Source organism: Garra rufa, chromosome 10, assembly GCF_049309525.1.
Source record: "Garra rufa chromosome 10, GarRuf1.0, whole genome shotgun sequence".
Lineage (NCBI taxonomy): Eukaryota > Metazoa > Chordata > Actinopteri > Cypriniformes > Cyprinidae > Garra > Garra rufa.
In genome coordinates this window covers 50,072,800-50,179,178 of record NC_133370.1, presented here as the reverse complement: position 1 = coordinate 50,179,178, position 106,379 = coordinate 50,072,800, and the positions used below count along the sequence as shown (strand labels likewise).

The 106,379-nt window shown below is 37.0% G+C and overlaps 3 protein-coding genes across 4 annotated transcripts; 1 reads left to right on the top strand and 2 right to left on the bottom strand.

Moving 5' to 3' along the window:
* Window positions 1-9,684: 9,684 nt before the first annotated feature.
* Window positions 9,685-14,764, bottom strand: LOC141344411 (tripartite motif-containing protein 16-like). Its single transcript, XM_073849299.1, has 6 exons — window positions 14,145-14,764; window positions 13,189-13,284; window positions 12,856-13,089; window positions 12,330-12,489; window positions 11,298-11,345; window positions 9,685-11,069 (listed from the first exon to the last, which is right to left on the bottom strand). The coding sequence occupies exons 1-6, from the start codon at window positions 14,730-14,732 to the stop codon at window positions 10,555-10,557; spliced, it is 1,641 nt and encodes a 546-aa protein (XP_073705400.1). The 5' UTR covers window positions 14,733-14,764; the 3' UTR covers window positions 9,685-10,554.
* A 1,015-nt stretch (window positions 14,765-15,779) lies between these two features.
* LOC141344362 (NAD-dependent protein deacylase sirtuin-5, mitochondrial) lies at window positions 15,780-29,497 on the bottom strand. The gene is made up of 9 exons (XM_073849237.1): window positions 29,406-29,497; window positions 28,963-29,064; window positions 28,386-28,519; window positions 25,034-25,259; window positions 21,195-21,282; window positions 20,927-20,980; window positions 20,099-20,222; window positions 19,641-19,756; window positions 15,780-16,317 (listed from the first exon to the last, which is right to left on the bottom strand). Exons 2-9 carry the CDS (start codon window positions 29,048-29,050, stop codon window positions 16,245-16,247), a joined length of 903 nt encoding a protein of 300 aa, XP_073705338.1. The 5' UTR covers window positions 29,051-29,064; window positions 29,406-29,497; the 3' UTR covers window positions 15,780-16,244.
* A 20,263-nt stretch (window positions 29,498-49,760) lies between these two features.
* On the top strand, window positions 49,761-93,287 carry LOC141344912 (phosphatase and actin regulator 1-like). 2 transcript variants are annotated; one of them, XM_073849804.1, is made up of 13 exons: window positions 49,761-50,119; window positions 52,311-52,472; window positions 55,816-55,896; window positions 57,536-57,628; window positions 60,096-60,296; window positions 63,581-63,818; window positions 71,466-71,653; window positions 71,779-71,935; window positions 73,335-73,390; window positions 74,380-74,441; window positions 74,583-74,723; window positions 87,590-87,666; window positions 91,206-93,287. In XM_073849804.1, exons 1-13 carry the CDS (start codon window positions 49,858-49,860, stop codon window positions 91,219-91,221), a joined length of 1,734 nt encoding a protein of 577 aa, XP_073705905.1. In that variant the 5' UTR covers window positions 49,761-49,857; the 3' UTR covers window positions 91,222-93,287. The 2 variants fall into 2 exon arrangements, with proteins under 2 accessions (XP_073705905.1, XP_073705904.1); XM_073849803.1 differs by having other exon boundaries at window positions 49,762-50,119; window positions 52,308-52,472.
* Window positions 93,288-106,379: the final 13,092 nt, after the last annotated feature.

The following is a 106,379-nucleotide window of genomic DNA, read 5'->3' as shown; positions in this document are numbered from 1 at the left end:
CTTGTGATTATGCATCATTTATCATTATTACTTTATAGTAAGTACGTGTAACATGTGTAAACTTTGCTTTAAAATAAAGTGTTACCTGATTTTTTTTATCAATCTTGTAATAATCTGCTTTGTTATTAAACTATGAGCACCAGTAGGTGTCAAAAAACGTTTTGTAAAATGATCTATTAAGTTATATTATATCTATTATATATTTAAATACTTATGTTTAGCCTTTTACCATATCTCATACACTTTTGGGACTGAATTTTGTTAATAAACATGAATATGTGGCCTATTGATGAGCTGCTGCAGCATGAAAAACTGATCACTTTTTGTCTGAAAGTAAAATTTTATGCAAAAAAAATGATTTTTTTTTTCTTTCTTTTTTTTTGACTTTGCAGAGTAATATTTTTGTTGGTTTGATGTTGGTCGATACTAAAAAGTTTTATATAAAAACCATTACATCTATGCAATGTCCTCATAAAACATGGAAAGCAGTGTGTGCCTGTGTGTGTGGTTGATGTGTAATCTGAAATGTCAGAGAATTTCTCCATTTTTTAATTAATAATAAAAAAATGCTGTAATAACTTTTCAAATTTATTCACTAATGAGAAGTTGCTGATCAAACATGCTTTTAGTTTACAGTTTTTTTTTGATTGCTTAAGCACGATTATCAAAACAGGGCCCGTGTTTTCAAAACAGTACACACAATTAGCACAACCACACACCCAATTAGCAAAACACTACAGATCCTTTGCATAATTAAACACTCTTGTAAAAACTATACACTTATGTTTAAAAACCACACTTTTTTACCGTAAGAAACACACATTTAACATTTACTATACTCTGTTTGCACGACTTACACTCTGCTGTGATAAACCTAAAACACTTTAAGCACTTCTACTTCCCTATAATTAGAGTAGGCTACCATCAACAAAGTACAAATATAAAGTAAAACCACCAAACACTACACAAGACCAATGTTGCACACTGAAGAAACTCATTTATTTCTCAACATGCCCAAAATGTTGACATGGAGATTCATAGTACTGTAACAACATGTCACTTTACGTATTGTACTGTAAGTTTACTGTTACAAAAAAAAAAAAAAAAGACATTGTCTCTTCGCCTAGCTGGATCTGCCCAGAGAATTTCATCAACATCGCAGGCAATGTTGCCATTAGCAAGACACCTTGGAAAGAAACCTCTTGAATGACGAATCCATCCTTGTATTGCTGCTACCTCCATCTGGTCACAGGCCTCCTCCATGGCTTGGATGAGGGGTACCTCAGCCTGGAGACGGAGATCATATACCTTCCACCGCCATGCCGAGAAAAACTCTTCTATAGGGTTGAGGAATGGAGAGTATGGTGTAAGATATAGGACGGTGAAATGTGGATGGTGCTGAAACCAGTTCTGAACCAGATCAGAGCGGTGGAAAGACACATTGTCCCAGACAACAATGTATTGCATATGATCGATTTGATTTGCTGCTGTCATGTTGTGCAATTGGTCCAAGAATGTAAGTATGAGTGCTGTGTTGTAAGGGCCCATATGGGCATGGCGGTGGAGGAACCCATTCTGTGTAATGGTTGCACAGAGTGTTATATTTCCCCCACGTTGCCCTGGGACATTGACTTTAGCCCTCTGGCCAATGACGTTTCTTCCCCTCCTTCGTGTTCTCGTCAGGTTGAACCCAGCCTCATCTACGTAAATGAACTAATGCTGGATCTCCTCTCCATCCATTCGTAAAACTACCTGAAGAACTGTGTCAGGCAAAATTGTGTAGTTCAGTGTAGATGTAGTATACATATTACAGTACAGTAAAAGATTATGAGACAGTATGCAAGATCACACTGCTAAAGTGAATACATACCTCTGCATAATCATGCCGCAGTCGTTTCACCCTTTCGGAATTACGCTCGAAAGGCACTCGATAAATTTGCTTCATTTGAATGTTTTTTTTAAGGATGCGTACCAGTGTTGATATTGAGACCTGATGGATATCGTTGAAACTGGCATTGTTATTGACAATGTTAGCTTGGAGCTGTTTGAGTGTTATAGCATTGTTGGCCAAAACCATGTTTACTATCTCCCTCTTTTGCTGTTCTGTAAACATAGGAGGCCTTCCCCCTTGTTGTTCCTGACCCTCAATCCTATGTAGAAAAAAAAAACAGTAAACAATAGTACAGTAATTTAAAGGACAATTGGTGTATCTACAATTAAGCAAACAAGTGTTTGCACACCTGATGACTGTGTTGAACCAATTGGTTGGGCGGTGCGGTAATTTGACAGTCAGTGCTTTGGTATTGCAAGGAAAAGACTTCATGATAGATTTTTGTGTGTAATGTATGTTAAGTGTGTTTAGTGTTTTGCAAATCACTGTGTGTAGAGTTTTGCAACAAGTGTGAGGTTGACAATGTGCTTATAGTTGTGCAAATATGGGCTGATGTTTTGCTTCTTGAGTGTAAGGTTTTGCTAATAGTGCACTACTTTTAATTTTAGTGTGTAAGCAATCCAAAAAAACTGTAAAAATATTATGCTATGACTGTTTTCTAGTAATTCTTTATGTCTAAACGGACCGGTGTGATAAAATAGCACACTATGTTAAATGCATTCTGAAGGTAAAGTCTTTATATGTGAGCTGTCTGATCGCTGTCCAGTGCTGAACTCACTTTGTTATTACACTATGAAACTACGCCTATTGAATGTTGGCAGTGATTGTGCATTACGACTCTTTTCCACATGGTGGACATCATAATAATGCAGTCATGCAAAAATCACACCAGAGGAATCTGAGCAGCATTACTTTGTGAACAATGAGTTCATCAGAACTAGAACAAAATGTCAGCTTTGTACTAAAATCTATACTATTTGTCTACAAACCCAGTGTTTGAGCAGAAGCGTTCATCTGGTTATTCTGCACTTATGATCCAGAGGCTTCATCTCTCATCTGTGATATGATGTGATATTGATGATATGTGTTCAGGTGTATGAGAACACTGTATCAGTCTGTGATTGTCACCTGTTCTTACACCTGCCTCATATCGCCTGAAAAACCACCTCAACAGGTTCAAGTGATTCACGTTTAAGAAAAGCTATAAATAGAGCTGTCACTGCAGTGGTGTGAAATACGTGACATGAATGCAGTCGAGTCTGTTTTTATTCCCTCTGTTGCATATGGATGATTTCTGTTGCTGAACAGAAGCTGCAGAACGATCTATGCACCAGTCAAGTGTTTATAGACTGAAATGTTTTGTGTGTGTGTGTGTGTGTGTGTGTGTCTATTTCATTTATATTTTGCAATATATTTAAGGTAAAATAGATTTTTTTTTCCATGTCAGTTAGTGACTTTCATTGGATAGACACACAGAGCAATAACATGCTGATCTGAGTATCTGAGCACATCTGAACATCCAGCTGATGTAGAAAAGATGACATGAAATCAAAGCCTGAGTGAGTCTGGGTTCATTCTGCTGATCTCCATTAGTGCTGCAGTTCACTCACAGTGCAACTCACAACAATCACAAGATAGAAACAACAAATATATTGTGGCCCAAAATGTAACAAAAAGAAAAAGAAGAAGAAGATTCACCCCAGTGTGTAGTACATCTGATGTTTAGTGGCATTCATTAGTTTTGATGTGCCGCATGAATCCATGATTTAGCCTACTATTAAGTGCACTTGTAGTTAAATGGCACAGTAGTTTGACTTTTTCCAGGTGTGTTTAGTTTAGTCATTTTCACGTCAATAGGCCTCGCTTTTATAGTTCATGAATTACTGAATCAGTGTCCAGAGAGAGCGTTTGCTCCTCATATCCTGTTTTTCTAGTTTGTTGGTGTTTTGTCAGAGAAACAAGAGCTGCTATTTCTCTATCAAAACACCCTTGATAGGAACACAAATGCATCTCTACTCTGAATTCTCTGTGTGTTTTTTACACGGTTTATACATTTCATGACATCATTATCCACTTAGAAAAACATGAAATAACATCCAGCTAGAGTGTGTAAAGATCAGCTAGTGAGTTCACATCTCGTCAATATGAGTCTGAGATAAAGGCATAAATCGCCCCAGATGTAAAGGGTTAATCCAGTCATCATTTACTGACCCTCATATCACTCCAAACCTGAACCTCATCTGCAGAACACAAGAGGTGTTTTAAAGAACATCTCAGTGCTTGTTTCCAATGAGGTTCAATACTGTAAACATTTTAAAACATTAAACATAGAAAGATTCAACACACCTGTAGCTCAGAGCAGATGTTCAGAGGCCAAAGTTTTTTCTCATCAGGACAGACAGTCTGACAGACATTGTTATTTTAGTATCACTGAGATATGATATCTCTTATGGTATTTTTATATTTTCTTTTTTTAAATTTTTATTTGAATTAAAGTTTTTGTACTTTTGTTGTGTGTTGTTGTCATTTTTATTAGTTTTCGTGTCATGCTGCCTGTTTTCTGTCTTGTGTTTTGTAAGGAGTTTTATCTTTAAATGTATTTTTATTTTCCTTTGGTTGATGCTTCCTTCCTGTGTTTGGTTTCTGTCTCACCTGGTTAAAGCTGGATGGTATACAGATGTGGCTACTGGGCATGAGCACATCAATGCAGCTGTCACACATGTGTGGGGATGAGGAGCCAGAGGAAAACACAGGAACCGGAGTACAAAACAAAACACATATTTATTAACATAACAAACAGAAACCCAGAAGAAACAACAACACAACATAACTTAAAAACAAAAAACAAATCAAAGTAGCAGCAAACATGACATAATATTAAGATCAGACAAGGGGAGTGTGGAACAAAGGACTATTTTATACACTTTATAGGACTATATTATACACTGACAAAGGGGAGTGGCAACTTAACAAGATAACGAGGGGAAGTACAAATATGGGCAAAGGGGGAAACCAATACAGACTAACCACTAGGAGGAGACAAGGAAGAAACCAAAACATAGGAACCACAGGAGGGGAAAACACTAGGAAAATTCACTAAAACAGACTACAATCCTGACAGTAGCTTAATATTGGTCACACTGTACAACAATAATACTCTTTTTGTATTATAGTAGGGGCTAGAATTAGGGTTGGGGTTGGTGTAATCAAACACAATCTAATAGGTAGAAAATGTTATTTCATTATTATTTTCTGGTTGGAGCTGTATCCTTTCTAGTCACAGCAGTCTCGCCTTCTTGTCTGGTTAGTTCCCAATCCATGATTAGACACATCTGTCATTAATGATTTTGTGTTCTCTGTTTATATAAGCCCTTGTGTTTCACTCATGTTTTAGGAGTCGTTGTTTGCTATTGTTCTTGTTTTTGTCCTTTGTGTTCTTGTGGATTTTTTGCCCATTTTTCAGCCTGGACTATCCGTGTTTAGATGTCTTATTAAAATGTGAGTGCAATTGGATTCTCTCTCTCTGCCTCTTTTCTCCTCATCATAGCATATTGTTTTTAATATATTTTATTTTCAGTTTTAGTTATTTTAGTACATTACACTTAAATGAAAATTAGAAAGGTTGCATTGGTAGCTACCAGAAATAAAATGTTTAAATATTTCATTTTATTTTATTTCAGTTAACATTTATTTTATTTTAAGTTTTTTTGTCCCTTTACTTGTTGTTGTTTAAATGTTAATTTTAGTTAACTATAATAACCATGGTTGTTGACTAACAAAAATGTACATTTTCAGTGAACAAAATAAATGGTTATTAAAGCTGGTATTTGTCTTTATTAAGCCAGTACGTTATGCAATTTATTGTTATTATTATTATTATGTAATTAAATGCAGGTATTTTGTAAATATAAGTAAAACAAAAAACATAAGATATTTGATCTGAAGAAGGTCCATTAAAGTGTTGATCACATGCATTTATTGTGTGAATTATTTGTTTGGTTATTCTAAAATAGTCAACAAATAAGAAAAATCTTTGAACAAGCACTAAGTCTTAGTCTTAGAATGTAAAAGCTGAAGAGTAGAAATGATGAGAACTGCTTGTTCAGATGTGATGCTCAGTGTGGTTTGCTGGTGTTGTTGAGTTCACACGAGTTCATGTGTTTCTGCTGCTTTATTTGACAGTAATGTTTGCCATCCGCTGCAAACACTGACACACTGAAAAGCTTATACCTGCTAAAAATAGCCTGAGCTTTACTCTCTAAATCATGTGTGCTGTTTCCTCTGAACAGCTGAGGATTAGTGATTCCCTCGACAGCTTCAACACAAACACACCGATCACACGGAGACACCCGACTGACCGACTGTACGCCACAAACCACAGCAGTCCTGATGGACGACTCAGTCTGAACACATTATAAACAATACTTCATGTCAAGATGAAAGTCCTGTCATCATTTACTCATTACAAACTGTGACCCTTTTAATGCTGACCTCCAGAAACAGCAGAGATCATGAGAGAATCATAGCTCTAGTCCATACGACATGTGTGCTGTCTTTCACATCTTCTGAATATGCGAGAATAGACCTGGGATGCAGAACTTACTTCAAGATACTTTTGTATCCTTTATTTTGTATTTTTCACTACATTGTAAAAAAACGAATTCTTGAGAAAAGAACAATTCAATGCAACTTCATGCATTCTGGTTTTTGTTATCTTAACTACTGTCTTAATGTTTTTACAAAGTAACACTAACTTGTTTTGGCCGTTGAAATTAGTTTGTTCACTTAATGCAAAATGTTTCATTCAGCCAATAAATTCAGCAATGCATTGTTTTTATAGCTGCACGTATAGTCTTGTAGCACACTTAAAGGAGTAGTTCACTTCCAGAGCAAAAATGTACAGATAATGTCCTCACCCCCTTGTCATCCAAGATGTTCATTTCTTTCTTTCTTCAGTCATAAAGAAATTATGCTTTTGGAGGAAAACATTTCAGGATTTCTAGGACTAGAGTTAAATAAAACTGGGTTTTGCAGTTTAAATGCAGCTTCGACTCTAAATGATCCCAGCAGAGGAAGAAGTGTCTTATCCAGCAAAACAATCTGTTATATATATAATATAATATATATATATATATATGAAAATACAATTTATATACTTTTTAACCTCAAATGAAAATTTAGAAAATTTAGAAAATAAGACCCTTCTTCCTCGGCTGGGATTGTGTAGAGTTCTTTGAAGATGCATTTTGGAAGTTCAAACTCAGGGCACCATAGAAGTCCACTATATGGAGAGAAATCCTGAAATGTTTTCCTCAAAAAACTATTTCTTTGCAACTCCAGAAAGAAAGACATGTACATCTTGGATGACAAGGGGGTGAGTACATTATCTGTACATTTTTGTTCTGGAAGTGAACTAATCCTTTAATATGTTCTCTCTTTGTTTGTAAAGCAACAATCATCCTACAAAGGAAATATAGGCTTTTTACATCACAACAAAAGAAATAACTAATAATCACGACAAAACAACATCCAATGTCACATCTTTATAGCAAGGTTTCCCATGTTCTCTAGTAAAATATATTCTTAGCAAGTTAAGTTAAAGTCGAAAGCCTGAAGTAAACAGTGAGTGATGAGACAAACATCTTTAGAGTAGAGTAGAGTAGAGTAGAGTAGATTTTTATTGTCATTGTGCAGTAGTACCATACAACGAAATTTGCTTGTGCATCCTCTTAAAAAACAATGCTCACATACATATACACATTCACACAATAAATATAGTTAAAAATACAGGGCATCCAACATTACACTTAAGTTCCATTGCATAAAGTCCATTTCTATAAAGTGCAACTGTGGTAACTGGGAAGTAGGGGTGCATAATTGTTCAGTTCTGCGATGGCCCTCGAGATAAAACTGTTCTGCAGCCTAGAAGTGCGTGCTCTAAGAGCCCGGTACCGTCTGCCAGATGGAAGCAGGGAGAAAAGATGGTTTGAGGGGTGTGTCTCGTCCTGTATAATGTTACGTGCTCGGCGGAGGCAGCGGGCCTTAAAAATATCATCCAGTCGGTGCAGGGGAAGTCCAATGATTTTTTCAGCAGATCTTATAACTCGATCAAGAGATTTCCTGTCCTTCCCTGTGCTATTGGCATACCATGCTGTTATCCCGTATGTTATGACACTCTCGATGGCACATTGGTAAAAGATCTTAAGAAGCTCAGCAGGCAAATGGCTCCTTTTAAGTGTTCTTAAAAAGTAAAGTCGCTGTTGCGCCTTTTTAACCATAGCTATAGTATTTATCTCCCAACTGAGGTCCTCTGAGATCATAATCCCCAAGAATTTAAAACATGATACCTTTTCCACTTCCTCGCCATTAATTATGAGGGGTTGAGGGTCCTCCTTACACCTTCTGAAGTCCACTATTATCTCCTTTGTTTTCTTAACATTCATGGTCAAATTGTTGTTTTTGCACCATCGTGTCAGTCTATCAACTTCATCTCTGTATGCATTCTCGTTGTCATTTGAGATTTCTCCCACCACAGTTGTATCATCCGCAAATTTTATCATTGTATTCGAGGGGTGGGTGGAGATGCAGTCATGCGTGTAGATGGAATATAGCAACGGGCTCAACACGCAGCCTTGCGGTGCTCCAGTGCTGACGGACAGGCTTGAAGATTGATATGGGCCCAGTCTTACTGTCTGTGGACGGTCTGTCAGGAAATCCTTTATCCACATGCACAGGCTGTTGCTAAGGCCCAAGTCAAAAAGTTTAGTGACCAGCTGGTTAGGAATAATAGTATTAAACGCTGAGCTATAATCGATAAAAAGCAGTCTCACGTACGTCTTCCCCTTGTCAAGGTGTGTCAGCGCTTTATGGAGGGCTGTAACGATTGCATCTTCTGTGGACCTATTTTCCCTATAGGCATACTGATGCTGGTCCAGGTTGATGGGAAGGACAGATTTAACATGTTTCATCACCAGCCTCTCAAAGCACTTTGCAACAATGGGGGTGAGCGCTACAGGTCTGTAATCATTCAGGGTGCTGATGTGGCTTTGCTTAGGCACTGGAATGATAGTTGCTGTTTTAAAGCAGGTCGGTACAGTTGATGTGGCCAGGGACATATTAAATATGTCCGCAAAAACATCTGCGAGCTGGTAGGCGCATTCTCTGAGCACTCTTCCTGGGATCGCGTCCGGTCCCTCTGCCTTCCTAGTGTTTACAGACCTAAAGCTGCGTCTCACTTCCTCTACTGTTACTGTAGGTATAGAGTCTGTATCAGCAGGGGGGGGAGCAGCTCCATTATCTGGCCCTGATGTTTCAAAACGGGTATAGAAGTGATTGAGCTCCTCTACCAAAGAGGCATTGATGTTTGTAGATGGTTCACGGCTGGCCCTGTAATTGGTTATTTGTTGTATTCCTTGCCACACACATGAATACAGATCCAGAGACACGCATCTGAAACGTTCTGATACGGATGAAGAAAACATCACTTAAAAAGAGCAAGAATAGATGAAAGTGTGACATACATCCTCATTAATGAGTGCAGATTAATCAGATCCTGAGCATCTCTTCATGATCACACACAGACAGAATGAGAAACATCCTGAAGAATGAGATCCTGCATCATCACATCAGATTTGATTTTCATCAGGTAATTATTGTCCTTTTGAAAACAGAAATGTTTGACAGAGCTAAAATAATGAATCACAACACAACAGGATTTGAACTCATTTATTCTGATTGTCTTCATGTTTAATTCATATCATATTAATACATGCATATTGAAGACACTAAACCAGAACTTTTTCCTTACTCATGCTTCTTCTGGACTAACAGCAAAAACCAGATTTGTTTTGTAAATTACTTGAACCCATTTTTATTTTATTTTATTTTTTAATTTATTTAATTTATTTTGTAGTCTGAATAGTTGACGACAAAACCACAAAAATCTCATAGACTTACATTAATGGAATGTTCATTTGAGCTAAGACTATTCAAACTCCAACTGTCAAATTCTATCTATCTATCTATCTATCTATCTATCTATCATTGTGATGATACCAGCAACTTTATAGCAACACTCTAGCAATCATTCAAACCAACCTTGCAACCACCCTGAGTACCCTAGCAACCGCATAGCAACCACTCTGAGTACCCTAGCAACCACATAGCAACACCCTACCAACCGCCCCAATTACCTTAGCAATCCCATAGAAATTCCCTAGGAAGCACTCCTGGTTACCTAGCAACCACCCCAGCAACCGCAAAGCAACCTCCCCAAGTACCTTAGCAACCACCTGAGTACCCTAGCAACCACATAGCATCATCTTAGCAACAACCCCAAGTACCTTAGCAACCACGTAGAAATTTCCTAGCAACCACCACAGGTAACCCAGGGGTCAAGCAACTGCATAGTAACAGTCTAGCAACCACCCAGAATACCTTAGCAACCATACAGACATCCTATTGTAGCAAACATCCTGGGTATGTTAGCAACAGCAACACACTAAAATCAAACTATCCATCTAGTTGATGTTATTTCAGTAACAGAAGTTCAGCTGCAGTATTAATGTCATGAAGAGAAAACAAGAGACTCTATAACATCTCACTGATTCATCATCAGCTCAAAGCATTATGGGTAGAATCTCTCATCAGTCTATTCTGATTCATCAACACAGTTTCACTGATCCAGAATAAACCCCAAACCCAGGATAGAGCGGCTGAGTGAATGTGGTGTGGACTGTGTGGATGAGGCTCATTGTGTCAGAGACACTGTAGAAGGACAGAGTTCCTGCACTGTGATCCACAAACACTCCTATTCTACTGCTGACGGACTTTACAGGGAGATCAATCTCTATCTTATTGTGAGTGAATGAGTAACTGGAGGAAGAGCAGAACAAACTCCAGGACTGATCATTAGATCCAAACAAACATTCATCACCCAGTCCCTTCCTGCTGATGCTCTTATATGACACTGATATAGACACATCTCCACTCCACTCCAGCTCCCAGTAACAGCGTCCACACACACTCTCTCTACACAACACCTGAGAATAACCATCAAATCTGTCTGGATGATCAGGATACGGCTGGACTGATTTAGTGTCAGTAATCACTCTGTTGTTCTCAGACAGACGGAGGTATTTAAATGCTGTGTTCGGATCCAGAGTGAGCTGATGGGAATCTGATGGAGATAAAACACATCAGAATCAGGAATTATGAATCTGTTTGATCTTTTCATGTAGCTGAACTCTTCATGTTCAGTGTATCATCAGTGTCTCAGTACAGATGAGCAGATATCCTGTGCAAATCATCATTTACATCAGCAATTAGAAAACTCTTCTTTCACCTTCTACAGGAAGAACATGAACACACTCAGTGAGTTTTTCTGCTTGTTTTCTTACTGACTTACATTGTAGGAAGTCCTTCCTGGTCCAGAGATCAATGTTGGTGAATGTGACTGTGGAAATCAACAGACATGAACAGTGTGATTCTTATGATCCTGCATCCATTCCTAAGACATTTCTAATATGATGTTCTCCATGATATGAGATGATGATGGACTCGTTTCTGAGAGCAGATCAATCTCTAGAGGCCTGTTAAACAAAGCCAGTTTCTGTTTTTACCCAGCTAAGTTTGCATTTAGTTTGGGCAAACTCTTAAGTTTCCAGTCTCTAGAAGATGGGTTGGTTTTGTCACCATGGTAACTTACACTACATGGCTACTCTTCCTCTGTGTTAGAGATCACAAACCCAAACTTGACCAATCAGCTGTGAGCACAGTCACATATATCTGATGCAATTAAGCCAATCCTACTGTATCTCTCACTTCAAACTAAAGCAGTTTACAGTGAAAGAACATTAGAAACACAATTGTCCGTATTTTGCTGCAAATGATTTATTATATTCATATTATATATATATTCAAATAATGATCACATGAACCGGTAACTAATATTAAACTTTGCATTTAAATTTAAATATATACATAAAAATAAGTTTTAATATATAAAGCTTTTAAAACGACTGAACTTATGTGTTTGTGAAACGATATCAATTATTAAATTCAGTTGATTATTTTTCATAGTCAGATGCTTTCTGCTGCCTTCTCAAACTCTCGCTGCAGCAACGGTGTTTATTCTTGACCTTCCATGTAAATGCATGTTAATATTTTAAATATTGACATCTCTTAATCTTTAGCAGAGAAGTGATTCAAACTGTGATTGTCTGTTTGCTGCATGTGACACACTTTCAGGTGCATGCGCTCTAGAGTTAATCACAAACTCTGGATCAAGATCTAAATCTGAGAGTCAACAGAACATGTTTATATCAAGGTTTGTGAGCCTGCTGAACCTGAACTAAACCTACCTGGAATTGTTGTTTGATCAACTCTTAACCTACTCTAAAACTCAGCTAGCTTCATGCAACAAGCCACCAGACTTTACCTGTGTCTGAGATCTTTTTCAGCTCCTCTTTGCAGAAATCCTGTAGTTTGTCTTTTAGCTGACGAACAGATTCTCTCAGACCATCAAAAGAGATGGAAGAAACAAAGGGTTTCTCATTCACATCTGTAGATTCAGGAGGTGCTGAGAGAGACTGGAAACTCTACAGAAAACAGAAATCAAAACTCATCAGCTCCACACTTCACCCAATAACCTGCAGCAACATCAGATTTGACTGATCTTTAGTAACTCAATCCAGCACTTTCACAGCATCAGCTTCATTCTTCTCATATTCATTATATCACATTAGAGCTACAGATTCTAGTATTTGACACTTACACTCTATGTGAACTTTCTAGGAAATAGTTTGGATGATAAAACATCTGCTGAGAACATAAATGTCCATCTAACAGCTCAAGCACATCAATGGAGTCTCATTATACAGTTGAAATGTTTCTCTGTGAGTCTGGTGTCACAGCAGGATGTGTCTCAAGTCCACTATGATGGTGTTGTTCTAGATGTCTGTTACCTGCAGGAACTGGATGTGATCCTGTGTGTGTGAAAGCTGCTCCAGCTCAGCGTCTCTCCTCCTCAGATCATTGATCTCCTGCTCCAGTCGCTCCAGTCGTTCTTCAGCTCGACTCACTGCTCGCTTTTCCTGATCTCTGATCAGCCGTATCAGCTCAGAGCGGCTTCTCTCAATGGAGCGGATGAGCTCAGTAAAGATCCTCTCACTGTCCTCCACTGCTGTCTGTGCAGAGCGCTGTTAGGACACACAGTGATTCAGGCTTCAGTGGGACTGAAAGAGACAAGAGAGTCTGAACTGAGACTGAGACAAACTTCTCTTCTTCTCCAGACTCACCTTATGAGACTCCACAGCCTCTCTCAGCTGCTGAACATCTTTCTCTCTCTGCTGGATTCTCTGCTGGAACGTCTTCTGCGTCTCCTTCAGCTGCTTCTGCAGGACAAACGGATGATAGTGAATGACACAGAAAACTACTGACACTAAATCATCATGTGAACAGATGAATGCAGTAAATGTGGAGCTGATAACTAACAGCTGTAGACTAAAACTCAAGAAGGGATGATTGATCATTTACCACCATCATATGTGCATTAACATGAAGATTAAGACCTGTTTCACACTGTAAGTGTAACTGTTATAAAAGTGTGACTTGACCAAGATGTAGAAGTTCACACTGACAGTGTTTTTGTCTCTTGTCACTGCATTTAACCTGCATTTTGACTGATACTGTCATGATCTGGGCTGTGGGGCTTCCCTCAGCCACATGAGGTCGCTGTTCCCTGCACTGCTAATTGTTATCACCTGTCTAGATGTCATTATCACTTACACCTGCTCACTATTAAGGATAAGGACTATAAGAACTCTCATTTCCCACTCTTCATCGTGTCTGCATTGTCTTCCATGTCTGTCTCTGGTATTGTGTTCCTGTTTGATTGTTCCTGCTCAGTTCCTGTTGTGTGTGCCGTGTTGGCCTTTTGGATTTGATTTGTTTGTTTATTGTTTTATTATTAAATATCCCTCTTCCTGCATTTGGACCCAGATCTCCTCTATCTCACCGTGACAGATACTGTAGAAGTATATATTTAGTTAGAATAATGCCTGTTTCACACTGCAAGCATAAGTATTATGACAGTGAAACTGACTAAGATGTAGAGACAGTGTTTCTGGTGCGTAATTGAGCTGCAGCTCTAGACAGAAAAATGACTGAAGTAAACCTATAAATCACTAAAATCATCTGGATACAGCAGATTTACTGAACAGAAAGTCATCTATCAGTGTCTAGTGTTAAATACCTGTTTCTCTGTCCTCTGTGCTGCAGCTGATACAGTGTCATGGTTTTTATGTTCATCCATCGTACACAGCACACATATACATTTCTGATCAGTGCGGCAGAAAACCTCAAGGATCTTCTCATGTTTCTGGCAGATCATCTCCTGCAGTCGTCCAGTGGCTTCAGTCACTTTGTGTGGTTTACGTGAATGAAACTCCTCATGACGCTCAAAGTGAGTTTGACAGTAAGACTCCAGACACACCAGACAGGACTTGACGGCTTTGTATTTTCTTCCAGTACAGACGTCACACTCCACATCTCCAGCTCCAGCGTAACAGTCAGCAGTAAGTTTGGTCTTCTTCAGTTTCTCCACCATTTCAGCCAAGATGGTGTTTCTAGCTAAAGCAGGTCTTGGACTGAAGGTCTGTCTGCACTGAGGGCAGCTGTAGACTCTCATCTGATCCTCCTGATCCCAGCAGTCTGTAATACAGCTCTTACAGTAACTGTGTCCACAGGGAATGGCCACTGGATCCTTCAGGAGATCCAGACACACCGGACACATGAACTCCCTATGATCCACTGAAATTCTGGCTTCTGCCATTTTACTCATGAACACAGAGACACAAACACACAACAGCTCAACTACACTTCAGTTTCTGTTTCCCTGAACTCATGTGTTTCCTGTTTCCTGGTTCTGTGTTTGACTGACGTGTGTTAAATAGGTGTGTCTGTGAGTCTGTAAAGCAGGTTCCTCATTCATTCATTGTTTAGTTTGAACACACCTGACTGTTATTAAAGTAAATGCAAAAACCTTGATTAATTGATATAGGAGCGTTTAAAACACACACTTGTTATTACAATCCTGGCTCTATAACTTTACCATAAATATAATTTAGTACAGTTTAAATTAAAAAAACAAAGTGGGAGAAAAGGATTTGAGACATTTGATTTGAATTATGTTTACAAGAGTGACTAAAGATAAAAAAATAGATTATTCAGATGAACACATTAATTACACAGGATATATTTCACGTTTATAAATTCATGCATCAAAACTGGAGAATTATTTAAAGTTTGGAGTTGTTAAGATTTATCATTGTTTAAAAAACATTTGATCAAAAATACAGTAAATACATTTATATTGTGAAATATTACAATTTAAAGTAGCTGTTTTCTATGTGAATATCTGTAAAAATGTAATTGATTGCTGTGATCAAAGCTGAATTTTCAGCATCATTACTCCAGTCTTTAGTGTCACACGATCCTTCAGAAATCATTCTAATATCCTGATTTGCTGCTCGAGAAACATTTCTGATTATTATCAATGTTGAAAACAGTTGTGCTGCCCAATATTTCTGTGGAAACCATCATGCATTTTATTTTACAGGATTCACAGATGAATAAAAAAGTTGAAGAGAACAGCATTTATTTGAAATAGAAATCTTTTGGAACATTACAAATGTCTTTACTGCACTTTTGATTTATTTAATACAACCCAAACTTTTGAGTAGTAGTGGTGTATAAATCTTACATATTGATGCATCGATTATAGTAATGTAATAGTCTAATAGTTCAATGTAAATATGTTATTGAGGAAGAAAGCTGTTGTATATAGTTTATAAATGTGTGCAGGAGGAGCCACAGATTTAACACTGACTGAACATCATGAATCCAGACACAGTCTGTGAAAAACTTTATTCATTGGTATTTAATGCTGAAAATGCTGGAATGATATGAAGGCAAACGCTGCTGGACATCACTGCTGTCCCTCTAGTGGCGCTTCAGAATAAAGCACTACATCCACAAACACCATACACACATGAACACACTGCAGAATCTTCTCTATGTAAACTAATCAATCAAGAAGACTAACTGAAGAACATCCAGTACAGCTGGTCTACATGAGGAACACTGGCAGTGGTTTAACTCTTTGAGAAAGTTAAGGCACATGGAAAACTAAGCAGCACTAACATTCACTCCAGAAACATCAGCGTCTGTGCCATTATACTTTGGCCCGTTTCCAGTTTATATATACAGTAGTTCATATTTCAAAAGCAGAGGAATGAATCTGTGCTGTTTTCACTCAGGTTGAGCTCCAGTTGATCCGGTGCGGCTCTGAGCGTCAGATGACTTCAGACTCGTGCCGCTCCAGAGCCCCAGGAAGAGTCACTGCACAGCGGCCTGGGAAATGAAACCTGGAGCAGACAGACCAGACAGATGAAACAAAGATGTTTTGTCTATCCTTGAGTGTTAAATGTTATAAACATAAGGACTTGTGAATGTATGTTAGCCATGACTTCCCAAAGTATTTGGATTACATTTTCTTTGCTTGTCTTTTGGATTCAAATAAATGAATACAGTGTGGAACATGACTGTGATTGATCACTGTCTCAGTCCATATCTGACCATGCTTTCTTTCTTTAGTGATAAAGATTTAGTTTTTTGAGGAAAATATTTTAGGAATGTTCTCCATATAGTGGACTTCAATGGTGAGTTAGAACTTCCAAAATGCAGTTTAAATGTGGCTCTAAACGATCCCAGCTGAGGAAGAAGAGTCTTATCTTGTGAAAAGAGCAGTTATTTTCTAAAAATTTTAAGAAAAAATACTTTTTAACCTCAAATGCTTGTCTAGTCTAGCTCTGTGTGAACTCTGTGTATTTCGGTTCAAGACAGTTAGGGTATGTCAAAAAACATACTCGTTTACTCATGTAATCTCAGTTCGCTGAGATACAGGAACGAGTACTGCATCTTATCTTAAGACACTATAGGCATGAGGCATTGTAGGCCCAAGGACGAGTTTGGCAGTGTAATAGCCTCAACTATCCATTTGGATAGCCTCTGCTTCATGACCGGAAGCCCCTTGGTACGGCCACTGAAGCATACGAACAGTTGCTCCGATTGTCTGAATGAAGTGGAGCATCAATATAACTTCTCATTATTACACGGCTCTTTGGAATGCTTGATTCTGATTGGTCAGTTGAGACATTTGCAGGTTCGTTCTTTTCAAATAATCACCGCTCCAAAGTAATAACGCATAGCCGGTACTGCTTGTATGTTTAAAATCCCTCCGTGCCAACAAAGATTACCGTTTGGCGCCATCTTGTGACAAACACTGGACAACCACAATTAACAATGGAAAATTTCGACATTAATCTATTTAAATTGTCTTACTAACGTACATAGTTTGAATGTTAGTCACGTGGTACTATATCGTTTCGCGGAAGGATAAAAATGTTAATTTAAAACAAATATGCCAATAAAAGGTTTCAAATTCATATTCATGTCCAGTTTTTTTTTTCCTTATGTGGCAAGTAGCCGTGTAATAAGCGGGATAATGTACAGGCAGCCTGTAGTTATCGCGAAATAAGCCCCTTCAGTGTGATACAAGACCCTCCGCTTCACGTCCTGATCACACTGTCGGGGCTTATTTCTGCGATAACTACCGGCTGCCTGTACATTATCCCTTACATGACCTCACGGGGCAGAGAAGGTTAGACTCTTGGTCCTGCTCTGAATAGAGTCGTTTCAGGATGACCTTGGAGTCATTAGGCCCAAATTTGAGGCAGGCAGGGCTCACAGTGTGGCTGTAAATCACCCATCCATTTTACCGACGCTAGTGCTAGAAGCAGAGCGGTCTTTAACGTCAGAGGGCGGAGGTCAATGGACTGCAGCAGCTCAAAGGGTGGGCCCTTTAGGGCCCTCAACACTGGGCAGATCCCATGAAGGGACAGTGATGGGGGGAGGCGGGTTGAGCCTCCTGGACCCATTAGAAATCGAACAACTAGGTTGTTCTTGCCCACTCATTGACCAGCTATAGGAGCAAGATAAGCTGCTATGGCTCTCACATAGAACTTGAGCATGGAGGGGGAGCGACCCTTGTCCAGTAGCTCTTATAGGAAGGACAAAATAAGAATTATGTCACAGGAAAAGTCTGCGCCGCGGGTTGTACACCAGGCGGAGAAAACATACCATGTAAGGCTGTAGAGCTGTCTTTTAGATGGTGCCCTAGTCTGAGAGATCGTATTTAGGAAGTTCTCTGGGAGGTTAGAAGGCTCCTATCAAGAGGCCATAGATGCAGAGCCCACAACTTGGGTTGGGGTGCCATATCGTTCTGTTCGCCTGAGAAAGGAGGTCCCATCTCAGGGGAATGGGCCATGGAGCTGCTGATAGCAGCCGAGACAGATCTGCGAACCAGTGCTGGTTCCTCCAGAACGGGGCCACTAACAGACCCTTGTGTCTCTGATCCTTGATTCACCTGATGACCTGTGGGATCAGGGCGATGGGGGAAAAACGTAAAAGAGGATGTCGGGCCAATCGTGGGTCAACAAATCCTGGTCCTTCGAAAAGTAAATTGTGCAGTGAGAGTTGTCTTCTAAGGCGAAGAGGTCGACCCCTGACTTGTCGAAGATCTCCCAGATTTTCTGAACCATCTGAGGGTGGAGCATCCACTCGTCTGAGGGGACGTTGCTCCAAGACAGCATGTCTGCTCCTTGGTTCAGTCTTCCCGGCACATGCGCTGCTCTCAGAGAAAGCAAATTGAGCTGAGCCCATTCCAAGAGGCGCTCGTCATGAGAGCTTGTCTGTCTCAGCAAGCGCAGCCATAGTGTGGGCATGGCCCAGACGTGTCCAATCTGAAGCTGTCGGTGATAATAATCATAGTCACAGCATTCCTCCTTTAATCGACCTAAAAGATCAAACGGCTCAAAAAGAGGAGTAATGATGATCTTTATGTGTAAACACTCTGGCAGATCAAAGTGCTGCACGCATCCTCGCTCGTAGTGGACGAGGGGAGTGGCTGGGCCGTCTTCATTAAGGAAATGAGCTGCGCGCAAAACAGAGTGAGACATAAACACTCGTAGTGAGAGCGCAGCCTCAGAAAGGGCAAGAGGCACATTGAAATATTAAGCTGTCAGCGATACAGAATCATAGGACAGCGCTCTGCTCCGATCTGCCCAGTAGGATTAAAGCCACTAGTTGTAACAAGTGCAGCTGATCCTAGCGAGTAACACACTCTGGCAAATCAATGAAGCACGCAGAATGCTCAAGCTTAATCGCTCAAGTCACGAGCATGCTGTTGCTTCCTCCAGGGAGGCAGGGCCGCCTTCCCCAAGCGGACAGGACAGCTTTCAGAAAATCTGAGATCCTGAGTACGAGTGAAGTATCGATAGGGAACTCCCATCTCATTTTCTCCTCAAACTTAAAAATAAGCCACTTAAGTGGCCATTGATGTCATATAATATTAATTATCTACACGTACAGCTTTTTAAAAACAAGATAAGATTTGAAGAACACTACAAGTGCACATTCTGTACAATCAAGCACATCTCTGATTCACAATGGTCTGCCAGTTTTATGTCTTGTGTATCACAGCACAAGAAAATCAATGTCATGTTGATGTTTTATTGGTGTAATCAACAACTGAGGTTTGTGTCGGCTCCTGAACGCTGGACATTATCCTCTGTGCAATTATTTTTAAGAAATGTTCTGTGTTTAAGTGTGAACAGCAGGACGAACTCACTTGAAGCGTGGTGTGTTTGCTGTCATTTTAGTGTTGAATTCAGCCACTGGAACGCCGCGGGACGCCACCTGTGGGCCGAACATGGCTGCTGGGTAAACGACGGAGGACGTGCCGACCTGAACACATGAACACAGTACAGACAGGACTTCAAACATGCATGATTTAAAAAATTACTTTGGAAAGTGGCTCATGACAAATAAGTTGTGAACCCATTTTACTTGCATTTTTTTTCTTTTCATAATCCATTTTGGGTATTTTGTTTTCTGTGTGATGTATGTAATTTGCAGATGTAAATTAGCGATGTTGCTATAATCCGGCTTGTTTACATTCTGTATTTTATATAAATGTTCATTGACATGGATTGTCCCTATTAAACAAAGAAACCCGGTAAATTAAAACCCAAAGCAGGCATGTATAACTGGAAAGCAGAAGCTTTCAGAAGTAAAAGTTTCACTGACCACCAGACAGAGGTCACACGTCTCCAGCTCCTTCTCCACTTTAGTGAGGATTTGAGAGTCCAGAGTCTCTCCAAACCAGATGACATGTGGCCGCAGCAGTCCGTCACAGCCCTTCTCATCACACCTGAACACACAACACCAGACATCAGACATCATTCACTACTAAAGGAGGAGTTCAGACAAAACTGAACATCTACTGGAAATGTCACCAGCACTCACCAATTGATCCTCTGCAGTGAATGGGTGCCGTCAGAATGAGAGTCCAAACAGCTGATGAAAACATCACAATAATCCACATCACTCCAGTCCATCAGTTAACATCTTGAGAAGACAAAAGCTGAAACAAATCCATCATGAAGAAGTTTGTAACTTAAATATGAATCTGTAATCCATAATAATGTTTCCTCCAGTGAAAAAGTCTCATAAAAATCCAGCCACATATAGCTGTTTTGTCTTGTAAAAGGTGCTTGATATGTGCAGATTTCTCTCCTGATCCACTTTTTCACTGGAGGAAGCGTTATTATGGATTACAGACTCGTATTTTAGTTAAAAGCGTCTTAATGATGGATTTGTTTCAGCTTTGGTTTTTTCAAAATGTTAACTGATGGACTGGAGTTGTGTGGATTACTTGTGTTTTATTGTTTTTATCAGCTGTTTGGACTCTCATTCTGACGGCACCCATTCACTGCAGATGAACCAATGGTGAGACAGTGATGGAATCACACATTTCCACAAATCTGATGAAGAAACAAACTCATCTACATTTGGATTGTGTCAGTGTGCACACATTTTCATTTCAGTTCAGTGTGTGCTGTGTCAGTGAGATACCTGGGCAGGTCTTTGACAGGTATGAGCGCATCAGGAGCGTCAGGATCAGGTGATCTGGCAGAGAATGAAGGGTGACACACATGATACATCAACACAGTCATCACGCTGACCAATGCTTCATCATCTGAGTCTGGATCAGCATTATTAATGGAGCTGATGTGATGGATCATCCAGCTTCTCAATGTGTTATTTCTCTGAATACAGAGAGCCACTGGGATCTGGAGGCTAAATGGACTTTGATTTCTGGGTATAGATGAGCGTCACCTACCCTTTGCCCTCCAGTGATGGACAGATGGGGCTCTTGTAATTGATCTCCACATCTTTACAGCTCAAACATCGGGTCTGAAACAGGTTTCCTACAGACAGAACAAGATTGAGTCGCAACAACTGCAGGAACAAACTATGGCCATCTATTCAAAGCACACTGAACTACAAGGATGTGACATATGAGGATATTTGATTAGTATTGTCTGTAACCCTTTATATTGATATTCCACTTTAGATATCTACTAACAGCAAGTCACTTTGCAACTACATGTCAACTAGCAGTCATTAGAGTATTAGTGGACTGTCTGCTTAATATCTTCTAACATGTTATTCTGATGGGTCCACAACATACTGACTATTAAAAAAAATATTGCAACTATATGTCGACTTATTCTACTAACCCTAAACCTAATCTAACAGTCTACTCTGAGAATTAGTTGACATGTAGTTGCAAATGAATTTAGTTAGTAGAATATCTAAAGTGGACCTTAAAAATCAAGTGTAACCGTATTGTCTAGTAGAGATCACTTCAAAAGTAATTAAAATTGATTACTGCTTTTCACAAAACACGTTGTTTCAAAGTTGCTTTACAGAAAATCAAAATGCTACTTTTTATATATGAACGCCTTATAGTTTCATTTAGCAGATTACAGCTGGACATTTATATATTGCCCTTCAAAATGGTCCTTTATTCTTAGCAAAATGTAATTTCAGTGTTTTTTATGGGTTCATCCACTTTTTTGAAAGTGAAATTTAATCTCTTTTACAGTATTCCCAAAATACTTTAAACAGCTGTATTTTGAAACTATGAATATTACTCAAATATAAAATGTTGTTAATGCAAGACTATAGTTTGCATGTGCTTCACACAGTAGCCTTGTTTGTAAAGCTGAAAGTTATAGGTTTTAACAGAAGGATCCTGAAACTGATTTTTGCCACAGGGAATCAAAGGATAAAAGTAAGCTTTGATAATACTTTACTTAAACACTTTATGTATAATGCATTATAAAGGGTTATTAAATTATATTATGCATTATAATTATTCATAATGTGCACTGTAGTAGATTATACCTTGATGTAATTATAACTGAATTTAAAATGCATAGTGTGACAATGGATTGATAAACGTTACAATGTATTAAATGTGGTTACAGTTATTCATAAAATTGTACAGCAGGAGTGTGCAATATTCACAAATAATATCTCGATACTTTCTGGGATTTTATCGATAACGATAATTAGACAATATTTTGCTGTGTTTGCTATTGTGCTTAAGGACTACCGTGCCGTCTCCTAAAGTTTTCGATATTCTTCATATTGTGTGTGGTCAGTTCACAGCAGTGATAGAAATTATTCTTTTCCAATCAGTTTAAATTGATTTGTACCTTTTATGGGCATTTTTACCTTTATAAAGCCATTTTTTGCTAAAAGTGTGCATCGTCCTTTGAGTCAAATTCTTACATTTTATAAGTCAGTTATAATAATAATACATTTAGGCTGTTACCAAACAAATTAAATTAATATCAACAGAATTCATCTTAGTAGAAGTTGCATATGAAATGGCATTTAGATGTATTTCCACATGTTAATGCAGCTATATTTGAGATTATTCAAAGTGAAAAGATAATTTGAATGTGAAATTAAAAGCTCCAGTAGGTGGCAGCAAGTTACTGTTAAGAAGTGAGTCATTGTGATTGAACCGAATCATTTAAACAGTTGATTCATTCAGGAACCAAACACTGTTGTGTTGCTCAGAGCTGCAAAACAATACTGTGGCTGTGTTTAGAAATGCTTTTTGCTGGTGAAATTGAGCTAAAACAGAAATATGCTGTCTAAAACGTAAGTCTTTTAATATTAATTTCTTGTTTATTAAACTGTTTTACAGTATATCAAAATTTGTACTCATGCTGATTTTTAAGAAAAAGACTGCACTCTTCATGTGATATTGATTAACAATATGAAATGATATGAATATATACATTTTCTGCCCCCATTATCTTGAATTATGTGATCATTCTAAATGCATTTTAATAGATTGAATCATGCAGTGAAAGATCACACTCTAAATGCGTACGTACTAGACTTAATGTAAGGTTATGCGTGCATTCTGTAGGTGTGTTTTCTTTGTTTTTTTCAATATCCTCCATAATGTCAAACGTCGTTAAAACAACAATTAATTTTGTCGATACTGATTTAATTTGTTGGGTAACAGCCTAAATGTGTTATTATTATAACTGAATTATAATAACTGATTAAATGTAGGATTTCGACTCAAAAGATGATGCACACTTTTAGTAAACGTAGCTTTATAAAGGTAAAAATGCCCATAAAAGGTACAAATCAATTTAAACTTATTGGAAAAGAATAATTTCTATCACTGGTGTGAACTGACCACACACAATATGAAGAATATCAAGTCTGTCCACGGTAGTCCTTAAGCACAACGCACACAGCAAAATATCGTCTTATTATCGTTATCGATAAAAACTGTACATTTCACCTTTTTATTTGTCAATTTATTTTTTACAAATTATTATTATTAGTTTTTATTTTTATATTTGTCTATTTATGTTTACATGTGGGGTTTTTTATTATCTTATTTTTATTGTCTGTGCGTTGTTGTCTCTGTGTACTGGAAGCTAATAACACTGAAACATATTCCTTGTATGCGCAAACATACTTGGCAATAAAGCTCTTTCTGATTCTGATTCTGACAATATATATTTCACACCCCTATTGTACAGTGCATATAAAGTGCATTAAAGGATAACTATTGCCAAAATGCAACCTGGGCTGTTTTTTTACTGTAAACGAGACAAACTTATATCTAAAACTTATATCTAAAAGCATAATTACATCAAACGAGCCGTTCTGAGATTGACCGTGATTTCATTTTGTGGTCAATGGCCGGTGAATGGGAGAACTAGGGGCATAACTTTGAGTGCATCAAAATCTATATTTTTACAACACTAAGAAGGCTCGACACACCATGAAACTTTGGGTCTCTACACATGAACTCCAGCATTGAGAACATTGTTTGTGTTCACAGAGTTTACTAAAAAGAAAGGTTTTGAACAACTCACTTTCACTGTTTGAGTTTCCGCTCTTGCCAGTCAAGAAGTGTCCATCTCCAAATGAGAATGAATGGACTCCATAGGACGAAATATTAGGCTTATATGAGGCTCTTTTTACAACTAGAAGGTTAATATTGTTTTTCACTTGCGACAAAACAACGAATTAGCCGTGCATTTATATGGAAATATGCTTTAGGAGCTATCCATCTTTACTCTCCTCGCATTCGGAGATGGACACCTCTTGACTGGCAAGAGCGGAAACTCAAACAGTGAAAGTGAGTTGTTCAAAACCTTTCTTTTTAGTAAACTCTGTGTACACAAACAATGTTCTCAATGCTGGAGTTCATGTGTAGAGACCCAAAGTTTCATGGTGTGTCGAGTCTTCTTAGTGTTGTAAAAATATTGATTTTGATGCGCTCAAAGTTATGCCCCTAGTTCTCCCATTCACCGGCCATTGACCACAAAACAAAATCACAGTCAATCTCAAAAACGGCTCGTTTGTCGTAATTATGCTTTTAGATATAAGTTTGTCTCGTTTACAGTAAAAAAAAACAGCCCAGGTTGCATTTTGGCAATAGTTATCCTTTAAATCTACTTTTATAATGTGTTATGCATAAAAGCTTTAAGTAAGCTTTTTCCAGGACTATCCTCAATATATCTGATGGTGAGAGCATGCCAGTGTAAATCACAGCTCAGTTTTATCCTCTGCTGATGTTGATCTGAGCGTTTGATCATGTACGGTGTGTTGCGGTGCGTGGGCTCTGACCGTGGACCTCCAGGACGTGTTTGGATCCGGCGCGTTGGTGCAGCTCGTCGATGTTCTGCGTGATCACCACCAGAGATCGGCCCTGTCTGCTGAGACGAGCCTCACACTCGGCGATGGCTCTGTGAGCGGCACTGGGCTGGGCGTTCAGCGACAGCTCTCTGCGGTATTGGTAGAACTCCCAAACACGACTGGGATGACGAGAGAAACACTCTGGGGTGGCCAGATCCTGACGAGACAGACATTAAAATAAGAAACGTTTACATTCACAACTTTGCCAAGAGCCATTCCAGAGATTTTATTACTGAGCAAATATGTTCAAAAACATCATTCAAATCATCATGTCTTACCCTGATTCACAATACACTGCTGCTCAAAAGTTTGGGATCAGTAAGACTAATGTTTTTAAAGAAGTCTCTTATGCTCATTAAAGGAGTAGTTCACTTTCATAACAACAATGTACAGATAATGTACTCACCCCCTTGTCATCCAAGATGTTCATGTCTTTCTTTCTTCAGTCGTAAAGAAATTATGTTTTTTGAGGAAAACATTTATAATGGATATGGATGGCGTCCCCAAGTTTGAACTTCCAAAATGCAGTTTAAATGCAGCTTCAAAAGGCTCTAAACGATCCCAGCCGAGGAAGAAGGGTCTTATTTTCTAAACAAATTGACAATTTATATATTTTTTTAACCTCAAATGCTCGTCTTGTCTGGCCTCTGTGCAGCGCATGTGTAGTCAGTACAATCCGGGTCAATGCAGTTAGGGTACATCTAAAAACTCCCGTCTTGTTTATGTCTTCAATGTCAAAATCGTCCTACAATGCTGTTTTTATCCTTTTTTTTTGTAAAGGGCATTTGAGTTTCTTTATATGTTCACTTTGTAAACACTGTGTCGGTACTTTTGCAGCGATCTAAGGCGATTTTGAAGTTAGGGAAGAAAACGAAATGGGAGTTTTTAGACGTACCCTAACTCTATTGACCCCAATCACTGCGCAGAGACCAGACAAGACGAGCATTTAAGGTTAAAAAGTATATAGATTGTCAATTTGTTTTGAAAATAACCGATCGTTTCTCCAGATAAGACACTTCCTCCTCAGCTGGGATTGTTTAGAGTCTTTTGAAGCTGCATTTAAACTGCATTTTGGAAGTTCAAACTCGGGGGCGCCACACATAAATATTATATGGAGAGAAATCCTGAAATGTTTTCCTCCAATAAACATACTTTCTTTACGACTGAGGAAAGAGAGACATGAACATCTTGGATGACAAGGGCCCGAGTACATTATCTGTAAATTGTTGTTATTAAAGTGAACTACTTCTTTAAGGCTGCATTTATTTGAGCAAAAATACAGAAAAAAACAGTAATATTGCAAAATGTTAGTACAACATAAAATAATTTTAGAAATCATTCTAATATGCTGGTTTATTATCAGTGTTGAAAACACTTGTGTTGCTTAATATTCTTCGGAACATGTGATACTTTTTTCAGGATTCTTTGATCAATAAAAGGTTAAAAAGAACAGCATTTATTCAACATAGAAAGGTTTTCTAACAATATACACAACTCAAAAGTTTGGGGTCAGTACATTTTTATTTTTTATTTTTTTTGAAAGAAATTAATACTTTTATTCACCAAGGATGAGTTCAATTAAATGATAGCATAGATTAACATTGTTAGAAAAGATTTAGATTTTGAATAAGTTCTGTTCTTTTTAACTTGTTATTCATCAAAGAATCCTGAAAAAAACACAAGTTCCAAAAAAGATTTGTCAGCACAACTGTTTTCAACATTGATAATTATAATAATAAATCAGCAGTTTGTGATCAGTGCATTAAAACATAAAAAAAAACATTAAAAAGCACATTAAAAACATTTTAATTTCTATGCATTTACATATCTCACAAATCCCTTCATAAACAAGTGTAGAGAGAGTGTAAATAAGAGATTCACTGTGGAGTATAAAGGGCTTTGTTGATTATAAAGGAACTTTGTGAGATCGCGATGAAATAAGTGACAGCTTTTAATGATTTTAAGGGAGTTTGTAAATGAGATATTGATTTAATACAACAGTTAAATAAACAAGGAGTTAATATTAAGTGACCTACATTGTCTGACTATAACACTATTGCCTGATTTTGCTCTATTACGTGTCAAAAATGGTCTGAAACAAGTCACAGCTGAGCCGCTGCACATCTCCACTCAAACACAGTGGTGTTTGGTTTATGAATGAACGAGCGTTTTTAATCAAATCTAGTGTGTAAACGATTCAATTCCTCATTCATGAAGACAGTCACTTGCTTTATTCCTGAATGAATTAGCCGTTCAAACGAATCAAATGAATGAATGATTCAGTGATTAAATCAGTGACTTGCCGCCACCTGCTGGCAGATTTAGATTCATTTTTAAAGCATATTTTCAGTTATTTAACTCATTTCATATTTCTGTATTCACAATTTTATATTTAAAACATTAATTTTAAAATGAATTTATGAGTTTTATTGCACACATGCCACCTCTGAGCCTCATTAAACATGAAAATACACCTACAAGACACTTTTGTGTTCTTCTGTGTCACCTACTTAGTACAAATTAATTTAGTTAATACTGATTTCCTTTGATTGGTAACTTGTTCTTACTGTACTTGTTCTTATTCTGTTGTTTTAATTAGAAATGTAAAAAAAAAAAAAAACCTTAACAAAAATTATATATATATTTTTTTTTTTTTTTTTTTGACATAAAATATGACATACTTTTATTAAAGTTGCCAAAAATGCTATTACAGAGGTAAAATCAAAATTCCCCTGTAAATCACTTTAAGGAGTCAAATATAACAATTTTTTTTATATCAGATTTTTTGATTATTCATTAGATTGTGCTCCTGAAATTTTGACTGCGCTTCTACATTTTTTAAGTTAGGAGTGCTCCTTAAAAGAAAAGTAAGTGTAGAGCCCTATGTGGTGCACATAACTAGTGACTGATGTCTAAAACAGTGGTTCTCTACCTGGGATCATAAGCTACTGTGTGTCAATCTAATATAACTACTGTAAAATATTGATAATTTATTATGCTTATATTGTCTGTTCAGTTCTCAAAGCACATGAATAATGAATCCAAATGAATTAATGAATTGTTTTATTATGATCTCACTCTTGAAGTGGACTTAAGCTCAAGGTCTGAAAAAAAGGAAAAGTGGTCAAGCAACTAACTTAACAGTTTCAGGAGCTTTTGAGATGAACGTGTCTGACGTATTAGTGTGTGTGTGTGTGTGTGTGTGTGTGTGTGTGTGTGTGTGTGTGTGTGTGTGTGTGTGTCTGTGTGTGTGTCTGTGTGTGTGTCTGTGTGTGTGTGTAACCTGTGTTTTCCACGTCCTCCAGCGTCCTTCAGCTCCTCTGATGGTGGGTACGCCGCTCTCAGCACTGACTCCGGCTCCTGTGATGATGGCAATGTGTCTGGCCTTTGAGAAGACCTCACGAAATTCTGCCATATCTGAACACACACACATTCACACACATAACAGACATACACTAAAAGTCAAACGTTTTTGAACAGTACGATTTTTGTATTGAATTCTATTATTTCTTTCCAAAGAAAAAACTGAATCCAAGATTATAAATGGTATAGTCTATAATGTTACAACAGCTTTTTATTTCAGACAAATGCTGACCATTGCATCTTTCTATTCATCAAAGAATCCTGAAAAAATTTACTCAACTGTTACAAATACAGATTGATTTCTGAAGGATCATGTGACACTGAAGTCTGGAGTAATGATGAGGAAAATTCAGCTTTAAATCACAGGAATAAATTACATTTTAAAATATATTCAGCTAATTTAAATAGTAAAAATATTTCAAAAGTGTACTGTTTTTTTTTTCGTGTGTGATTATGAAGTGAATGGATGTGAGTTTGTTTCCGGTTCCGTCACGCACCTGAGTTTGTCCGGATGATTTGATTGACAGCTGTCCATCTCCCGCAGTGTGCCGCTGCTGTCCTCAACATCAGCTGATTAATGAGCATTATCGATCTTTAGTCTGTCAAAGGCAGAGAAATGTTACTTTATTCGTGAAACACAGCTCTCAGATAAATGTCAATATATTTCATTACACTGAACTTCAGCTGATGCTGTTCCTGCAAAAGCACTTGTTGATCCACAAACAAAATCAACAAAGAATCAATGACATTAAACTATAAATCAGCACAGAATTACACTTCCACAAGAGCACTAGTTCAGCTGCTATAAAGATGAAAACAAAGATCAAATATAAAACGCGTCCGATCAGCGACAACCAGCTGGACTGATGAGCCTAAGCCTTTAGACATCTTCATTCGTATAAGAATTAGCCATAAACATGATAATCTTTAATAATCTTACACTGACGAATGTTACTTCGAAAATACTCTTCCCAGGCGTTGTATTTGCCGTAAACTACATAAACATGTCGTAAAGTAGGAAGGTGTCTGTTTCTATGGTGATGTTGTGTCTCTGTTCCCTCTAGTGGCAGATGGTGAGACAGCAGTTACAGCATACTAGCATATTACTCTGTCTGCCATAGGAAGATATGGTAATATAGAGTAGTTCACTGTGATAGACAAAGTTTTTAGTTCTGATTTTGCAACTTGTGCCAACTTCTACACTATTTGTACTCAAACGTTTAATGTCACTTGCTTAAGTTATAAAATATTTCACGTAAGACTTATCTAATTCTTGTTTTTGTGGATATCAGAAAGGCAGCTAAACTCTACAGAGCTGGTTTGAAGAGCCTGCTTTAGATCAAACCTAAAAACTCTTGAGAAATCATTTTACAGCAGGACAGACTTTCTCTTTTCTCGCATTTTATCAGTAACAGGTAAAGTTCTCTTAACATTCTCTAGTGTTTTCTGAACGTTATATAAATGTTAGGACAAAACGTTCTTATAACTGAGTTAAGTTGAGAGAAAACATTCTGAGATCAACATTCTTGCATCGTCCTTATGGTGACATTTGTACTTGATGAACATTCTAAAAAACGTTTTTTGTAACCTTTAAATAACATTACAAATAACAAATTGAACATTTTAATGTTTTTAAAATATAAAAAATAACAAAGTGTCTATTTACACTAAATGCAAATAGCCTTAACGGCAGATTATGTTTAGACAAATTAACTCCGCCCACCAGCGTGTGATTGGGCGACAACACTACAAGACGGTTGTAGCGCAATCTTTTTGATGAGATGACCCGAGTTCGAATCCGCCTTTAGCTGAACTCATTCTTCTCTCTTTTTCCATCTCATATCTCGTCAGAAAAGTAAAGAAGCCCACTTCTGCCACTAAATAAAAAATTAAGTTATCTGCGACGTATTATCTCACAATTCTGAGTATTTTCTCACAATTGCGAGTTTACGTCTTACAATTTTGACTAAAACTGTACGATATAAACACAATTGCAAGTTATAAAGTCAGAATTGTGGGATATAAACTTGCAATTTGGACTTTTTCCCCCCTAGAATTGTGAGATATAAACTTGCATTTGCAAGTTATATTGATATTGAAAACTCACAATTGCTACTTTTTATCTTATAATTCTAAGGAAAAAGTCAGAATTGCAAGTTTGTATCACACAATTCTTACTATATCACTCACAATTGCGACTTTTTGTCTAAAATATCTGACTTTTTTCACACAATTGCGAGTTTATATCTCACAATTCTGACTTAATTACTAGCAATTACGACTTTTTATCTCACAAATCAGACTTTTTTCTCGCAATTGCGAGTTTATATCTCACAATTCTGACTTAATTACTAGCAATTACGACTTTTTATCTCACAAATCAGACTTTTTTCTCGCAATTGCGAATTTATATCTCACAATTCTAAGGAAAAAAAGAATTGCGAGTTTGTCAATTCTGACGTTATAACTCACAATTGCAACTTCTTGTCTCAAAAATTCAGACAATTGTGAGGAAAAAAGTCTGAATTGCAAGATAAGTCGCAATAACTCTTTTTATTTATTTATTTTTCGGTGGCGGAGACGGACTTCCATAGAAAAGCATTTATTTTCAATAAAAATAAGTTGAAAATACAGTATTGAGTAGGATTAGGGTAGGTGTAGTGAGGAATTTATTGTCCCGATAAGGCAGCATCCATTTAATAATTTTAATAAAAATGATCATTTACACTTAATACGTATTGTATACTGTTTTATGTACTACAACCACAACAATGAGGTATATTTGTAGTAGTATAAATAGAGTATAAATAGTGCAAACACAATTTGCTAAAAAATAAACATTTAAATAATGTTAAATGTGGTAGGGTTTTGTAAGAAACCTTTTGCAACCTTTCAATAACGTTAACGTCAAATGGACAATTCAACGTTTTAGAAACATTTCAAATGTATCTGAAGCATCAGCGCTGTCACGTGACATCAGTTGCTTTTCTCAGCGCTGGTCGGAATGGACCAATCACGTGGTTGCAACTGCAGTGTTTTTTTTTAAATCAGCATGAAAATTGATGGACTGGATTTCTATTCGTACATCAGATACCAGTTCTTGTAATAACCCGATTATCAAATATTACAGCATGAGCCAAATATTTTCTCTGATGGTGTCTCTGAGGTCTTGAGCGCCCCCTGCAGGAACGCGCCGCTCGCGTCTCTCTACAAACCGTCCCTCGCTACAGTGGAGCTGTTTAATCGACACCAGCACTCTGCCGCGACACTGTGCCCGTCCCAGTGAAGCAGTGGCCGCTAATGGAGGTCGATGGCGGCCTCTCTGGGGGATGAAGCCGAGCGCAGAGCCGTCCGGAGAGCGCCGTACCTCCGCCACACCGGGAGATCCATCAGCCTCCAGACAGGTAGGTTATAGATTATACATTATACATAAACACACATACAACAGCGGCCAACTTCTCACTGCACCACGCTGAGCCATGAGGCAGGGCAGCGGGATGGACTCCTGCTCTGCAGATGTTCAGTAATGATGCTCGAGTGAAGCAGCATCTGCTGTTGCCATGGTGACCTGCCATCATTTTCAGCTGAGTCAGGACTAACTAGAGCACGAGGCGCGGGTTAACTGTACTGTACTACACTGAGAGAGATGATCAGGGTGAAGTTGTTGAGAGGAACTGGTGGCTTGTATCTGTGTATATGGTGCTCAGAGATCCTGCAGGATCAGATGTGGATATGAAATGCTTGTGAAGTGCTGCAGGTACAAGACCATTGATCTGTGTGTGTGTGTGTGTGTGTGTGTGTGTGTGTGTGTGTGTGTGTGTGTGTGTGTGTGCTGACTGTAGTTACACACCCTTGCGGTCTCACACGGACTCAGGCTAGCGCCATTACTGCATAATAATACTGTTCTGTCATCACAGATGTGTTAGCATTAATCATTAACACAATATAAGATCAACCTGAAGAACAGAAATCTGCTCCAACACACTGAGAAACTGCAAGAAAAAATGTTCCTGTTAAATTATAAAAATAAGTTATAAAATGATTTCTAAATGTTCTGTGAACATTCAAAACACCACGTTTTTAAAATATTCTTAAAACTTATTTTATTTTTTTCTCAAGCAAACATTCCATTTGATCATTTTACAAACATTGTAACAATGTTACTATTGAATGTTTCTTTTAAACGTTAATTTTGAATTTTCTCTAAACTATACTTTTAATGTTCTGTGAACGTTACTATTAAAGGGGTCATCGGATGCCCATTTTCCACAAGTTCAAATGATTCTTTAAGGTTTTAATGAAAAGTCTCTAATATACTTTGATTAAAAATTCTCATAGTGTAAAAAAAACACCCTTTTACTGTCAAAATCAGCTCTGCAAAATATCAGCTCATTTTATTGCATTGCCCCTTTAAATGCAAATGAGCTCTGCTCGCTCCGCCCCTCTCTGCTGTGGGATTACCAGCTGTAATGTTTACTTATCGGCAAAACTTGCCAACAAGCACATTATTAAGATAGATGCATAAAAACCCATTATATGAACTTCTGCTGTGGGTGAAGCTGCATCAGGAGCGATTCACACGAACACAGACGCATATGTAGATCGGGATCGTTGCTTTCCTTTCAAAAACGAAAGTAACGTTTTCCTCTGCGTCTTCAGCGGCTCAGATGTCGGGAGTAAATGACGACTGCTGTGTTCATGATTACATCCAACAACAGAACACCTCAATCGCTCAATTAGAGTCTTCCTCTGCACCTGAGTCACACAATGGAGATCAGAGTCGGACTGTTTCAGCTCGGTGAGGGCGGGGCTAAGGTAAGGCGCTCATGTCAATCAACTGTGAGTCGTCATAACGACAAGAAGCTGAGAATGATCTGATTTTATTAAGGGGATATTACTTTTAAAGATTAAACAAAAACCACTGGGTGGATTTTTATCATTGTAGGATGGTTGTGTTCACAAACAACTCATTAATGTTACATTAATTACACATTAATGTTCAAACAACATGGAAAAGTGAATTTTGCATCCGATGACCCCTTTAAACATTAGTTTTGAAAGTTCTATGAATGTTACTTTTAAAAATTAGTTTTTTTTATTTTCTCTAAACATTATTTTGAATTTTCTCTATACGTTACTTTTAAACGTTAGTTTTGAATTGTCTCTAAACGATACGTTTGAATGTTCTCTGAATGTTACTTTTGAAAATTAGTTTTGAATTTTCTCTAAACGTTACTTTTGAATGTTCTCTGAACACAGTAACACAAAAAAATGTTACCTGAACATCCTAAAACATTTCAGAAAAAAAAACATTTGAGTTTAAACAATATTTTTGTGCTGTTTTGCGAACAGTACTCAAGACTAGATAACCCTAAACAAAGGTTCTATTAATGTTAATGTAATGTTGGAGGAATGTTAGTTCGTATCCTAGTCAGAACATTAGCCAAAGATCTGAGAAGGTTCCTGTTAGCTGGGATCCCATCAAACCTTTCATAAGGTTTGGCTCAAGGGTTCAGCTCAATGTGATGATTGGACTGTATGCGGATGAATTATGCTCATTATAATGATCCAGTCATGTTTAATTGTGTGCATTTTGTGTTAATGACTTATTTATGAGCAGATTGAGGCCTGTGCTTTACAGTCCATGTTTTTCATTAAAACTATTGAATATTGACAGTGAACTGCTTCATGTTCATGTATACAGTGAAGGAACAGTAGGAGGCAGAAATGAGCCACACTTTCTGAGTAGGTACCGCTTTCTTCTTCTGCTTTGCTTTTTTAATCCTTTAAATATGTGTGTTCTACAGCAAAATCCAGACGTACAACATTTGTCACGTCACATTCACTCACTGCCTCATGAGAAAGTAAAGTGTCCATCAGGTGCGCACTTCAGACGCAGACAGTCATCTGCCTTCCTTCCGTCTGCTGTTTTATGCATACTTGAGTTCTTGCACATGCTATTGTTGCCTACTGTATAGTATGGAAGTATGCATATTCATATACTGGTTATGGTGTTTGTTAGCTTGATGATGTGCTGCTGTGTGGATGAGCAGCTCCTCACAGCACCCTAGCAACCACATCAACAGCGTAGCAACCGTCAGCACATGATGATCATCTTCAGATGTTGTCTTATTCATGGTTCATACTGGATGAGCAATCAGATGTTTTTCTTTATGTTGATCGTGAAGTGCATTGTGGGTGTTTGTGTAGTGATGATGGTGTGCTGATCCTGTGTTCATTTAGGTCCAGTGGCTCTGTTCAGTCAGTGCTTTCTTATTCGATAAGCATGGAAATATTGCTCACAATTTCTATTTTCTGCACTTTTCTAACATTCCTAATAACATTATTTTTAAACGTTTCCTTAACAGTAATAATTTCTAGGTTTTAAATGTTTTAAAAATGCTTTTTTTGTTAGTTTTTTGTTTGTGCAGATTTCAAGGGAACATTCTATTTGATCATTTTGCACATTATGGAAACTTTTAGAATGTCCTCTGATCAATGTTAGTAGTAACATTTGCGAAAGAAGTTCCATGAACCAAATAACTCTGAACAAACATTGTAGTAATGCTTCTGCAAAAATGTTTGTTCATTATGTTGAAAAAATCTTGCGAGAAAAAGTTGAGATCTTTGATGAAAACAAATGAACAAAAAGTGACACTTTCTTTCATTTGATTGTTTGTTCTTCTCTATTGGCTCCTAGTCTAAAAAAATATAAAAATATAAATCTTGTTTTGTAAAAAATAATTATATTTGACAACAAAGGCACACAAGTCGTGTATTGGTTTAACGCTTTCTACATGCAGTTTCAAACTCCATTTCCACCTGTCTCGAGAAAAAGCCATGCATATATTATAGTTTAATACATTACAGGTTAATAAATGTGCAACAAAATACTCAGATCATTATTTGAACAGCATGCTAACAGATTCATGACCAGGTACAGTTGGTGCACTTTTTGCTTTTTCCGTTATCACACCAAAACTAAGGACTGAAAAGACATTTCCTTTACTTGTCTACTAAAATATTAATACTTATTAACATCCATAAGTAGGTCATATCTGCCGCAATTAGCTCATAAGCACAAGAAGCATTTTTGTTCCAACTGAACCTGAATACCCAAGTAAAATACCTTTAAAATGAGAATTCCACAGTTTTTATTTCCGTTGAGTATTTTATTTGATTATGTGTTTAGTTAAAAGTAGTTCATTTTTAAAACATTGCACAATTTTCAAGCGATACAATATTTAATTTCAGTTCATCATTTTAATAGTAACAGCCAATAAGTTGAGAAACAGTAAAAAACATTTGCAAACAGCAATAATAAAACAGATCAAATACAAACAATAACCTAATAAACATAAATAAATGATATTCAACGCCGCTGACGACTCGAACATTTCTCTCGATTTTATAAAGACCTTGCATCACACAAAGTCATACAATATGTCAGTTTTTAGAGCACAGATTAAGGTTTACGGAAATGTAGGTTAACTCTAACACTCATGTAAGGATGAGAAGCTATTCAATGTGGAAGAGACGTGGTGAACAGAAAAACTTTCCTTAGAAACAATTGTGCGCATGTACTTCAAATTTCCTACAATCAAAGAGGGAGCTAATATGCATGTGCAATGCAAATATCACAGATCAGACTTGTAGCGCATTCAAGTTATTTAAGGTGTTTCAAATGTACCCCTAGTTCCTGGTGTGGTTTAACAGACTGTCCTGTATCAGACAGTCCACTAGATGTCATTAATGTGCTGCAGCGTGTACTTTATGTGTGTCACATGATGCTGGTAGTCACATGGTATAAATCAATCTCCTGTTAATGTGGGTCACTTCTTCATCCTTCATCCCTGATCGACTCAAACTCATGACAGCAGTTCAGATGCTCTGCATCTTCATCCTCACCTCCATAACAGCTAACAATAATATGTTCTAAGAACATTTTGCTGATGTTCCCTTTACTTTAAAAAAACAACAACCTGGATTTCTGAATGTTTTTTAAATATATAAAAATATGTTTGTTCGGTTTTTTTTTTATGGTTATTTGAATGTTAAAGCCAACTTTCAAGAAACACTTCACCCAAAAAATGTAAAGTCTGTCATCATTTATTTACTCTCAAATTGATCCAAATCTCATCTTTCTTTAATCAGTTGCTGGTCTCCATTGATCATAGTATGGGGGAAAATACTATGGATGTCAAAGGGGACTAGAAACCACTAGAAAGTTTACCAACCTTTTTCTAAATAGTTTCTTTTGTATAACAGAATAAAGAAACTAATACAGGTTTGAAACAACATGAGGGAGAGAAACTGATGACAGAATTTTCATTTTTGAGTAAATTACACTAAAAAGAAAGGTGCTTCTCGATGCCATAGAAGAACCTTTTTATCTAAATGGTTCCATAAAGAACCTTTACCATCTGAAGAATCTTTCTGTTTCACAAAAGGTTCTTTGTCCTGAAAAAATGTTCTTCAGATGATAAAAAGGTAAAAAAAAGAGATGGTTCTTTAAAGAACCTTTGACTAAATGGTTCTGTGTGGAGCCAAAAATGGTTCTTCCATGGCATCGCTGTGAAGAACCTTTTAAAGCAGCTTTATTTTTAGAAGTGTAAACCTTTAAGAGAAACATTACATTTTAATATTTCACAAACATTATGGAAACATTACTATTAAATCTTACTTGAAGTAGGCTATGTTAGACAAACAATGTTTGATAAACATTCTAAAAACAAAATAGTGTTTTAAAAATGTTATTAAAGACCAGGTCACTTTAAATGAACATTCTATTAACATGTTCTATAAACAGTATGTTTGCTCATAACTTTAAGAGAACATTGCCAGAACGTTAATCTTAGAATGTTCGCTGTTAGTTGGAAGAGTGTTTTTGACCTGACAATATTTGTCTCAAAAAGCATTTTCAGAGATTCTCACTAGCAACAGTTCATCTGAAAATTTAAAATTAAGTTTGCCATTTCAGATTGACTCATTGTGATTTGTTATTGTAGTACACAGTGGATTATTCCCTCAGTTTACTGTTCAACTGTGTGAGCAATAGTTGAAGTGTGTTTAATAGAGCAGTTTGAGGAGTGTGTGTGAGTTGTGCAGCTTCAAAACACTATTAATAATTTCATGGCTGTTCCATTTCCAGCTTGTTTTCTGGAAACAGAACATGATATGTGCCGTAGAGGAATACCAGGAAAGAATGTAGGCATGATCCGCAGAAGAGAGCGCTGTGACATGATGCCGGTCGCATGTAATGCGCATGACCCTGTTGCACTGCAGCGAGCCGATCTCATCTACAGCGGCGTACGGCACGAAAAGAGGTTCAGCACAGATTATAATGACATAACTCCCTCAGAGCCGCCGGCGCACGCCACAAATTAATGAGAGGATTTCTCTATCGTCCCACTTTAATATCCAATTAAAGCGTGAAGCGTTTGTGTGTCGCTGGACAGTGTGTTCCTAAAGTTGTCTTCTTGAGTGCTTGAGATGAGCGCTGGACTCTACCACATCCTCAGAAGTACTTTCTGGTGCTTTATCAGTTGATGTGTTGTGCCAAACAATCAGTTTTTACCTAGAAATATTAGTCTAAAAGTCATTTTCACCATGCACTTTCTGGTTCGGTGTACATTTTAGGACATCCTCAGACCTCAGTCATACAACGACAAGGCGTCATGTCTCAGACTAAAGACTAACCCTAGCCCTAACCCTGCAGTACAGATTGGAAACAGATGTAAACTAGTTGTGTACTCAAATTTAAAGTATACCTACAATTGTAGTTTTATAGGCCAATTTAGTCCTAACGAGTATTGAAACAGTACACTTAAAAGTATACTACTAGTACACTGATATTATTACTACATAAAGTATACTTTAAGTATACTTAATAAAATAAACTTGAAGTATACTTCTTTGTGGTAAGGGAAGCTCTAGATGTTTTAATTCGATATGCACTAAAAATCTAAATCTATACTGACAGATGGTGCGGTATGAAAACCAGCCATGTGTTTGTGAAATCTGATATTCAACATTTCTTGGCAAAACATGCATTTTGTTGAACTGAGCGACACACATATTTCACAAACACAAAATCAGTGAATTTTGGTGACAGTCGTGTTGTGCTGCTACAGATACGCCAGTTTAATGCCTGATGCATCAAGGACAAACATTATTCTTTCGCAAGACATTTAGTAATGATTCTGTTAAAGGATGTTGCATGTACTCCTTATCTTACCAAAAAGAAGTATACAAGTTCATTTTATTAAATATACTTAAGTAAAGGTCACTTATATTTTTAAGTATACTTTATGGAGTAAGTACAGTATACAAATATCAGTTTACCAGTAGTACACTATTAAGTGTACTATTTTAATACTCCTTGGGACTAAATTGGCCCACTTTAGTATATAAAAGTATACTTTATACTTAAAATACTTATATTTTAAGTATAACAGTAGTAAACTTTGAGAACACAACTAGTTTACATCTATGTTTTAAGTTTTTACTTCAAGCTTACTAACAGTGAACTTACATGTGTACTGAATAAATACTTTTATATGCATTTTTAGTTCACTCTGAAGTATAGTCACGGTAAACTACTAGTTTAGTAGTTTTATACTGCAAGTATACTCGTAAGTTTTCTTTAAGTGAACTTTACATCATACTTTAAGTATACTACTATGTCCCTATTTAGGTTTTAATTTGTATATGTTTAGTTACATGAATATCTGAACAAAACATCAAAAGAAAGAACAGGGGATCTGCTTGTAAACAAAAACATTTTATTCCAGCTTCATGCATTCTTTTTTATAAACACCTGAATGTGGATAAGTTTCATACATAATAAATAAACAAACAACATTTTGAAATAAAAGCTAAAAAAAAAAGACTACTGATGATAATCCAAACGGAGATGGAGTTGATCAACACCCAAAGCTTGACAGTCATTATTATCTCTTCATGGGTGGCCATTTTATTCCATAATATTACACAGTTTTCCATATCTATGGTTTTGATGCTGTTTTATGTCTGACGATTGTGTTAGATTACATGGGCAAGCATCTGTTGTTTCAGTTTCTTCTTCACTTGTGTTTTGGAAATTCTGTTCAGAAGATGTGTAATAGCGACACTAGCAGATAACAATGAAAACACAGATTCTCAGAGCAAAAGTAGAGCTCAAATATACTTTTTCTAAGTAAAAGTCAAGTACACTAAAATGTCCAGTGTCATGTCAAGTACATAAAAAGTAGACTGAAAGTACTTTACTATTTTTATGTTTATGTTTTTACTTCTTTTTCGTAAGGGACTCTATCCAGATGAACAATCCCAGATAAAGATGACACTATGTGCTGTTGTTTTATGCAGCTAACTGTTAATGCTCACATCAGTGCTCTTATTGATATTAAAGAACACATTTCCTCTCCTCTGTCCTTCAGTTCCTGCTGAACGTCCGGCACAATTACCTGCTTAATAAGGGCTGAACGTTTAGTCCGGTGGAGCTGGATATCCTTCTGAGCAATTTACCTTAACAGACCGCTGCGTTTTCACTCTAGTTATTCTGCTGTTAGACAAACCACGCATTCATCTGCTTGAAAATGGGGTTGAATTTCAAATGTGTTTCCTGTCTCGCTGTGATTCAGAAGATCACTGTCATGTGCTTAAATCTCTGCTACACAAAGCTTTGCTTTCATCTCACACACTCGTTTATTCTACTGTGTTTTACCATATTCTGGCCATTTACCAGGAGGCATAGTGACTTTCACAGACTGAAATCGTGTGCAGACAGCAAATGCAGAGCTTAAAGATATAGTTCACCCAAAAAAATTAATTCCTACCACACTCATTTTGTTCCAAATGGTGGAAAAACACACAAAAAAGATATTTTGAAGAATGTAGGCAACCAAACTGTTGATGATAGTCATTGCATTGAAGTCAATGGCTACTGTCAATGATTTCTTTTACATTCCACAGAAGACTGAAACTCATACAGGTTTGGAACAATTTGTTACTTAAATATAAAATGTTTACAATTACAAACAAATCAAGATATGCCTAATACGCTTCTAATGGATGGTAAATGCTTGTGCAGATGACATATGATTCTTTGTTTTTTAATTCACTAGCAACAGTCCTGCAGAGACGTCAGTCTGTTACCATGGAGACGGAAACTCTAGCAGTGCGTCTCCATCACAGCGATCTCCGCCTCATCATCAGCACAGCTTCATCATCACTACAGTAAAATATTACAGTTAAAACAGGCTTTGAGTCAAATGTCATTTATGCAACATGTCCAACTAGTGCTGCAGCTAACGATGGTCGATTATTTTTTCAATTAATTCATCTGATTTTTTTAAAAGCCCCATTTCTTTTATTTTTTTATTGACAAACAACACACTGTTCCACATTCTGCCCAATGTCCTACAAACAAATGTGCCAGCTGAATGCTATAAAAACATACAGTGATTAACAATTTAACAGACCACCTGTCATAAAGAGAAAACACAGATATTTTAGGAATCTGTCAAAAAAAAGAAGTTTAAATCTAAAAATGGCCTCCTTTGCTTTTCATAACGGCTTGCATTCTTGCTGACATTGTTTATCTACTTTTTGACTCTAATTGGGTATCTGAAGAAAAAAAAAACATTTATAAGCACTTGACTATTTTTTCTGCCTATTGCTGTTTCTAAAGAGCTTACTCATACTGCAGGACTAACTAATACAGAAAGCTAAACAGTGATTTTGGTAATCACCAATACTGTTAGTTTGGAGCAGCAGTGGCGCTGTCAAGGATGCGTCTATGAAACGAGATGAGAAATCAACAAAATTTATTTGAACAAAATCCAAAACAGGGTAATCCAAACAAGCAGACAGGTAAATACACATCCAAAGTAACCTTAAGATCACACAAACAAGACTAGACACAAACCAACTTGGTGGTACTTGATGGTACTTGATGGTACCTTGTAATTAGTGCACATGATGAGGACAGGGACAGGAAGGACCAAATATGGAGGGAAAACAGAGGGAAAACCAAACTAAACAGTGCAAAAGGGGTGAGACAAAGGGCAAAACCAGCACAGACAATCCTCTCAAGGCTGTGGTTCTCTCGGTTGGTTGTTCATCTTGTTCTTCCACACCTTTTCCTTCCACTCAACTTTCTGTTAAAGGGGTCATCGGATGCCCATTTTCCACAAGTTAATATGATGCTTTAGGGTCCTAATGAAAAGTTTGTAATATACTTTGATTAAAAATTCTCTATGGTAGTGTAAAAAAAAACACCAATTTTACCTGGTAAAAAATGCCTCTGTTCTCAGCAAGCGATATCAGTACCTGGCCCTTTAAATGATATGAACCTCTGCTCACCCCGCCCTTTGGTTCTGTGGGGCGTGTCATTACATAGCACACGGGGTGTTGCCTAGACAACAGTTGGGGGTATAGTTGTATGGTTTGGGGGAAAATGGCACTTGGGGGGCTTTGAAGACACTGTACAACCCCATCCATTTAAAATTTAATTTAAAAACTGGAGTTGGAACCGAAACAAGGTGACACCCGCAAAGAAGTTCGGCAATTACGGCTTATACTAGACGTGTCTGAATGGTTAGTAAACTTAATGTCACTTTGATTTATCTTTGTATAAGAGTATGTCAGGGTAGCGTACAGAGACAGATACGAACGCGATGTGTTTACTGAGGGATAGCTGATTGAATGAGAGCAAAAAGTGATCGGTTAACATAACTTACCCCGTCGTAACATTGAAATACATAAATGTGAGTGTTATGGTCTTTACTCATACACAGTTGCAGGCTGTAGACACTTTTGCAGGCATTGCGTTAAAGTTACCATTCTTAATGCAGTTATAACTGATCCAAAACTATTTAAAATAAGTGTAGATGACATCTTAATCATTAACAGACACCGTTTTAAACCATCTAGTGTTACAAAGCTAAGCTTAATGTAGTTTTACTACAACGTACACAGTTTGTAAAAAGACAGTCACCTTAATGCATTGTTCATTATAAACGTGCGATTGTGAATTATATTGAGACAGATGTACATAGAGAAGACGACATAACCATGTTCTCTGAGAGTGTAAGTTACACTTTAGCCGCATTCATTGTGAAACGCGCTAACTTTAGCACATTATTTAAAAGACGATTAGCAAAGATTCATATAAAAAGAAATTACACTCACTTCTTCTGGTGGAGATGAAGCAAGCACACGAATAGTTACAGACCCATTTTTCAGCAGCAGCTTCACAAAAACTGTTTTATACTGACCCATGTTTTTAAAGCAGTGTGGTGAGAAATGATTCGCGTAAACATGAACCCATTTAGGTAGATCAGCGGCCACATTCCCTCAGTGCTGTCAGTTTACTTCTGACTCTGGGCGGGTGTCTATGCTAAAACACTACTGTCTATGTTACGCCACAACGACAGGCATCTGAGAACGGCTCGATATGAGAAGAGGCAAATTATTTTACTTAATTAAAAGAAAACTACTGGGTGGATCTTTGTCATTCTAAGGTGGTTGTGCACACACACTCCCAACACACATTTCAGTTCAAACAGCTTGTAAAAGTGCATGTGGCACCCGATGACCCCTTTAACATGCTTGGATACAGCACTCTGTGAACAGCCAGCTTCTTTGGCAATGAATGTTTGTTTCTTACCCTCTTTGTTCAGGGTGTCAATGATTGTCTTCTGGACAACTGTCAGATCAGCAGTCTTCCCCATGATTGTGTAGCCTAGTGAACCGAACCGAGAAACCATTTTGCAGGTGTTTTGAGTTGATTATCTGATTGGCAAGTCACCATATTCTAATTTGTTGAGAAAGTGAATTGGTGGGTTTTTTGTTAGATGTGAGCCAAATCATCACAATTAAAAGAACCAAAGACTTAAACTACTTCAGTCTGTGTGCATTAAATTTATTTAACACACAAGTTTCACAATTTGAGTTGAATTACTGAAATAAATAAACTTTTCCACGACATTCTAATTTATGATTTATGAGATGCAAATAAATTTGTTAAGCATTGTATGAATATAGTTTAAATCTCTACATGAAAAATTAAAAGAATAATAAAGATGAATAAAAACACAAATCGCTGGAATGAGCTTCTAACTTCCACCTGATCTGCTCTGACCATCATAACTCTCGAGAAGCAGAAGTCACTTTTTCTCAATTACTGTACATCACCACTACATACCCTTAAACCAATGCACTCGCACAAAGAAATCTTTCCTTTCTCTGAATCTCTCCTCAGATCTCGCTTGTGTCCTAATCTAGCAATCTAATAAACATGGCATACATTATGAATATTTCTGGTGCTGTGCCAGATTGCTCATGCTCCTCTATTGTAAATCCCATCAGCAGTGATCACTGCCTGTCTCTCATGTTGTCTCCATTGTCACTGAACACAAATGATTTCTGGTGGCTTTGTTTCTGCTGAACACCCTGCAGAGAAAAGTCAGATCAGCCTTATGTCTTCCTGTCCTCCTAAGGCTGTGGACTCAATCTAATTCATCATAAAGGTCAGGACTGAATGCAAGAGTAAAGACTGGGGACAAGAGTTCATGAATGACTCTGGCTAATGCGTCTCAGAGACGCCGTTACACAAGACATTACGTCACGCTGGACTACAGATGATATGTTTAGAGAGTCATGATGTGTCTCTACACTCCCAAAACCCATAAACACAGATGTTCAAGCTGCTCTTTTACATACAGTTAAGATAGACAGCGATTGTCAAGATCCTAAAACACGATCTGTATGTGTGTACACCCAGTTTTCTGTCATATAAATGAGGCCCATTGTTCTTCATTATTAAAGTCATGCACATTAATATTTTGGCTGGGGTGTTAATACTGGGGAAGGACAGTGGATATTTAAGATACTTTGTGCTTTATTGTGTCTGGATGTGAGATAGCAGTTTGGTCTGTGACTATCGCTGCTCTTTGATGTTGGTGAACAGACTCCTGATAGAAAGTTGGTGAATGTTTGATGTTGGTGACCTTAAATGTCCTGATAGAAGCACATCCCTTACTAAAAATAATTCTATTCAAGTGTGCTATTAGTAGACTAAAAATAATTAATAAAGTATACTTTCAGTCTACTTTTATGTACTTCTCAGAAACATACTTAAAATGACATTTAAGTATACTTGACTTATACTTAGGAAAAAGTCTAAGTATATTTGAGCTCTACTTGTGCTCTGAGAATCTGTGTTTTAATTTGTATCTGCTAGTGTCGCTATTTCACATCTTCTGTACAGAATTTCCAAAACACAAGTGAAGAAGAAACCGAAACAACAGATGCTTCCACATGTAATCTAACACAATCATCAGACATAAAACAGCATCAAAACCATAGATATGGAAAACTGTGGAACGTTATGGAATAAAATGTCCACCCATGAAGAGATAATAATGACTGTCAAGCTCTGGGTGTTGATCAACTCCATCTACGTTTGGATTATCATCAATAGTCTTTTTTTAGCTTTTAGTTCAAAATGTTGTTTGTTTATTTATTATTTATGAAACTTATCCACTTTCAGGTGTTTATAAAAAAGAATGCATGAAGCTAAAATAAAATGTTTTTGTTTATAAGCAGATCCCCTGTTCTTTCTTTTGATGTTTTGTATGTTCAGATATTCATGTAACAAAATATATACAAATTAAAACCTAAATAGGGACTTAGTAGTATACTTAAAGTATGATGTAAAGTTCACTTAAAGAAAACTTACGAGTATACTTGCTTTACAAAACTACTGAACTAATAGTTTACTGAGACTATACTTATAAAAAGTATTTATTTAGTAAACTATCAGTATAGCTATAAGTCACTTATATAAGTACAAAATAAAAACATCGATGTAAACTAGTTGTGTACTCAAAGTTTACTACCGTTATGCTTACAGTATACTTTAAAGGATACTTTTATATATTCAAAAGTGGGCCAATTTAGTCATGAGTATTGAAATAGTACACTTAAAAGTATACTGCTAGTACACTGATATTTATATACTTACTACATAAAGTATACTTAAAATATACTTGAGGTTTACTTAAGTATACTTAATAAAATAAAGATAAAGTAAACTTCTTTTGGTAAGGGATTATATGTCCTGAGGCGTCCTCATATCTCAGCAGCTCTCAATAAATCGAAGTGCTTTAACTACAGTCTCAGAGTTACGCAATCGTCTGAACTCCAGTTCTCATCCACATGAAGATGAAATGAGATTACGACAGAAACGAGGGATCAGAGTCGATGTGTTTTAGTAGCCTACAGATAGAATGAACTAGCATCTAGTGATGAGTGTGTTGGTTATTCATGGTCTGTTGCTCGTGAGTCTGCATAGACACCATCTGACCTCAAATGCACTCTTACGAGTGAACACACTAAAACGCAACTCATGCAATGAGTGTTTCCTACACAGGAAACGGCATTATTTGATGAAAAATGTATATCGTCCCTTGTGTTTCAGAGTAAAGCATGGCACTGTGTTTATTGACACGTGATCAGCTCATGAACAGGTGTTTTCAGTTTTAGAGCAGCTCAGATCACAGTGAATGCTGTGACTCCATCTCTACATTCACTATGTGTTTGTAACATGCATTTGTAAAAGAACTGTGCATGTAATGTCACTGTTTGTCTATTCTCGTTATTGTGTTGTTGTTTCGCCTGTCTTTTCTCTTTTGCCTCCTGTTTGTTTTTCGGTTTTGTGTAATAAATACAGCTTGAAAGTAGATTCCCACTAGGGCTGTGCAATTCATTGAAATTCAGTTTCGATTTTGATTTAGATAAAAAGATGAAACGATAATTGCTCCCGATTCCGCCCTGTTTGTGTCCTTTCGCTCCACTATAAAAGTCCAGTTTCACATGCAAATCAGTAAAATCATGTAACATGACTTGCATAAAATGGGATGTGCTTGATTTATAAATGTTTATTTGATCGTATTTTTAAAAGCACGAAAGAGAATTTGCGCTGTTCTGTTCAGTGTTATGTGTTCAGAGACACAGACAAGTAAAGTGAACATTTAGCTGAAGATGCGTACCTAAACGCTCAAATACATGCAAATATATGTCAAAATGTGGTGTTTGGTAATTATTCGTGTAAACCTTCATCATGTCTCAAATGAACGTAAACAGTTGAGAATTAAAATATGTGTGTAACAGTATATTGGATCCGTGCAGCTCTTATAGTTATTGTCCTCACTTAAAAACTAAGTGAGGACAATAACATTAATAGCAGCTCAAGCTTCGTGATTAAATATATATTTTCCTCCATGTGTGAGCTACTGAAACGAGCCGCTCTGTGAAACAGCCAATCAGAGCAGAGCTCCTCATTATTATTCATGAACATTCCAAATAAGGCAATAACAGACCATTTCATTCTAGGGACAAATCCTAGGGTTGTAAATGGTCTTTGGAGAATGCTTGTCCTTTCCTATGCCATTTACCTTCTATGTAGATATCAGAGAACAATTTAAAATATTGTATCAATGCGTTCTATGGCACCTTTAATGGTGCTTTACATGGACTTTAATATTTTTTTAAATCAGTTTTCTGTAAAACAGTCAGTGTTTGTGGTGACATCAAGTATACTGTAGTGTACACTCTAGCATTTAACACATTAGTATAATGCACCAAATAACTGTGTGATTTTTACTCTTCTGCATATGCATAGAGTCAGGGTTTGGTATCTGACATCCCTGCACTGAAATCAGTCTTTCTTGAATGTCTGAAGAGCTTATGTAGATGTGGAGACGGTGACTCATGCTGAATCATGTCTTCATGGCTCCGGTCTGCAGGTTTCGTTGAGTCATGGAGGTGCTGCTTTGATTTTGTGAGGATATGTTTATGTGGTGTTTAGCAGCTCTTCTGTGCGGCTCCAGTGTGTCTCAATGCTCATGCGCTTCACCATATCTGAAAGAACTGCACTTATGCTTCAGACTGGAAATCATTTTACTGTATTTGTATTCAGTGCTTCTGTAATTCAGCTAGTCATTACAATGATTTAATAAATTTTTTGGTAGGATATCTCTATTTTGAATAATGGCATAGTTTCATGGTTGTTCCATTATAAACTCTAAACCCAGGATAGAGCGGCTGAGTGAATGTGGTGTGGACTGTGTGGATGAGGCTCATTGTGTCAGAGACGCTGTAGAAGGACAGAGTTCCTGCACTGTGATCCACAAACACTCCTATTCTACTGCTGACAATCCAGCCAAAAAACTTTAATTTTGATTTCATGGGGACTTTAAGCTGAGAGTAAGGGGCGGGGTTGACCTCATTGCTATGGATGCACACAGTGATTGGCTGATAGGGGTCTCTATCAGAGAAATATATAATTATAAGAATATAATTATTCATAGAAATACTGTAGAGGGCAGTGTTATGTTGTCATGTTCAAAGTTTTAAAAATAAAGATGTAGCCACTAATGTCAATTAGTATCACTAATTAAACAAGTATACGTTCAGCTAACTGTCATGTGTGTGTCACGTGTCTGAGCTGTGGTGTCTCCCTTCCCCACCAGAGGTCACTGTCTCCCATCCTCCCGCACCCCATTCCGCTAATTGGGTACACCTGTCTTGTCACACACACCTGTCACACTCATTAGCACCACAGCTGTTCCCCATTAGCACAGTCTTTATAGTCTCCACTCTCCCTACACTCTGTCTGGTTGCATTGTATCCTGTCTCGTGTTAGTTTGTTATGTGTTCCGTGATTTTCCCTGGCTTTTGAATCTGGTTCTTGGTTTTGTTATTTTGTGTTCGAGTTATCAGTTTGTGCCGTGTTGGCCTTTTGTTTGTTGATTTGTGTTTATTTATATTAAAATTCATCTTCACCTGCATTTGGACCCAGACCTCCCTTACTCAACCGTGACAGTGTGCTTTTCATAAACAATTAGGAGATATGCATATAAACAACATTTTAATTGACCGACTAGAATAATCATGGCTGATAGTTAGACATGCAAATGTAAAAGAAAACCGAACTGGACTCAAGAACAGCTTCTTACCCAACCTGTACATGAAAACAAGGATATAATCAAAGGAAAATTTGGAGTATGGATAACCTCCAAAACCAAAAAAGATGCATGTGATAACATGTGTGCCAATAAATGCAACATGTTCCTACAATGTTAACGTTCCGAGACAGATAGCCGGCAACAGACATTTTAGCCCTGCTAAGAAAAAATGAAAACACATCACAGAAAATGTTAATGTTTTTGCTGGTTATAACAGAAATTGTATTGGTTTTAATGGTAACTGTGATGGTGCCTGTGTTAATCTCTACTGATCACCTTCTATTGGTGGCTTGTTAAAACAACTAAATTCTAACGGATTATGTTCCCCAAAAAAAAAAAAAAAAAAAAAAACAGCACAGGAAACCTTTAATTGATGATTTTAATGGTTAAAAGTTTATGGTTTGTAATATTTGTAATGGAAACAATAAGAATGTCTGTGATGATCTCTTTTTCAGCAGACAGGACAGGCCTAGTTTGTGATTTGGTCTTAGTGACTTGGGAGTCCTCTTCACTACTCTTAACGTTTCACAGATCTAGCAGCTAGTTTTAGCGCTAAAATGCTTTGTGAAATACTCTTAGAGCAAAAATGTAGAAGTCCAAAATTTAGGATTCCTAAATCGGCAAGTTAGGAGCTACTTTTAGCCTTAAGATGTTTTGTGAATACGGGCCCAAATTATTTAATATTTTTTATCAAGTTTTGTGTAAAATATCTTCATTTTTGGTGGTCTGATCAAATGATAAGTCAAAAAAGAACACAGGTGCTACACTTACACTTACATGCTACACCAGCTCAGTTGTCACACTGGAAAAGGTCAAGTCAAGTACATTGCACTGTGGGATACCGTAGTGCACATAGTGTACTGCACAGTTCAGCAGATGTATTCCATGCATACTGAAGATTCACAAGCTGCAGAAATCGCAGGACTAGTATGTTAGTATGCTGAACACGTTTGTGTATTTGAGTAAAGGCAAACATCACAGCAGCTTTAATATAATCCAGTAACATGTCAGTGTGTGTGTGTGTGTGTGTGTGTGTGTGTGTGTGTGTGTGTGTGTGTGTGTGTGTGTGTGTGTGACACATCATTTTAGTGTTTCATTAGTTGTGCATCAAACCTAGTGAGCTGCAGACATACACCGCGTTGTAGGCATCTTTGAAGCTCAGAAGTGCTGTGCAGACAGGCAGCTCATTAGGATATGAGACACAGCCCTGTGCTACACTGCAGTTCCAGTGTGTAGTCGGCAGGAGGCGTAAGGACCGGCGTTCACTGCGCATCTCCGCTCAGCTTGAGTCTGAGAACCCGTTTAGTGCTGCTCAGATACGCGTTCATCAGCCTCACCATCATCATCATCACCATCATCATGTCTGCGGTGGATCACACAGTCATGCACGGCATCTGGGGCAGCAACGCGCCCGCGGGGAAGGCGATGGAGAAGCCGAAGAACAAGGGCTTCAGCCTGATCAGAATGATGTCTCTCAATTATAAGAAGGAGAGCAAGAATCCACAGCAGCAGCAGCAGCAGCAGCATCACAACAACATGCCCTTTATGATTCACTGCCACATCGGCAAAGAGATCAAACACATATGCAGCAACTGCAGCCGCGGCAGCCACGCGCAGGACGGTGAGTAAACAGCGCACATTAGGAGCGCGTTCATGTATCCAACGCTTCCAAACACACTGAGCGACGCGACGCGAGAGGACAGACATGTTCACACAGGACGCGCTCTTAAGTTTCGCGTCCCCTTTCATTTAATTCTTTGGTTTACAACAGTATGTGCATATGCGTCTTTGGCCGTTGCGTCGCGTTTTATCCAGCACGCGTTCGGATTTTGCTGTTCTTAATTATCATTGGCCCTGTGTACACATGTGACCGACGCATGTGCGGCGCGTAAAACGCCAACAGCGTTGCGTTTTTAATAAGGCGTGTCAAGTTTAGATATTTGGATCTGTAAAAACTGATCTGGAGCTTATGTGTGAAAGCTGCCAAAAGTGGTGTTCACAAGGAATTCGTATTTCGTTCTGTTTTTGTGTACACACACACATAGGCTACAGTAGTGCAAATATATATATGCACTTAAATATGTGACCCTGGACCACAAACCAGTCTTAAGTAGCATGGGTATATTTGTAACAATAGCCCAAAATACATTGTATGGTTCAAAATTATAGATTTTTCTTTAATGCCAAAAAGGGATATTAAATAAAGATCATGTTCCGTGAAAATATTTTGTAAGTTTCCTACTGTAAATGTATCAGAACTTAATTTTTGATTAGTAATATGCATGGCTAAGAACTTCATTTGGACAACTTTACAGGTGATTTTCTCAAAATTTAGATTTTTTTTTGCACACTCAGATTCCAGATTTTCAAATAGATGTATCTCAACCAAATATTGTCCCAGCTTCTCTAAATGATGTATATCTCAATTCAAAAAATTTACCCTTATGACTGGTTTTGTGGTCCTGGGTCACATATATATATATATATATATATATATATATATATATATTTAGTGCAAATAGTTTTAGCATTTACTTCACTGTGTTATTTTTTTCTATAGTGAGAATTGGAAGTCTCACATTCACAGGAAAATGGATGCACAGGACTTTACTCACACGAGTGTCTTTGGCTTGTTATTTTGTTGATTTCCCCCAAAACCATTTAAGCACAAACTGCACTCCACAGCTGTTTTCATCGGTCAACTCAATCACTTTGCGTTAAATGATAATGCTATCTAGGTTAAAACCTACATCAAATCAAAACATACTCTATTTACTTTGCTCTCAGACAATTCTGGTCTTGTTGTGAACACTTAATTCATGCAAGTTAATCCAGAGGACAATTTGTATGTTTATTTTTTGTAAGCATTAAGTCAAAATCTGAAAATGTGCTCGCAGTTACATCACAATACTGAAGTCAGTGGCAGCTTCTAGTTCATGCAGACTGTAAAGGTAGTGCCTAGTGAAAAATCACGTTTTTTAGCATCTGACGCCATGATTGTTTTTAAGTCAATGTCAATTAAAAAATGTGGTAGAACAGGTGTTCTAGTTGTTCAGATTTAAGCTTTTTTATGCATTAGTTAATTAAAACATACACAGCAACAATACAACAGTTTATTTTGATTAGTGCTGACAGTTTACCAACGGCAGCAATTATTTGAACAGGTTTTTAAGATTGCATGCATGTTTTGCCATCAGACAGTTACATTTTAAAGTGCTCATCTTCATGAATTTTCAGGTAAATCTGTGCAGCATGTGAGCCGCTTCTAAAGGCTTGCATCTTTCTTTGTTCCTATTTCAAAGGGGATAATTAAGATGGATGACTGGTGTGTGCTGGGCTTCAGTGATTGTACCGTTGTGGTTTTACAGTGTGTTGTTGAGCTCTGTCAGTGTAGATCATGCAAACGTGCCGTCATATTAAATCTGCTGGTTTAATCCTCTTCATTAAATTCCCTTTTGATTACTGTGCGTCACACGTGTTAATATGATTAGGATGGAGCTATAAATACCCAGCTGAACGCGTGTGATGGGCACGTGTGTCCTTGTGTTTTCTGGTGACCTGAGTGTGGTGTGTTGAGGTGGAGCTGATGGTTTGCTGTAGTGGAAGTGTGTGTGATGTGTGTCAGCAGGGACCACGCGTCTCCACTGTATTTGACCTACTTCTGTGCCTGCGTTACTCGCGCTGCAGTTTCAGCACAGAAATGGCACAGAATGTGCCGTCTGTAGAGACACAATGTAGAGGCTGAAGCAGAAATCATGTGAAGCTGTTTGTTCCCGTGCCTCAGCTTGAGAGTCTGTGTTGCTCTACAGCAGAGGAGGTGGAGAAGCTGGCCTCCATTCATGCCGAGTCTCTGGTGTCCGGATCACACGCGCCGCCCATCCACTGCAGGAGCAGGTTTGCCACTCTGGGACGCCTCTTCAAACCCTGGAAGTGGAGGAAGAAGAAGAGCGAGAAGTTCAAGCAGAGGTCAACAGGTAAATGCAATGCAATGTATATTTTATAAAGTAACAGAAATACATACAATGTACATTTAGATTCATGCATTTGGCGGACACTTTTATCTAAAGCCACTTGCATTGCTTTCAAATTTAATCAGTTCTTGCATTCCCTGGGAATCAAACCCATGACCTTGGTGTTGCTAGTGCTGTGATCTACTGTTTGAGCTATGAGAACATTTCATGTGACATGTCATAATCATGCAAAAGATTGGGTTGCATAAAAGTTCCCTGCTTTAAAGAGTCAGTGGGAATAAAATCTGGCAAAAACAACAGATGGGTCACTCGGTGTCAACTCAACCAGAGGTCCCCAGCTCAGTTATTATTTCTGCAGAAAAATAGACATGTATAGTGATAAAAGCCAAAATATTAAATGTCACTGATGAACATTTACCGAGTAATCCACTATTTTGTAGAGGGAGGTCAAAATGGCAATTTTCACCTTAGATTCAGAGTCAAGTGACGGAGGTAAAAATGACTTTAGAAAGATGGCAGCATCATTCTCTTATTTTTACACATGATTGGGAGCTCTATTGGTAAACTCTGACTTTAGCAATCTTTGTTGCATTGTGTGCCAATGGTGATCATACAAAAATGGGGAAAATGGCACTTTTCAAGTTTTTCTCCAAAGTTTGCATGTCTGTAACTCAAGAAGTATTCAAGATATCTTAATGCCCTTTTAGATATTGGGCCTTAACAAACTTTACTTTTGGCATCTTTATTTTTAATGCCCTACGAGATTCGGTTCTCGAGATATTGGAATTTCAATATGGCTTCAAGAGTAAATCATTCAAATGTACACATTTTCAGTGGTCAAAAACCAAATGTGGGTCAGTTTGAAAATATAATACTTATTTTGTTTTAAAGAGGAATGTCTGAAGAACAAATAATGTTAGAACTGGAGATGTATCTTGTTTCTTTCTGTCAAGATAACTGTGTTGAACATACCAGTCTGAGAGCCATAAATATTCTTTTTTCACAGTTCACGTGCATATAACTCTAGAAGTGTTCAAGATATAACAATATGATTTTAGATTCTAGTTGTTGTTAAACTATTCTGTTGTAATCTTAACTTTCAAATCCCTATATCATTCAGTCCCTGAGATATGGGGATCTCAATGAGGCTTCATGTCCAGATTGTTGAATATTGCCCATTTTGAGTGGTCAAAAACCAAATCTTGCTCACTTGTACAACAGCCCTCTATAAAATAGTTGTTTACTCTGTAAATATTCATCCATGACATTTAATATTTTGGCTTTAATTGCTATACATGTCTATCTTTCCTCAGAAAAAAATATTAGCAAAATAAATTTTTGAGCTGGATGATGTTTTTAAAATTTGGTTGATTTTGACATGGGAATGACCCAAGAGTGTTTCAGAAGTCAGTTTTTGTCTGTTTTTGAAAGCAGAGTGCTAATAAAGTTTTCACGATAGAGCAGAAGAACTGATCTTAGATGTGTTTTTAGAAGAAGACAGGTTTTTGGCATTGTAATGTAAAACTTTTCCATTTTTGTAAATTAAAATTTCTAAAAAAAAAAAAAACAACTGAACTCTGTAGAGGACCTTTGATGCATCATCCAGTATAATAATAGGAGGAATAAATGAGATCATTTGCTCATTAAGTTGTTATGGCACTAAACTGAAAATGGGCTAAAATGATAAGCATATCATGAATGTAAAATGCTGAATCAAATATTCTATGTAAATTTATGCATTGTGACAGTTAATTGGAATATTCAGTAATCACAGTCGGTGTGATGTTAGAGAGGATCTGCTGAAGTCCAGCTCTGAGTCTCAGATCAGTCACAGGGTTTCTGCAGGTCTGTGAAGGTATCAATTCACCCTTCCACAAATTAAGGTGTGAAAAGGTCTAAAATCAAAACAAAACGTCTTAAATGTATGAAGTCATGCCATTTAAATATTGCAAACATGAATGTCTTCCTCAGTATTTGTTTGTTTTCCAGTACAAATATCAAAACGTCCTTAAATCAAGATGCCTTTACAGAGATGCAAATTGAAAATATAAAGTCCAGTTTTCTGAGATACAGAACAAAATTAAGTGACAAATATCTTTTAAATCAAGTTTATTTTTTAACCTAACTTCATCTTCATCAGTTTCTCATAAATCAAATTTTCTGTCATTTTGATTTTCCGGTAAATGCATTTTGATATAAGAATCTTTAGTCATTTGCACTGAAAAACAAGACAAAAAAACTGATGAAGAGCAACACTTTCTTTTGCAATTTGATCAGAAATTCAGTAAAAGTTATTTCCATATTTTAGTGTTTGGGAGCAAAAATATTCAAGCCTTAGGCTTTTTTCAAATTAATTAAACCGTAATGAAGATCTGTTTGAAGTTGTATTAGCAATGCTTCAAAGTTTCAAAGTAACGGACTTTTACATTTAGAGACCATATACAATGAATAAACTCCATGAAATTAGGCCAAATGTTGGAAAACTAAATTTCTATCAGTTTCCCAAATGATGGGAGCCGATTGTAGAAAAGGTCATTCCAGGAAGACACACAAATTTGTAATACTAGGAGAAGATCCTCCAACATATTCTCTTCGTCAAACCCCATTATCTCTGAAGCATGTTTTATTAGATTGTGCTAGTTTTAACCCTGTGAGAGAACTTTGTTATTCAGTGAACTCTTTTGAAGAGATTTTAAACAGAGTTGAGCCAGATTCAGGTTAAATTAATTAGTTTACATTTTGATTAATTTTTCTTGCCATGAAAATAGCCATAGAAACTGGCATGGTGTTAAACACAAACAAACAAACAGACCACATTTAAAACTGAACTGATTCTTGAACCTTTAGGCAAATGGTTGTGTTAAGTATGATGTTTGCTCCATCAGGCATTTATGGCTCTGATATAGTGAGAAAAACATCTCAAACTGAGCAAAAATATGAATTAGGTGCGTTCAATTCTTTATAACAGTACAGCAGACACTAACTTAAAATGATGTAAATATCAGGGGTCACTCTATATCTCCAATAATATGACTGAGTAAGATGAGATAGAAATGATCCAAACATAATGCAATGCAATCCAATGATGATTGAGAGATGGACAAATAAACATTCCTCAAAAGATGTGAGATGTTTTGGAGGCTTGGGAAGATCATTCCTCCACTGAGGAACAGTGAAAGTAAAGCTTCTGGAAACTAACGTTCCTCAAAAGATCCTGATGATCAGATTTGAGACTAAAAGATGATTGCTGGAGAATCAAGTAAAGCCAAGCTGCTTGAGTCCAGTAAGTGTTCATCTGGAAATAGTACTACAGTTATTCTGATCTCAGGTTTGTGTGTGTCTTCAGCTCTGGAGAGGAAGATGTCGGTGCGTCAGACTCGAGAAGAGCTGATCAAGCGAGGAGTGCTGAAGGAGATCTTTGAGAAAGGTTCTGCTCTTAATTCTTTAATGTAAAACTTTTCAGGATAAATTAAGTCTCATAATACAAGTTTGTAATGCATGACGTTAGGGTGTTTTGCAGGGTTCCTGTGCAGCATGTCTATTACGTGCATCATATTCACAAACACTTTGAAATGCAGAAATGTTATGCATGCAATAATGTAAACAATGAAGGCTATTTTACATTTACATTTATAAAATAGCCATGTTTGATGATTCCTTTCTGACATGCCAGAAATTAATATAATGAATTATTTGACAATTATCACTTCAGCTGTCAAGTTCAGGTGCATTTGAACTAAATAATCACTAGAGTACAATTATCAAACATAATATTCTTTAGGAACAAACTAAGAAATCTAATTTTCTTGATCTTTTGACACCTAAGGGTGGTCATTATGCTATTAAAAACGTACTGTTCCTTCCAGAACATACTCATTAGTCCAAAAACAGCTTTTCTATGATGAAAGCACTCAGGAAAAAGCAGAAATACTCATTTGATATTCAGAGATATCAGCCAATCACAGCGGTGGGTGTTTATACTGAAGACTTGAAGGAGACCCACCAAATTAAACCATGGAGGCTTGTTTATTAAATAGGATTAAAAAAATAATAATAAAAAGATTGCAGCTATTTACCTTGCATTTCTGAGAGGAAAAAAACTGTGAGAGATAAAGTCAGAATTGCAAAATATGAAATTGCACCTACACTTCTTAATTTTTATACCATGGCAGAAAACAACCCCCCCTCCAAAAAAACAGAAATGTGACATCTAAACTAATAAAAAAATATATATATATAAACTTAGAATTCATGGGGAAAAATGAATGTGACCTGTACATTTTGAATTGCACAAAAAAGGCAGAATTATAAGATAAAAACTCAGAACTTTTGTGCGTTTCCAAACATTTTCTCAAAATTGTGATCTTAAGACAAACAGAAGCAGAAGTGGGCTTCCATATTAAAGTATTAGCGGTAAAAGGTTAAAAAGAGCGTAGCAAATGGCCTCTTATTATTAAAAGATGACACTTTGTTGATGTAAAAATTGTTAACGTTATAAGTGCACCTTTGGAGTCGAGTTGAGTTTATTTGACACTTAAAAAAAGTAACAATACACTGTTACATCTTTCTTGTCAAGGATAACACAATAAAGTTTCATTCACTTATTTCCATTGTGGTCATGCCTTAAAAAGTGAGAAAAAGAACATCCTAATAAAAAAAAGCGCTCTAAATGCACCCCTAAAATAACAAACAAGTCCAACAATTCCTTGTATGAATCACAATCTTTTAATACCTTGATATCCAAAGGCAGCATATTCCATTCTTTTGCGCCTGAATATTTAAATGACCTTTGCCCATATAGTGTCCTCCATCTACATAAATTAATATCCGTAATACTCTATCTGATAAAATGACCATGTCTTACATTAACCGGGGAAGAATAAGATTTAAAATATACTGAAGCCCCATCATTAATGATTTTATGTACCTTTTTTAATTTCTGTAATACTAATCTTCTTTCAATTGGTAACCAAGATGCTAAAAGTGTGCAGTATCTACATGACTAAAACACTGACATTATAATCTTGCAGAAATGTGGTTTATTGATGTGTGTTTGTTCGGGTCAGACTCTAGAGTGGCGTCTGTGACTGCGGACGGCCGGCTGGAGAACGGACTGCCGTCAGACTGTGAGCGAACAATGGAGGACAGACAGAGGACTGGTGAGTGTTTGTGTGTGGATCAATAACACTCTGCCCTCATTATTCTGACACGACATTATCTGGATGAGCAGCCATTGTCCTTCTTTATTACCATTGTGTGACTGATCTCAGATTCCTGGCCATCATGCAGAATATCAGAGCTTGTGTACATGGATATATCCTTCATAATTTATTGCATGCAGCATTTCAGGAAACAGCCTGTTAATTAGAGATCAACCAGTATTGTTTATTTTTAACCAATACTAAATATTTGTATGATTATATGCCCTAAATGCAGTTGTTTTCACTGGTGAACATCAGTCACAAGAGAATGAGCATTACATAAATGTAAATATATAATTAAACCACAGTCAAATGAAGGTTTAGGTGTTCAGTAGTTTACTGGAATACTTATACACTGTCAGGAAAATATTTAAAAACTTAACTAAATATTATTGCTGCACAATAATAAAGGGGTCATCGGATGCAAAACTCACTTACATGTTGTTTGAACATTAATGTGTTGTCAGTTTGTGAACACAACCACCCTGCAATGATAAACATTCACCCAGTGGTATTTTTTTAATCTTTAAAAGTAATATCCTCTTTTTAAAATCAGCTCATTCTCAGCTTCTTGTGGGTGTGACGACTCACAGACAGAGGCCCCTCCCACGATAGTTGATTGACATGAGCGCCTTACCTTAGCCCCGCCCTCACCGAGCTGAAACAGTCCGACTCTGATCTCCATTGTGTGACTCAGGAGCAGAGGAAGACTCTAATTGAGCGATTGAGGTGTTCTGTTGTTGGATGTAATCATGAACACAGCAGTCCTCATTTACTACCGACATCTGAGCCGCTGAAGATGCAGAGGAAAACGTTACTTTTGTTTTTGAAAGGAAAGCGCCGATCCCGATCTACATATGCGTCTATGTTCGTGTGAATCATTCCTGATGCAGCTTCACCCACAGCAGAAGTGAGGATAAGGGTTTTTATGCATCTTTGCAAATGGCCTTCCTTAATGTGCTTGTTGGCAATTTTCGTGGCTAAATGTGGCTAAAGTAAACATTACGGCTCATAATCCCTCAGCAGAGAGGGGCGGGGCAAACAGAGCTCATTTGCATTTAAAAGGACCATGCAATAAAATGAGTTGAGTTTTTGCAGAGCTGATTTTGACAAGGTAAAAGGGTGTTTTTTAACCAAAGTATATTATAGACTTTTCATTAAGACCCTAAAGAATCATTTGAACTTGTGGAAAATGTGCATCCGATGACCCCTTTAAACTGTTAATCGTGATCATATTTTGCTCAAAAATAGAATCATGATTGTTAATCATAATTATTGTCCTTTCAGAATTAGTTTTACATTTAATCAGAATTATTGCTTTTTCACATAAGGACAAATCAAGAGTGCATTAACTGGCATGGTTTGCTCACAGATTTACACTGCAAATGTCAGTGTGGAAGAAAACCAACCAGGTGTAAAACACTTTCATTTAAGCAGAATATCATAATAGAGATCAATAACTTACATGTTTTCAGCTCATCAGAGCTTTTTTCATTTTGCAGATAGAGTGTGTGCAAATGGTTGGGATGATGAAAGTATTAGTTCACAACAAATTCACTTCAAGTTCACAAATTCAAGTTCACTTCCAGAGCAAAAATGTTCAGATAATGCACTCACCCTATTGTCATCCAAGATGTTCCTGTCTTTCCAGGGGGGCAAACTTGTCACCTTTCGGCAAAATTTGCCATTTTTACCTCGAAATAGGTCATTCACATGAATCGTGTAGATCTGTGTAAAAAATTAATAATAATTAAAAAAAAATTGGGGAACTCACAGGCACCATAGAAATCCACTGTAAGGAAAATCATATAGTTTTGCTAAAAAAAAAACATAATTTCTTTACGACTAAAGTAAAAAAGACAAACATCTTGGATGAATACATTATTCTGGAAGTGAATTAATCCTTTCAGAAAAAAATGTATGGTTTTAAGAAAAAAAGCTCTGATTGAGGGATTTAATCTCTTGAAATCTGGCAACCACAACCATTAAAGCTAGTGGAGTGTTATCAATGCAAGATAACACATTAAAAATTTAAATGTTTTCGGGATAAATGACCAGAGGACAAATATCACAGACGATTATGCTTAATAATTCGAGAGAAGCATAAACCACGATGGTTACTGAAGGACATGGGCTCAGTCACGTGTTGGATTCAGATATCGTGTGTTTCTACCTCACTCTGTCAAGATAATTAAAGCACATGAAAGCCATGAAATAGCATGAAAGCACTGCTTTAGCTAACGGCTGTTTTTAATGAGTTGAGCTCAGATACCGAAGCGCTTCATGAGCAGAATAATGTGCTTTGTTCTGCTGCGTCCAGCTCGGCTCGTCCTCTTTCTTCTCAAAGTTAGCAGGACGTTCGAGTCTCGTGGGAGAGATGATGTTCCTCATGTCTCTAATGCTGATGAACGCTTTGTTCTCTCAGCCGCCGTTGACTTCCGCTTGTCTCTGGACGGAGGAGTATGTGCTCAGGACAACACGCTCAAGTCGCTCACACTTCCTCCCAAGAAAACCGTCTCCTTCACCGGTGACCTTCAGGAAACGCCCGCCAAACCTCAGCTCATCCATAAACAGCCTCCTGCGCTGCCGCCCAAACCCTTCTCCAGACTGACCAATCACAGCACAGGTGAGGCCTAGACTTTTCTTCTCACTGACCAATCACAGCACAGGTGAGGCCTAGACTTTTCTTCTCACTGACCAATCACAGCACAGGTGAGGCCTAGACTTTTCTTCTCACTGACCAATCACAGCACAGGTGAGGCCTAGACTTTTCTTCTCACTGACCAATCACAATGTCAAGCTGCCTTTTTAGATTTTTTTCAGATTTTTCCATCAGTGAAGAGTGAGTCATGAATCCACCAACAGCTCTGATTGTTTACAATAAACTAGGGATGCACTGAATGTTCGGCAACCAAAATTATTTGGCTAAAAACAGCAAAAAATAATGTTCGGTCAAATAAGTGAAAAGGCCAAATAAATAATACCAAACAATGACGTTTGGCGTGCACTAATGCAGCAAACATGTGTTCAGTGTGGAAGCATTTAAAACTGTCTGAGAAAGACTCAAAAATCATTCCCAGCAGCGACAGCGAGAGACTGTTTAGAAGCGCATCGCATGTCTTCATGAGAAGAGAAAGGTTACTGTATGATGACTGAAATCATCCATTAGTCAATCAACTCCAGAACGTTCTGTTGTCTAATACACCAGACACCAATTGTGTTCATTCTGACAGCAGCTCCTTAGCCAGGGTTCAAAGACCAAAGATGACAATCATTCACAAATCTGCTGCTGCCAGCAAACACTAGGACTGAGCTCTTCTTGCGGGTTTACCACTAAATAAAAGACAACATTCAGAAATGTTAGTGTTGGCATTTTACTGTTGTTTTGTCAAATAATGATGACAAAAATAATGCTAACAATCATTCCAACATCTCTTTTAATACATTTATTCTAACATTCTCCTTTACTCAGCAAGGCTGCATTTATTTGTGCATTAAAAACACATGCCTGATTCAAGAAGGGGTCTTAAAAATGGCCAAAGAAAATTATTTGACTAACTTATTAATTTTAAGTTAAATTGTGGTTTGTTGGTAGGCTATAATGTCTACTAGAATGTTAAATATGTTCAGTGTTAAGTAAATATTTTTAAATTGTTGTTTTGTAATTGATTTGTTGTTGAAAAGCAAGACAAAACTGTAAAAAGCAAATATTGGCTAATTAATTTATGCAATGGTGAAAAGAATTGGAAAAATACATGGGGGGAAAAACACGAAAAACCGTGTTCGGTTATCGGCTTTCAGCCCAGTGTTTAATTTTGTTGGGCTTCGACTAGAATTTTCATTTTCATTTCCGTGCATCCCTAGAATATTTTTGTTAGTTTTTAAATTATTTTAATTTTAGTTAACTTTTATTTCAAGTAATTTAAAAAAAAAAAAGTATGGTTTTAATTTAGAGTTTTTATAATAACACTCATTTATTGGTAAAGGTGCTTTATCTGATTTATCCAGCTAGGTCTGTCAATTTTTTTTATTAATATTTGTAGAATAAAAAAAATAAAAAAACATGTTCGAATGCAAAAACATTGCATTATAATGTTTTTATTATTATTAAAGCCACTAGATGCAGCGCTGGTGCATTGTTCATTAAAAATAGTGCCGAACAATAGAACATCAATGTGAAGAACATATTGTTTATGTCAAAACTGAAACTAAGGCATTCACACAGAACGCATTATTTTGTGCATTTTTTAGAGGGACCGCTATCGCCGCTGTTGCACTCGTGCCTCGCACAAGAGAGACGCATGTTTTAGAAAGCCATGTAAAATGAATACAGGTTCAGCTTTGAAAAAAACATATCTCAAGACTTTATGGTGGGTTTTTATCCGCATCCCACTGCATCTCATGTTTTTTAAATGGAAAAAAATACTGTGTGATTTGACTTTCGGTCCTTTGTATTAAACTCATACATACATACATGATGCTGTTTTGTTTATAGTTGTTTAAACAAATTAATTATAATTGTTTTTTAAACATGCACAGATGTTATTGTATTGCTTTGAATAAATGTGCATTAGTAATATTTTGCTATATCAATATCGACAGGCTTTTTTCCACCCCAACTGAAATTATGCATTTTTAAATTTAAATATAATTCAAATGTTGATTATATTTAAGTACAAAATATGCTGTTCCCAGTGTTGGGGGTAAGGCATTTAAAGTAACGCAAGTTAGGTAATAATATTACTTACTTTTTCCAAGTAACTAGTAAAGTAATGCATTACTTTTTAATTGACAAGTTACAAGTTACTTTTTCAAATAATTGACAAGAAAATGTCTTTTTCAAATCAGTAACGCCAGTTACTTTCCCCCATTTATTGATTAAAAGCTCTCCTGTCCCCATGTTGAGAGAAATTGTAAGATGTTCCTTTAGTTCTAGAATAAATGTGAACATGCATTAATTCATCTCACTCACTAAAAACAGATCCAGTGTTCTTCAAAATGAATTAAAACACTGAAATTCAAGCAAACCTGCAATAATTAAATATGTTAAATAACACAAATATCCTTTATGTATTTAAATCCCATTTTATTAACCTTTGATGATCCAATCCATCCATACTAATAAGCACAAATGACTCAAGATAATCTAACATTTGTTTTCCTTTATTATTGCTGAAGAGTTGACATTTTTTTCTTCTGTGGTCTACTGTACAGACGGAGATTTACTTTTCTCTAAGCCTACTTTTCTTCTGTGAAAAGGCTTTTACATTTGACAAAAATATAAGTTTCTAAGGTAACACTTTACAATAAGATTCTTTATTTAACATTAGTTAACCGCATTAGTTAACATGAACTAATAATGAACTGCACTTAAACTGAATTTAGTAATCTTTGTTAATGTTAATTTCAACATTTACTAATACATCATTAAAATCTTGTTAACATTAGTTGATGCAGTGTGAGCTAACATGAACAAACAATGAACAACTGTATTTCCGTTAACTAACATTAATAAAAATGAGTAAAAACAGTAACGAATGTATTGATCATGCTTAGTTCATGTTAACTAATGTTTAACCTTATTGTAAAGTGTTACCGTTTTTATATTAAAAACAAGCAAGCAAGCCCTGCCCAGATTTAAAAAGTAACACAAAAGTAACGTAACGCATTACTTTCCATAAAAGTAACTAAGTAACGTAATTAGTTACTTTTTCAGACAGTAACTCAATATTGTAACGCATTACTTTTAAAAGTAACACTGTCATATCCAAACATATACTGTAATTCTGTGAAGTGCATCTATTCTTGTCCACAGGCTGTAAGTGTGTCATATGCGCTTGATGTTGATGCTCAGAGGATCATGGGTTTATTTTCAGATGTTGATGTGCTGTGTGTGTGTTTTGTGTCCAGACTCGTGTCAGCCGCTGAAGCTGTCGTGTCTGCAGGGAAAGCCGTCTCCTCCTCTACCTCCGAAGAAGCTGATGCTGTACTCGTCGTCTCCCGCTCCGCTCTCGTTCAGTCAGAAAGCTCCGGCGCTCCTTCAGTACGGTCACCCGCTGCAGCTGCAGTACGGCGCCGTTCACCCGTCCAGCCGGATCATCGACGAGCTGCAGAAGACGCTGGCCCTCGCCATGCAGAGACTCGACAGGTGCGTCTGATCCGGGGCTAAAACAGCTGTTCCATAAAATACATTATAATGCGTCATGAAAAGAAGCAACATCAGGTTTGACTATCACACTGGAAAAAATGTTTCCCGCCAAAATATCAAAACATTCTTAAGTCAAGAAGGATTTTCTAGACAAGTAAAAAAAAAATTTGTTTTCAGTCAAAATTAAGTGGGTTTTTGCCTGAAACAAGCAAAATAATCTGCCAATGGGGTAAGAAAAATAATCTTGTTTTCTGTTTGAAATAATATTATTTTTTTTCTTTTTAGCTTGTTCTAAGCAAAAATTGACGTAATTTTGACTTGTTTTTTCTGAAAACAAGAAAATAATTTTTACTTTTACCTTCTTGATTTAAGAATTTTTAGATATTTTGGCTGGACAAGACAAAAAAAAATCTAAGACAAGCATTTTTTGCAGTGCACAGTGTCTGCATGCTCTGCACTGAAAACATCAGCGAGTCACTTTAGATTAAAGAATAATACACTTCTGTGGATAAAATGCATATGACGCATAGCAGAGGACATAGAGTAGCTGATGTGGGAAAAGTGACCTAAACATGAGAATGATTTATATTAAAGGATTACTGCATTTCCTAAATAAAGGTTTCCTCATAATCTACTCACCCTCTTGTCATCCAAGATGTTCATGTCTTTCTTTCTTCAGTCACAAAGAAATTACATTTGTTGAGGAAAACATTCCAGGATTTTTCTCCATATACAGTGCCTTGCGAAAGTATTCATACCCCTTCATTTTTCACATTTTGTTATGTTGCTGCCTTATGTTAAACTCCATAATGGCAAAGCAAAAAATTGGTTTTTAACATTTGTGCAAATTTATTAAAAATAAAAAGCTGAAAAGATCCCGTTGCATAAGTATTCATACCCTTTTCTGGGACACTGGAGATTGATCTCAGGAGCATTCATATTGCTTCTAGATGTTCCTACACTTGGAGTGGAGTTAAACTGTGGCAAATTCATTTGAATGAGTCTGATTTAGAAAGACACACACCTCTCAGAAAAGGTCTAACAGCTGAAAATGCAGATCAGAGCAAAAACCAAGATAACTGCCTGTAGAGCTCAGTGACAGACTTGCGTTAAGGCGATGATCTAGAGAAGAGTTCAGAAACAAATCTGCTGCATTGAAGGTTGACAGAAGCATTCTCCATAATGGAAGACGACTGGAACAACTAGGACTCTAGAAAATGTCCAAGCTGACAGAGATGGAGAGGTGAAAAGGTGAGGCAAAGAATGGCAGATAATTGCCAAATGCAGATGTGCAAAGATGCTCACATCAGACCCAAAAAGCTTTGTCATTATTATGGTGTATGGAGTGTAAATTGATGTGGGGAAAACCTAATTTAAAGCAGTTTAACATAATGCTGCAACAAAACAAAATGTGAAAAAATTAAGGGGTATGAATACTTTTGCAAGGCACTGTAGTGGACATCAATGATAACGGATTGAATGTTAAAGATGCAGTTAAATTGCAGCTTTAAAGGGCTCTACACGATCCCAGCTGAGAAATAAGTGTCTTACCTGGCAAAACAATTGGTTATTTTCCTTAAAACAATTACAATTTATACACTTTTTAACCTCAAATGCTCATCTTGTCTTCAAGACAGTTAGGGCATGTGGAAAAACTCCCATCTGATGTTCTCCTCCAACTTCAGAATCGTCCTCCATCGCTGCAGAAGTACCGACCCAGTGTTTACAAAGTTAACGTGCAAAGAAGATCAATCGTCCTTTACAAAAAAGGTAAAACAGCGATGGAGGATGATTTTGAAGTTGGAGGAGAAAATGAGATGGGAGTTTTTCAACATACCCTAACTGTCCTGAACCAGAACACACAGAGTTGACACAGAGCCAGTCAAGATGAGGTTAAATAATGTATAAATATTAATTTATTTAAGAAAATGACCAATAGTTTTGTTAGACAAGGCCATTTTTCCTCAGCTGGGATCGTTTAGAAGCTGCACTGAAACTGCATTTTTAACCTTTAATCTGTTGAGCACCATTGAAGTCCACTATATGGAGAGAAATCCTGGATTGCTTTCTTCAAAAAACATAATTTCTTTGCGAGTTAGGAAAGAAAGAGATGAATATCTTGAATGACATGGGTGTGAGTAAATTATCAGGAAATATTTATTCTGAAAGCGGAGTAAACCTTTAAGCACCTCAAACAAACTCATAAAGCATATAGTTTAATACATCTTGTGGTGTCAGATATGTGTGCTGATCAAAGCATGTTTTCCTCAGCGTGTAACTTACATTTCACAGTTAAATCCTTATCTATAATTGCTAGAAAGTCACACCATTAATGCCATTTTGCACAGAGACTAGTCCTGATAGCTTCACAGATTCACTGAATAACTGCATGAACATCAAACAGACAGAGAATGATCAAATAAAATACATTTAATGTAGGTTTTTCTACATATGACAAGTAGTTGCGTTCTTTTTGAGAGCAGCAACTGTAATGGATGTAAATGTAATATAATCACATGTTCAGATGGTTCAGTATGGAAGCATATGAGTAGCAAAATTCATTTTGAAATAAAATATGCAAAATGGAAATGTATTTCTGTATTTAAATGTATGTGCAACATTTAGTACTAAATGAAAATGAAAATTCAATTCTATAATTTACATTTGCCATTTCCTAGTTTTAATATGTAAATTAAAAACATATTTTAACGCTTTATAAGTTGCAAAATTACGCAAATTGATTAGATATTTTCAACATGTCCGAGCAAAAACTGTAGCAAAGTAGGTCAGTATCCACTATTAAACAAACACTTGTTGTAAGCAGTGAGAGATCTTGAGGCAGGTGAAAATCATTTGGTTCATTGCAAATATTGACCTATTGAAAATGCAATTTAAAAGTCTAAAGTGTAAGTCTAACACATTTAAGAAAAAAAAACAAAATTACCATTTTGCTTCCCTTTTGTTGCACCTTTGGTTCAGAATGCATTCTGGAATCCTCACTGCATTCTGCTACAATTATTACGTGGTATTATAATGAAAATGCATGAAGTTAGATTTGTGGCATGATTCCAAATAAATTAATTGTGATGCACAAATAAATATAAAGAAATGAACAAAAATGTAACATATTGACAAATGATTAGAATGAGATCTACAAATAAATCTTAGAGATTTGCAAACGTGAATTCAATTCACAAATAAATCAAATGAGATTTGCAAATATATTTTTATATTTTTTTTCCTGGCATTCATTTGTGAATCGCGTCCTGTGCATTTGTAAATCATCCAAAGCAAACAGAAATGATTATAATCAGCAATACTGTCTGCACAAATGCACAGCGAGCGATCCACAAATGAATAACAGACAAGCAGTGTTTGTAACACAAAAATATGTGAATTTGAAAAATGAATTTACTAACTCTAAGATTTATTTGTGGGTCGTATTCTGTTTATTTGTCAATATGTTCAATTTTGCTTTACATTTATTTGTGGATCAGTTTATTTGCATTTTTACTCCATAAAAATGCAATCCCAAGTGTCCTAGCCATAAGTCTAAATAAATGCATTTAGGAAAATAGCATTTAAATGATCATTTTGCTACTGTTTTTGCTTGGACATGTTAAACACATCTAATCAATTTGGGTAATACATTTTCATTTTCATTTTGCATTGATTAAAGTATTAAAATCTGTTGTTAATTTGCATACTAAAGCTAGTGTAGAAAGTGGCAAATGTAAATTCTATAAATGAATTTCCATTTTGCACTAAATGTTGCTCATACGTTTGGGAAAATGTAAATTTACATACAGAGGTGCATTGCCTTCTCACATTGCATTTCAAAATGAATATTGCTACACATATGCTTCCATACAGATGAGTGTATGTTCCTCATCATGCATTTTCTTAAAAATTTTACCTTTTAACTCCTTCCCTGCATGCATATTTCTAAGGTCTGTAACAGCACCCCTACTGTATATCTTTAAAAGCATGGAAAGAACGTAACCAACAGATAATGAACAACTGGATCAATTATGAACATAATGATGGTTTATAGCCCTGGTCTGATGGTGAAGGTGCTTTATGTTAATGTGTGATTATCCACCACAGTGTGCTGATGTTTCGGTCTATAATTGAATAGTACGAGAAGTGCTTATATTCCAAACGATGAAAGATCATGATCATCAGTCAGCGGGCAGCAGAGCAGGAACAGCAGTGTGCCAGAATATTCCTGGAGCTCACAGGGATCTCTGAATGAGGTTACACCATTGACCCAGCTTACTGCCCACCACAGACTCCATGGCCTAGTTAACCAGCACTGACAAATGCATTAGATAAAGCCTGAGCCAGTACTGCAGACCCATCGCAACCAGCAAACTCACACGCTCAACTAGAACATCTCATGAACCCCAGGCCTGTGTGATACTGACAGAACATCATTTCTCTGTAGGCAAACAAAACTCCATGTGGTACAGAAGCTGCATCTGCATGCATTTACACTGACTATTTAATCGGGTCAGAGCCAGAGGTGGCATGAATGCATTTACACTGCAGCTGCGATTGCATAAATAAATTGCAAGTACTGTAGGTGGCAGCAAGTCACTGTTTTAATGAGTGAGTCATTTGCTCCCACTTTACATTAGGTGGCCTTAACTACTATGTACTTACATTTAAATTAATAATTTGGTACAATGTACTTATTGTGTACATGTTTTTACATTGTGCTTATATTTTTTTTAAAATCACTATGTAATTACATTTGTAATTAATTTCTGTAATAACCATCCTTTTACACCCTAACCCTCCCTTAAACCGACCCATACCACCAAACCTGTCCTTAACCTTACCCATATCCCACCTTAAAGGTGCCGCAGAATGCATTGAGAGAATATTTTAAATTGTTCTCTGATATCTACATAGCAGGTAGGTATACGGCATAGGAAAGGGCAAAAAATCTCCAGAAATGGTTTTACAGGTCCATTTACAACACTAGGATTTGTCCCTAGAATGAAATGCTCTGTTATTTGGAAGCTTCATGAATATTAATGAGCTCCGCTCTGATTGGCTGTTTCACAGAGCTCATATATTTAATCAGGAGCTCTAGCCGCTTTTAATATGCGGTTTGTTGAATCTGCCGTTTTGAATCGCGGATATTTTAGTGTGATTACTGTGATCGCATGTGCTCTGTGTAAAGTTACAACGCAGATGGAGTGCTTCCTACAACACAAGTTGAGCTGCTCCTCAGTGATTCTCCAGATCTGTAAATCATTGATCGATGTGCTGACGTTACTGATGATTGGTCTATGCAAATGTTGGAGGCGTAACTATTAACGATCTTGTGAACGTTTTGTAACAGTCGATGTTATGTTGGAATTGACCTATTTTTCGGTGGTCTTTTGCAAACACTAGATTTATATAAGAAGGAGGAAACGATGGTGTTTGAGACTCATGGTGTGTCATGTCCATGTACTGACCTGTTATTATTTAACTATGCCAAGGTAAATTCAGTTTTCCATTCTATGGCACCTTTAAGTGAAGCAAAGGTGACCATATTAAGTCCATTGTACTTATTTTTTGTACTTTTTTTAGTTAAGGCCACCTAATATAAAGTGTGAGCATAATAACTTCTAGTTTATTGAACTCACATTTGAATATCGTGCTGATATTCTTTTAAAAACATTAACTATATAAAACTCACACAGAGGCATTTTCTGGTCATTTTAACTGCTTTAGGATGAATCTTTTGGAATCTAAAGATAACATTCCCACAACACCAAATCCAACCCTAAACCTACCCCATAGTGCTATTGACTGCAAAAGTGGTATAAAAACACATTTGTTCATGCAAGTGCAGGTTTTGTTGAATTGTAGTTTCACAGAATTTGTACCGGAGCGCGTCACCAGATGCGTGAGCTACCAAACAAACCCGCTGCCTTAGAAAACCCATGCATATAAAGCTGAATATGTGACGGAAATGTTCAAAAGTAGCAGTTTTTAAATATTACAGCATTTCCAAAATGGAAGGTTGTTGAGGTCATCATAATATTGTGCAAGTAATTGTGCAAAAATGAGGCTTTCTTAATCAAAAAAATCTGGCCCTGGAAATGATCATTTGTGTGAAAAAGATTGAAAGTTGTTGAGTTTTACTGCCTCTGGTGTTCATTTCAACAAGAAAGTTTTCAAGAAACTATGCGATCTTGCACACGGTGAAATTTTACCGTTTTTAGGTTATGATACCATATGAAAGCTGGGTTCAAGCCTTTTTTTAATTCATTTTGTCCATAGCTCGAAAGTAACAAAAGTTATGGCTATTTGAAGTTGGCTGATAGCTATGATTTTCAGGAGTGGAATTTTGAGAAAAACGGGTTTAAAGTAGGGCAATGAAAATAGAAACACAACAGTCAAGTATCACTAAATACTTATTTTAGTCAATTTACATGATGTCAAATATACAAAATGACCCCAGTGAACGCAGAACGCTTGCAAACATTTACAATTTAATGTATATCTGTTCATAAAAGATCACAGATTACAGCGTACAGGCTCTCCAGTTATTCTCCTGTTCTACTTATCGCTGTACTTAATACATAACCAGATGCAGTTCAGGGTTGTAACTTGTATTTTAGTGTTCTAAACTTGAAGTTTTAGTTCCTGCTGTCACCATTTGAACGAAATGAAAGTAATGCATAGCGATATGAAAATGGTGCTGGGGCCCTTTAAGAACAAGAGCTGTCTGTCAGGAGCGCTATACTGCATCATTACACAAACAGACGTTACTTAATGTTACCCTCAAGAAGATTTACGTTGTTTGTCATGGGCATAGTCTCTAAACCTTTGAACTTTAAATAGCACAAATAGTGTACCTTGTAGTTTACATTTAGAAAAGCACAACTGTTTGTTGTAATCGGACTCCTCCTCTTTAGTAACTTCATCCGATCCTTCGTCTCTGGATGAGAAATAGTCCATTATTAAGATTGTTTAGAGCACTGGCATCACTGAGATGAGCAAGATTGATGAAGTGAGCAGCTACTTCAGACTGCATTGTTCTCTCGCGCTCAGCCATCTCACATTATTAAAGAAGTTAATAAATAACTTTACATGCTGTATGAGGTTTATTTTGATAGGTGTTAAGGGCAAGCACCTCTGCAGTGCATTCTTAAGATGAGAGAAAGACCATGCTATTCTAAATCGCTATTTTTATGCATTAAACAAGGAAATTTTAATATTTTTTAGAGATGATAGACAAGAAGTTTTAGAATAATGATTGAAAACCTAATTTTGACACATAATTGACGTGAAACCTATTTTTCGAATTTCCTGAACACACCCCAGTGCGACATCCAACTGGTTTTCCCAGATCGCATTGCATATGTATTTCCAGTGAGCGTTGGTAGTTTATATTAGGTTGTAACCGTGTCTAATTGGTCGATTTTACATTGCAGTGACACAGATACACCAGTAGATGGCGACATGTGACTGTATGAGTCACTGAATTATTCACTCAACCGATTTGTTTAAAACACTGATTGATTTCGCTGCTCTTCATCAGGTTTGAAGTGTTTAGTGGATGGGTGCAGAGATTGTTGTAGCAAGTTTTTGTCCCACATGTCTCTGCTGTCACATGAGTGCTGGTGTGTTGTGTTCCTGCAGCTCTGCGATTCACCTGAGTCAGTACAGCGCTCCTCTCCCGGCCGAGGTGATCGACTCTGACGACGATAAAGAAAACATCCCAGACGAGTCTGACTACGAGGACCTGCCCAGCATGTATAAGGATGATGACCGGGAGGAGGATGAGGAGGATGATGAAGATGAGGATGATGATGATACGCTCTTCACAAGTTAGTTTTGAAAATAAGGCAGTTTGTGTTTGCTGGTTAGTACTTAAGGGCTCCGGCAGATTCATTGATTTGTCCTAGTTCTCATTTAGTAACGAGGCATTAACTGACATCGTGTGTGTGTTTAGACACACTGGCGCTGAAGATCTTGAGGAAGGACTCTCTGGCGGTGAAGCTGAGTAACAGGCCGTCTCAGAGAGAACTGCAGGAGAAGAACATCTTACCCGTACAGACGGACGAGGAGCGACTGCAGTCCAGACAGCTCATCGGCACCAAACTCACACGGTACACACACACATATACACACATCTGAGTGCGAGACGAGTCAAATACTGCAGTAGAGACAGTGTGAATGAAACCACCTTAGATTACATAATCACGGATTGTCATTTGTGTCACACAAACACCTGAAGAGCCAGACATTTGCAGCTGTAATGTGACTCTCATTTTGCTTCGATATCACATCTCTCTCAGACTAGAGGAAAGAACACATCCTAAATACACTTCAAAGAGTTTATTTTATTGCTCTTTATTATTTGCATCTCATTTCCGTTCCAATTCATATCTTTAATGAGTTTTTTCTCTTACAAACACCAAACTTTACATTTTTAATTCACTCTACGGTGAGGGAAAAATTATTTGATCCCCTGCTGAATTTGTACATTTGCCTACTGACAAAGCAATGATCAGTCTAAAATTTTAATGCTAGGTTTATTTGAACAGTGAGAGACAGAATACTTTCCCTCACTGTATATTCTGAATATTTTTTCATATGTGACCCTGGACCACAAAACCAGTCTTAAGTCGCTGGGGTATATTTGTAGCAATAGCCCAAAATACATAGTATGGGTCAAAATTATTGATTTTTCTTTTATGCCAAAAATCATTAGGAAATTTAATAAAGATCATGTTCCATTAAGATTTTTTGTAAAATTCCTACTGTAAACCTATCCAAATGTAATTTTTGATTAGTAATATGCATTGTTAAGAACTTAATTTGGACAACTTTAAAGGTGATTTTCTCAGCATTTTGATTTTTTTGCATCCTCAGATTCCTGATTTTCAAATAGATGTATCTCAGCCAAATATTGTCCTATCCTAACAAACCATACATCAATAGAAAGCTTATTTATTGAGCTTTCATATGATGTATATATCTCAGTTTTGTAAAATTTAACCTTATGACTGGTTTTGTGGTCCAGGGTCACATTTTTCATTCACGCTGACTAATACAACATTTTCCTCTTAAAAACATGGTGAAAATGTGTTTTTCTGTTTGTTGATCTATGGAGTGATTAAAAGAGAAGTCCAAAATCCACTCTGGAACAACCTTTAACTCTAATATGAGAACTAAATCAAACAAGAATTAGGAACCAATGTTCAGATTTCTGTATTTAGAGATGTGTGCAAATAAGTGCATATTTAATTAGGTGACTTGCATATTTAAACACAAGATTCCAGAAATCAGTGGAAGTATGGTGATATTTATTAGTGTAAAAATCTTTTTCACCTGTAGTGTCTTAAACCTCTAGAATCGTTCATTTGGTCCGATGCGTTTAACAAATAAATATAAACAAGGTGTTGGATTGCTCACACAGCTGTGGTTTGGAAGCAAGCTGTTTATAAGGTCAATAGAGGAGTTTAGGTCATGAATGAACAATTTGTAAATGTGTGTGTTGAACAGGAGACTGAGCCAGAGACCCACAGCTGAAGAGCTGGAGCAGAGGAACATCCTCAAACGTGAGTCCTCAGATAATCTTGATTCAGCCTTTTGCACCACTGTATGTGTTGAATCTGCCATAGAATGGAAAACTGTATTTAGTTTGGCATAGTTGAATAATAACAGTTGTGTACATGGACATGAGTCTCAAACGTTTCCTCCTCCTTATATAAATCTGCTGTTTGCAAAAGACCACTGAAAAATAGGCTAATCCTTACATAACACCGACTATGACGTTAGTCTCGGGATCATTTATAGTCACGCCCCCAACATTTGCATCGCCCAATCATCAGATGATCTCCAGGTAGGCTATTGTGGAAAACCAAAGCGAGGACAATAGCAAAATATCAGATCACAGGAATAAATGTGATGTTCCAGGAAGTGCAGGGATGAGTTGGTTTCTGTACTCAGAAAGACAAGGAAAACAAATAAGGCGAGAAACTAAAGGGACACGGTTAGCTTACTGCTAGCGTTAGCCTGTTACATTGCAGATTTCACTGACCACATAAACAGAGTAAGGAGAGATGACTGCGCGGACGATGGCGAATGATTTACAGATCCTGAGCATCACTAACAAGCATCTAAACGTATGTGCTCAGTACTGCCGCTGTAGTATAGCGTTACACAGAGCGTGTGCAAATGCAAAACCTCAAAAGTGAAAGTCAAAAGTTATCATGCATTCAAACGGCAGTTTCAATGCCCCGCATATTAATAGCAGCTCGAGCTTCGTGATTAAATATATATTTTCCTCCATTTGTGAGCCGTTCTGTGAAACAGCCAATCAGAGCAGAGCTCCTCATTATTATTCATGAACATTCCAAATAAGGTAATAACAGAGCATTTCATTCTAGGGACAAATCCTAAGGTTGTAAATGGACTTTGGAGAATGCTTGTCCTTTCCTATGCCATTTACCTTCTATGTAGATATCAGAGCACAGTTTAAAATATTGTATCAGTGCATTCTGTGACACCTTTAACTCAACACCTCTGACCTGCTCTTGTCCCGCAGCTCGTAATGAACAGGAGCAGATGGAGGAGAAGAGAGAGATCAGACACAGACTCTCACGCAAGGTGATATATGTGTGTGTGTGTGTGTGTGTGTGTGTGTGTGTGTGTGTGTGTGTGTGTGTGTGTGTGTGTGTGTGTGTGTGTGTGTGTGTGTGTGTGTGTGTGTGTGTGTTGATCTGTGCTGAGTGTGTGCTGGTGTTTCAGCTGAGTCAGAGGCCCACAGTGGAGGAGCTGCGGCGAGCCAAGATCCTCATCCGCTTCTGCGATTACGTGGAGGTGGCGGACGCTCAGGACTACGACAGACGCACCGACAAACCCTGGACGAGACTCACGGCGGCTGACAAGGCGAGTGTGAAGGACGGTCAGATGAGTGTTGAGGGCTGAGATATGATGTGCTTAGACAGTGATTTCCATTAGTGCAGTGACGGAGGCAGAAACTGGTCTCTGAAAGTGTGGGTGGGCCAGAATTATTCCCGTTGCAACATCATCTCATGATAATTCATACATAATGTGGTTCTACAAAACTTACATTTACATTTTTCCAGGGATTAAAACGTACAATATTGACGGATTTTTAGCATCTAAATGTAGAAATATGCCTACTTGCCTATTTTCAGCATTTAAACGTACAATACTGACATTTTGACAACACAACAAAAATGAATCCTTATGAAAATTAAATATGTAGTTGTAGTTTTGTAAATCCCTTTCAGCATACACAGGCACAAGTGGTTTCCGTACTACTGGTTTATTTGATGCTTTTCGCCCAATCCACCGTGAAAACTAAACAAAATGCAAAACCACATTAACTTAATACAACCCAAACATATAAACAAACTTCAGAAACTTCAAAACACAAAATACAAACAAAGCAAATACAAAGAGAAATACCTCGTTGGCTGCATGCTACATAAAAGAGAAATGATCTTGAATACTCCTTAATCACCCGTTCAAGTCCTTTGCAGAAACACATCCATTGACCCGCTCATGCACAACCTTCATGTTTGCCGCTTGCTTACAGGAACTGAAATCCTTACGTGCAGTCAGCCATTACATACAACCATGGATATCAAAATAAAAGTCCCAAACCAAATAACAGAAAATAAATTAAATAATAAATTCACCTTCTTCATTACCAAAATAATCTTAGAAAAACTTATATACATAACATACACAACATAACAGCAGACCGTTACACTCCCATCAAATCATACAACCCTACTGTGAGATTTCTCAAACGGCAATATAGTTACTGATTTACACTTTAACCTTTCAATGAAAACATTCCTGCTATTAACCATGTAACCTTCATATCTCTTACTCCGCTTCAAGGAGAACAACAACTTTATGTATAGGTCTTTCAAGAAACGCAATTTTAGTTATAGGTTTTACTTTGTCAAACGAAGTGTCACTAACCATCAATTTTAGTTTTCTGACCCTACCATCTGATCCTGGGTAGACTTCTATGACTCTGGCCAACTTCCATTCGTTGCGTGGTGCTAGATCATCTTGTAAAAGAACAATGTCATTCACTTTCAAATCCCTTCTATTTTTATGCCACTTCTGTCTTGGTTGCAAATTTAAAAGATATTCCTTTCTCCATCGCGTCCAGAATTCGTTTGCCAAATACTGTACTCTGCGCCACCTCTTACGAAGATACAAATCTTCTTTTGTAAATTGACCAGGTGGAGGTAAAATGATTGTAGATTTCATTGTAAGAATGTGATTCGGAGTTAAAGGTTCAGGTCCAGATGGGTCATTCAAATGTTCAGTGGTGAGTGGTCTGCTATTAACTATAGCCATAACCTCATACAGAAATGTCCTTAAAGAAGTACTATCAAGCCTTTGTGCCGAATGGTCGAGAATGGCGGTAAGAACACTTCTTATGGTTCTTATTTGCCTCTCCCAGACGCCTCCCATATGACTCGCTGCTGGTGGATTCATAAGAAATTCACATCCTATGGCCTTAACTCTTTCTTGATCCATTCCTCTCATAAGTTCTGAAAACTCTCTCCTTGCTCCAACAAAATTACTTCCTTGGTCACATCTCAACTGACGAACATTTCCTCTTATCGCAATGAACGCTCTTAAGGCATTGATGAATGAGTCAGTTGTCATGTCATCAACCATTTCTATGTGTATGGCCCTTGAACATAAACAGGTGAGTAAAAGACCATATCGCTTGAGCTCCTTTCTTCCTTCTTTGATATATATTGGACCAAAGCAGTCAATACCAGAATAAGTGAATGGTGGAGTTGTTTCCATTCTATCTTGTGGTAAGTCACCCATTCTTTGTTCTTCCGCTGGCCTTCTATACTTTCTGCACTTGACACATTTAAAGATGTATGATGAGACTGCTCTACTACATCCCAAGATCCACCATCCATTAGCTCGCAGTTCGTTCATTGTCATTCCACGTCCTTGATGATGTACCATTTCGTGAAAATGCTTAATAAGTAAAACTGATATATGGCTGTTCTTGGGGAGTATTACCGGATGCTTCACATGTGGATGTAACATAGATTTACTTAGGCGTCCTCCAACTCTCAGGATACCTTCTTCATCTATGAACGGATTTAACTTGTGCAGCCTATCATCATCTTTGGTCTTGGCCCCTACTTTCTTCAGCTTCAAGCTCTTTATCTCATCAGAGAATGCTTCCTTTTGAACCAACTTAATGATAACATGTTCTGCTTCTTTCCTTTCTTCCAAGCTTGTACCTTCCTTGGTTGGTTGCTTCCCATTTTTGAATTCTTTGATTTTGAGTTTCAGTCTAGCAATTGCCTTTACAGCTCTTGACCAATCAGAGAATTTCTGTAGGCGGTCCAATAATGATCTATTCTCCTTTGCAGCAGTATTACACACAAGAACCTTGCAAAGTTCAGGATCATCCTCCTTAATTTCTCCCACCTTGCATTCTCCTGTGGGTAATTCCATTTGCCAAAGAAACTTTGGTCCTGTGAACCAATTTGAGGTTTTAAGTTGCTCTGCTGTCAATCCTCGAGAGGCATGATCAGCCGGATTGTTCTCAGAGGCAACATAAGCCCACTGCTCAGGCTTTGTACTGGATCTAATTCTTTGAATACGATTGGCTACGAACACATGAAATCGTCTGGCGTCATTGTTTATGTAGCCAAGAACGACAGTCGAATCTGTCCAAAAGAACTCCTTTAGATCTTGAATATCTAGCTCATTTCGAAGCATATCACTGGTTTGTACTGCAACAACTGCTGCTGTGAGTTCTAGCCTCGGTATAGTTATAACTTTGGTTGGTGAGACTCTTGATCTTCCCATTACCAAACTGCAATGAACTTTGTTAGACTTGTTAATTGCTCGCAGATAAGTACATTCACCGTATCCAGAGACACTTGCATCTGCAAAATGATGGAGCTCATACCTTTTGGCCTTGCCAAAATTTGAAGGTAAAAAGCCTCTCTTGATTTCCATTTCAGCTAGATTAGGTAAATCTCTGATCCAGAACTCCCACTGAGGTCTTAAGTACTCTGGAACTTCCTCATCCCAACCAACCTTCTCTTTACACATTTGCTGAAGTATTTGTTTACCCAAAAGAACAAATGGTGCCATGAACCCTAAAGGGTCATACACGGAGGCCACGGTAGAAAGCACACCCCTTCTTGTTAAAGGATTAGATTTTACTTTAACTCTGAATTTAAAAGAGTCAGCTGTAATACACCACTCTACTCCAAGAGCTCTTTCCAATTGAGGTAAGCTCAGAGCCATATCCAGATCTTTGACTGTGGCACGTTCCTTTTCTGGGATGGTCGCCATCACTCTTTCACTGTTAGACACAAACTTGTGGAGTCTTAATTTGCCAGTGAAACAAAGTTCTCTTGATTCTTTGATAAGTTGAATGGCCTTTGTCTCTGTTTGAACACTTATCAAGCCGTCGTCTACATAGAAGTTTCTTTGGATGAAGCGTATGGTGTCTTCACTGTACTGGCCCTGACCTTGAATTGCCAGATGTTTTAAGCCAAAGTTAGAACAACCAGGAGATGAAGCAGCTCCAAACAAGTGCACTCTCATTCTGTAGACTGATGGTGTAATCTCCAAATTACCATCCTCCCACCACAGAAACCGCAGGTAATCTTGATCTTCCTTTTTCACGTGAAACTGGTGAAACATTCTTTCGATGTCACACATAATTGCGATGGCACCCTTACGGAAGCGGCATAGGACACCTACCAATCCATTAGTCAAATCAGGACCTGTGAGCAGATGGTCGTTGAGGGATGTATCCTGAAATTTAGCAGAACAGTCAAATACTACACGTATTTTCCCTGGTTTCTGTGGATGATAAACTCCATGATGTGGAATATACCATGCTGGACTGTTGTCAATTTCTTCCTCAGGGACTTTCTCTGCATCACCACGTGAAATGATGTCATCCATAAATTTTACATAGTCCTCATAATAACGTTGATCTTTCTTGAATCTCTTTTCAAGACATTCCAAGCGGTGCACTGCACATACCTTGTTATTAGGAAGATTTGGTTTTTCTCTTTTAAATGGCAATGGCATTTCGTAGTGACCATTACTCTTCTGTGCAATATTTCCTCTCAATATCGACAAAAACTTAAAATCCTCTTGAGATACAGAATCAGTCTTTCCAGCTTTTTCTGAGAAATCTGATTCAAAGACTTTGATTATGTCTGAGGGAATAATCTCTCTTACTTTAGTTCGATTCACATAGTGTACTTCCTTTCTAACATTAACAGAAGACTCCAAACTTGGTGTCACTTGCTTTACCACTATGTGATGACTAGTTCCGATAGAGTCACCATAGTCTACATAAGGATTCCCATAGCCAACAATGCTCCACCCAAGATCTGTACGCTGTGCATAAGGTTGATGTTCTTGACCAGAAACTACTTCTCTTGGAAGGAGGGCTTGTGAGCAGTTGTATCCAATGAGCAAACCTACTTCACAATTCTGCAAAGGTGCTATTTCGGTTCGAAGATGCTTCAGATGAACCCATGCTTTTGCGGTTTCATTTGTTGGTATATGATTTCTGTTGGCCGGAATAAATTCCCGAGTGTAGACTGGTGGTAGAGAGATCCTTTTATCAGAATAAAAGCCTCTGACTTGTAGGTTTTTTACCTTTTGAGAGCTTACTACTGTGGTCTTTGAAGTCATGGTAGATAGCTTGAGCTTGACTTGTTCTTTGCTTGCTTCTAAAGTTTCAGCTACTTCCCTTAAAATGAAAGTCGTATCACTTTGAGAGTCTAAAAGAGCATAAACAAGGATTTCTTTTGCTGGTTGAGTTATGGATGAAACCCAGACAGGAATTATCGCTGCTGTTTGAATGTTAGTTTCATCAAGAATTACTCTGTTTGAAGTAACAGCTGTGGTTGGTTCTTGATATTGTATTGATGGAAATCTTTCTTGACTTGTACTTGACTTAACTTGTGGTAACTTTTGGTTCTCTCTAATTCGCTCCTCATGCAAACAGGTCGGATGCATCTTGTGACACATATTGCAGACACTCCTACTGTTGCAACTCTTTGAGAAATGACCAGGTTTGAGACAACCAAAGCATAACTTTTCAGCTTGAACAAATTTAATTTTATCTGAAACTGATTTCTCCATGAACTTCCTGCATTTGTGCAAAGTATGTCCAATCTTCTGACAGAAAATACATGTTACAACAGGTTTTTCACTAGTGCTTGTATTTAAGGTCTTAGCTCCAAAGCTCTGACGTTTTTGAAACTTTGGCGTTTCAACATCACCTAGTTTAAGTGCCTGCAATGATGTAACAGGATTACAAGCAATCTTCACCTCTCTGGTCAAAAACTTGACAAACTGGCTGAATGAAGGAAATTGGTTGGTCTCCTCTTCGATTTCAATAACCTTACGATTCCATCTTACTGCCAACCAGTCTGGTAACTTTAAAAGAATCTTCCTGTTCTCATTACAATCATTCAAAATTTCCAGTGCCTTGATGTGAACCATGGCAGCCTCACAACTACGCAGAAAATCAACAAACTCTCTGAGCTCAAAACTGTCTCTAGATCCCATCTTAGGCCATGCTTGGAGCTGATCTCTATATGACTTTGCAATTGTGAATGGATTTCCATATCTCTCCTCTAAGACATTCCATGCGGCAGCATATGAAGAATCAGTTCCAAGTAAGAAGTATCCATCAAGCGCTTTCTTTGCTTGGCCACTTACATACCTACGAAGGTAGTAAATCTTTTCCTTATCTTGAATATTCTTCTGGTCAATCAGCGTTTCAAAGGAGAGTTTCCAGTCACTGTACTTCAATGGATCACCGCTAAATACTGATGGTTCAGGAACTGGAATTCTATTTGCGCTTAAAGCACCTACCAGCACCTTCACAAGCTCCGCTGTACTTTCACTTGAAGAGGAGGTTGTCACAGTTTGTGGTCGAAAAGGTGTTTCCAAGAAATCTTTCTGATGTTCGATGACCCCATCTTGATCATACACCTTTGCTCTCGCTTGTGCTGCCTTTAAACTTTTCACTGCTTCTAAATGTTTTACCTTTCTACGTTTTTCCTCAAGAGTCCTTTGTAAAGCTGCATGTTCTTCCTCCATTTTGGCTTTAATCGTAGCTTCCTCTTCCTCTCTCTTTATTCTTCTTTTCACCTCTTCTGCTTCTTGCTCTAAACGACGTTTTGCAGCTGCTGTCTCTTGATCAGCTATCTTCCTTTGAACTTGAACTTCTAACAGCTGAATTTCCAGTTGTTCTTTATTTTGTTCTTCTAACACTTCCAGAACAGCCTGGCTTGCAGCAGCATCAGCAGCAGCATCTTGTCGTTTCACAGAAGAGCTACTTGAACCCTCTGAGGTACCTTTCAAGATAGAGGAAAGAGAGCTTGACTTACTTGACTTAAAAAGAGAGCCTGCTTCCGGCCAATCTTTCTCTTCTCCTTCTGGAGTCTTTCCTTGCAGTCGACTTGAGGCTCTTGAAACAATGAAGTTGGAAACCTCCACACACAAATCCACTCTTCGACGCGTATCTTGCTGCGGAGTTGAGATTTTGCGCAGCTCATCATAAACACGCTGGACATCTGCAGAAAGGCCTACAACATCACCAATGATATCATTGAGCAGGTCATCAGCTAAGGTCTCTACTGGTTGTGATAGCGTTCGCTTAGAAGATTTAACCTGTGTTTTCCATTTATTATAAATATAAGTGAACCTTTGTTGAAGCGATTTAATTTTTGCAGCTTGCATTGCTCTACCCTTCTCTGTCAGAGTTCTTTTTCTTTTACTTTGCCTTGACTGTTGTTCCTCTTCTTGCTCTGCTTCAACAGCCTCTTGACATATTCCAAGTTGTACTTGAGAATCTGCACTATCTTTAATGTTATCCCTTACTTGAACTATAGGCTCCCTTGGCTCTGACATTTGAGCAATTACATTAACCCAAAATTATAGATAGAAAATATGCATGAATTACATCTAGACCAATGCTAGCCCTTATTCAAATGTAAATGTTCTTACTTCCAACAGTTAAGACTTGAATACTCAAATGTTGAATAATAACTTTCAGCAACAATACTGCATGTAATATAAATGTACCAAACAACCTTTTAACTCAAGTACTTTCAAAATATAAACACCTCAAACACTCAACAAAATTGATTTTAAATAGCCAATAGCATTTACAAACCCCTTTCAATTCGAAATCTAGATAATTCAATAAAACCTTTACATTTGTATACAAATTACACTCCTGAATTAAATGCGTGCAAACGAATTAAACATGTCCCACACACAATGTAAATGCACAACCTTTCCTTACAATAAAATTCTTTAGAAAACTTTACAAATCCTCTTCTCTTAAATACTTAAACTCTTAATAAATTAGTCCAGTGTTCTGTGCATCTTCTTAAGTCTATATACGTATGTGCAATGTGTGTGCAATGTTTGCTCATCTGTTAGTCCTTCGAAGAAGCAATCCAGGCGTTGCAAATGCGTCCTAATCCCGCTAGCTCGGCGAACATGCTGCATGTAGTCGCGTCACCCACTCGCGTCGTTGAACAGTCGAGTTTTCACTGTAAATCCCTTTCAGCATACACAGGCACAAGTGGTTTCCGTACTACTGGTTTATTTGATGCTTTTCGCCCAATCCACCGTGAAAACTAAACAAAATGCAAAACCACATTAACTTAATACAACCCAAACATATAAACAAACTTCAGAAACTTCAAAACACAAAATACAAACAAAGCAAATACAAAGAGAAATACCTCGTTGGCTGCATGCTACATAAAAGAGAAATGATCTTGAATACTCCTTAATCACCCGTTCAAGTCCTTTGCAGAAACACATCCATTGACCCGCTCATGCACAACCTTCATGTTTGCCGCTTGCTTACAGGAACTGAAATCCTTACGTGCAGTCAGCCATTACATACAACCATGGATATCAAAATAAAAGTCCCAAACCAAATAACAGAAAATAAATTAAATAATAAATTCACCTTCTTCATTACCAAAATAATCTTAGAAAAACTTATATACATAACATACACAACATAACAGCAGACCGTTACAAGTTTATTTATATATATATTTTATTATTATTATTATTATTATTTAGTTGTCATACCAACGGCCTCATGTTTTCAGTTGCATTATTAAATAGGCTTTATGCCGAACGTCACATGACCAACCCCGGAAAACAGGTCTCATTGCTTCCGCTTGTCGGAGAACGTGTTAATAGCCGTAATAAATAATGGCGATATCGACGGACTTTTAAGGTAATCAGTTAAACAAGCCAGCTGTTTATTGTGGACGTTTCATTCGATATTTATATATAAATGTTAGTGAAATAAAATAAAAATTTAAAACTTTTATATATCAATCCACATATGTGATGGACATTGGTTATGATCATTTTTAGTGTCTACTTTGAATGAATCTTGAGTAAATCATGTTCATATTTAAAGAGGGATATGCAAAACGCGTGAACCGGAAGCAACGAGACCTGTTTAGCAGAAAACGGAAGCCTGTTGGGCATGAAGCCTATTGTTTACTCATTTACTTAATATGAAATGATAACATCTTGTTCAATTCTGTTCTGTTCTGTGTGATTTTTCAGTTATAATCAATTATATTAAGGAGAGACACTGCAGGCAAAAACACTTTTTCATGCACCTGTCAAGTTTGAGATTTTGGGATTTTTCATAGTGTTTTTTTTTTTTTTTTTCAGACTAGTGGAGAGAAAACATGAAAACAACACTGTTACATGCTTCTTTTGTAGCACTTTATCTATTTGTGTCAGTAGTTTTCAATTACAAAACATATTTTTAAAGACCAAGAGTTTTTTCTCCTACACTGAGCCATAAATCTCCACTTCAGCAGCACTTACACACACCACACTTTACATTTGTATTCCTGTCTATATCCTGAAGGTTTTTACAGAGGGATTTGTACATATATGATTTGCTTGATAATATGCAACAATTTATTTCCCAAAAAATTGTAAAGAAAACTGAGCATTTCCTTTCTGTTCCAAGTATTTTCTGAATTATGGCATGACGAAATGCCATAAAATGCCATAAAACCCAAAATCCCCTCTGTAAAAAGCTTTGACTCTAATATGTCAAAAAAAAATGCAACAAGAATTTTGAAACTGACTTCATCCAGTGTTTAGATTTTTGTACTCAAATTAGTGCATATTTCATTAAATAATGGCTCATTTACATATTTAAACCTTACATTTTAGAAAACTTGTAATATAAAAAATGTTTGCAATTATCAATGTAATCAATGAACTGAGTAAGGTCATAACTATTAGTTAATTTTTCACCCTGTTCACCTGCAGTGTCTCGCCTTAAAGGTCCCATATTGTCAAAACTGAAATTTCCTGGCTTTTTTCATGATAACTGAGGTCTAGGGGCTATGTAACTACCATATGAGTTTCAAAACAGTCAATCCACAGTAAACTGCACACAGCCTGCTTAAAGTAGCTGTTCATTTTCACAAACCGCTGTGACTTCCGTAAAAATGTGACGTCCGATCTACTCAGTCACTGCCTTCAGTCACCAACCACCGTCCCACCTTCCTTTTGTCAAACCCCCAGACAACATCGCGTCCATACAACAACAACATGGAAACAAATTGAGAAAATGCTGTTCAGTCTATTAATGTCAGGATACTACATCATTGCACAGGCTTCCAAACAATGTTAATATAAGAGACCAGTGGCACGTCAACTTTAGTCTCATCCACACAGATAATGTGTCCCATGATTTGTTCCGGAATAGTTTGATTTGGTTCATTCACACAGTGGTTTTCCTGAATCTGTGCGTGCTTTACACACAACCCGTAAAGATCCCATAAAGACATGTGACATTTGTATGTGAGATGTAATGCGACGCGTACATTTCACTAAACTGAAACTAACCTGATGGAGGATCTGTGCTTCAGCGCTGATAGTGAGGAGCTCTCTGATCGCCGCTTCATTCCACTTTGCACGTATTTTTCCATCGTGAAGAGTCACAGAGTAACGTGCATCATCACTACAACACTGCCTTAATGGCATTTGGTTCTGGCTTTTGTTCACACAACGCTCGTTCACGTAATTTTCCAGAGTCAGCGTGCATTGTGAAAGGGGCTTTACTAAAGCAACGGTTATGTAGCTTACTGCATTCGGTGTTTGAAAAAGAAAAAGATCATTCTGAAATATCCTGTTGAGTATCAGCAAGCCACTGCGGACTACAGCATACATGACCCTAATTAACTGTGGTTGGCCTGGCTATGTGTCACTCAGGAAACAACAGGCCAATCAGAAGAGAGGCTCATGAATATTAATTAGACGGACCAAATTCAACCAGTTTTTGACAGAGTTCCTAAGAAAGGAGCTGTAAAAATATATTGAGATGGATTTTGGCACTTATACTGCAAATATATATTTTTAAGGACATCAACAACTAAAGTAAACCTCCAGAAATGTGTACAACATGTGACCTTTAAGACAAGGCATACAGTAAATCTCAGTATTGAAGGAGGGTGGGTTTCCGTCAATTACGGTCTTCTGAAATTTCCCCAGCATTGGTTGAGTGGCTGGTTCCTCTGTTGCAGACCGATCCGAAGGTCCACAGTTTCGATTTACTGATTCTGAAGATCATTAGAGGCTGAAGCACTGCCATTAGCAGCCGACTCCTCTTCATTTCAAAGTGACTCACGGTCATGTCTTTTTCAGCGTCAGCCAGCAAAACCTTTTTTTATTTTTGTATTTATTTATTTATTTATTTTTACTTTTTCATCGATAGCTGTTTAGCTGTTTTGCATTATGGGGTAAGAAAAACTATTAGAAAATAAGTCAAATTGTAAATAATTATTGGCGAATTATGAGACGTTAATGTATTATTATTTTTTAAATAATTTATAGCTCTGCCTCTGCATTAGGGATGCACTGACATTACAACAGCAGCGGAATCATTTTGATCAACAATCTTTTAGCTCTTGCCATATAATATTTGCAAGAAGCTTTTTTATTTGTCCCTTCTGATATGAAACTAATTCTCAGCATAAACATGAATGAACATCAGATCAAAAAATGCAAAAAAATGTTTTTCTAACTTAGATTTTTTTGTCTTGTTTCCAGCCAAAATACCTAAAAATTCTTAAATCAAGAAAAAAATTTGTAGACGAGTAAAAATTGTCTTGTTTTTGCCTGAAACAAGCTTAATAACCTGGCAATGGGGTAAGAAAAATAATCTTGTTTTTTGTTTGAAATTAGATTTTTTTCTTTCTTTCCCCATTGCCAGATTATTTTGGTTGTTCTAAACAAAAACACACTTAATTTTGACATGTTTTTTTCTGAAAACAAGACGATGATTTTTACCCGTCAAGAAAATCCTCCTTGATTTAAGAATTTTTTTATATTTTGTCTGGAAAGAAAGGCATTTTTTTTGCAAATCATGGAAAAAAATAATTTTTTTTACTTTGTGTTTTTGTCCTGTTTTTTAGTATAAATATCAAAACATTCTTAAAGATGCATTTACTTGTAAAACATTTAAGATATTAAGTCTTGTTTTCTAAAAAAAAGTTTACATTTTAGCATAAATATCCACCAATGGGGCGAGAAAAAGGCTAAACAAGATATTTTTGTTTGTTTTAAGCAAAAACTAACAACATTTTGTTAACTTTTTTTTAGAAAACAAGACATAATATCTTAAATCGTTTTACTTGTAAAATAAATTAATCTTGATTCAAGAATCTTTAGATATTTATAATAGAAAACATGACAAAAATACTAAATGAGAAAATATTTTTTGCAGTGTATTCGTTGCATTTTACTTTGTTTGAATAAATCTGTTGTTTAAATGTTTAGATTTCAACAATAAATGGGAATAGAAACAATTGTATCATAAAGAAATTGAGATTTAAATGTTTATTTACTATTTCTTTTTTGTGTTGATTATTAAACAAATTTGATGAATTAATTGATTATTAAAAAATCTATTTTTATTTATGTTTTAGCTAAAGTAAAACCTTAATTATGTTTCTGCAAAAAAAGAAATGCAAATAGCAAGGCAAAGTACATTTGGCAAATACACACAGAGATCCTACAGAACAAAACTTCAGCTGCGTAAGATCAAGAGAACAGTGTTGCTTCACAAAAACACAAGTTAAACATTATATCATTTATTCTGTTGGACGTTTGCGTTAATATATTAAAAGATGAAAACATTCATATAAAAAAGCACATCCTGAGTGTTACATGTTAAGCACTGTTCTGGTTTAGAGGGAAAGTCATCATTAGTCAACATTCAAATGAATACTAATATAAAAATGAAGAGAATTGATTGAATAAGGTGTGCAAATAGCAGGTAAGTCCTCATTCTTCACTGAGTGACGGGCGGCACGTTGAGCGACACGTGAACCGGTTCAGATGCAAACTCTTGAGCTTGTGTTATGCAATGAAATCCCATTATATAAATGAAGGGACAGCCGAGACCAGAGGATTTACACAGGACTAAAGCGTGCAGAAACAGTGTTTGTGAGCCTCTTCAGGCAGCTTGACCTGAACTCATATATATACGTGTGTGTGTGTGTGTGTGTGTGTGTGTGTGTGTGTGTGTGTGTGTGTGTGTGTGTGTGTGTGTGTGTGTGTGTGTGTGTGTGTGTGTGTGTGTGTGTGTGTGTGTGTGTGTGTGTGTGTGTGTGTGTGTGTGTGTGTGTGTGTGTGTGTGTGTGTGTGTGTGTGTGTCGCTGCAGGCTGCCATCAGGAAAGAGCTGAATGATTTCAAGAGCAATGAGATGGAGGTGCATGAGTCCAGTCGCCATCTGACCAGGTGAAGCACGTCAACACTAGCAGCTTCATGTGACTGCATCTCACACCTGTGTATTAAACTCTTGTAGAAAATCAGTGTCTTAATATTAAAGGGATAGTTCATCCAAAAATGTGACCCCGGAGCACAAAACCAGTCTTAAGTGGCCCGGGTATATTTGTAGCAATAGCCAACAGAAATACATTGTATGGGTAAAAATTATTGATTTTTATTTTATGCCAAAAATCATTAGGATATTAAGCAAAGATCATGTTCCATGAAGATAATCCTACCGAAATATATCAAAACTTAATTTTTGATTAGTAATATGCATTGCTAAGAACTTCATTTGGACAACTTTAAAGGTGATTTTCTCAATGTTTTGAATTTTTTGCACCCTCAGATTGCAGATTTTCAAATATTGTATCTCAGCCAAATATTGTCCTATTCTTACAAACCATACATCTTTGGAAAGCTTATTTTTACAGCTTCCAGATGTATAAATCTCAATTTTAACAACAAATTGACCCTTATGATTGGTTTTTGTGGTCCAGGGTTGTTCCAAACCTGTATGAGTTTCTTTATTCTGCTGAACACAAAACTTGTAACTGAACAGTTTCTGGTCCTAGCTTTAATTGTTGGGTGAACTATCCCTAAGTGATATTTTACACCCATTGTTGTTTGTTTGAATCTATTTTGCCAATATAAAAAGCCAGCAGAAGCGCTGTTTCATTCCTGAATTAATTTGCGTTTTGTCTGAATCGGTTGAGCGAATGATTCAATGAGCTGTTTAAGTCACACTGCAAAAAATGCTTTTCTTACTTAGATTTTTTTATCTTGTTTCCAGCCAAAATATCTGAACATTCTTAAATCAAGGAGGATTTTCTAGACGAGTAAAAACTCTTGTTTTCAAAAAAAAAAAAAAAAAAAAGTCAAAATTGTGTTTTAGCTTACAACAAGCCAAATAATCTACCAATGGGGTAAGAAAAAAAATCTCATTTCAAATAGAAAACTAGATTATTTTTCTTTTACACCATTGGCAGATTATTTTGTTTGTTTCAAGCAAAAACTCTAGGTTTTTTTTTCGGAAAACAGGACAATTTTTACTCATGTAGTCTACTTGATATATGAATTTTTTTGATATTTTGCCTGGAAAAAGACAAAAAAAAAATCTAAGTAAGAAAAGCATTTTTTGCAGTGCACTTGCTTCATTCCTGAATGATTTAGTCCTTTTGAACAAATGACAAGAGACTTGCCGCCATCTAGTGGTGGTTTAAGTTTCATATTGAAAATCATAGGATGACAAAAAAGCTCAAGAATACATTACCACTGCTGTGATTGATCACTGATGCTCAGATTCTAAAAATGAAGTATTTGTAGTTGATACATTTTAAAACACTTGATTTTAAAACATGATCAGATACGTTTTGTGATTATCCAGGAAAACACAAAATGTTTCCCTAACAACGTTTTTAGTTAGCCAAGTAATAAAGTAACCAAGCAATAAAGTTCTACGAACTTATTTTTCAGGTTTTTTTTTTATATTTTTGCAACCATAAAAAACCATTCCCAGAATATTGCAGGGTGGTTATTTTTTAATAACATCAACAGAAGAACGCCCATGGCATAAACTGTATACTTCAGTGTTTAAGAAATGAGCGTACTGATATCCTACTTTAAAGCGGTCATCAGATGCAAAACTGACTTTTCCATGTTGTTTGAACATTAATGTGGTGTTAGTTTGTGAACACAACCATCCTACAATGATAAACATCCACCCAGTGGTATTTTTTAAATATTTAAAATGAACATCCCCTTTTTAAAATCAGTTCTCAGCTTCTTGTGGGTGTGGCGACACACAGACAGAGGCCCCTCCCACGACAGTTGATTGACATGAGCGCCTTACCTTAGCCCCGCCCTCACCGAGCTGAAACAGTCCGACTCTGATCTCCATTGTGTGACTCAGGAGCAGAGGAAGACTCTAATTGAGCGATTGAGGTGTTCTGTTGTTGGATGTAATCATGAACACAGCAGTCGACATTTACTCCCGACATCTGAGTCACTGAAGATGCAGAGGAAATCAGTACTTTCATTTTTAAAAGGAAAGCACCGATCCCGATCTACGTATGCGTCTATGTTTATGCGAATCACTTGTGATGCAGCTTCACCCACAGCAGAAGTGAATATTAGGGTTTTATAATGCATCTTTCCAAATGGCTTTTCTTAACCCTTATGCGGTCTTCGTTTTGGAATCACACTCATGGTCACACTCAACAAAACGTAAATTTTGTAACAAAATAATAGTAAAAAAAACGAAAAAATGTTTTTCCTGTTTATTAATGTTTTTACTCCAGATTTGTGCAGTTTTCACAGTTTTTATGCTATTTTTTAAATATATATAAATTATTAAATAAATATACATTTTTAATAGGTTTATATGCCCACATTTTAAACTTTCATTCATGGGGATAACATGGGTAATTTGATATGGTTTAGCGTAAGATTTTTGCCCATTTTTTGGAAAATTCAGTTTTAAAAGTAAAAAAATATAACTTTTACCACTAGATGGTTGCAGAGCACTACTATTAACTAATTGATATTTGACCAACAATAAGATATCTTTTCACAAGTTTTTTCAGTTGAGTTCATATCTACATATTATGAAATCACAATTATTACAATAAAAAATACTTTTTGACAAAGTTAAGCTTTAAGTTATTTTTCGTACTGAAACAAAACCAGTTCTGTTACATATTGATCTTACACTAAACCATGTGAAATTATCCATTTCATCCCCATGAATGAAAGTTAGACGTGGGTTTTTTATGAAAGGGAATTTTACAAAATAAGCTGTTTTTGTGTAAAAACCTATAAAAATATTTATTTATTAATTTATATATATTTAAAAAAATATCCTAAGTCCTCCAAAAACTACACACATGAGGAGTAAAAACATTAATAAACAGTAAAAAAAACAAAAAAACTAATGTTATTTTTCTATTATTTTATAACAAGACCACGAACGTGAGTATTTTTTTCACACTAACATAAAATCAAGCTATCATTCCAATTTAATTTTAATTTGTAGATCAAGATATGTTGACTGATTTACAAAGTCTCATACCATTTGGACAAAGGGAACATTTTTTTAAATTTTAGCGAACGCCATTCGGGGTCCAGAAATCCCCCAAAGACCGCATAAGGGTTAATAATGTGCTTGTTGGCAAGTTTCACCACTAAACGCGGCTAAATGTGGCTAAAGTAAACATTACGGCTCATCATCCCACAGCAGAGAGGGGCGGGGCGAGCAGAGCTCATTTGCATTTAAAGGGACCATGCGAAAAAATCATTTGATTTTTAGCAGAGCTGATTTTCACAAGGTAAAAGGGTGTTTTTTTACACTTCTATTGAGAATTTTTAACCAAAGTATATTATAGACTTCCATTAAGACCCTAAAGAATCATATGAACTTGTGGAAAATGGGCATCCGATGAGCCCTTTAAGTCAAGTAATGTTAATTTGTTTTTATTCATCCGTGTGTGTTTTGCTGCTGTGTCTGTCAGGTTTCACCGGCCGTAGAGGAGCAGCGCGGATGGCCTGATGGTCCCGTCACGAGCTGGACGCTCCCAGACGTCTGAGATCCTTCCGCAGAGCGGCGGCTGCGGGCAGAGACTGCGATCAGACGTCACCGATCCCTCATCCGTCACGTTACTCCATCATCCTCAGATCAGCGGATTCTCAGGCTGCGAGCGGCACGTCCAGCACTTTCGAGCACTTCCTGCCAGCGTGTACATTCGCACGCAGCGGGATCCGTTTTGTGACACGCTAACGCTTTTACAAACGGTCCACGCGGAAACTATTCCGTCAGTTTACGATTCCCACCGATCCGACGTGCTGCTGTTTGACGCATGTTTACAGGATTCACCGCTGCTGCTTCATGCTGACGCTCATTCATGCAGACCTTCGCCATCAGCATCTACAGCAAACTGTGAATTCTAGAGTCAATCAGATCTACATGTTTATATGACGCGTTTTATTCGTGTGCATCTGTTTTTTATCAGAAAAATGCTTTTCTGCCATGTTTTTCCCACTTATGAGTGGATTTTAAGTTATTTTTATACCATTGTTCTAACTTTACATCATTTGCATTCTTATTTTTTCATGCAGATGAATCACACTTGCAAAAAAAATGCTTTTCTTGCTTAGATTGTGTCTTGTTTCCAGCCAAAATATCTAAAGATTCTTAAATCAAGAAGGATTTTCCAGACGAGTAAAAATTATTTTCAAAAATTCTCAAAATGAAGTGAGTTTGTGTTTGAAACGAGCAAAATAATCTGCCAATGGGGTAAGAAAAATAATCTTGTTTTCTGTTTGAAATACGATTATTTTTGTTTACCCCATTGGCAGATTATTAAGCTTGTTCTAAGCAAAAACTCATTTAATTTTGACTTGTTTTTTCTAAAAACAAACATTTTTTTACTCGTCTAAAAAATCCTTTATGATTTAAGAATATTTAGATATTTTGGCTGGAAACAAGACAAAAAGTCTAAGTAAGAAAAGCATTTTTTGCAGTGCATTTTTCATGATGTCTGTCAGCAAATGCCCTGAAAGTCTTTGTCATGTTTTATTGATGTTATTTTTGTTTTATATGATTTATTTTTGAGTTAAATACACGTTTTACCATCCTCTCGCACTGTGTTTATTCGAATCAGAAATCATCAGCTGTTCTTCGGGATGTTTTGCACTTGTGCTCATAGACTGTAGCTCATCGGTGCGGTGTGCTGCTTGCAACGCTAGGCTCATGGGTTCGATTCCAATGGGAGCCGTTGTAGACATTTGAGTGCTTGAAGGTCTGCACTATTCTTACATAGAAGTCCTAATGGAAGGATGTTGGTTTCCTTTAATGTAAATTATTGAATACGTTTGTCTTTCAGTCAGACGCCAAAGGGTAAAAGCTCACACTAATGTAATAGAGACAGCAAATCAATCTTTTCAAAACTTATTTCAACACTCAAACATCCAGCGGATGAAGCTACAATCATATTCTGCATGCACTTTAACAATATGCACTCTTTTTTTCACAATTTAAAGTAGATTTGAGATTCGGGACTTTCTGTGCTAATTTTAATCATAAACCGAAACCAATTCTGAAGGATCTGAACTCTGCATTTCCCAACATCCAAATGAGTTTTAACGAACCACTGGTGTAGCTCAGGTAGCAAGATGTATTTCCAGGACAATGTGACGATCAAACAACATCAGCAGTGGGAAGAATCCAGTAAGAGCATTTCACTTCATGTTCATTGGGACTGGTTCCAAATGGTGGCAGTGGTTCTGGGAGTCCTGCAGGAAGTGGAGTCGTTTTGACTGGTTTCCTGTTGGGTTAGTACGGCGTTGTCGATCTTCAGGCAGCTTCAACATTATGGCACCTCACGTTGGCACAAAGACATCAACATGTGTGGGAAAAAATTAAAAACCTTTCAAGGAACCATATCATCTTTTTAACAATAGTGTGATTTTGAGAACTTTTAGAAACTGCATGAGTTTATATGAGTGAGCGACGAACCGTCCTGAAGCGCCACGTGTCACAGCGAGTCACCGAGGGACGCCATGATTTCAGCAATAAAACTGACCTGATTTACAAACACTGAGTTTGTGTGTGTGTGTGTGTGTGTGTGTGTGTGTGTGTGTGTGTGTGTGTGTGTGTGTGTGTGTGTGTGTGTGTGTGTGTGTGTGAACTAAAGCACCGTCAAAATATTACAGATCCAAATCCAAGCTTCCAGCATCCAGGTGTTTGTCATTTAGAAACATCTGAACAGCAGAACAGTGTAATTAAACATGAGAGCCTCCAAATTACAGCAGATAATGATTCATCACATTAAAACAAGCCTTCACAGACCAAACATATACTAATGTGTAGGAATTATGAATGTAAACTTTGCATTTCAATGATTAATTCACACATAAATAAGGAAAAAGAAACACGTTCTTGATTTGGTATTTTTATTTATATTTATTTCATTTATTTTTAAAGGGGCTTTTTTCCCAATCTGCCCCCATTTCTTGCACAGTTTTAAGGGGCTTTTTACCCAATTTGCCCCAGTTTGTGCACATTTTTAAGGGTCTTTTTTCCCAATCTGCCCCCAGTTTGTGCACATTTATAAAGGGCATTTTTCAATTTGCCCCCATTTCTAGCACAGTTTTAAGGGGCTTTTTTTTCCCAATCCGCCCCCAGTTTGTGCACATTTATAAAGGGCATTTTTCAATTTGCCCCCATTTCTAGCACAGTTTTAAGGGGCTTTTTTTTCCCAATCCGCCCCCAGTTTGTGCACATTTATAAAGGGGCTTTTTTCCAATTTGCCCCAGTTTGTGCACAGTTTTAAGGGGCTTTTTTCCCAATCCGCCCCCAGTTTGTGCACATTTATAAAGGGGCTTTTTTCCAATTTGCCCCAGTTTGTGCACAGTTTTAAGGGGCTTTTTTCCCAATCCGCCCCCAGTTTGTGCACATTTATAAAGGGTATTTTTCAATTTTTCCCTATTTCTAGCACATTTTTAAAGGGGCTTTTTACCCAATTTGCCCCAGTTTGTGCACATTTTTAAGGGGCTTTTTTCCCAATCTGCCCCCAGTTTGTGCACATTTATAAAGGGGCTTTTTTCCAATTTGCCCCCATTTCTAGCACAGTTTTAAGGGGCTTTTTTTTCCCAATCCGCCCCCAGTTTGTGCACATTTATAAAGGGGCTTTTTTCCAATTTGCCCCCATTTCTAGCACAGTTTTAAGGGGCTTTTTTTTCCCAATCCGCCCCCAGTTTGTGCACATTTTTAAAGGGGCTTTTTTCCAATTTGCCCCCATTTCTAGCACAGTTTTAAGGGGCTTTTTTCCCAATCTGCCCCAGTTTGTGCACAGTTTTAAGGGGCTTTTTTCCCAATCTGCCCCCAGTTTGTGCACATTTATAAAGGGGCTTTTTTCCAATTTGCCCCCATTTCTAGCACAGTTTTAAGGGGCTTTTTACCCAATTTGCCCCAGTTTGTGCACAGTTTTAAGGGGCTTTTTTCCCAATCTGCCCCCAGTTTGTGCACATTTATAAAGGGGCTTTTTTCCAATTTGCCCCCATTTCTAGCACAGTTTTAAGGGGCTTTTTACCCAATTTGCCCCAGTTTGTGCACATTTATAAAGGGTATTTTTCAATTTTTCCCTATTTCTAGCACATTTTTAAAGGGGCTTTTTACCCAATTTGCCCCAGTTTGTGCACATTTATAAAGGGGCTTTTTTCCAATTTGCCCCCATTTCTTGCACAGTTTTAAAGGGGCTTTTCCCCCAATCTGCCCCCATTTCTAGCACAGTTTTAAGGGGCTTTTTTTTCCCAATCCGCCCCCAGTTTGTGCACATTTTTAAAGGGGCTTTTTTCCAATTTGCCCCCATTTCTAGCACAGTTTTAAGGGGCTTTTTTCCCAATCTGCCCCCAGTTTGTGCACATTTATAAAGGGTATTTTTCAATTTTTCCCTATTTCTAGCACATTTTTAAAGGGGCTTTTTACCCAATTTGCCCCAGTTTGTGCACATTTATAAAGGGGCTTTTTTCCAATTTGCCCCCATTTCTTGCACAGTTTTAAAGGGGCTTTTCCCCCAATCTGCCCCCATTTCTTGCACAGTTTTAAAGGGGCTTTTCCCCCAATTTGCCCCCATTTCTTGCAAAGTTTTGAATGGGCTTTATTCCCAGTTTGTGCACATTTTTAAAGGGGCTTTTTTCCAATTTGCCCCAGTTTGTGCACATTTATAAAGGGGCTTTTTACCCAATTTGCCCCAGTTTGTGCACATTTATAAAGGGGCTTTTTTCCAATTTGCCCCCATTTCTTGCACAGTTTTAAAGGGGCTTTTCCCCCAATCTGCCCCCATTTCTTGCACAGTTTTAAAGGGGCTTTTCCCCCAATTTGCCCCCATTTCTTGCAAAGTTTTGAATGGGCTTTATTCCCAGTTTGTGCACATTTTTAAAGGGGCTTTTTACCCAATTTGCCCCAGTTTGTGCACATTTATAAAGGGGCTTTTTTCCAATTTGCCCCCATTTCTTGCACAGTTTTAAAGGGGCTTTTCCCCCAATCTGCCCCCATTTCTTGCACAGTTTTAAAGGGGCTTTTCCCCCAATTTGCCCCCATTTCTTGCAAAGTTTTGAATGGGCTTTATTCCCAGTTTGTGCACATTTTTAAAGGGGCTTTTTTCCAATTTGCCCCAGTTTGTGCACATTTATAAAGGGGCTTTTTACCCAATTTGCCCCAGTTTGTGCACATTTTTAAAGGGGCTTTTTTCCAATTTTCCTCTATTTCTTGCACAGTTTTAAAGGGGCTTTTCCCCCAATCTGCCCTCAGTTTGTGCACATTTTTAAAGGGGCTTTTTACCCAATTTGCCCCCAGTTTGTGCACATTTATAAAGGTTTTTTTTTTTCAATTTGCCCCCATTTCTTGTACATTTTTAAAGGGTCTTTTTACCCAATTTGCCCCCATTTCAAGCACAGTTTTAAAGGGGCTTTTTTTCCCAATTTGCCCCCAGTTTGTGCACATTTATAAAGGTTTTTTTTTCCAATTTGCCCCCATTTCTTGCACAGTTTTAAAGGGGCCTTTTCCAATTTGCCCCCATTTCTAGCAAAGTTGTAAATGGGCTTTATTCCCAGTTTGTGCACATTTTTAAAGGGGCTTTTTTTCCCAATTTGCCCCCACTTTGTGCCTATTTTTATATAATGTACAGGTAATTAAGTTTTAAATTATTTTTTGTTTACATCTGCGCCTTTATTGCACAGTTTTAAATGTCTTTTTTTTTGTTTACATCTGTGCCTTTATTGCACAGTTTTAAATGGCTTTTTTTTGTTTACATCTGCGCCTTTATTGCACAGTTTTAAATGGCTTTTTTTTGTTTACATCTGCGCCTTTATTGCACAGTTTTAAATGGCTTTTTTTTGTTTACATCTGCGCCTTTATTGCACAGTTTTAAATGGCTTTTTTTTGTTTACATCTGCGCCTTTATTGCACAGTTTTAAATGGCTTTTTTTGTTTACATCTGCGCCTTTATTGCACAGTTTTAAATGGCTTTTTTTGTTTACATCTGCGCCTTTATTGCACAGTTTTAAATGGCTTTTTTTGTTTACATCTGCGCCTTTATTGCAGTTTTAAATAGCTTTTTTTGTTTACATCAGTGCCTTTATTGCACAGTTTTAAATAGCTTTTTTTGTTTACATCTGCGCCTTTATTGCACAGTTTTAAATGGCTTTTTTTTGTTTACATCTGCGCCTTTATTGCACAGTTTTAAATGTCTTTTTTTTTGTTTACATCTGCGCCTTTATTGCACAGTTTTAAATGGCTTTTTTTTGTTTACATCTGCGCCTTTATTGCACAGTTTTAAATGGCTTTTTTTTGTTTACATCTGCGCCTTTATTGCACAGTTTTAAATGGCTTTTTTTTGTTTACATCTGCGCCTTTATTGCACAGTTTTAAATGGCTTTTTTTTGTTTACATCTGCGCCTTTATTGCACAGTTTTAAATGTCTTTTTTTTGTTTACATCTGCGCCTTTATTGCACAGTTTTAAATGGCTTTTTTTGTTTACATCTGCGCCTTTATTGCAGTTTTAAATGGCTTTTTTTGTTTACATCTGCGCCTTTATTGCACAGTTTTAAATGGCTTTTTTTGTTTACATCTGCGCCTTTATTGCACAGTTTTAAATGGCTTTTTTTTGTTTACATCTGCGCCTTTATTGCACAGTTTTAAATGGCTTTTTTTTGTTTACATCTGCGCCTTTATTGCACAGTTTTAAATGGCTTTTTTTTGTTTACATCTGCGCCTTTATTGCACAGTTTTAAATGGCTTTTTTTGTTTACATCTGCGCCTTTATTGCACAGTTTTAAATGGCTTTTTTTGTTTACATCTGCGCCTTTATTGCACAGTTTTAAATGGCTTTTTTTGTTTACATCTGCGCCTTTATTGCAGTTTTAAATAGCTTTTTTTGTTTACATCAGTGCCTTTATTGCACAGTTTTAAATAGCTTTTTTTGTTTACATCTGCGCCTTTATTGCACAGTTTTAAATGGCTTTTTTTTGTTTACATCTGCGCCTTTATTGCACAGTTTTAAATGTCTTTTTTTTTGTTTACATCTGCGCCTTTATTGCACAGTTTTAAATGGCTTTTTTTTGTTTACATCTGCGCCTTTATTGCACAGTTTTAAATGGCTTTTTTTTGTTTACATCTGCGCCTTTATTGCACAGTTTTAAATGGCTTTTTTTTGTTTACATCTGCGCCTTTATTGCACAGTTTTAAATGGCTTTTTTTTGTTTACATCTGCGCCTTTATTGCACAGTTTTAAATGGCTTTTTTTTGTTTACATCTGCGCCTTTATTGCACAGTTTTAAATGGCTTTTTTTGTTTACATCTGCGCCTTTATTGCAGTTTTAAATGGCTTTTTTTGTTTACATCTGCGCCTTTATTGCACAGTTTTAAATGGCTTTTTTTGTTTACATCTGCGCCTTTATTGCACAGTTTTAAATGGCTTTTTTTGTTTACATCTGCGCCTTTATTGCAGTTTTAAATGGCTTTTTTTGTTTACATCTGCGCCTTTATTGCACAGTTTTAAATAGCTTTTTTTGTTTACATCTGCGCCTTTATTGCACAGTTTTAAATGGCTTTTTTTGTTTACATCTGCGCCTTTATTGCACAGTTTTAAATAGCTTTTTTTGTTTACATCTGCGCCTTTATTGCACAGTTTTAAATGGCTTTTTTTGTTTACATCTGCGCCTTTATTGCACAGTTTTAAATGGCTTTTTAAGTTTACATCTGCGCCTTTATTGCACAGTTTTAAATGGCCTTTTTTTACATCTGTGCCTTTATTGCACAGTTTTCAATGGGCTTTTTTAACTTAATCTCACATTTGGAGACGAGCGTGACTGTTGTGATCTCTGAGTACATCTCACGTGCAGGGATCTCTATATAGACGGTGGTGGTGTATCTGAGCTCCTCTCTCCTCTGTGTAGTTTGTTTTAGGCAGCTCTTCATGGGTTGCGGAGGGCCCAGGACTTTCCGCTTCAGCCGGTTCCAGAAACTACATCCAGGTCTAACGAGAGCCGTTTTCCTCAGCTGTTTGTGTTCTTTCAGGGTTGATTGGAAGATCTCCTTGAGGTTTCTTTTACGTGTATTCCTGTACTGTCTCTGGACCATGGGTGTATCGGGCCACCACACATGCCCGGGCTCATGAGCCTCGACGGCATCCGTCAGGAACGTCCCGGTCTCAGCCAGCTCTTCCCATTCGTTCTCAGTTAGCTTCCAGAAAGCGTCCCGCAGTTTTTTGTAAACTTCTGCTGGCATGTGTCTCAAACGTGTCAGCAGCCCCCTCTCAGGACCCCTATCATCAGGCCTTTCCTGACACCTGGTCCGGACTTCATCTCTCCAGGCCGAGGGAAACGGCCTCGATTTGACCCCGAGGTCGGAGTAATGGTCATCCTTAAAGTCGTAGTTTTTTTTCGTGGTCTTCAGGCAAGACTTGGGCTGTCCAACGACGGGTTTGGGTTCTATGGGCCATCTGCTGGACAGATCATCCCAAGAGACCCGCTTAGGCCCAGGTTTGTCTTTTGGAGGATTGGCTATCAGATCACGAAGTTGCTCCTTCCAAGCGAGAAGGGACTGAGCCTCAAAACTGCTTTGGTCCGCCATTGTGTCAGTATAGTCCTTCAGCATAATCTGAATAAATTGCTATTTATCAATATATAAGAAGCTGATACTTCATATATAAGAAGCAAATGTACTGGATAAATGAGAAGCAGACACTCTATGTATAAGAAGCAGAATCATGGGGGGGGGGGGGGGTTGTGTGACGTCACAATGACCGCGTTCTAAATTGGAATGCGCTTCAGTTGCACCTGAGCAGCAGAGCGGAACGAAAGTGTGTGAAGCTTGTGCTCTACTAAATTACCGTGATTTACATTTCTTGTCTTCTTTAAATCGAGGGCTTTCAAATGAGATTCCACGAGGAAGGGGTAAAAATTAATTATTAAACATCTTGTACATAATGCCAAATGTTTCGTTCATTAATTGTCTTCATGCAGACAGTGTTAATGGGGTTTATATTGTACAGCTGCCTTTATTTGATGAAGCAGGGGATCATCATGTATAGATCTATCTGACACAGAGTAGTTTAAAACACCATTTCAACTAAATGATACACCTTTCTCGAGACCGACATCTCTAGGACAAAGACTAATACAAACGATCCGGTATTTATTTGTTTAGTCGGTCAGACGCACATTAGTGTCGGCTATTTGTGCATTCTTGTGTACAGGGGCGTAGCAACCGGGGGGGACACGTCCCCCTCACTTTTAGAAACAGGTGATTCTGTCCCCCGCACTTTTTTTGACCTAGCGCCAATATTTCCGCCCCTGGTCTCTGATTTGTTACTTAGATTTGAGTGAAGTAACATTTAGCCAATCACAGCGCGAATCTCTTGGGCGTCTGCCATGAGCTTCAAATCTTGTTGCTCTTGTAAACAGAATGTATTATAGTGTATGAACATCACAGTCCCTCCAGTTTTTCGCGATTCTGCGGTCGCTGAATTTAATGCAAAATCAACAAAATGTCGCATTTTTTTGCGATCCTGCATAATTTGTCATTTAACCGCAAAATAATCGCAAAAAATTGTTATTCAAATATTTCAATATAAAACGATTTTTAAAATATATATATCATGTTGATAAAGACGCTGCTCACATGATGTCTGTGAGCTGTCTGTCTGCAGGGCTCGCAAGATCGACGTCTCGGGGGCTATTGTGTTTTTCAGTCGAGCTACCAAAATGTTTCACTGGCCTGCCACCCGCTATCTTAAAGTAGAGGGCTTCTCTGTTGTTGCAAATGGAACGCCATAAAAGTTTTAAATTTGTTAAATAGTATAAGAAAAGTCTTAATTATAATTTTAAAAGTCAATTAGGGACGGCGAGACGAATCACGATAGGGCTGGATAAAACTTCAATGATGTCATTGAATAAATATGAGCCCTGCACATTTCAAAGTCAAAACGCAGCACTGATGTCTTTAAATGAATGTATCTGAGTAGAACCGACTGTCCTCAGAAACGTGTCGTTGGCATTTTCATTTCATGCTGATACAACAGCGTTAAAGCTGATTTGTATACAGCCGTTACTAGGGAAACGAAAATATTTCAGCGCTCCTAAAGCGCCCCCTTGTGACAGAATTTTTTATTTTAATTTTTTAGAATTTTTTCCAATACATTTTTCAGCTGTTTATGTTTTTATGCAGCAAACACATAGGGTTTTTAATGTGCCTTCTAAAAAATCTAAACAATTAAGACAGTAATATTTATGTTTTAAATAAATATGATAAATTATATACTTGATTTATCCCTTTTAATGGTATAAAGGCTGAAATGCCATTGTGTAAGATATTGTTTTTGTGTGAATCTGTATCTGAATTAAAAATCATGTCATTTTATGACCTAAAATTCTACCTTACATTGTCCAACCCCAATCATTCTGTTCATTTTGCTTGTGCAGCTCTTAAAAAGGACCATAAATTGCTTTAAATTGATATTTAAAAATTCTGCAGATACACTAAAGAGTGAAATAAAATTCCTTCCTTGATATTTGTTTATATTTGTGTATTGAAAACATATTTGATTGACATTTAGACTCCTGTTTGAATTTCTATATTTAAAAAATAAAAATTAAAAAGCTTTTTTATTTGGGCTAGTTCAATTAATTTTTGGGCTACCAAAATTTAAAGAGTACCTGAGACGCGACTGAAATGAAGTAGGCTATGTACAGTATAAATTTCTACACCTGCTGTTAATGTTTACAAAGGTCACATAAGAACATTGCCCATAGGTTATTTTAAAAGTTCAAATGTATCAGAATAAACCAATTTTATGTTTGATTTGTGTTATGCATGATAATTGAGCCTCTAACATAATACCTAATATGGTAAATGTGATATCCTAATTATTAATAAATAAATTAAATAAATCGCAATTTTTTTCGCAAATTTCTAGGACTTGCCACCACAAAATTAATCATTTTCATCGCAAAAATCACAAAAAAAAAATCGTGAAATCCTCACCTTTGGGTCACATGACCATACTGTCCCCCCCACTTTTAAATTGCCTGCTACGCCCCTGTTCGTGTGTGTTTGTGGAACAGATCTGGCAAAGGTTTTCGCAGTCTATCCAGTGGATGAAGAAATAAAGTAATCAGTGTGGAACATTACATCTAATGTCAGGTCGTTATAAAGAGTTACAGATTTCTTTGTTTCTTTCAATTGTTTAGGGTAGAGACATGTCCAGTTGAAACACCTTCAATAACTTGCATACACAGAAATCCCGAGCCGTGGGTTGCTCCACACATGTGTTTTGACACATCTTTTCTAGTGTTAAACATTTGTTCGTATTTTGTTTTAATTGAATCTGAATGAAATAAAGCAAATAAATAAATCAGAAAATGTTGCACAACCGTATTTTTTTACATTTGCAATAAATGGTTATTCAGCTTCTCAGTTGTACATCATCATATGGGTACAGTTGAGACAGAAATTCATCTCATGTTTATGAGCTACTTGTGGAAAATAGAAACTACTTATGGCTGTTCAAACAATTAAATATTGAAATTTAAACTTAATTTGGTTGGTTTTACGTTGTTATCGTTAACTTTATGAAACTAAATAGGACTGTTTGTAAAAGGAAATGATTAAATTAGTTTTTCGATTTCACATGGGTTTGTGGTAAGGAAACAGCAAAATACAACGTTTAATCTTACTCACAAAGTGTATTTTGCAATATCATATCGTTTAATAACAACGTGTGTGCTGTATGCGGCTAAACTTTTCTTTTTTATATATATATTGATATTTATGTGTTGTGCACTTATCAACTTTTTCTCAGAGCGATATTTTCTTTCACTCCCAATGTGGAGCAGATGGGGAAGCTGGTTTTATCAAGGAAAACGCAGGAAGTAAGTGTTTTACCTTCACTTACATTATGTAAAGTACAATATTCCTTTATGACAATGTTAATATGCTGTGTGCATCTAAACATTTCTCACAGGTTTGAATTGCGATGCGGTGCTGATGCAGTGGTCACTTTTAAAAGGGAAATGTAAGTAGTAAGTGTTTGAGCTCATTTAAAATATGTATTTTATAACATCACATTGATTAAAAGTGATATTTAGTGATATTTGTGCACTCCTAAACGTTTTTTCAGAGATACTTACATGATGTGAGTTGGTTTTATCAAGAAAAACAGAAAGTAAGTGTTTAATCTTATTTACATTGTGTTATATAGGATAATATTATTTTAATGAAGAAACGTTTCTCACAGATTTGAATTGTGATGCGAATTGATTTAAAATATATTTGTGAACGTCATATTGATGTATAGTGATATTTATGTGTTGTGCACTCGTAAACTTTTTCTCAGAGAGATATTTTTCACTCGGGAGATGATGTGAGGAGTATACTCTAAGTGGGATGAGAAGAGCTTTGTTAGGACACACATGCCAAGTCAAGATTATTTATACAGCGCTTTTTACAATACAAGTTGTGTCAAAGCAACCTGACAGTATTAAAATAAGACAATACAGTGTCAATAATAATGCAAAAGTTCCATGTTGCATCATAGTCAAATTGGAGAGGACTCATCTGGTTCCAGTGGCCTTGTGTCGTTGGCCGTTTAGGGTAGGAGTTCTTTCCTGATGATCCGTCTCTGGGGCTCATCTAGTTGACATTCAGATGTAGGTGTTGATCCACCATCTGCTCTTGGTACGCCAGATACATAAGCCACAATGGCATATTTTAAGATTATTGATCATCATGCCTAATGTTTTGATTATTAAACAATAATAATATAGAGTCTGATCTCCTCCCAAAAATGTATCAAATGTAAGTTTTTGGTATTTATGTGCTGTCCCATTTATATACAATCATTTTGATAGGAGTCCAACCTCAATGCAGAGAGAGATCAGTACACACTTGGAATTATGACTTTGTTGCATGGTAAGAAAGAATGGCATCTACACTAATACTAGTCTGTTTTGTTCTTATTCCGATTCCACCGTAGCCACCCAGATCCAGACTGTATCCAGATCAGATGGTGGATCAGCTCCTAGAGATGACCTCTACAGCCCTGAATGTCAGCGGAGACCAGGACAACTAGATGAGCCCTAGAGACAGATCCCTTGTGAACACAAGGGACACGAAAACGCCGCAGGACATTCGGAAGCATGCTGGCTATGCATTAATGTCCAATTGCCAAAATTTTGATAGTAAGTGCACTGTAACAAATTTCTGTAGTTTTCACAGCATTATTACTGTAAAATGAACAAATCCATACTGTGGAATATGTATACAGTAAGTTGCTGTAAATCGGCAATGCATTATGGGTAAAAATACAACCGCGGGAAATTCTACAGTAAAATAATATTTTCCTGTGAATCACAGTGCAGTAGTTGAGATCGGCATTTTTCTCTCAGCTGGATTATTTTTTTCCAATTTGACCTCAGAAAGGTAAAGTTGCTTTTTATTTTTCCATATTTTTGGTCATTATTGTTATATTTACAGTTTTCACTCGAGACGTTGTGCGTGTTTATCTTTCAGAGAGCGGGAGACAGAGAGAGTCGACCGTGAGAGGGAGCGGTGGAACCGGGCGGACATCCACATTGACCGGTAAGTGTTCGCATATTATAGCAAAAAGCATTACATTTTGATATATTTTCAGGCATGGCGACATTTTATTGCTAAAGTCATTATTTCGGTAAAGAACTGACATGGCTGTATACATTTAATCTGGAAGTGCGTCTTTGTGTGTGTTTGTGGATTAGCTGTTTGAAGCCACATGTGTTTTTCTCTTGCTAGATACTGCGCGATGGATATTGCTTTAATACGGACGAAATGCAAAAACAGGTAAGGCGTTAAAACTCACGACATTTTTCATAGGACTTTGTGTTTTTTTTACTTGAGCTGTGCGTAATATCAGTTAAAATGGCTTCGCGCCACAAACTAAACGCCATCCGTTCTCAGCAAAACTGCGTCACTCAGGACTAAAGGGCTGAAGGCGAAACGGCCTCAGACTAAAAGACATCAGATCTCGTAAGCCTCCGTCTATATTTGTTATTTAATGGTTACATGTTTGTAACATATCCGCTGTCACAATGCATCGTTTGTCTTTTGGATATTATAATACATTACAATACAGGGCTCGCAAAATCGCCAACCCAGTGTCCTGGGGCTATATTGTGTTTTCCAGTCGGTCTGGCAAATGTTTCACCAGCTATTTTAAAGTAGAGGGCTCCTGTAGGTACTTAAAAACTCCTCAATTCAGTTCACATTTAAGACCGTACAAAGTTTTTAATACGTTAAACAGTATAAGAAAAGTCCTAATTATAATTTTATAAGGTCTTTTACTGTTAGGGACAAACAGACAAGAATCGCCATAGGGCTGGATTAAACTTCAAAAGGCAATGATATGTGCGTGTCTTTATATGAATGTATCTGAAGGGAACCGACTGTCCTCAGAATCGTGTCGATGGCTTTTTAATTTAGTCTTAAACTAAACCTTAAAGTAAACATATAATGCCTGATAAAACGGCGTAAATGAGTTTGGCGCTGCTTTGTTTGTATACAGCCGTTACTAGGGAGACCGTAATATTTCAGCGCTCCTAAAGCGCCCCCTAGTGACATAGAATGCATATTTATTTCCAATACATTTTTTCAGCTGTTTATGGTCAAATTATTAGTTATTGACCCATGTTTTTATGCAGAAAACACAGAGTTGTAAATGTGAAAAGTTGCCTTCTAAATATCTAAACAATTAAGACATTTATATTTTAAATAAATATAATAAATTATATACTTGATTTATCTTTTTTAATGGTATAAAGGCTGAAATACCGTTGTATACGATTTTTTTTTTTTTTGGTGAAAACCTTTATCTGAACTGTATGTAATTTTATGGCTTAATATGTTACCGTACATTGTCCAACCCCACTCATACTGTGTTTATTTTACTTGTGCAGCTCTTAAAAATGATCATAAATTGCCAATAAATTGATATTTTAAAAAATCTGCAGATACCCTGTAAATAGTGAAATAGAATTCCTTCCTTTATGTTTGTTGATGATGACATTTGTGTACTGAAAATATTTTGATGATATGTAGACCCCTATCTGATTTTCTATATTTTAAAATAAAATTAAGCTGTCATTTTTGCTTATAAACTTCCACATTAATAACATTTTTATTTTATTTTATTTTTACTGCAGGGAAGAAGACTCCAGCCCAGGACAATGATGCCAGCTCATGCCCATCTCAGGAAAGAAAAAAGGATTCATGCTGAACATCACATGCAGAAACCAGAATTATTGCATCCCATTTTTGGTCATCTGTTGGCACTTGTTACATATTTACTTAAAATGCTTTGAAGAAATAATACCAAAAGATAAGCTTAATTGATGTCTGTGATATATGAAGACTGATATATATATATATATATAGTGGTGGCCAAAATTATTAGAACACTAGTGTTTTTTACCAGCTAAACATGGGTTTAAGTCAGTTATTTCTATCTGTTGCTGTAGTGTAAGTAGGAAATATCAGTTTACATAAATATAAATAAATATCCAAACATAAATTTATGCCCTTAAGTGTGATAATCCAGTGGAATTTCTGTGAGATTTCAGCTGGTGAAAATACCAGTGTGCTAATAATTTTGGC

What these genes read in the sequence shown, in the direction of transcription:
- LOC141344362 (XM_073849237.1), bottom strand. Translation starts at nt 29,050, where the DNA reads ATGCTCATTAATCAGCTGATGTTGAGGACAGCAGCGGCACACTGCGGG. An exon ending in AATCATCCGGACAAACTCAG is followed by an intron (nt 28,520 to 28,962) that starts GTGCGTGACGGA and finishes GTGTGTGTTCAG; the next exon opens with ATATGGCAGAATTTCGTGAG. An exon ending in GCAAACACACCACGCTTCAA is followed by an intron (nt 16,318 to 19,640) that starts GTGAGTTCGTCC and finishes TGTCTGCTCCAG; the next exon opens with GTTTCATTTCCCAGGCCGCT.
- LOC141344912 (XM_073849803.1), top strand. Translation starts at nt 49,858, where the DNA reads ATGTCTGCGGTGGATCACACAGTCATGCACGGCATCTGGGGCAGCAAC. An exon ending in GTTCAAGCAGAGGTCAACAG is followed by an intron (nt 52,473 to 55,815) that starts GTAAATGCAATG and finishes GTGTGTCTTCAG; the next exon opens with CTCTGGAGAGGAAGATGTCG. An exon ending in ATCGGCACCAAACTCACACG is followed by an intron (nt 71,936 to 73,334) that starts GTACACACACAC and finishes TGTGTTGAACAG; the next exon opens with GAGACTGAGCCAGAGACCCA.
- LOC141344411 (XM_073849299.1), bottom strand. Translation starts at nt 14,732, where the DNA reads ATGAGTAAAATGGCAGAAGCCAGAATTTCAGTGGATCATAGGGAGTTC. An exon ending in CACAGAGGACAGAGAAACAG is followed by an intron (nt 13,285 to 14,144) that starts GTATTTAACACT and finishes TTTGTCCTGCAG; the next exon opens with AAGCAGCTGAAGGAGACGCA. An exon ending in GAAAAAGATCTCAGACACAG is followed by an intron (nt 11,346 to 12,329) that starts GTAAAGTCTGGT and finishes TGATTTCCACAG; the next exon opens with TCACATTCACCAACATTGAT.